This window comes from Sminthopsis crassicaudata, chromosome 4 (genome assembly GCF_048593235.1).
Source record: "Sminthopsis crassicaudata isolate SCR6 chromosome 4, ASM4859323v1, whole genome shotgun sequence".
NCBI lineage: Eukaryota > Metazoa > Chordata > Mammalia > Dasyuromorphia > Dasyuridae > Sminthopsis > Sminthopsis crassicaudata.
In genome coordinates this window covers 288,647,411-288,779,459 of record NC_133620.1, presented here as the reverse complement: position 1 = coordinate 288,779,459, position 132,049 = coordinate 288,647,411, and the positions used below count along the sequence as shown (strand labels likewise).

General features: G+C 36.5%; 2 protein-coding genes across 3 annotated transcripts; both read right to left on the bottom strand.

Annotated features, from left to right (window-relative positions):
* Positions 1-33,862: 33,862 nt before the first annotated feature.
* NUDT3 (nudix hydrolase 3) lies at positions 33,863-97,459 on the bottom strand. Of its 2 annotated transcripts, none has more exons than XM_074311236.1 (5): positions 96,958-97,382; positions 74,937-75,047; positions 46,793-46,837; positions 44,195-44,279; positions 33,863-37,291 (listed from the first exon to the last, which is right to left on the bottom strand). In XM_074311236.1, the coding sequence occupies exons 1-5, from the start codon at positions 97,054-97,056 to the stop codon at positions 37,182-37,184; spliced, it is 450 nt and encodes a 149-aa protein (XP_074167337.1). In that variant the 5' UTR covers positions 97,057-97,382; the 3' UTR covers positions 33,863-37,181. The 2 variants fall into 2 exon arrangements, with proteins under 2 accessions (XP_074167337.1, XP_074167336.1); XM_074311235.1 differs by lacking the exon at positions 33,863-37,291 and adding an exon at positions 40,517-42,096 and having other exon boundaries at positions 96,958-97,459.
* A 13,586-nt stretch (positions 97,460-111,045) lies between these two features.
* Positions 111,046-119,188, bottom strand: RPS10 (ribosomal protein S10). Its single transcript, XM_074311238.1, has 6 exons — positions 119,034-119,188; positions 117,664-117,813; positions 115,586-115,757; positions 114,284-114,361; positions 111,521-111,576; positions 111,046-111,131 (listed from the first exon to the last, which is right to left on the bottom strand). The coding sequence occupies exons 2-6, from the start codon at positions 117,811-117,813 to the stop codon at positions 111,090-111,092; spliced, it is 498 nt and encodes a 165-aa protein (XP_074167339.1). The 5' UTR covers positions 119,034-119,188; the 3' UTR covers positions 111,046-111,089.
* Between the last annotated feature and the right edge of the window lie 12,861 nt (positions 119,189-132,049).

Below are 132,049 nucleotides of genomic sequence, written 5' to 3'. Positions count from 1 at the left end.
AATAACATTCTGTTGCTATTTTGTTTGTAATTCTCTTGGTTCTGCACCTCTGAATTATTTATATTCACAATTTCTTAGAGAATAATAATATTCCATGCCATTCACATGAACAATCTGTTTAGCCATTCCCCAGTAGATTGATATCTACTTTATATGCAAGTTTTCTTTGCCACAAACATTGCTGTTTTATATATATATGTGTGGTTATATTTCCAAATATTTATTCTCTCTTCAGCCTAGAGTATTTAGCCTGTGAGAGCTCTTGGGATAAACAGTATGAACAGCTTAGTGACTTTCCTTATTGTTTTTCATTTTTTCCATTCCAAAACAAAACCATGTTTTCCACAATGGTTGGACCAGCTGATAGCATTCTTATCACTGGTTTTCAGAGTATAAAGGGATGCCTCAGAATTGTTTTAATGTTATTTCTCTTAGTGATTTGACACAATTTTTCCTATAGTTACTAATCATTTATCTTTTAAGAACTCTTCACTTATATCCTTAGTAGGGAATGATCTCTTAATCTTTTAGATTTGTGTCAAATCTCTTTAGAATTTAGATGCAGATCAATTTTGCACAAAGATATTTCCCCACAATTATATCTTTTTTTTCTCATTTAGTCTACATTCATATAGCACTTAACTCCTAGGATTGTTAAGAAGAACTAATGAGATAGTATTTGTAAAATGTTTTGTAAATCTTAAAATATTATTTAAGTGTTAACCACTACTACTATTGTTGTTAGTATTAAAGGTTTGTTTGTTTGTTTTTTTAGTTTCACATGGTTATAAAGTATGATTATATACTTAGTATTTTATAATTATTTCTATCCCATGCCTGGTTGTAAATTCTTCTGTTATCTACACTTATGTATTTGAGAAAGGATTTTTGGAGTCAATACTTTAAACTGAAGTCTTGAAGCAACAGCTCTGAACCAACCAGATCTCATATACATAAGTATATATGTTAATTCATAGACATCCCCCGCCTGCCCCCCCCCACCCTTCTTCTCAGTCCCATCTTTTCCAAAGTTTTCCAGATTTCTCTAAGGAGCTGGGCCAACATTATGCTATATGCACAAATACACTGATATTAAGATTTCTAGGAAATGTAATCATCCTTCATTTTAAGAAGATCTGAAGATCTGCTCCATTAGCTTTTTAAAAGACTTAAAATGACCCTGTGGGGCAGACTGAGCAGAGATTATTATTCTCATTTTGTAGTTGAGAAAACTGAAACCCAGAGAGTGGAAAAGATTTGACCATGATCACAAAACTATTCAGTGACTAAGACCCTACTTTTAGAAACCAAGATTTGACTTCCAGACTAGTGTTCTTTTTAACTAGAAGTCTGACCTGAAATATATTAATCAATCAGTAACTATTTATGAAGTACTTAAGTGCAGTTAGTTGGCACCAGACCTAGCATCAGGAAAATCTGAGTTCAAATCTAATTTCAAACACGGAACTATGTGACCCTAGACAAGTCATTTAACCGTTTGCTCGTTTCCTCATTTGTCAAATAAGCTGGAAAAGGAAATGGCAAACCACTCCAGGATGTTTGTCAAGAAAATCCCAAATGTGGTCCCAGAGTTCAACATGACTGAAACAACAATAACATAATTTTAAATGCATTTCAGGAACAATTATTTTAGATTTTGAAAAAAATAGATTAACTCCCAAAGGGACAAGGTTACAAGTGCATAATGTTACTGATGTAGTTAGTGGCAGTAACGAGAGTTTGAGGTGTGAGAATCCCCTTCTGGTCGGTGCGGGTTCAATGTGAAAGAATTCATGAACCCAAAAAGTTTGACTGGTGTAATGCCAGAGAAAACTGAGCAAGATAGAGATTAGAGAATATTCAATACAGAATTTATTAAATGGAGACATTTATTGGGACCAAATGCATCCATGGTTTGGTCCCAGGGCTGAATGAAACTACCATCTCAAAGAATTCATCACTGAATGTCTGATAACAAAATTATTTTATAGGGTTACAAGACCCATGACATAATGGGGAAAGATACCCAGATGGGGATGACCTAATGGGGGGAGAACCTAGAATAAGGATTACATAATAGAGGCAGGCACCTAGGATGACATAATGGAAGGAGGTACTGGAGAGGCTCCTAATATTCTAATGATGTCTGAAATGGATAAAGATCTGGATCCCAGCAAACATTAAGAGGAAGTGAATATAGCCTGAGGTCTAAGATATAAGACCTTTATCCTGACATTAAGAGGGAATGGTTATAAACTGAGGCAGAGTAACTGAATAGGACAATTGGGGAAACTGGGTCAGGACATTAAAAGAGAACTGTGGCACAACACTGGTAAAAGAGAATTTATTGTTGGGACTGCAGAAATCAACTTTTGCTAGGAGATTGACTTCCTCAGTGGCAAGGTTTTGGTACAGAAATAAAGATCCTAGCAGAGAAATCCTGGCAGAGAAATGGAGGCTGTCTTCACAGCGGGCAGAGGTCCTGGTAGGCAGCTGTGCTAAGAAAGAGGACCCCTTAAATTATGGTATATGAAGGTTATGGAATATTATTGCTCTGTAAGAAATGACCAGCAGGAGGAATACAGAGAGGCTTGGAGAGACTTACATGAACTGATGCTGAGTGAAATGAATAGAATCAGAAGATCGCTGTACACTTCAATGTTGTATGAAGATGTATTCTGATGGAAGTGGATATCTTCAACATAAAGAAGATCCAACTCACTTCCAGTTGATCAATGATGGACAGAAATAACTACACCCAGAGAAGGAACACTGGGAAGTGAATGTAAATTGTTAGCACTACTGTCTATCTACCCAGGTTACTTATACCTTCGGAATCCAATACTTAATGTGCAACAGGAAAATGGTATTTACACACATATATTGTATCTGGGTTATATTGTAACACATGTAAAATATATGGGATTGCCTGTCATCAAGGGGAGGGAGTAGAGGGAGGGGGGGATAATTTGGAAAAATGAATACAAGGGATAATATTATAAAAAAAAATTACTCATGCATATATACTGTGGGAAAAAAAATTCTAAATAAAATTAAAAAAAAAAAAAAAAGAAAGAAAGAAAGAAAAAGGACCCTTGTAAACATAATCCTACTTTGGGCTCCTGCAAGTTAAGAGTTTAAAATTACCTTTTTAATAAGAAATCAATTGAATGAAATTCCTTCAATGTTGTCACTGTCCCCAGGCCTAGATTTCCAATAGAATGAGACCACTTAAGTTTAAGCCTAAATAGGAATGATCCTGGACTAATTTCAGCTCAATAGAGGGTGCAGCCCTCAGACGGGATTCAGGTACAGATCTTGAGCCAAATGAGACCACTTAAGTTCCAGCTAAGTAGGGAGTGGTCCTGGGCCAATCTTAATGAAACCACTAAACTGCCCCAAGGGTGAGTTCCTATCAGGAGAGTTTCAGGGAATCACCCCAAAAGTCAAAGACAGTTTCAGGTTTCACCCCATCATTACCAAAGCAGCAGAGAAGAAATCAACTATTGACTAGTATGTCTATTTTCCCATCTCTATAAAGTTGTTAGGAGGATGGTCTTTGTATTTATGGAGGATATCCTTGATGAAAGTGGGAATTCAATTTAATTTAGTAAACATTATCTATTATATGCAATATATATTATATTATGTCCAAGTCCTGGATTTTTGTTTGTTTTTCTAAGTCTGCACCAGTGATTTCATTGGTATGGAAACTCCCAATGTAGAATTTCTTACACTCTTCCTGTTCTATACATCTCTTCTAATTCACAGAATAAGAGAGTTGGCTGACATAGCTGAGAAGTAAAATTACTTGGTCAGTGTCATGCCTTGAAACCTCCCACCTCCCCCACTCCCTCCCACTCCCAGCTTCCTAATTCCAAGATCATCTCCCTAAACTTCCTTACTTCTCAGGTACTGGAGATAAAACTACAAGAACAAAAATAACTCCTCCCTTTTCTGTCGGGGAAACATCAAGTAAAACTTTAAATACAAGAGAATTTAAGGGGAAAGATAGAGAACTCTAGCAACTGTGTTTGGATGGAAGCTAAAGATGCCTGGGGGCAGAGGTAAAGCAGAATGTGTTCAGAGCATGTGGGAAGGCCTGTGGGAGATAAAATGTAGGGCTGAGACTATGGCTACTACAGCCCAGTGGGTCTGGAATGTAAAGAATGTGAAGGGGAAATCATGTGACAGGCCTGAGGAGATAGGTTAAAGCTAAAATGTGAGGCTTAAGAGTTGTTTATAAAAACAGTTAACAAGCAAGCACTTGTGAGCAGGGAAATTAAATTGTCAGACTTGTCTGCATCTTAAGAAGCTTATTTGTTGTCTGCTGATAGAATGGAGAAGAGGAAAACTAGAATCTGGGAGAACTACTAAGTGGTCTCCAACTAGGTGGAGGAGTTAAAAGGAAGAGCATAACTTTGTAAGTGTAGAAAAAGTAGACTCAATAAGACTTGGAAACTGATTGGATATGCAAGGTGATGGAGGGAGAAGAGTTAAGGATGACTTCAAGGTTCTAAACCTAGAAGGAAGGTGGTCCTCTGTCCTCAACAAAAATAGGAAAATTTGTAAGAGGGGCTGGTTTTGGAGAAAACTTGAGTTCTATTTTTGGACATGTTGAGTTTAATGTGCCAGTGGAACACCCAGCAGGAGGAGTTCAGAAGACAGAATAGGGCTGGATTTTTCTAGATTTGGGAATCATTTTTTTAAATTTTTTTGAGTTTTTTAAAAATTAATTTTATAATTATAACTTTTTTTTTTTTTACATTACATATGCATAGGTAATTTTTTTTTTTTTTAACAACATTATCCCTTATATTCCCTTCTGTTCTGAGTTTTTCCCCTCCTTCCCTCCACTCCCTCCCCTAGATGGCAGGCATTCCCATATATATTAATATCTTATAGTATATCCTAGGTACAATATATGTGTGCAGAACCGAATTTTGTGGTTGTTATTGTTGCAAAGGAAGAATTGTATTCGGAAGGTAAAACTAATCTGGGAAGAAAAACAAAGAAACAAACAAACAAAAAAATGCTCACAGTTTACACTCATTTCCCAATGTTCCTTTTCTGGGTGTAGCTGATTCTGTTCATCATTGATCATTTGGAATTGGATTAGCTCTTCTCTATGTTGAAGATATCCACTTCCATCAGAATACATCCTCATAGAGTATTGTTGTTGGAGTGCATAATAATCTCCTAGTTCTGCTCATTTCACTCAGCATCAGTTCATGTAAGTCTCTCCAAGCCTCTCTGTATTCCTCCTATTGGTCATTTCTTACAGAACAATAATATTCCATAACATTCATATACCATAATTTATCCAACCATTCTCCAATTGATGGGCATCCATTCATTTTCTTTTTTTTTTAACATTTTTTTATTAATTTTTATAATTATAACTTTTTTTTTTGACATTACATATGCATAGGTAATTTTTTTTTTTTTACATTATCCCTTGTACTCCCTTCTGTTCCGAGTTTTTCCCCTCCTTCCCTCCACCCCCTCCCCTAGATGGCAGGCATTCCCATACATATTAAATAACTTATAGTATATCTTAGGTACAATATATATGTGCAGAACCGAATTTTGTTGTTGTTATTGCAAAGGAAAGATTGTATTCGCAAGGTAAAAATAATCTGGGAAGAGAAACAAAACAAAACAAACAAACAAAAAAAAAAACAATGCTCTCAGTTTACACTCATTTCCCAGTGTCCCTTTTCTGGGTGTAGCTGATTCTGTCCATCATTGGTCAATTGGAATTGGATTAGCTCTTCTCTATGTTGAAGATATTCACTTCCATCAGAATACATCCTCATACAGTATCATTGTTGAAGTGTATAATGATCCCCTAGTTCTGCTTGTTTCACTCAGCATCAGTTGATATAAGTCTCTCCAAGCCTCTCTGTATTCCTCCTGTTGGTCATTTCTTACTGAACAATAATATTCCATAACATTCATATACCATAATTTACCCAACCATTTTCCAATTGATGGGCATCCATTAATTTTCCAGTTTCTAGCCACTACAAAAAGGGCTGCCACAAACATTTTGGCACATACAGGTCCCTTTCCTTTCTTTAGTATTTCCTTGGGATATAAGCCCAGTAGTAGCACTGCTGGATCAAAGGGTATGTACATTTTGATAACTTTTTGGGCATAATTCCAGATTGCTCTCCAGAATGGCTGGATTCTTTCACAACTCCACCAACAATGCGTCAGTGTCCCAGTTTTCCCACATCCCCTCCAACATTCATCATTATTAGTTCCTATCATCTTAGCCAATCTGACAGGTGTGTAATGATATCTCAAAGTTGTCTTAATTTGCATTTCTCTGATCAATAGTGATTTGGAACACTTTCATATGAGTGGAAATAGTTTTAATTTCATCATCTGAAAATTGTCTGTTCATATCCTTTGACCATTTATCAATTGGAGAATGGCTTGATTTCTTATAAATTAAAGTCAATTCTCTGTATATTTTGGAGATGAGGCCTTTATCAGAACCTTTAACTGTAAAAATGTTTTCCCAATTTGTTACTTCCCTTCTAATCTTGTTTGCATTAGTTTTGTTTGTGCAAAAACTTTTTATTTGATGTAATCAAAATTTTCTACTTTGTGATCAATAATGATCTCTAGTTCTCCTTTGGACACAAATTCCTTCCTCCTCCACAAGTCTGAGAGGTAAACTATCCTATGTTCTTCTAATTTATTTATGATTTCGTTCTTTATGCCTCTTGGACCCATTTTGATCTTATCTTAGTATGTGGTGTTAAATGTGGGTCCATTAGATTTGGGAATCATTAAGAAAGAGAAGGCTATTCATAGGGACAGATGAGATTATGTAAGGAAAGAAAAGAAATAAGGGAGGGAGCCCATGCTGGAACCTTGAGAGACACCTGCACTGAAGGGGTGAGGTGTGGATGGTGATACACCCACAGGAGAACCAGGGGAGAACAAGACTGTCACAAAAACCTGAGGCAAGGGATTGTCTAGGAAGAGGTTTTGGTCCATGGTGATGAAAAAGTGCAGTGGAGTCCTTAGATTTAGCTGCTAAGAGTAGTTTCTAGATTGATGAGGTCATTCCTGGTCAGGGAACCAAATAATGAGATTAGTGGCAATGCAGAGAGTTGTGGGAACCCCTCTCTGGTCGGCATAGGTACAATGTGAAAGAATTCACAAACCAAAAATATTAAACTGGCAAAAGGAAGTTTATTGTTGGCACTGCAGAAGTCAACTTTTGCTAGGACACTGATTTCTTCATTGGCAAGGTAAAGAGAGATAAAGGTCCTCACAGAGAAATCCTGGCAGACAGTTAGAGAGGGGTTAAGGCTAAGAAGAAAATGTCTTCATAGCGGGCAGGAGTCCTGGCAGGCAGCTATGCCAAAGAGAGGTCCCTTGGTATGGCATGATTCCTGCATTAAGGTCTCTGCAAAGAAATGAGTCCCCAAATTGCCCATTAAATAGGAAATCTGAGACTGAAGTTTCAATTGAATGAAATTATTTCAATGTTGTCACTGCCCCCAGGCCTTGATTTCCAGTAGAATACCACTTAAGTTTGAGCTAAGTAGTAGTCCTGGACTAATTTTCAGCTCAATAGAGGGTGCAGCTAGTTATCAATAGAGATATATGGTCCAGATCTCCAGCCAAATGAGACCACTTAAGTTCCAGCTAAGTTTAGAGTGGTCCTGGGCCAATCTTAATGAAACCACTTAACTGCCCCAAGAGTGGGTCCCTGTCAGGAGAGTTTCAGGGCTCACCCCAAAAGTCAAGGACAGTTTCAGGATTCCCCCATCAAGATAACTTTTGAGACAATCTGGAATTATGCCCAAAAAGTTATCAAAATGTGCATACCCTTTGATCCAGCAGTGCTACTACTGGGCTTATATCCCAAGGAAATACTAAAGAGAAAGGGACCTGTATGTGCCAAAATGTTTGTGGCAGTTCTTTTCATAGTGGCTAAAAACTGGAAAATGAATGGATGTCCATAATTGGAGAATGGTTGGGTAAATTATGGTATATGAATGTTATGGAATATTATTGCTCTGTAAGAAATGACCAGCAGGATGAATACAGAGAAGCTTGGAGAGACTTACATGAACTGATGCTGAGTGAAACGAGCAGAACTAGGGAATCATTATACACTTCAACAATGATACTGTATGAGGATGTATTCTGATGGAAGTGGATATCTTCAACATAGAGAAGAGCTAATCCAATTCCAATTGATCAATGATGGACAGAATCAGCTACACCCAGAGAAGGAACACTGGGAAATGAGTGTAAACTGTGAGCATTGTTTTTTTTGTTTTGTTTTGTTTTGTTTCTCTTCCCACATTATTTTTACCTTGTGAATACAATCCTTCCTTTGCAACAACAACAACAAAATTCGGTTCTGCACATATATATTGTACTTAAGATATACTACAAGATATTTAATATGTATGGGAATGCCCGCCATCCAGGGAAAGGGGTGGAAGGAAAGAGGGGAAAAACTCGGAACAGAAGGGAGTACAAGGGATAATGTTGTAAAAAAAAAAAAAAAAAAAAAAATTACCTAAGAATATGTACTGCCAAAGAAAATGTTATAATTATAAAAATTAATAAAAAAAAATTCAAAAAAAAAAAAAAAGAGTGGGAAATAGAAAAGAAAAAAAAAAAAAAAAAGAAACTCCATAGTCCAGTATGATGTCATGAACATAGCAGATTTTTAATAAACATTTTTGAATTAAAAAAAATAATAACCTTTGAGAGCAGTTTCAGACAAATAGTGAAGTCAGAGATCAGGCTGCAAGGAGTTAAGTGGATGAAAAGAGAGGAAATGGAGACAAAGAATGAAGTTTTTTTTCTTGGGAGCTTGGTGGGGGAAAAGTGTAGTCTCTATAGCTTAGGGAGGGAGTGTAGGTCTAAAATGAGTATTATTTAAGGAGGAGGGGTTTACTTGGTCATGTTTGTTGGCAACAGAGATGAAGCAAGTAGGTAGGGAAATATTAGAGAAAAGAAGAAATGTTTGAAGAGAAAGAGCCTGAAAAAGAGAGGGAAAAGGAGATCAAGGATACAAGAAAAGAAATTGAGTATGGCAAGGAAAAAAAAAAAAAACTACCTCTTTCTCAGAGCCTTGGATCTAACAAAGGAAAGAATGAAGAACAGAGGGAATTTATGGTGTGGAGTAAAGAAGACAGAGTTCACAATGGATGAACTTGATTTTGTCAGTAAAAGAAGAGGCAAATGTTCCCTGCTAAGATTGAGGGGAGGGCACTGGGGGCTTGAAAGAAAAGAAGGTTTAGAATAGTTGCTATAGGGAGCAGGGAAGAAAGAAAAGAATGCTATGTCTTAGGGACCAGTTAAGAGAAAATAATATACATTTTACTAGATCCATGCCAATTGTTTGACTTCTAAAATGTTAATTTTTAAATCATGATGAATATGAAAAATAGCAACAAGCACATTTCTGTTTTCTAAAAAATCAATTTATTTTTAAAAATCTTGAGTTCCAACTCCTCTCCTCTCTCACTCCTCCCCCATCACAGAGAAGGCAAGCAATATGATATCAATTATACATGTCATGCAAAACATTTATATTTTAAATATGTTGCAAAAAATAAGCAAACAAAAAAGCAAGAAAAATAAAGTGAAAAAAGTAAAGTATGAACATTTCAATATACAAAGAACAGAAAAAGAATTTAATAAAAAGTTATTAACTTTTATTGCATGGTTTGTTTTTTATGTGTATGTGACAAAGTTTAATGACAGTTACAAAACTGCTCTGCTTTTCTGCGTTCTTCCTTGAATATCCTTCTGCTTTCTTCTGCGTAGTTTTTAAATGACTCATAAATGTTCCCTTTTTTGCATCACTTTCCCTCCTCATCCTTTGTATAGAAGCATTTAGTAGTTATTGAAAGAAGATAGAAATTGGGGCAGAATATATATTGGATTTAGAGAAGTCAGATTCAAAGTAAGTTTGGATCCCCATTTGGCTGCCTCTGGATGATCTTGGGAAAAATCACTTAATTTTTCTGCAAATAATTTCCTTTCTGTAGAATAAAGAATCTGACCAAGATGACCCCTAAAGGTCTTTTCCAATTCAATTATTCTAGCAAAAATGGGAACAAAGAAGGTAATTGGTTAGGGTAACCCAGGCAGGTTTGTTTGTTTGGTTGACTTTTATTTATTTTGAATTTAAATACAAAAAGACAAAATACAAACAAACAAGCAATAACAACAAAAATCCAAACCAAAGCCAGTGCATAGTACAACGTAAGAAGAGGATTCAATATATAACCATAAATTTCCATTCCACACTGCTTACTTTTTTGAAAACCTATGTAATAAATATTATACATCCTTATTAAAGCTACCCTCCTTTTCTGGAGTTCCCTTTAATTTTTCTTTTCTTTTTTGCTGTGCACTTTTTTTTTTCTCCCTTTCTCCACACCTCTGAGAAGTTTGTCATTAGGTATATATAGATACAGACAAATGTAAAAAATATTATACATAGTTATTTCTTTGGATATGATAGTATCTTCCTTCATAGATCCTTTTTGAAAATTTTTCTTCTTAGGCTGTGAATTTCTTTCTTTTTAAAAATTTATTTCAAAATAGAAAAAGAAAAAAATTGCCATGTGTATGGCAAAACATAAGAGAGAATTCAAAATGTGGCAATAAATTTCCATTTTTAAGAAAATCTATATAATACACAGTGCTGAGTTGTTGATCTTTTCTTTGTAAGTTTTCTTTTGTTCTCTGCTGTATACTTTACTTTATTCTTTTTTTCCCTTTCTTACTCTCTCCCCACCCCCAAGGCTATATAATTAAGTTCAGATTTCATAGATCCTTTACTCTTGATTTGAAATTAGTTTAAAATATGATAGAATGCACTTGTAAATCCATCTGATCCTGATACTTTTTTCTTAGGAAGCTTATTTATGGTCTTTTCAATCCTTTTTTCTAATATTGATTTATTTAGATTTTCTGTTTCCTCTACTGTTATTTTAGAGTTTATATTTTTGTAAATATTCTTCCATTTCACTTAAATTGTTAACTTTATTAGCAAATAATTGGACAAAATAACTTCTAATAATTACTTTGATTTAATCTTCATTATTGCAGTAATTTCTATTTCATTGTTGTTGTTTTTTTCATAAAACCAAATCCTAGTTTCATTTATTAATTTAATGTTCTAATTTTTAAGATATTTGACTGGGGATTTTAAATTTGTTTATTCTCCAGTTTTAAAAAATTCATACTAGTTGTTAGCTTGTTTAGTCTCCAATTTTTTAATCTGTGTTTCATACAGGGTTATTTTTAGACAATTTTGTAACCAGACCTTATTTTTACAGTTTAGAAAGAGGCATACAGAAAACAATACCCCACTATGTTTATATTTGTTGATTTTAAAAGTATTTTATTTGATAGAGCAAAATTCAGTTTTAAGATCTCTCTCCGAACAAATGTCTCCTTTTGCCATGTAGTTGGGGGAGAGAATTGTTTTCTGTCAGGATGTTATTATAAGATAAACTTAATCCTTAATGTATGAAAAAAACTCCTTAATTATGAAATAAAAAGGAAAATGGCCATTGATTGGTTGAAGATGGGTCATGCTTCTGGTGTCACTTTTAAGGAGTCTGGGAAACAATTTTTACAGCAAGCATTTCTGATAATGGACTCGTTTCTCAACTAAATAGAGAATTTAATGAAATTTGTAAAAATACAAGTTATTCCTCAATTGATAAATAGTCAAAGGGAGTTTTCAGATGAAGAAATTAAAGATATTGATAATCATATGAAAAAAATGTTCTACATCACTATTGATAAGAGAAATTAAATTAAGACATATTTGGAGTACCATCTCACACCTTTCAAATTGACAGGAAAAGATAATGATAAATGTTGGAGAGGATGGGGGAAAATTGAGACATTAAAGCATTATTGAGAACAATTTAGAACTATGTCTAAAGGATTGTAAAACAGTGAATACTTATTGATCCCGCAGCATCACTACTGGGTATATATATTCCAAAGAAATCTTTGAGGGAAAAAACGTTGTACATAGTAACAGCAATATTGTGTGATGATCATCTATGCTATCATAGTTTAGCTCTTCCCTTCTACACAATGATCCAAGATAATTCCAAAATACTCATAATGGAAAATGCTATCCATTTCCATGGAGTCTGAATGCAGATTGAATACACTTTTTTTTGGTTTTCATTTATTTCTCCCCCTCCCCCACCATGGTTTTCCCCTTTTGTTCTATATCTTCTTTCAAAATCTAATGTGAAAATATGTTTAACATTATTGTACAAGACCATTTCCAAGTCAAGAGGCAAAGATTTTATTATGCTGTTGACAGTGGATTATTTTCTATATGGGATTTAAATTCCCTGGCAGAATTTACAGTTAACCAGGGAGAAGATATCATAAAGCAGGCAAAGTTAAATTGCTGCTTTAGGGCAGGTGGCTCCTAATGAATGTGCAAAGAATAGATGGGATAATCCTAAAAGGATTTAGGGTCCTAATTGGAGTTAGGAGAGATTGGGACATAGATAGGTTCTTTTATAGGAGAGAAATAACCTTAGGGTTGACATCATAACTTGGCCTTCTGCTTGGATATAGTAATCTGTGGGATCTTGATGAATTTGTCAACAAGGAATTCAACAAAGAAAGAAAGGCTTACTTAAAAAAAAAAAAATCTCCTTAAAGAGGTAATTGTATCAGTACTTGCCCTAGGAGTAGCTTGGATAATAATTCAGGTTTTCTCCTGTGAAGCCCCACATAAATACTACCAAGGACCAAGAATTTCATCAACTGCATCAATTCATTGATCCTATGTTAAATGTTTGTCTTCTAACTTCAACATTTGTCAGTTTTGCCATTCTGATGAGTATGAGCGACTTGAATTTTCATTTCTGTGATTATTAATTGATTTAGGACATTTTTTCAAATGGCTGTAGCTAAGTTGAATTTCTTCCCCTAAAAACTTTTTTGACTCCTTATCAACTCTCATTCTTATAAATTTGAAAATATTCCTTATAGACCATTGAAATGAAACTATCAGAGAGAAGTGCCAGCAGACATCTTCAGAGTCATGTGATTCATTTAAAAGTATACAGAATACAAAATCCTGCTTTCTTATTGCTTGAATTGTAGGAGATTAGACAATGAGGGCCCAGTCCTGGAACTATGTGTAAGGGACTCTTGCGGATGCCTGATTTTACTTTTAAAGGAGTGAATAATGATCCAAAATGGAAGAGTCCATTTCAGAATTCAGTAATTATTTCTTATTTTCATATTACATGGTAGCAGAAACTGGGCACCAAATATACTGACAAACCATCTCTCTTTTTATCTTATGGTAATCAAGAGAAAAACTGCTATAAGCCTCTAAGAGAGAGAGGTAGTGTTGTGGGTTGTGTTCCCTTTAAGAAACTAATCCTTTCAAGGGAATGATGTGGATTGTGCTCCCCTTGGAAAACTAATCCTTTCAGACTGATTTATTCCTTTCTAATTCCCAGCCCCTCCTAACTGATGAATTATCAATTCAAGAAGCTAGGACACAAATCCTGTCAAAAGCACCCCTTTAAATTCCAATAGGAGATCTGGGCTCCCACAACATCCATCCAGATCTGAGCCAATTTGGGATACTACCCATACGCCCCTTTAGCTAAATCTCTTATTATAAAAGAACCAAACTGGAGTTCTCTCTTTGCAGAGGTTCCTAACATGACAGCCTTACCCCTGGCATGCCAAGGATTTCTGCCCACTGGAATCTTATTCTGGTGCCCTTTTATCTCTACCTTTGCCTTTTACTAACTAGGCTTTAACTTTACTTCCAAACCCCATGTGTGGGAACAGGGTGAATAACTTACAGCACATATTGATCAGAGACTGTTTACTAAAGTAGACCAAGCCTATTAGGCCTCAGTTTGGGTTTCCCCAGAATCATGTGATTTTAGATAAGGTCTAAATAACATTCCATTGTCCAACATGGCCAGAGAATTTGTATATCACTTTGTCTACTACCAACTAGGGGTACAGTAGACTGATGTGACCAATCACAACATATAGAGGGCGGGATTTTGAAGGTTCTTTGTCTGAAATGTATAAAAGCTGTAAGCATTTTCAAGGCTCTGGCCTATCCTGCTGTGAAATTTGGCTCAAAGATCAGAATGGGGTCTGATTCTCGAGATTCTAATAAATAATTCTGCTTTCTATGAGTGATCTCTGAGTAGTCAATTTGGGTAGGTCTTCTTGTCCCAAACACCTTTTTATCAATTTAGGTTTTTGGGCCTGTAAATTTCTTTACAGGGGACTCTGTGCCATGGACCCTCCATTGTCTATCCAACAATCTCTGAATTTTTTTTTTTTTTTTTTTTTTTAATATTCTTTCTGATGCAACTCAATCTCATCTTTTTATTTTTTTTTTATTTTTTTTTTTAAAATTTTTTTATTATATATATATATATATATATATATATTATAATATTATCCCTTGTATTCATTTTTCCAAATTACCCCCCCTCCCTTATTCCCTCCCCCCGACGACAGGCAATACCATACATTTTACATGTGTTACAATATAGTCTAAGTACAATACATGTGTGTGAATATCATTTTCTTGTTGCACAATAAACATTAGAATCCGAAGGTACTGCAACCTGGGCAGACAGATATTATGCTAACAATTTACATTCCCCTCCCAGTGTTTCTTCTCTGGGTGTATCTACCTCTGTCCATCATTGATCAACTGGAAGTGAGTTGGATCTTCTTTATGTTGAAGATTTCCACTTCCATCAGAATACATCCTCATACAGTATCGTTGTTGAAGTATACAGTGATCTTCTGGTTCTGCTCATTTCACTCAGCATCAGTTGATTTAAGTCTCTCCAACCCTCTCTGTATTCCTCCTGCTGGTCATTTCTTACTGAGCAATAATATTCCATAACTTTCATATACCACAATTTACCCAACCATTCTCCAACTGATGGACATCCATTCATCTTCCAGTTTCTAGCTACAACAAAAAGAGCTGCCACAAACATTTTGGCACATATATGTCTCTTTCCGTTCTTTAGTATTTCTTTGGGATATAATCCCAGTAGTAGCGCTGCTGGGTCAAAGGAATCTCTGAATTTTTAAACAATCTTTGGGACATTGATTAGCATATTTTTAGATAGGTCTGGGACCTGATCTGCCAGGAAAATCATCTGGCTTCTCTTCCATCCCTTGCTCTGAGTTCCCTGACACTTCCCCTCCTCCTCTGAAAAACCCCCAAGGCATTTTCTCTATAAAAAATCTGCTCATGATGAATATCTTTGCTAAGTCCGTTTAGGAATGAAGCCCACTATGGGCTACTCTAGCCCTCCCTCCTCATAGTGCTTTCCATTTAATGGCATCTTTCTCCTTACTCTGGCTAATTCTGGCTCGTCTGCTAAACTCTATGGATTTAGTCTACCAGTCAATGGCATATACAGGGCTCATGACATATTCCTTTAATGGAGTCTTCCAAATTCCTTTCCTTGGTAAACCCTATTTCCACCCAACTTTATTTTATATTTGTCACCCCTGGTGCCTATTTTACATCTTATTTGCTCTGTAACCTCTTCTAAATAAACCTACCTTTTGAAAAGAGAATGGTTATTGTCATATGTTCATTTCAAACTAGCAAAAGCTATCCTGACCTCATCAGTTGGTATTGAAAACCAGGATTGAACCAGGAACAGGATGGACCTTGAGTTTCAGAGTGAGAAGAGCAAGATGAGCAGCCTGTTCCCTTTTAATAGCTTGACCCAGTTTCCCTAATTGTCCTATTCAGTTACTCTGCCTCAGGTTATAACCATTCCCTCTTAATGTTTGATGGGATAAAGGTCTTTATTCATTTTAGACATCTTTAGAATATCTGGAGCCTCTCATATCAGCCTCATCCTAAATTCTTCCCCTCCATAAGATCATCCCCATCCAGGTACCTCCCCCATTGTGTCATCCTTCTTTGTAACCCTATAAAAGAATCTTGTATTTGACATTCCCTGCTGGATTCTTTGAGACTATAGTCTCATTCAGCCCTGGGACCAAACCATGGATCCATTTGGTCCTAGTAATTCTCTCCCATTTAATAAACTATTAAATACGCTCTAATCTCTAGCTTGCTCCTGTTTCTCTGGCATTACTCAGCCCTATTTACCCAAGTGATAAATGGTCTGATTGACCTAGTACTGAGACACTATCATACTGCAAATAAGGGTACAATGTGTCCATTAGCCCCTATTATACTGAGAAGTTTTCTGACTGGGGAAGACTGTTTGTAGCGATCACCTTAAGTCTAAGTCTAGTCTTCCTCTTAGACCAAGAGGTAGAAAAGAGTGAAATCTGAGATTTTGCCTTATCTTTTCAGTAAATATCCTTGTATTTGTATATTGTATAATGTAGATAACTTTGCAGTTATCTTTTATCTACATTAATCACTAATATAGATGACATTGAGTTTAACTTGTATTGGGTATTTAAAATTGAAGGATAGGGAGGTGCATAGGAATTGGAACTTGAGCTCTAATTCTTGAGAATTAGAAAGGCATCCCCCAAATCCCTTAGTGGCTAACCTACACTTAACAAAAAAGTAAAAGCTCTTTGAACCAAGATCTCCTATGTATATGGAAAGAGATGAGAAATTTTGTGACTGGCAGGAGTACATAACAAAGAACAGGAATGGATGGGTTTGGGGAAATGAGATGTTGATTGGATTGGGGGAAACTTAAAGTGAGGTACTCAGCTCCATCTGGCCTTGTTGTCCTGGATGGGCATAACAAGGAGTATTGGAGTCCAGCTCCTGTAGTGATGAAGGATGTGACATACTGGGGCCAGGCGGAGAAGTCCTGGTTATGGACTCTTCAAAGTTTATTGATCAGAGACACAAATATATATACTTCAAATGCTCATAGGTTTGATATAAAGTACACTTTTAAAATTTCTATAGCCTAACAAAATTCTACTATGATGTAAATGATTAAACCCCATAAGCCCCAGATCTTGTTTACTTAGAAAGAGATGTAAATAGTTGAGATACACATCAGAGTAAAACCATTATCTCAGGTATCTCTCTCCCAAATACCTTTAGTCTCCTTGTGGACATTCTTTCCCGTCCTAAATCCAAAGGTTTAATTTTTTTTAATCCAAAGAGTAGTGTTTGCATTTTGCTTCAGACACTAGATTATTAATTTATTATCTTGACAAGCAGTCTCTGCTATTTCAATAAGGGAGTTTTGGTGAGCCAAGTTACTGTAAGACTCAAAACCTGGTATGCATTCTTACCTCCTGGTCCTCTACAATTCTTCCCTTTTAAAATTAAAAACGAAGACTATGGACTTAGGTTCTCAGAGTTGAGAATGATTGTAGAGCATACTTGACAGCCCAGGGGGTTAAGTCAATCAGTAACAAAATGCAAAAGCATAGAGGTCAGATTATTAACAGGATTTATCTTTTTTAACCACTCAAATATTTGGTTAGCTACACTAATCAGGATCAATTCCATGGACATTGCTTCTTGTCATGTTTTTGCTAAAAAGCTAGTTGTAATCAAGATTCCAAATTATTCACATGATTCCTTAACTATATTAATGATTGTTCCGCTAAGTTTAATCTTGTTTTAACTCATAATTTATATTAATTTGTTCTAAAAAGTTTATGATATACTTTTCACTGACTTATCTGTGAATTGAACAGTCTGAACAGTTTTTGTAAGTGCTGTAGCTGAAACAGCAAATGTTGTAATAGTTGATAGATCTGTTAGAATTCCATCAGTGAGTAACCCCACAAATCTCTTCCACTACTACTATTTTCTAATTTTCTTTAAATTTCTGTTTACTTGCTGACTTATACCAATTGTGATTGATCATATTAGACATTATCACATAGGATGGATGTTTCATAATAACAACCATAGGTATGGAATATGACAAACTATTTGAATAGAAGCCATTGGAATGAAATACAATTGTAACATTTTACAATGTATCCTTCTAACATATTCATGATTTGGATTCTAGTGCCATTCCTTAAAACAGTATCAACAGTTAGGAATATCTGTGGTTATTTTAAAATATATACTGTATAGTATATCTCTGAGGGGTTTGAAAAACATCATGGAATCCCATATCTGAAATGTGAAAATTTGTGCCATTCTAAGTCCCAAATACATTGTAACAAGATACCCATCCAGAGACTGGATAATTTGGGGTCCATTCACCAATGTTCCAATTCCCCCCTTTAAAAAAATGGGGTGCAAAGTCCTCTGGGTGCCAGGGGGATGATCTCATCTTTTGAAACTGCTTTCTGCTGAGAATGGGTATAGCTTTGAGTCACTTGCAGGAGCCCTTTTTTTTTATGGAGAGGGTGGCAAGTTGGAGTTGACTGAAGTGTACAAAGGTTGATTTAATTCCTTGAAGCTGGCCAATGCAGCTGTAACTGACCAAAATCTGGAATACAAAACAATTCTAACAAATACAGGTTAGGATGATCTGAGATAAAAAGACAAGTCCACAAGGACTTCTATAAGATGTACAAAGACCAATGTATATTGAGCAGCAATGTTCAGGTAATGAAATATTTGTATCACAGGATATACAGTATATATCAATCTTAAAAGATGTTTTAGTTTTAGTTTCAAATGAACAGTAAAATAATAGTTCATTCTTATAGACAATCATGTTAATTGTTCTTACATTATTTTGGAAACCTACAAAGAATTTATTTCACTAAACATTTATATGTATCTATAACAAATAAATGACTAGGCCAAATATTCATTCATCAAATTATTTAGGATATATTGACTAAATATTTTCATCTCAAAAACAACAAGATATTATATACTTGAATTTGTGTTAACCATTTGCTCTTATCATAGGAATTTGTCATAAAAGGAAAATATGAAGGTATGATAATACCATCAAAACTGATTCTTCAGGCCTCAGTCTGACAGCACACACATGACAAAATAAAACTTCCTTAGTTTATTTAGATTGATATACAATTCTAATAGTTTTACTTTATCAGACTCAGGAATGATCAAGTTTGAAACAAAGAAACAGAATTGGGAAACTGAGTCAGAAAGATCTCACTTTGAGCAAAAGCTCCAAAGAACTTAGTTAACAAAATTTGTTTTTAATTTTTTCCCTGAGAATAACCAAATAGTTTTTGTTGTAATTTTTCTATTAATTTTCTAGCAGCTGTGAGACATACCAAATTGCTTAATTTACATTTACAAAATAATTTGAGATAGGATGAACAAGGTTAAATAGAGTTTACACCTTCTTAATAGTTGCCATATCTATTCTGTCTCCAAACTGTTGAGCTGAGAAGTTCTCAGAGATAATTTTCATTGCTTACATAATTTTACTTTTTTGTTTAGAGAGAAGGCAAGGTAATGTATGTATATATGTGTAGATACATACCTATACACACAGACACACAGACACACACACACACATATATATGCATACATATATTTTTGTTGAGCTAAAAGATTTTTTGAAATTCATATGACTTTAATTCATGAAATTTCCTAAATATTAATCAAATGTTCTGGACAAACTAAATATCCATTTTGAATATGTTCCAATTTTACATAAATCATTTTTACTGGGTGAGCCAGGAAAGTTAAGATGTAATTTTTTTGTGGCTGGACCCTGTGAAGTCTGATTTTAGATAACTCAAAAGCAGGCTGATTTTTTTTTTTTTGTGACAGTTTTTAAGTTAGCTGTGAACTGCTTTTCTGTTTTCCTAAATTCAATGAAAATAGATTACAATGTATATATTCTTATAATGGGCTTTGATTAAAGTTCCTTTAAACCACTTTTATCATATCTCAAATAACATTATAGTTTCTTTCTCTCCCTCTTATCCCTGCTTCAGGTCAGGGAAGAAAGAAGAAAAGAGAAAGATTCTATACACTATCTTCCTAGGTCTAAGTGAGGCCTAGTTGAATGTGCTTAATGTAATTTATATCTCTCAACATTAGCATTGCATATTGGTCACATCTAAAAATCCAGAGTTATCAAAATATGAAGAAATTTAACATTCGTATATCATTTGTTTTTTGTTAAGTAACAATCAACATTAGTTGTCTTTACAAATCAGAAAATTGATCAGATATAAATTAATTTGCCATAGATTACATAGCTAGACCATTTCTGTAATTGAAATAAAGAATGGTGAATTTACCAAAAAACAAAAGATGTTGAGTGTCTTACACACTCCATGTTGCAATGCTGAGTGCTGCCAGGGACATCCAGATTCTTCTCAAACAATTGCTGGACAGAAGCTGATGACACTGGGGTGGCTGGAGACAAGATTTTGAGAAAGGTGGAGTTTGGCCCCCACTCCATATGCATTCTTCCAAGCTTGCTTGGGCAGGAATTTTTTCCAAGGTTTTTGAATCTACAGCTATTAAGGCTTTTTCTACAATACTTTAAAATATGAGAGAAGTTAGGAAATAGGAAATAATGATAAGGATGACAACAATCCCATCAGCAATCCCTCTGAAACTCACTCCCCTCTGAGGTGGGAGATTACTCCAGACAAGATAAGATTCAAAGAAAAGTTAGTAAAAACTGCTATTTTCTTTCCTTTTTTTTTTTTAAATTTCTTTTTATTTTATTTATAAATATTTTGACATTATATATGCATGAGTAATTTTTTTTAATAACATTATCCCTTGTATTCATTTTTCCTAATTATCCCCTCCCTCACTCTACTCTCTCCCCTTGATAACAGGCAATCCCATATATTTTACATGTGTTAGAATATAACCCAGATACAATATATGTGTGTAAATCCAAGTTTTTTGTTGCACGTTAAGCATTAGATTCCGAAGGTATAAGTAACCTGGGTAGATAGACAGCAGTGCTAATATTTTACATTCACTTCCCAGTGTTCCTTCTCTGGGTGTAGTTGTTTCTGTTCATCATTGATCAACTGGAAGTGAGTTGGATCTTCTTTATGTTGAAGATTTCTACTTCCATCAGAATACATCTTCATACAACATTGAAGTGTACAGTGATCTTCTGGTTCTGTTCATTTCACTCAGCATCAGTTCATGTAAGTCTCTCCAAGCCTCTCTGTATTCCTCCTGCTGGTCATTTCTTACAGAGCAATAATATTCCATAACCTTCATAATTTACCCAACCATTCTCCAATTGATGGACATCCATTCATCTTCCAGTTTCTAGCCACTACAAAAAGAGCTGCCACAAACAGTATTTCTTTGGGATATAAGCCCAATAGCAGCAATGCTGGATCAAAGGGTATGCACAGTTTGATAACTTTTTGGGCATAGTTCCAAATTGCTCTCCAGAATGGCTGGATTCTTTCACAACTCCACCAACAATGCATCAGTGTCCCAGTTTTCCCACAGCCCCTCCAACATTCATCATTATTTGTTCCTGTCATCTTAGCCAGTCTGACAGGTGTGTAGTGGTATCTCAGAGTTGTCTTAATTTGCATTTCTCTGATCAATAGTGATTTGGAACACTCTTTCATATGAGTGGATATAATTTCAATATCATCATCTGAGAATTGTCTGTTCATATCCTTTGACCATTTATCAATTGGAGAATGGTTTGATTTCTTATAAATTAGGGTCAGTTCTCTGTATATTTTGGAAATGAGATCTTTATCGGAACCTTTAACTGTAAAAATATTTTCCCAATTTGTTACTTCCCTTCTAATCTTGTTTGCATTAGTATTGTTTGTACAGAAACTTTTTAATTTGATGTAATCAAAATCTTCTATTTTGTGATCAATAATGATCTCTAGTTCTCCTCTGGTCATAAATTCCTTCCTCCTCCACAGGTCTGAGAGGTAGACTATTCTCTGTTCCTCTAATCTATTTATGATTTCATTCTTTATACCTAAATCATGGACCCATTTTGATCGTATCTTGGTATATGGTGTTAAGTGTGGATCCATATCTAATTTCTGCCATACTAATTTCCAGTTTTCCCAATAGTTTTTTCCAAATAATTAATTTTTATCCCTAATGTTGGTATCTTTGGGTTTGTCAAACACTAGATTGCTATAGATGTACCCTTTTTTGTCCTTTGTATCTAATCTGTTCCACTGATTGACAGGGTCTATTTCTTAGCCAATACCCAATGGTTTTGGTGATTGCTGCTATATAATATAGTTTTAGATCAGGTACACCTAGACCACCTTCATCTGACTTTTTTTTCATTAGTTCCCTTGCAATTCTTGACCTTTTATTCTTCCATATGAATTTTGTTGTTATTTTTTCTAGGTCATTAAAATAGTTTCTTGGGAATCTGATTGGTAGAGCACTAAATAAATAGATTAGTTTGGGGAGTATTGTCATCTTGATTATATTCACTCAGCCTATCCAAGAGCACTGAATGTCTTTCCAATTATTTAAATCTGACTTTATTTTTGTGGCAAGTGTTTCATAATTTTTCTCATATAATTCCTGACTATTCTTTGGTAGATGGATTCCCAAATATTTTATGCTCTCAACATTTGTTTGAAATGGAATTTCTCTTTGTATTTTTTGCTATTGCATTTTGTTGGTGGTATATAAAAATGATGAGGATTTATGTGGATTTATTTTGTATCCTGCAACTTTGCTAAAATTCGGAATTATTTCTGATAGCTTTTTAGCAGAGTCTTTAGGGTTCTCTAAGTATACCATCATGTCATCTGCAAAGAGTGATAGTTTGATTTCCTCATTTCCTACTCTAATTCCTTGAATCTCTTTCTCAGCTCTTATTGCCTAGGCTAGCGTTTCTAGTACTATATTGAATAGTAATGGTGATAGTGGGCAACCTTGTTTCACTCCTGATCTTACTGGGAAAGGTTCCAGTTTATTTCTATTGCATATTATGCTTATTGACGGTCGTAAATATATGCTCCTGATTATTCTAAGGAATAGTTCATTTATTCCTATACTCTCAAGCGTTTTTAGTAGGAATGGATGTTGGATTTTATCAAATGCTTTTTCTGCATCTATTGAGATGATCATATGGTTTTTATTACTTTGATTATTAATGTGGTCAGAAAACTGCTATTTTCCTAATTGTTGTTTTTGACTAATTTCCAAATTCCATAATCAATTTTCTCAGAATTTTGAAACTTTTACTAAGGCATTTTGCTCATGAAACTGAGAATCTATAAGATATTATTTTAACTTTATTTTCTAATCACTTTTTCTGTGCATTTTTTTCAACCTTTGGCCAGAGGTTTTAAATTCATGGAAAAAATATTAGACCCTTTTCCAGGAAAATTTTCAGCATATAAACTAAAGCACAGAGGATTTTTCTGGCTAGTTAGTTGCCTATGACTCTTTCCAAAATCAAGCTTACATACACAGATGACAAGGACATTCTGAGCAGAAACAAACATAGACACAAACAAAAATGACATGGAAGAGAATTGCCCCAACTTTGAAAAACTTGAAAAATAAAAAAAACATCATTATTATCTCTTGGGCAAACATGAACCATTCTTTTACACTCACATACAAAAAAATTACTGTTAATAATCTTCCTTTAACCAGTAGAATATTCAGGACTTCGGCTGTTTCAAAAAACAAAATTTGCCTTTTGTTTGGTGTCCCGTGCATGAAATGCTAATATTTGATAAAGGTCAGCTGATTGATCCTTTATTTTTTTAGTTTCACAAATTACTAGAAAAATAGTTGACAATTGCTGTCTCTATTTCCTTTCAATTGCTCTTCTGAACCAACTCTGCTCAACTGAAATGGCTTCTTTTAGTTACCATTTATTGCCACATTTAATGGCTTTTTCTTAATCCCCATTCTTCTAGATCTTTCTGCAACATTTTAAACTGTTAACTGCACTATACTGTATCTCTGGGATTTTGTGACATTAATCTGTCTTGGTTCACCTCCTACCTGCTTGACCATCCTGTTATCATGGGTAAATTATACCAGTTAACTGAAGTATCTTTCCTGAGTGATACATCTTCAACTGCATATTCAATATATATATCATCTAACAAATCTTGTTTTTTCTATCTTGATACCTCTTGGATCTATCTTCTCTACATTTATAGAAATATTTTTCCCAAACGTTTGCAACAGCAGTAAAAAAAAGTTTTTAGTTGAGATTTCCTGTTTCTTATATCATAAAAAGTATGTTTCTCCATTCTTTACCCTTCCAGGCAAGTTTTACTTTATTTATTTTCTTAATAAAGCTTTTTACTTTTCAAAACAGGCATGGACAATTCTTCAACATTAACCCTTGCAAAACCGTGTTCCAATTTCCCCTTTCCCCCACTAGATAGCAAGTAGTCCAATATATGTTAAACATGGTAGAAATACAGTTATCTTGCTGCACAAGAAAAATTAAATCAAACCAGAAAAAAGAAAAAGAAAATAAAATGAAAGCAAACAGCAACAAAAGGAGGGAAAATGCTATGTTGTGTTTTTTTTTAATTTTATTTAGAATTTTTTTTCCCACAGTATATATGCATGAGTAATTTTTTTTTATAATATTATCCCTTGTATTCATTTTTCCTAATTATCCCCTCCCTCCCTCTACTCCCTCCCCCCGATGGCAGGCAATCCCATATATTTTACATGTGTTACAATATATGTGTGTAAATCCCATTTTCTTGTTGCACATTAAGTATTAGATTCTGAAGGTATAAGTAACTTGGGTAGATAGACAGTAGTGCTAACAATTTACATTCACTTCCCAGTGTTCCTTCTCTGGGTGTAGTTGTTTCTGTCCATCATTGATCAACTGGAAGTGAGTTGGATCTTCTTTATGTTGAAGATATCTACTTCCATCAGAATACATATTTATACAGTATCATTGTTGAAGTGTACAGCGATCTTCTGGTTCTGTTCATTTCACTCAGCATCAGTTCATGTAAGTCTCTCCAAGCCTCTCTGTATTCCTCCTGCTGGTCATTTCTTACAGAGCAATAATATTCCATAACCTTCATATACCATAATTTACCCAACCATTCTCCAATTGATGGACATCCATTCATCTTCCAGTTTCTAGCCACTACAAAAAGAGCTGCCACAAACATTTTGTCACATACAGGTCCCTTTCCCCTCCTCAGTATTTCTTTGGGATATAAGCCCAATAGCAGCAATGCTGGATCAAAGGGTATGCACAGTTTGATAACTTTTTGGGTATAGTTCCAGATTGCTCTCCAGAATGGCTGGATTCTTTCACAGCTCCACCAACAATGTATTAGTGTCCCAGTTTTCCCACAGCCCCTCCAACATTCATCATTATTTGTTCCTGTCATCTTAGCCAATCTGACAGGTGTGTAGTGGTATCTCAGAGTTGTCTTAATTTGCAAAATGCTATGTTGTGAACCACACTCAGTTCCCACAGCCCTGTCTCTAAGTTAAATGGCTTTCTCCATCACAAGACCATAGGAAGTGGCCTGAATCATCTCATTGTTGAAGAGAGCCACATCCACCAGAATTTATCATTGTATAATCTTGTTGCAGGGTACAATGATCTCCTGGTTTTGCTCATTTTACTCAGCATCAGTTCATGTAAGTCTCTCCAGGCCTCTCTGAAATTATTCAGGTACTTTTTAGAAGAAAAAAATAAATTATACATTGAAAAAGTTAGAAAACAGAGTAACACTATACTCATCAACCTATCTCCACAAGGGGATACATTGGTATCTTCCCATAACTTCATTTAAATATTGTATAATTTAAAAAATTTTGTTATATTCACTTTTGATTTTTTGACATGTAATTTTTTCCTTGTCACTATAAACACTGTTTTCTTGGCTAATTTTCATTCTGTTGAGGGATGAGAGATACCCTAACAGCGATGGAGTTCCCAGCCAGTGTCGCAAGTTTTTGCAAAAGATTTCACAGTCCCAATCTACAAACAAGATTTTTGTTTTTGTTTGTTTTTGTTTTTAGCAAAAAATGGGTTTATTCACTGAGAAACTATTTCCTTAGCAGTCTGCTTCCTGATTAAGAATTAGCAAAGGTTTGGGTACAGAATCTTGTTTTTTATTAGCCTTCTATGATTTGGGGCTAGGGAGTGATTAGGGGCTAATTTTCAAATCAATAAAGGATGGTAATTGTTTCCCAGAACAAAGTGATTCCCATATCAATTGGGAAGTGGGAGATTCCCATGGGAACCAGGTAGAAGAGTGGGGATCATTTTTAGGAATTTCCCCAGGCCAGGTGGCCCACTCTCCAAAGATCAGGGGACACAATCACCCCAAATTCATTTGGAACAAAGGGACAGAGGTCTCATCTTCTGGAGCTGCTTCAAACTGACAAGGGCCATACAGTTGTCCCTATGTTCAATGGGGTTTTAAGGCCAAGAGGGGAAGTGTGAGATCTGAAGATGGCAGCAGCGCCATCTGGGGATGTTGAGTGTCCGAGTCAGTTGTCCCATGTTGTCCCCTGATCTTCAGACTGAATGAGTGGTTGGAAGTTCGTAGCTTGGAGCCTGGAGGAAACAAATCTCACAAGCACGTTAAAAGTGGGGTGGCAATCAGGGTGGAAATGGTGACATTTGGGAATGGGGCCTTTGCAAATAATGCATCAGGTCCCATCTGTGGGCTACCCTGAGGATGCTGATGGCCCACCCAACAATCCTGAATGCCCCCACTGCCCCCTAGCTGAAAGGCTAAGAAGGAGTTAACTACTGGCAGGGGCCATAGAAGGACATCAAGAAAAGCTGGAGAGAAAATGCTAGGAGCAAAGATCTCATCCTTGAAGTGGAAAAAGTAAGGAAGAAGAATAAGAGTGAGAGAACAAGACATAGACAATTTCACCATTCTTTCTCCAGAGTGTTTTCAGGGGTTCTATGGAAGAGAAGCTTCAGGTCCTCTATGGGTTCACAGGAATATTCTTTTTTTTTTTTTTTTAAATTTTTTATTTTATTTTATAATTATAACATTTTTTGACAGTACATATGCATGGGTAATTTTTTACATTATCCCTTGCACTTACTTCTATTCAGATTTTTTCCCTTCTTCCCCCAACCCCGTCCCCCAGATGGCAAGCAGTCTTATATATGTTAAATATATTACAGTATAATTTAGATACAATATATGTGTGTAGAACCGAATTTTTTGTTGCACAGGAAGAATTGGATTCAGAAGGTAAAAATAACAGTTTACATTCATTTCCCAGTGTTCCTTTTCTGGATGTAGCTGGTTCTGTCCATCATTAATCAATTGGAATTGGATTAGTTCTTCTCTATGTTGAAGAAATCCACTTCCATCAGCATACATCCTCGTACAGTATCATTGTTGAAGTGTATAATGATCTTCTGGTTCTGCTTGTTTCACTCAGCATCAGTTGATGTAAGTCTCTCCAAGCCTCTCTGTATTTCTCCTGTTGGTCATTTCTTATAGAACAATAATATTCCATAACATTCATATACCATAGTTTACCCAACCATTCTCCAATTGATGGACATTCATTCATCTTCCAGGGGAATATTCTGAAATATCTGAAGGAGAGGTAACAGAAGCAGCATTTTCAATCCTAGAAATATGAGTCTAGTTTGACTGATGCTGGAGTGGTCAGAATGACCTTGTATGGTCCTTTCCATTTTATACCTAGAGGCTCAGCACCTTGAGGTTTCCAAGATTTCAAATATACCATGTCCCCTGGATTTACAGTGGAGGCAATCTGAGTATGAGCATCTGTAAGTTTAGGGAGATGCTCGTTTGTGTATTCAGAAAAAGCCTTCTGGACTGCACCAAGCTGTGTGGCAAACTGGGTGACCAGATGCTGTTCTAGTTCTATAAGAATGTCAGTGGTTGAGAAGAGCCTCCCATACAGAAGTTCAAAGGGACTCATCCTAAAGGCATCAACAAAGACCAAAAGCAACTTGAAACATCTACATATGTGTAAAGTCTTTTTGCCAATCTTCCCCTGGGTATGTGGCCCTTCGCTGAACAGGCTTCAGGAGAAGGGGAGGTTTAACAGCTCCTTCAGGATTTACTTGGGCACAAACTGGGCAGGGCTGGCAGACCTGTCTAATTGTTTTTCCCAGCTTATGGCTAGTAAAAATGCATTTCACAAGGGATTGAAGAGCATTTCTTCCCAAGTGGGTAGTTTGGTGAAGACCAAAAATAAGTTTCCACTGACTTGCCACTGGGATTAAAAGTTAGCTTGAGGGTGTTTGAAACCAACCAGAAGGAGAAGGGTGTATCCCTTTAACCAAGGGCTTGTTCCTGTGAGCTATATGAAGGGATATAAGAATCAGGGAGCTGATTAAAAGTGCCATAGTGGGGGGATGAATGGGAAGTGGTTAGAGCAGCTGAATTTGCAAACCTATTCCCCTTGGCCTGAAGTGAATCTCTCTTCTGTGTTCTTTACAAAATAACTGAAGCCTCTCTGGGTTCGTGGACAGTTTGTAGCAGCTGTAGAATTTCTCCTGCATATTTAATAGGAGAATACTGTCAAAAGTTCACTTTATTTCCATATAGCCCTGTGAGCATGCAAAATGTGACAAGCATATTTGGAGTCGATAAAATATTCACTCTCATTCCCTTCCCTAGTTCCAAAGCTCTGGTTAGGGCAATGAGTTCAGCTTTCTGAAAAGAAGTCCCAGGGGACAGTGGCTCAGCCTTCAGGGTGCCATTGAGGATCACCACAGAATAACTCGCCTTTCTTTCTCCATTTTCAAAAAAACTGGATCCATCTGTAAACCATTTGCCATTCAGGTTGTCAAGAGGAAAGTCCCTCAAGTCAGATCGCCTGGAGTAGACAGACTCTAAAGCTTCCTTGCATGATGTCACCTGACTGAGGGTTGTCAGGAAGCAGAGTGACAGGTTAAGGGTGTGACACACCAGAGAGTCAGGTCAGGGGTGTCCAGCAAGAGAGCCTGATATCTAGTAAGCTGCCCACCATGCTGGTGGTGCCCTTTGCCACTGATGCCCTTTGTCTTCTAAAATGCTCTGACCCGAAGCAGTGTAAAACCTCCAGTGGCTGCCCTAGGGTGGCTTTTGAGGCTTCTTCAATTAGAAGGGCCATAGCAGCCCACTGCTCTAAGGCACAAGGGCCAGCCTAGGGTAACTAAGTCAAATTCCTTTGAGAAGTAGGCCACCAGACTGGGGTCCAATCCAAGGGCTTGGTCCTGCCTTTCATCTACATAAAGAGTGAAAGGCTTTTCTAATTTAGGTAGAGCCAGGGCAGGGGCAGAAACCAGTTTGGCTCTCAGGGTCTTAAAAGCCTTGACCTGATCGGGGCCCCAGTCAAGGGGAAGGCTGTCAGGCCTTGGATGGAGCTTAGATTATGGCCCAAATATTTGGACAGATTGACAGGCAATGTGGATTATGGATAAGCAGACCCTGAGCTCCTAGAGGCCAGAAAATTAAGAGTTTTTATGGCTGTGTCTAGGGAACCCTCTCCTGGAGCTGCAGATCAAAATATCATCCACATACGGGATGGGACTGCTGTTAGCAGCTCCAAATCCCTTAAATCTTTAGTCAGTGCCTGTCCAAATATGTATGGGCTGTCTCGGAAGCCCTGGGGTAAGACTGTCCATGTTAGTTGATGGGTATGTTTCCCTGGCTTCGCCCATTCAAAAGCAAAAAGAAATTGTGAGTCTTCATGCAAAGGTATACAAAAGAAGACATCTTTAAGATCTAGAGCGGAGAACCACTTTGTGTTCCCTGGGAAATGAGTAAGAATAAAGATTAAGCACAATTGAGTGAATCAGAATAATGGCCTCATTAATTGCTCTGAAGTCCTGCACCATACAAAACTCCTATTCAGTTTTCTAACAGGGAAAATTGTAGTGTTACAGGGAGATTTACAGGGAACTAAAAGCTTGTGCTTAAGAAATTTCTCAGTCAGGGATTGCCATCCCTCCCTAGCCTCTGGCTTTCTTGGGTATTGGTGTTTATGGGGCAATACAAAGGGGTCCCACAGCCTAAGGTTGGAGTGGAGTGAGTGGCTTGCCCAGGGATTCCTTGGTCCCAGACAGAAGAATCTATTTTCTCCCAAATTTTAGAAGGAATCTGGGAGAGCTTAGAGAGAAGCACAAAGAGACCTGGAGTTTGAGAAGAGAAAATTGAGTTCCCAATTTCACCATTAAAGCGCTCCCCAATAAGGGAGCAGGACAGGAGGGAATAATAAGAAAGCAATTTTTAAATAACAGGCAAGGCAGAGGGAAAGTCTCAAAACAATTCTTAAATTTCCCTTCTAATCCCATTATTCTGTGGGGGGAAGGGTGGCTGAGACCAGTGTTGAAGCAAGACAGAAAGAGGCCCTTGTAGCAAAAAGAAATTCAGTGGTCTTAGCCAACACCGAGGATACTCTGGTATCGGCTGTCAAGGTGAAGCAAGAGGGAGCTTGATCAAGCCACAAACTGCACTCCAACAGGACATTGAGGGGGCAGCTTGTCCCCTGTGGGCAGTCTATCCTTCTGTGACCCTCTGGTTGCACTTGGGACAAAGACCAGGAGTTTCCTCCGAGGACAGCTCCAAGCCTGAAAGCCCAGTCCAATACACCTGAAGAACAAACTCCTATAGTTCCTGGATATGGCAGCAGCTAAAATTTTAGACTATTCTCCATTTCTCTCTTTAACTCTGCTGTCTTTCTCCCCTGCTGCAGTTCAGTCCCTATTATTAAAGACTTCAACAGTTTTTCTAACAGCTGAGTTGAATAAGTTTGAGGGCCTAAAGCTGGCTTCTGCAGTTTCATCCGTATATCTGAGACAGATTGTTTAATCTCCCCAGCAGAGATCAAATTGGAGGGAAATGGCCTTAAACCCTCAATGTATTGATGGGGTCCTCAGAGTAATGGCCAGATTTTTCCTTAACTTGGGGGAGATCTGACATTGAAAAGGGGACCTATACCCTGAGTTTCCCTCCCTGAGAGTAAGCTGCTTCTCTCAGTGGGCAGAAGTTAGAAGAGGTGGTTGGATCAGGATCCTGAGGAGAAAAAGGGGATTGAGAAGTAGGGATAGGGAGCTCTCAGGATCTGGTTCAGATGAGGGAAATAGAGTTGAGGAAATATTGTGGACATAAGGTCCTGTCTTTGATAAAGAGGTGGTTCTGAAAGGGATCCACAGGCCTCCTGTTAGGACTGCAGGGGGTGCAGAGGAAGGATCCTGTGGCCCTACAGGAATGGAAAGGCTATTTAAAAGGTTAGCATCTAATTTTGATTCCCCTCCAGTAAATTTTAACAGCATCCTGAAATGCTGTTTTAAATTTTTTTTAGTTTTGAGATCTTTTAGGCCAAATTTGTCTGTTTTTTAAGAATAGAAACAGAGGTGGATTGTCCCAAATTTTTTTGCCACAAATCTTAAGATTTTCCAGATTCCATAGCACCCCATTCTCTCAGGCGTCCCTAACAGGGAGAGAGGTGACAGAAGGCCCCTGGTTAAGGGTACTTCTGGTAAAAGGTGCAGGAATTTTTGAGTCCAAGGAAATTTGCCGAGTGTAGAACTCCCAACAATCCAAATCTTCTCTGGTATCCTTTGTTATATAACGGAGACAACAGAGGCAAGAGGAGGCTTACCTTGGCCAGAAGGATGTTAAATTTCAGGGATTCCCTGAGTGGGCTACCCAATTTTAAGAGAGTGAGAAATAGGGTTTCCAGGCCAGTGTTGCAGGTTTTTGTAAAAGAATTTGCAGTCCTGATCTACAAGCAAGGCTTTTTTTTGTTTTTAGCAAAAAAAAAAAAAAAAAAAAAAAATTGGGTTTATTGAGAAACTATTTCATCAGCAGCTGGTTCCTGATTAGGAATTAGCAAAGATTTGGGTACACTCTTGTTTTTTTATTAGCCTTCTATGATTTGGGGCTAATTTTCAAATCAATAAAGAGTAATGATTGTGTCCCAGACCAAAGTGATTCCCAGATCAATTGAGAAGTGGGAGATTCCCATGGGAACCAGGTAGAAGAGTGAGAATCATTTTTAGGAATTTTCCCAGGCCAAGTGGCCCACCCTCCACAAATCAGGGGACACAATTCTATTTCACACATCATTTCTATTAAAATTAGATTATTTCTATTCTATTACACTTATACTTTTTTACTGTTTTTTTCCCTCCTCACATATCTTCTCTCCATTGCTTTTGTGCAGGATATTCCCTATGTTTAAGAATGTCCTTTCTCTATACTAACTATTGGAATTCCCCATATTATTCAAAGCATAGTTCAAAAAAATGTTTTGGTTTCTGTAGCTCTCTAGTGCCTTTCCCTAAAAATGACCTTGCATTTACTTCGCACCTGTTTGTATGTGCATGGTTTTTCTAAAAGAAGGAAAGCTTCCAAAGCTCCAGAGCCTAACATAATACCTGGTTAAAGCAGGCTTGCTGAGTGATCAATGGGACATTATATCAGTTACTGCTACAGGAGGAAAGATGAAATATCAATTCAAATGCAAATTCCACTGCTCAGATTTCAGTTTCATGCTGCACTTGGAATGGTTTTCTCTGCCAATTACATCATTATTTTCCCATTTACTGACTCAAAATTTTTACATTATCCTTTTCCTTCATTCTAATACAAGACTTTAGCACTGTGCTGAATCTTCCTTCAATTTGTTTTGCACCTGACACTTCTCCATTTCTACTGCTAACTCACTACATTTCTTTACGTTACATTTCCTCTACATCTGAAAACACAGGATTTCAAAGTTAAAGGATACTCAATGGATATTTAGTCCAACTCATTACCCCTCCCAAAAGAACACCCACCTCAATCCCAACAAATGACCAGCTAGCCCCCACTTGAAAAGCCCTCTATGAGAAGAAACCCATTATTAAAAAAAAAAAAAAAAAATCCATTCTTTTTGTTGAAAATTCTCACCCATCCCCAGTGCCCAAACTGACATCAAGCCCATATCTGCCTCTCAGCAGCTTCTATCCCTTGCTATGGGGCCAAAATGAACTAGTCTAACTCTTAATGTAACTGTCTTTTAGCTACTAGTAACATATATTCCCAGGCTAGATCATTCCTCCCCCCAGTTTTCATATAAATTTTTTTCTTTCCTCTGAAGTTTATCAATGTCTTTTGGTGGATTATGGCGCCCAGAAACTCCATGAAGATGTCACTAAACAGTAAGTATGCAATGCCAGTTCCCTGAGTGACAAGAATATAGCACAGAAAGGGAAGGAGTTCTGAATAGCCAAGATAATGAAAATACTAGAAACTGAGGATGAGCAGAGAATTCAAAGTATCAAACCCAACTTCTACAAACTTGACTTCTCTGCCCAAGATCAGCCCATTCATTGGTTAGAGTTCTGGGAAGGCCAGAATGACAGGATTTAATAAAATTTAAGTTTAGGTTCCACAACCACGACTTAGGCAAGTCAATTTTCCTGAGAAAGGGCCAATAATCTTCCAGCTGTGCTTCTTTCCATGAAGGTCATCTTGCTCAGTCAGTTAGATAAAATCATCTTAAAGAACAATTCAACACAGCCAAGTCTCATTCAAAAAACTTCATTTCTTAGCACAGTCTAAATGCCTCTTCTTGATTTTTAAGATCCAACTTTATCTTCCACATCTTCAAATGCTTTGCTCTTCCTACTCTCATAAATATCCATATTCAACTCCCCTGGGTTTTTGTTCATTTCCATTAGACAATTTGCTTTGCACCTCTTCAGACCAGTCTTCTTCATGACACCATTTTCAGATACCCTGGACCTCATGCTCAAACCTGTTTTTGGACTCTGGACTTTGGTGTTTGTGGGTCTCTCTGTGTGGCAGACCACCTATCCTGACCAAACTAGCTGTCCCATCAGCAACAAAGACTTTTCTTGGTTTGAGTTACTGAAAAGCAGAGTTTGCTTTTTTTTGCTGGTTCAACAAAGACAATAACAGGGATAACTGAGGAACTGGAAAAGTGCTGGTAAGAAAGGAGAACAGACATCAGTGAATGTGAAATACCAGTGTTTATTTGTTGGCACGAGATTACAACCTATAATTCCATTGCTTTTCCCTCACACAAAACTTTAGTTGAAGGAAACTAACATATAAAGGAACTGCACACTCAGACATATTAATATCAGGATTCAAAAAACAGGTGGAGATTTTAAGTGATGGCAGCAAAGCTTTATCTAGACTATAGATGGGAAAGATGGCATTACTGATTGCTAAAGATTGCTGAGACAATTATTAAACATGTCCACTTCATCATCTTAGGCAGAAAAGGGATATGTGTACAAGTGCACTATTCACAGCTTGAAAATGACCATCATCTTTCTTATTCAGCTCCATTTCTCTATATCTTGAACTGAACCCAAACGTTGCCAGCAAAGGACAAGGCCAAGACAAGAGGGAAAGAAGGGGTGAAGAGGAATGAAGTCTGGAAAAACTTAAAAAAAAAAAACAAAACAAAAAAAACAATTCCTTCCATTTCTGTATTATAAGCATCAGAATTGTTCCCATTGGAAGAGAAATTAAACCATCCTTCTTAGAAATTCTGTTAACATGCCCGAATGGAAGCCATGAGAAATGGATCCTCAGAAAGCTAATTTTTGTGTTATGAAAAGTTATTTTGGGAAGTATGAATGAGGACAGACAAGAGGAAAGAAGAGTTTAAATCAAAACATCCCAATAATCAGATTCAGTAATAGAGTATGATGTATATAGTCCTTTGGCTTCTGAAAAGCACTGTAGTTGTTCCTTTGCTTGCACAATCCAATGAGCTCTCCCTTAAGACCACGTTTGATGTTCCTCTTTTAAGAGGTAATTGAGATTAAATTTTAAGCGGTTTTTTTCACCAAATACAAAACATGCAACCTTAGTTAAGAGATGTATGAATTCTCTGGCCCTGAGGATGGTTGGAATTGTCCCAAAACTACAAGTGGGATGTCCCCTTCCCCAAAAATGTGTTGTGGGAAAAGCATAATATTAATAATGAAAAAAGAGAGATTCAATGTTTTGCTTCTTTGCCTCAACCAGAGATCTCCTGGAAACATTTGAACCTGTCTGGAGACACTACCCATTACTGGTAAAACAAATGCAGCTTGACTTTTGGCTTCATGTTTATCCTTTACAAAAGGGCATCAATGGTGACAGAAGACAGCATACCTGAAATAAAGGACTGATTGGTAATATAAGACATGAAGATATTTAAAGCCATTTTTACAGCTCTGATACATCTGATATACTACAGGTTTTTTCTTTAAAGTAATATGTGAGATATTCTTGCTTAACACACAATTCACTTTTTATATATTTAAAGTTTCCAACATCCTTAAATACTTTCAGTCACTTCCTCAAACAAAAAGCGATCTGATCCACACAGTTAGGTCATCTTTTTCTAAAGACAAGCTAATTAATAATCTTAGGAAATCAATACACCAAGAGCTTACAAATACCCCCAAGTATGGAAAGCCTTAAGAAGCAAATCTCCCACCAAATACACATTTGAGGGTCCAGACCTTTTTTGACTACAAACCAGCTATGAAATTTTTACATCATATCAAATGGATCCTATGGCTTTATAAAACTTCAAATCCTTTCCATTTCAAACATTTAAAGCCCTGTCTCCACTAATAAATGATACAATCCCATGCAATTACTACACTGTGGGAGCGGAAATTAATCATCTACATAGTGTGTTATGCTACATAGTGTAGCATGATACATTTATATAAATTTTGAAGATTTAGAATTCCATAGATTAAGACAATAGAGCCTTTTCTCCGAGTGGAGAAGAAAGCTTTCATGTTAAATAAAAACCGAATACTTTAGTTTTGAGTGGATTAGTCATTTTTTAAAACCTTTGTATAAAAAGGGCTCCAACTCAATATGTGGAGCAAGGCAAAAAAAGTTGGATTCTTTCACCCGATTAACAACTGCTCATCCCTTCTTTGGCCTTGTTATATATATACCAGCTCAAGAAGAACACTGGTTTCTTGCCCACTGATAAGATAACCTGCTCTCAATTTTCATTTTCCTCAGGGAAATCTGAACTAATTTTTGCTTCTAAGTCTTTGCTCTTTGCTAAGGATCTTCTAAGAATGATTCAATGTTACTTCAGATGTTAACATATATAGATTTTCTAGTTCTTAAAGACATAAATTGCTTAAACCATCTCTTAAGTGCTTGGTGTCCTTACCCACCCCCAACTCAAATTAGCAAATGTTTCCATAAAATGTAATATGCTTAACACTACATATTCCTCAGCTACCCAGGATACTTTTGAACCCAAAGTACACAATTTAGCAATGAGAATACAGTTGTATGTATGAGAATACAGAGTTGTGCTGTAGGACACTGAGTTGGACAGAACTACATGACTTCCAGTAACTATCTTCTGCAAAAGAAAAACTTCAGTACTCCACATTTTAGGCAAAGTGGCTCCAAGCACAATCTTATTTTGCTTAGGGAGATTCCCACTGGGATTATTTCCAGTGTAAATTTATGGGCAATGTCATTGGATAAATTGTTAGCACATGCTGAGCCCTGGGAGAAAGACTTTAGAAAATAGTGTGGTTTGAGGTCTTAGTACTGTCTTAGTACTTGTTTTCTTTAAAGAAATTACAGAAGCTTTCAGAGAGACTCAAGTATCTTAGCTTCCTGGCCCGATTCTTAATTCTGCTTAACTTGTTGTCAGAAACACACCTGGCAAATAAATGATCCTTTGAGTACATGTTAAACTATTAAGCTGTGATAAGCATTCTTGGCTTTGGGTACATATACAGATTATGATCAGATCAACAAGTCTGGAATTCAAAACCTAGATAAATGCTTAGCTGTACTCAAGAATTGTTCTTAACAGAATAAATGTCATGGCTAACTAATATCTATTAACCTTAAGCAAAAAATTGTAAGGTTTAAAATTTTGGATTAAGGATTAAATTAAGAATTTTAAAATCCTTTAAGGTTTTGTTGTTTTAATTGACTTAATCTCTGCATTTGATATGGTTAGCATATTAAAAGGGTATTTGAAAAGTTTTGCAAAATGAAATTACATCTACCTTATTCTAATGTATTTAAAGCTGATTAAACATACATTACATTGAAAACAAATCAGAAAAAAAAATAAAGATCTGATTACTGATAGCCTAGGTATTCCATCATAAAAAAAATCTTTTTAGCAGAATTGTCTCCAGTATTAAATAGAATAATTGATTTACCTTCCCAGTCTGCCCCATAAAAATCATTCCATGTTTTTAGAAATTCAAAGCAAATCAATTAAATGGCCCCAAAGTTACTACAGGTTTTTTCTTTAAAGTAGAATGCTAGGGTGAATCAATGTTTTGCATTTGGTCCTTCTCAAAGAGAAAAAAGCATGATTTTTTTGCCAAATGTGAAAAGTCCAAGTTCTGTGTATCTCCAGGGAAGTTCTGGGCTAAAAAAAAAAAAAAAAAAAAAAAAAAAAAAAAAAGATGATTAATCTGTGGGGGTGAGGAGGGGAAGGAACTGAACACATTTGGCCAAAAATTAAGCACCATTGAAAAGCTGTTTGGATAGAATTAAAGGCCTTCAGCCTGGAGACTAAAATGAGATTTTTGATTCCATCAACCAGACCTTGATAGAAACAACCTAGCAAGTTTTTTCTCTCATTTAAATATAGTATACATATGCACAGTTGGCATTCTCTTTCCCCCAATCCCAGAGTATGCTACCATTTCTGGTGTCAGACATCTAAGAAAAGGCACCCAGAAAAGGGAAGACTTTTAGAGGCCTTTTCTGAATTCCAAGAGCTTCTAATTTTAATATCAGAACAGTAACTGACAAACAAGACTCTTATTTTCCCTTAGATTTTTCCATTACCACACAATGAAATAAACTGGTCATGCACATATTTATTATGAGGCTTAGTCCATATGCTTGCTGCTCGTCTGAGAGCATTAGAACCCAACTTTGGAATATTTTCCCTTCCACAATTTCCAAGTCTCACATACTTCTGTGGGACAAGTCTTATCTCATGTGGTTTACATTAGCAGAATGGTAATGTGGTTAGGAAGCAACAAAACTATGTGAGCTGCTTGCTTTTTTAAAAATTAAAAAAAGGAGGAAAGATACAAAACACTTGATTTCTCTATCTTTAAAAAATTCCCTCTACAGCTAGATTCTCCAAATACAGCTGTTTCAGTTAACTATTCTGAACACCAACTTATTTTCTTGATGCACGTTACTTTCTGAAATGCAAATGGGATTAAAACCAAAGAACTTTATTGATTATATCACATTTCTATGTCTTCAGCCCTCTCCCCCCAAACACACACATGTACACATACTGAAAAATTGTGACACTTCATATTCTATTGCACATACTAATACACTCTCAGCTTAGGCTTCAAGAACACTAGAGAAGTACTGGAACACCATAGTGCTAGGTAAGGAGCACATTATGGTAGTGAAATCTTTATTAATTGATAAAGTAAATATGGCTCAGCATAAATTGATTTAAAGGAAAAGGAAGTGGGGAAATTGTTAAGAAGATATTTATAGGGACATCAATGCATTAAATGGAAGTTGTTGGGGTTTTTGTAAAATAAAAAAGACTACGTACTAGGGTCTAAAAGATGCCTATTAATGGCCTCATTTAAAAAGATAAAAAGAAGCCTTGAACTTCTACCTCAACTCTACTAGAGGATGAAAAACAGAGGAAGAAAATATCTATTACATAACTTCCCCATATTATTTTCTTCTGAGTAAGAAATTTTAGCATGGGGTATTAATCAACTTCTAACATCAAAAGAAAAAAAGCTTCTTATAGAGGAACTTGATTGTGTAGAAAACAGGATTGCAAAGCTCCTGCAACATACTGAAGTACTTTATATTCATGCTATTTCCATCAAGATGTTTCCTAGGTGGGCCAATTATTGGGCTGTGCAGCACACATGAGATGATCTCTAATGTGAAATCTTGGAAAACCTGGCATGTGGAGTTTATGCTGTTTCCCCATTTGATCCAATTTAATAAGCCTGATCTCACAGGATCACAGTGAGTGAACTTCCTGTACAACAAGATATGGGCATCTGACTTCAGAAAAGTAAACTCAATCACTGAACTTTCATGTTAGGTACATCAAATACACCAACATATACATTCCCTCTCTTCTTTCTCTCCAAGAAAGGTGCGATAGTTCTACTAGAACTCTATGAATGAAACTTCAAACCCAATAAGAAGCTTTACCAAATGGCTGCAGTCTTTACAAACTTTTAAGGAGAAAAAAGGACCATAAATTTAAAAAAAAATTTTTTTGAAGGGGGAAAGAGACAACCAATTTTTATTCTTTTCTAGAGGGTATTGGTATTCACTTATGGACACAATGTACATGGCTCTAAAATAAGAGCAAAATCAAGAGGGTGTGTTCTTAAATATTATGTGGGATGCTTTGTGTTTTGTTTCTTTGCTTTGGAGAAATGGAGCTAGGAGGTTATGTGTTAAAAGCATATATCTATCAAATCAATAAATACACTTATACTATCACAAGAGATCTCTAAATACATACTTTAAAAGACAGGAATAGAATTTGTGATACAGAAAAACAAAACCTTCATTCAATGCAAGCATGGCACAACAATACACTAATTTTAATTATGGATACTGGACAAAGCTTCCAATTTTTAGTTAAGAATCTATCAATCAATAAGTCCCTCCTGCTAAGAGCATTAATAGTACTGATTCATGCCATATAAAGATACTTCCTTGGCACAATTGATTTTCCTGATCCAAACAAAAGAAAAGCCACCAGTAGTCATTAACAATATTCTACTCATACATTTTGAATTTAACAGACCAGCACAACATTTTCAAAATGCTGTGAAATTTTTTTTTTTTTAAACCCATGCTTAAAAAAAGGACTGAATGCTATTGATATCAAAACTTCAGTTCTTCTTTCAGGAATCCCAAGTGTTTTCCTGCACTTTTCAAAAACATTTTCAAAACAGCAAATCTATAGAGCAAAGAGAGAATTGATCTAAAAGGCAGCAGTAGATAGCTGTCTTCTTGGGATGTCATTTAGGTCTTGACTCAATTTGACTTTTTTCTTGGCGTTTCTGGGCAGGACCTTGGTGTATTGAGTCTCTTAAAAAGAGATGGAAACTTCATTTTTAAATGGTCACATGGAGAATTGAGTTCAACATTTAGAATCAAAGCATCATGCTCTACTTCAAACCATTGATATAAAACTACTTTATTAGTATGGGCTTATTGTCTTTTGACAAAATGCTAGTAACTGCTTTTTGGCCCTGTAGTTCAAAGTATAACTTTGCTGTGATTCTTCTGTCTACAAGCTTTTAAAACTGGCTTTCTATTCCAGAGTCAACACTAAACTGATAGTTTATCCAACTTATTTGTTCCCCATTTAGTGGGAGGGAAGAAAAAAATCTTTTGAAAGTCTAAGTATTTATTAGAATTATTAAATAAAAGTACTGCAGATTTCATTTCACATCTTGGCTATATTTTGACAAAGGAGATGCTACTAAGAACCTAGCAACAACTTCTTGTCCCAAGCCAGGGATTAACTAATGCCCTGCCTTTGCCCATCCCCCAAACCCACAACCATTTCCTTTTTATTTCCCAACTAAACAACACAGTTGGCAAATAAAGACAGTACGAAATATCAGTAAAACAAAAGTGTTTAAAGTGTGCCAATACATTATGTAGCTATTCTAATAAATGATTAAGAGTCCTCTACACTTGTACTTCTGGGCAGAAGTTGTACCTTTCATTTCCACACAGCAGGAGACAATATTTTGAACATGCTTCATGCTAAAATTCTAAGTGCTGCTATGCCACAAACACAATAGTGAGTCCATAGATTTTCCCCTTATATGCTTCTTTTTTGGGACATAGTAACACAGAAGAGGAGGAACATGTGTGGCTACAAGGGGAAATACAGGCAGATGCTTTAATACGATATCCAGTTGAGCACGATAAGGCATATGGACAAAAATAAAGACCATCAACTACAAGTAGGGCTATGGAAAGAACTTCAAACTGGCAGAATAGAACTGGCATTGGCCAATCCAGTTCTTTGTAGATTTTTAATCCCACAAACTCCAGTTCAAATCCCCACTGTCACCACAGCAGATTGAGATTCAATTTTATCACTCTTTTTATTGAATCTAGACTGGGGCTAGTTGCTCCTCCTGTCTGGGCAATAAAAAGAAGTAAAATTGTCTTCATGTTTTCTTCTGACAGAGTAGCAACTTCAATTGAGACAAGAGAAGGTTGTGAGCACCAGCAATCAGAAGGTCATCCAACTCCTTCCTTATCAGGTTGCCATAGCAAACAATCAAAGGTGGAAAAGTAGAAGAATGAACAAGGAAACTGGTCTAGGATTATTAAAAAAAAAAAAAAAAAACCTAAACTAAAATTAACCCTACTAGGCAGATTACCTAAGAAACTCTTCTCCTCTTTTAGAGCACTCCCAAAACAAACTCTGCAAAATTAGACTCTTTAGCATGTCTTCCTACATTCATTTATTTACATATTATATATCAATATATAATGTGTATATAAATGCATTGTGCACTGAACATGATCAATATGAAGGTATAAACAGCACAGACTCCTGGAAAAGATGGTCTTGTATTAGTATCTTTTGTTTTAAAAAAAAAGAGGAAAATGTCTGGCCAGGATGGGAATAGGAACACTTCAGAGTGCAAAACAGAGGAGAAGCTGTCTGTCTCTCTTCAGAGGGTAGAGGTGGTGCTAAGGGAAAGGACACATCATGCACAAAATATACTTTATAAAATACATACCCCATCCCACCCTTAGCTCCCAAAAGAGGATTTTTTTTTTAGAAAAAGAAAAAAGGAAAAAAAGCTCCACTTAATATCAAACAGCAACATTATCAAAGAATACTTCCTCTGTTTTAGGCTGCTGCCCATGCCTTGTTTAAAAGAGGAGGCATGTGAAGAGGGGTAGGGGGTGGGAGGAAGAGAATCAGGGAGAAGGAAGGAGATCCAGATTTCAGTCTATTTTCCAATTTCTGTTTTTCTTGGGAAGACGTCTTCAGTCATCTGATATCTGGCACTGAGCTCTGACTGGTGACCGAGTATGTCGTACCCATAACTAGGGTGCCATTGTTTGCCAGGCAGCCTTGCCTCAAGGTTTCAAAATATGAGGCCTGCACGGGTTTGTGATTCTGCAGCACTTTTATGGCATCTTCTATTTTAAACCAATCCCTTTTCCTTCCTGTTGGAGGATAGAAAGAGTCACAAGAGTGAAGCAAGGAAAAGCTCCTTATCCTTTAGCTAGTCTATAGAGGAAGAGTTTAGCATTAAAATATTTTGGCAGGATAACAGATCCCATAGATAATCTACCTTGACTTCCTCCCTTTTATATTTACCAGTATAAAACAAAATATAAAAAGAACACTTCCACCAAATTTCTTTTAATTTAATTTGAATAAAGATATGCCTGTTCTCTTTAAGACATAATCATTATTTATACTTTAACATATTTAACATGCATTGGTCAACCTGCCATCTTGGGGGGGGGGGCGCGGAAGGAAGGAGGGGAAAAATTGGAACAAAAGGTTTGGTAATTGTCAATGCTGTAAAATTACCTATGCATATATCTGGTAAATAAAAACTATATATAAATATAAATATAAATATAAAAATAAATAAATAAATAACACTAGAGGGAAAAAAAAGACATAATAATTATAACAAAGGAAAAAACAAAAGGACACAAAAATCTAATTTCATATACTGAAAAAGTGACAAAAGAAAATGATAGCAAAAATATTATTAAATACCCAATTATTTAAATATATAGCAATATTATTATTAATTACATGTAATTAACAATAATATTATGTTAATATTATTAATTCAAGTCAGAAGTAAAACTGTTTTTTATGACTCATGAATAGTACCCACATTACTTTTTGAGACTCCACATATCCTCATGCCATACAAGGCAATATAAAGACTTGTATGATCTGACTCAGAGAAAAAGAAATAAAACTAAGAGAACAACTGCTCCAACAACGCTGACAAGTCAAAACATGATTCCAAGATACTGATGATGTAGCATGCATCCTGAGAGATGAAGGACTCAGGGACAGATGGAGACATGTATTTTTTTTTGGTCATACTACTTATATGCATAGATAGAGAATGGGCCCCAACACAGAAAATCCTGGGCTCAAATCCTACTTCTGTAAGAGAATGACTACATGACAATAGGCAATTAATTGCTCAAGTGCTCTCCTAGACCTCAGGTGGAAAAAGCGGTTTCCTCATCCAATAATTCCCTCTATCAATGAAATACAAGTCCACTTCTATCTCTATTCTACTGGCAATTCTAGCTCATTATTTGGCCATCTTTGGGGTATAACAAATACTTTGGCAGTGTTTTGGGGAAGTGTATCACTTATTGTGAAATTATAAAAATATAACTACAGAAAAGTTGGCTATGATTTTCTGATGCCATTTTCATTTAAAAATATGTGTGTCCCCTAAAATGAGTCAATAAATCTTCCTGACTCCAGGCTTGGCACTGTATACACTAAACTACCTATCTTCCATGTCCAAATTTAACTCAGGACAGGGGAGGGGAGAGGGATACATTTGAACTTGAAGCTAACATAAAAACTAGATTTGTAAAAGAAGGTGGTACTCTTAGATAATGATTCCCACACTGAACATGTTGAATGTGTGTGAGCCAAGGTTGAAGCCTGGAGAAAAAAAAACAAACAGGATGGAAGTCTAGTTAAGGATAGGGGGGAGGGAAGGAAGAAGTGTCATTCTGCATAGAGATGACAGGTGAATCCAAGGAGCTGATAGGATTAGCAGGAAAAGGGTGTGGAGATTAAAAAGCAGAGGCCCTAGGAATGAATCTTGGGAACATACCTAGTTAAAATGTAAGTTCTTATGCTAACGAATTGCTTATTTCATTTCTTACACTTTAAATAAAATAACATTTAAAAAAATAAAATAAAAGGTAGTTTTATGGTTTAAAAAAAAAAAAAAAACCAAGAAGTTTTGGCACAAGTTGAACAATATAAAGTGTGGTGTTTTTTTTTTTTTTCCCCTCTGACAGCTCTGAGAATATAGGAGGGAATTTTAATTTATTTAAAATAAATTCTAAAATTCTTACTCTCAAGTTCAGAGGTTTATTATGTTTTCCTCTTCCCATCCTTTTTTTTTTTTTTAAAACAACTTTCCTATTATTTTCTAAAAATAATTCATGAAACTTCTGAGATGAGATAAAAATACAAGGGAACCTTGGTGCCATTTCTTAGAGAATCCTCCCTTACCATCCAAAAGTATGAATAGCTTACCAATATTAACTGAGTCCTCCCAGTCTTCCAACACTTCTGTGACAATAAGCACGTAGACATATGTTCTATGCTTCCTTTCCTGATTCTGAAGAGGAAAGGGGAAATGAACAGAGAAACATCTTATGTCAGACAGCTGATAATAAATAATAAATAATAAAGAAAACTCATGTACCTCTGTTTAATGCACTTTAACAGAAGGATTCTTCTTTTACTTTCTTAAAAATCACAGAGTCTATTTAAAATAGGTTTCCCGGGGCAGCTAGGTGGCGCAGTGGATAGAGCACCAGCCCTGAATTCAGGAGGACCCAAGTTCAAATCTGGTCTCAGACACTTAACACTTCCTAGCTGTGTGACCCTGGGCAAGTCACTTAACCCCAGTCTCAGGGAAAAAAAAAAAAAAAAAAAAAAAAAACTTCCCTAAAATAGGTTTCACATATTCACTTATATTCTAAGGTAAGCCATTTAGCTACTAAGCTACCTTGGATCACATTTCCCCCACTTTGATGGACTGCCACCTGAAAAACTCAGATGAAAGAAACACTAGGCTAAGAAAATGAAGTTAATGCCAAAATGATCAGAGATAATGGACTTAGAGGGTACATTAAAGATTATTTTTCTTATTGATTTTATCATTCAGATGTTTTCTTACTCCTTTATTCTTTCTGGGCCAGTTTCATCTCAATATTCTGCTTCCTCTTTGTCATTAAGGAAAGGTAGGTTATGCTTAAGATGATAAGTGGGACATTGTGCAGATCTCCAAAAGCATGTGGAATAGACTATACCTTAGAAAGTAGAGGGATGCATGGATCATTAGAGATCTTCAAGCAAAGAATAGAAAAATACTTGTTGATTATTGTCCAGGTATGGTCCTGAGTCTCTTGAACTACAAGACTATTGTGTCTTCATTAGCTCTGAGATACTCTGTCTCACAAATTGGCCTACCTGCTATTTTATTCCCCAAATTAGAACCTTATTTTCCCATTTTGTGCCTATGCACAAGCTTGTTTCTTGTATCTTCAACAAACCCCTTACTCAATTCTACTTCTTGGAATTCTGAGCTTTCTTCAAGGCTTAGCTCAGAGACCATCTGCTATTAAAACCTTAGCTGATATCTTTAATCACTGATGGTCTCTCTTCTCAAACTATTAAGTATTAATATTTACCTGTATAGTGAATGATTCCTATTGTTTCCCCACTCATGCCCCACCTACCCAATAAATTTATACTCCTTGATGACAGAGACCATTACCTTCTTATATTTCCAGGGTCTAGCATGATGTTTTGCAAACAGAAGAAAAGCTTGCTAATTGAAATTAACTATTTCCTCTATTTTTCCACTGCTCTTACTTTACTTACTTTAGGGTTTAATTCCACTAGACATCAAATATTTCAAAAGAGATGATATCTGAATGGGGATAACAATCCTACTTAAAAATAACTCATTCAGAAGAAAATGAATATCAGAGCACAGTATTTAATAAACCCAACAACCCTAAACAATGAGTAATGAAATATCAAAAAACACTGCATTGTGGCAGAAACTAGGGTTAGGTGAAAATTTCACTTCACAAACCAAGATAAATTCCAAATGATATATTTGAAAAACATTTCTCTAATTAAAGTCTAATATTCAAGATTTATACAAACAGCTTTTAAAGGAAGCAATGCAATAAAGGAATGTGCACTTATTTATGTTTTAAAAGGGATGCCACTGTATCCTCTGCATGTCACACTACAGGTGTTGCCTATCCCTTGTCTTGGCTTTAAATAAAAGTATATGTGAATAAATATAAAAAATAAAGGAACCAATGCAAGTTATCAACAGCCTAAAAACATGTTTCAAAAACCACTTATTAGATACTCACATAGGAATGACATCTCTGGGGAACAGAGGTTAGTGAATGAGACTTTATGCAAATTGCTTTCAAGAATGGATGGACCAGTTCACAGATCTTCCAACAATGCCTGTTTTAATACAACTAATCCAACCATTAAGTTTCCCCTTTTTGGTCAATTTTGATGAGTTTATAATAAAACCTCAGGGTGTTTTTAAATTGCTTTTCTCTCTTAGCAGCATCTGGGGCATTTCTTTCCCCATGTAGCTATTAATAGTTTAAATTTGATTCTCTTTTGAAAATTGTCTCTTTATATTCTTTGATCATTCATCTAGTGGGGATGGGTCTATCTTATAAATTAAAATCAGTTTCTTACCCTTTATAAAAGAAACATTCTACAAAGATTCCCATCCCCTAAACTATCTACTTTTTTTCCTCCTAATGTTACTTGTTAAATGTTTATCTATAACCAAAATTGTCCATTTTACCTTTTGTGATGCTCTCTCTATCCTGTGTTTGGTCATTAACAAGAATTTTCAATCTACAGATCCAAAAACTGCATTCTTTGTTGTCTTTCTAATTTGGTTATAATGTAACCTTTTATGTTTATATTTAAAGCACATTTTGATACAGGATATGAAGTTGTGATCTAACTTTAATTTCTACCAAACTTTTTTCCAGTCTTCCTAGTTTTTGTCACACTACATTTTTTCAAATGTATATATAAATTTCCCAACAATTTGGAAGAAGTTAAAAGATTTACCTCAAAAATGCCTACCAATCTTCCCAAAGTCCCTTTTACTCCAGCCTGAATAAGAGAAAAGAAAATAAGGTGTTAATACTTTGGTGCTCAATCAGGCTTTCTTCACGTTAAATTACATGAAAAGAGAAGAGTTAAGTTCAGATAGCTTCCTTGTCTACAGAACTGTAGCAGGTCTCAGTGTCTGTCATGAATGGACCAAGGTTGGGATCATGCTGGACAAAGGTACTACCAGTTCCTCTCCCATAAAGAAACATCAGACCAACTAAATCCTATATATATAGATATACTCTAGCCCTTTCCTTGCCCCTGCCAAAAGCCAACAATGTAATCTAAGAGTTCGAGATAAAACCATTGGCTTTTTGGATTATTTCCACAGTACTGCAAATTTATATGGTAGGCCAGGATATAGCAGTACACATTTGAATTGCCAGGTTCCTAACCTGCAGTAAAACTAAAGCTGATAGGAGAACGGGAGACAGAGAAAGAGAAAGGCACATGGAGGGGAGAGAGAGTGGGAAAGGGAAGAAGGGGCACAGACAAAAAAATAAAGACTGGTAGACATCAGGCTGTCTAAGGATGGGCTATTTATTTATTTATTCATTCATTCATTTAGTGGAGAAAGAGAATGGAAGATATTATTAATAAAAAAAGAGCCCAGAATCCAAAAAGTCTACAAGATATAAACAGGATAAATAGGAAAGCCTCAGAGGCAACAAAAAAATTTTTCCCATACCCCCAAATTATTTTTATCATTCATATTTGAAAAATTAACTTCCAAATTCTCTCTCGCTCCTGCCCTCATTCCTCCCCAACTCATTGAGAAGACAATCATTATAATGATGATGCCATTTTCACATTAACCATTTTGAAAAAGAAAAGCAAGAAAAATAAAGTTAAAAAAAATATATGGTTCAATTTGCAGCCATACTACATCAGTTCTCTCTCTGAAGGTGGATAGTATTTTTCAGAAGTCTCTAGATTATCTCAGATCATTCACAGTTGATTATCACATAATTTGCTGTTAATTTGTATAATGTTCTTCTAGTTCTGCTCACTTTACCTTATATCAGTTCACATAAGTTTTTCTGAAAGGATATTGTTCATTCTTTCTTATACCATAACAGTGTTCCATCATGATCATACAGCACATCTTGGTCAGCCATTCCCCAATTGATGAGCATCCCCTCAATTTCCAATTCTTTGCCACTACAAAAATGCATTATAAATATTTTTGCACATATAGATACTTTTCCTTTTTCAAAAAGTATTATGATTAAGGAAGACTGGAAAGGTCTCCTGCGGAGGGCAAGACTTTAATTGACTTGAAGGTGGGAAGATAAGATGAGAAAGGTTTGGGGCATGGTCAGTAAAAATACTCTGTGTGAATTTCAGGGAAGACTGGAGTATTTTATTCAAGGAATAAATAACAAGGAAACTGATGTCACTGGATTGTAGGATATTTAGTGCGAAATATGGCATTATAAGATTAAGACTAGAAAGATCTGAGAGGGCCAGCTTATGAGGGATTTTAAAGCCTAATAAATTACTTAATATACTTCCAAGTGCTAAGTAAATATATGTGATGATATTGTAATCAGCATCTGTTACCTTCCCTTAGCCAATCAATATTTCACATAAAAATTGATACCAATAGGATATAACACTTCAGATATGGCCTAAACAGGATAAATATAGTACATGGACCTATTTCACTTATTCTGGCCATCAAACTCTTAATAATGCATTCTTAGTAGCTCCTACCCCAAAGGTCCCTCCTTTCCCTTGATTAGCGAGGTGAAGGGTGGTTATTGGAAAGCTTCTCCCACTAAGATCCATCATTTAAGGATAATGTCCAGAGCAGTCACCACTAGGTTTTCATCATGTTCTCCCTTTACAGCTTCTTTTTAGGTGTCATCTCCCTTTTTAGACTGAGTAAGCATTTCAGGGCCCCAATTTATCTTATCAAAGTCCTTGGACTTTAGGGGGAGAAGTGAAGGAGGTAGGCAAGTTGCCACTAGGCTTGCCAAATTCTGGAGTCCTGAGTCTCCAGCCTCTCTCCTTCTCATCCCCTTCCAAGTGTCTCTCACTTCTCTCCCTACACCCTCCAATCTTTGCCTACAAATTATCTTATTACCAAACATTCAGTAAGCACCAATGAGGAGGAGTGCTATTGTCCAAATGTATGGTAATAGAGCCATTGTCTCACATAGACTAAGTAGTCTTAAGTGCTCTCTTGTCTGATTCAAAGTTCAGCCCTCTATAATATATAGTTAAGAAGAAATAGCTTGGTATGACAGAAAAGAGCACTGGATACCAATCTGATATATTAGTTATGTGACCATGGGCAAGTCTTTTAAGTCTCTCATCCTCAGTTTTCTGTAAAACACAGGCACTAACACTAACATTACTTAACTCTAAGGATTGTGAAAGACTTGACCATAAAAGCTTTAAAATGCTAAATATATCTGATTTTTTTTTAAAACAACAAATATATACCCCATTTATATTAAATTTAAAAGATTTCGTACATTAAGTTTAGAAGGGAAGCAGAAAATAGGGAGACTTTTTTGACAGTTTTAAGATAAAGGTCTCATATCTAAAATATATAAAGATCTTTGTGAAATCTATAATGATACAAGTCATTCCCCAAACAATAAACGGCCAAAGGGTAAGAACAGGAAATTTTTCAATTAGAGAAATTAAAAATAATTTAGTCATATAAAATGCTCTAAATCATTACTGGTTAGAAAATGTAGATTAAAACAATCTTGAGATATCACTTTACACCTACCAGATTGGCTAAAATAATAAAAGGGGAAAAATGAGAGGATGTGGAAAAATTGAGACGCTAATTTATTATTGTTAGAATTGGGTTCTGCTCATTTCACTCAGCATCAGTTCATGTAAGTCTCTCCAAGCCTCTCTGTATTCCTCCTGCTTGATCCAACCATTTTGGAGAAGAATCCAGAATTATTGCCCAAAGAGTTATGAAAATTCTCATACCTGTGATTCAGCAATACCACTATTTGGTCTATTTCTAAAAATGATTAGGGAAAAAGGAAAAGAACCTATAAGACATATCGAAACTCTCTTGTGGTAGCAAAAGAACTAGAAATTGCAAAGATGCTCATCATTGGGGAAAGGCTAAATAAGCTGTCGCATATATTTGTGATGAAATACAAGTGTGCTATAAATAAAACAAATACTTAAGTATTAGTCACTGTGCTACATGGTTGGAATACAAGAAGATAATGAAATACAACTTCTGGTGGAGACAAAATAGGTGCTCACATATTTTAGCTTGAAGTGAATACATTAGAATTAGAAAAGAGAATGTCAAATGACTCCAGTATCTTGGCCAAAAAAAAAATCACAAATGGATTTTGAAGAGTCACATGTGACACAAGCAGCAGAAGAGCAGCACAACTATAATAAGATATGTGGAGAAAGGAACATTAAGAAGCTGAGGACAGATCGGAGGAAAAAGGAGATATTATAATAGGGCAGGTGAGAAGAGATGGGGTTCTGAAGTAGATTGCAATATTACTGGGGGAAAAAAAAGGATGGAAATGAGATGTGGAAATAGAATTGACAGGACTTGGCAACTGGCCAGATGTGAGAGGCCAGGTCAAATTCTTGTTCTTTCAACCGGTATATATCAGCACACTGATTATTTTAACTGGCATTCTCCAACTACCTGTCTTATTTAAGATGTACATTTAGACTTGTGCCCAACATTCAAGTATGACCAAACTAAAGCTGTATGTGACATGTTTCTTGTCAGATTTTCATTGGTATTCCTTTTTAAAAAATTACTATTAAAGTTTTTTATTTTCAAAACATATGCATAATTTTAATCATTCACCCCTGAAAAACTTTGTGTTCCAAATTCTCCCTTTTCCCCTGCCCCCTTCCCTAGACAGCAAGTAACCCAAACATGTGCAATTCTTATATACATATTTCCACAATTATCATATTGCACAAGAAAAATCAGATCGAAAAGGAAAAAAATGAGAAAACAAAATAAAAGCAAACAACAGAAAGTAAAAATGCTTATGTTGTGATCCACATTCAGTTCCCACAGTCCTCTCTCTCTGGGTATAGATGACTCTCTGCATCACAAGACCATTGGAACTGGCTTGACTCATTGCATTGTTGAAAAGAGCCATGTCTATCAGAATTTATTATCGTATAATCTTGCTGTTGTCATACACAGTGGTTCCACTCACTTCACTTAGCATCAATTCATATAAGAATCTAGAGGGCTCTCTGGAATCATTTTGCTGATTGTTTCTTATAGAACAATACTATTCCAAAACATTTATATATCATAACTTATTCAGCCATTCTCCAAGTTATGGGCATCCATCATTGGTATTCTTGATTATCTTATCAGTCCAAAAACAAAATTAAGCATTATCAGGTAGCAGACTGAGATGACTGTCAGATATACCTCTTAGTTTTAAAGCAATAATCATCTCAAAAATATAGTTTTACCCTGAAATATTTTGTCCTACTTCTAAAGTTTTTTAATCTATTCATACAGAAATAATCCTGTCCTTATGATTTTCTATCCCCAAAACATCAAAATCCTCCCAATGAAGAACCTCATCAAAAGTTAAAATAGATTATGTCTCCTGTTTCAACTTCATCTTTTATCTTCTCAAAGAACTATAATAGCCCCCTAGAGAAATCATATTATCCTCGCGCAATAGGTTATTTTTGCTTAAGTGTTTAGGGATTCTATCTTTTAACTTTTCTCTTCCAGAATTTTTTGTAGACATCAGTCAGAGCAGTTATTTATAGCAGAAATAAGCAAAGATATCAAAACAAGTGGGCAAATGCACACATACCCTTTCTCTTTCTGAGTAGTTTCAAACATCCTCTGATCAATTTCTAATCCCAGAGGTCAGCCAGTGGAAATTTCTTTTTGATTGACACCACTACCTGGGAAAGAATGCCCTCCAATCCCTTGGGAAACCTATTTTCACTGGTGAAAATGATGTAAATTGTGTCCCCTTTTACTTTTGGGGGGCCCCTGATACAAATTCTGTCCCTCTTGGGGGGGGGAATTCCTGAGTTTCAAACACCTTTCCCAGATAACTCCTATTCAATTGCTGTCACCATCAAGTCCTCCCTCCTCAATCAGGATTGGCCAGCTCTGCACCCCTTGTCATTCTGAAGCAGCTCCAGAAGGGGCTCTGTCTCTTTACCCCAAAAGAATCTGGGTTTGGAGTGCTTGAGAGTAGAATGAAGAGGTATGAGAAAGTGGCAAGGCCCAAGAAACTCCAAGGCTATTACTGAGACCGGCCTAGGGAGTGCCACAAATAACGCTGGCCAAGAGCAGTAATTCAAAACTGATTCTGCTGGTCAGCAAACTAGAACTCAGTGATGGGAACTACCCCACTTATACCACTCCTCAATTATATCTCTAAACCATGATATTATTCTATCAACCTAATCTTTGTTTCTCTTTTCCATAAAGTTATTTCCCTGATTCAGACTTTTTGTTAGCTTCCCCTGGAATTAGTCCTCTGTCAAGCACTGTAATTTCTTTCTGCAAAACTCTGGAACTTTGGCTTACTGTTCAAGAAGTATAATAAATCTTTGCCCTTTAACTTGGAAACAAACCATATGTGAATTTTTTCACCAAACCCAGGGAACCCCTAATTTTGTTGGGTGTCTTTCTCAGCATTTTAATGCAGTGGATAGGGGCCAACGAGGAAGACCCAAGCTCAGATCTCATTTCAGACACTTTTACCAAGTGAATTCAGGCAAATCACTTAACTGCTTGCTAGAGTTTCCACATCTATGTAATAAGCTGGAGGAGGAATGACAAACTACTCCATTATCTTTGCAAGAAAATCCTGTGGAGTCAGAAAGAGTGACTGAAGAACAAATATATGTCTTGTTTTGTTGTTGTTTAAACTTCAATAGTATCTTATCTTTTCCAAATACATGTTAAAATATTTTATTTTATCCTGCAAAGCTTCAACCTAAGATTGATTAGTCTCATCAATATCTCTCCTTTGCACCTATTCACATACTGCTGAATGGAGCTGGTGGAGGAAATAAAAAAATGTTTTGACTGGGCCACTACAAATATAAATAATCTATGTTAAGGAAACCAGCAAGCATCCTACAGATTCGATATCTCACAGCAGGTGTCCCATTCTTTTCTCAAGCTTCTCATAAAATCTTCATTAGCGGTTGACTGAAGATTTTTCCTCATACTTCATGGAAGAAATTGAGACCATTCAGGAGACAACATTGTTCTCCCTCCTATTCACTTGATGTCATTCTTTCTCCACTACTTCCTTCATTCTATTTTCAGCTAGCTAGCTCTTACTTCATTATACTCTCATAAAGAGGTGGCCTTTTTCCTACTTAAGGCAGACTCCTCTTTCCACATACATCCTTGATCCTATCTTCTACCAAATTTTCCAGCAATTGTTCATTTTATCATCCTACTTCTTATCTGCACTCTCCTCTTATATACTACCAATATGTCCAAGTCTTCCCTATTCTTTAAAAATTCTTATTTGACCCAACTATTTCTGCTATTGCCCTAAATATCCTCCTTCCTTTTTTTTTTTTGCTGAGGCAATTGGGATTAAATGATTTACCCAGGGTCACACAGCCAGAAATACCTGAGGCCAGATTTGAATTTAGTTTCACCTGACTTTAGGGCTGGTGAATCTCTCCACTTCTTAAGAGTATAACTCCATGAAAAAGCCATTTACAATTATTGTTTCCATTACTTTTCATCTCACTAATGTTCAACCTTCCCACTTTCTACTTCAATTGAAGATGCCTTTCCAAAGTTATAAGTGCCTTCCAATTCACCAAACCTAGAGTCCTTTTCTCAATAGTGATTCTCCTGGCAAGATTTGTGATTTATGATATTCATCTAGCTGGGCCCAAAATAAATAGTGTAAAGAAGCATATAACAGGTCATGTAATGGACCATATAACAAGTCAGGTGAGAAGGGTATGGAAATAAGATGTTGTGGAACTTGGCAACTGGCGATGACTTCATATAGAAAGTCTTCTAGGTTTACATTACACTGCTCTCCTCTGATGGTCCTCCTATTTGTTCCACAGTGCCTGCTTAATTTCCTTCGCTCTTGTCCTCAGAATTTTCCAAGGCTATGTCTGTTTTGGATTCCTTCTCTTTTCCTACTGTATTTACCTTTTGAAACCTATTAAAACTTTTTTCTATTCAAATAAAAATATGAAGAACTATTTCTCTAGTCTGAAATCCTTTCCAGATTACTCTTTGGGAAAGTATATTTAGGACAAGAACAAAATTTAAAGCCCTAGAAAATGGATTAAAGGTGTTAACCAAATTTAGAAAAAGAAAAGTCTCTGGGGTCCAGTTAAAATCATAGTTTCCTCCAACCCCTGTCCATTCACCAATTCCTGGAACTCTCTACATTACCTGGAGATTATATTGGAGCTGAATTATATTAGTTGCTCCCACTGGACACTGCCCTTCTGTCGGGTTAAAAAGCCTATTTTCTCCCCAGTTGTAATCCCTTTCTCCCATCTGATTGCTTCTCTGCTGATTGATCATATCAAAGTCTTCAACTTCTAAAGACTCTCTGGGTGTAATCTTGGCTGCTATCATGCCCAACCTCTCGTTTCCTGGGTTTCCTCGTTTCTGAGGCCCAATGGAAGCCTCTGTTATATTTTAGACGTGGGGTTATATGTATAGACCCTGTCCTCTCACTCTATCTCTATGCCAACATTGAGCTTTCAGATGCTCTACTTTACCACAGAGTCTCTCTGGAAGTCCCATATCAAGAGGGACCCTGTCTTCCCATGTTCATCATAGCCTAGGCATAAAAGGTATTTGTGCCCACTGTGGCACAACATCCTTTAAAGGAGCATCTTTGTGTAGTCCCAGAATAATTCTTCTACAAACCTCATTAGCATTTTCCTTAGCCAGTTATCATGCTTCCTGTAGCTGCATTTTCTCCAATGGTTGTTTGCAAATGTCCCACAAAATCAGCAAAAGGTTCATTTGGACCTTGCTCTAGTTTCATGAAAGCTTACCCTTTCTTGTTTTCCTGGGAGGAAGCCCCATGCTTTGATAGCAGCAGCAGCAATTTGCTCATATGCTATCAAAGGATAATTTGTACTTAAGTGTCTGCATACTGCATAGTTGGTCAAAGGTGATTTGCATATTAACTCATTTGCCTATTTCATTGGGCTTGAATTTTACATAGTTCACCATACTCTGAAAGCCACAAGTTTTGTCCAGGTTCTAAACATGTCCTTGCTGTAGATTTCTAATCACTAGGGGTTAAAATTTCATAAGTCAAATTCTCTAATATCATCTTAACATTAAGACAATGTAGCCCTATAAAGAGTGCAAGCCTTTTTCAAATCTTTGATTTTTTTCCATATCAAAAGTAGTGTATCTTCTCCTTTGTTGAGCTGAAGAGTCAAGCTCTTCAATTACAGAGTATCCATTTATTTTTAAATCAGATACGTCCTGTCCTTTTTTTTTGCTGTAACTAATGACTTTTGTAATCTTGTCATAAGCTGCTTCATAGGTAGTGCTGATTGTGTCCCTGCCCCCCTCCCTCCTCCTGCCACCTAGAAGGGTTAATTGAGGGGGGAAGGTCAAGAGATGGGGAATGCTCTAATGGCTCTTGCTGTGAAGCACCGTATTCCTTAATTTCATTAGAATTGTACTTAACTCCATTCTTGTCCAATTCTTCATCCTTTTCACCTAGTTTGTCACTATCCTCCACCTCCTGTTTTTTCTTCTTTTTCCTTATTCTAACACTTATATAATTCCTTAAACAAATTGTGTTGTTATATGTATAGAGTGTTTCTTTAGGAATTGAGTTGGGGCCATTATCATTGTAATATTCACATAGTTGCTCTCGTACTAATTTCCACTCCTCTGGATCTAATTCTTTTTCCTTAGAGAACCAAGGAGATATGTATTTTAATATTTCGAAGAGTTCAATGATCTGCATCCAAGTTACAATCAAACCTTTATTTTTTTATTAGTTTAACTAAGCTTTCAACACATTTTCCTTTTGGTGAAGGCTCCTTTCTAAACATCAGTCCCATTTTAGTTTAGCCCTTAACAAAGTTTCCTTCTTATCTATTTTTGTACTCAACCTAATTTCTGGGTCACAGAGACTTTTCCACTGAACTCAGAGATCAAAGCCCTTTGGGCACAGTTCTTAACCAACCTGAGAGGTATGTAGTTGTACCTCAGAGTTGTCTTAATTTGCATTTCTCTAATTTAGAGCATTTTAAAAAATATGACTAGAAATGGCTTTAATTTTTTCTTCTGAAAACTATGTGTTCATATACTTTGACCATGTATCAGCTGAAGAGTGGCTTGTATTCTTATAAATTTCTAAACTCAAAATCTTACAAAAAATGAATGTTGACAACTATCTTTACATGTAAATAGTGTAAAACACGATTTACCAAAGGAATTAAACAGTTTTAAATCATGTCAAGGGGCATTTTTCTCAAGCAGATCAATACTTAAACTCACTTGAATATTTAATGAATCAAGACTGTTTTGGGCAGACTTGTAGCTAAAATGCAAAGTTTTAATATTTTTGACATAATTCACTTTCATCAGCTCCTCATGTAGCTGACTGGCTGCTAGATTTCCAAATTATTCTCACTTATCTCAAAAATTACCTTCCTCCTCTAAGACTCTTATTTCCAAATTTCCTTGTTGTTGAGGAAAATACCACCTTCCCAGTTAACTAGGCTCAAAAACCTCAATGTTATCCTTGACTCCTCACTTTCAAATTCAATTGCTGGATTTTGTCATTTTTATCTTCACAACACCTCTTACAAATTAGTCCACTTCCCTTCATTCATTCTCACCACCCTACTTCAGACTCTGTTTCTGTTTAATGCAACAGATATCTCTGCCTAGGTCTCTTCCCATAACAATCCATTCTTCACTCAGCTGCCAAAGTGACCTAAACATCAGATCTGACCAAGTCAACCCACTACTAAATTATACAGTGGCGTTTTCATATTTGTACATAGCTTTAAAAAAGATTCACAAAGAGATCTGACAAAAAATATTTTAGAATTAGGTGGAATATATACTTAAGAGCTATAATTACAGAAAAAAAAAAACTTTTAAAATGTATGGCTAACTTTTTGTAGTTGTAAGAAACTAGAAACTGGATGTCCATCAATTGGACAATGACTAAATAAATTATGGTATATGAATGTTATTGTTTTGTAAAAAACAATCAACAGGAGATTTCAGGGAGACCTAGAGAGACTTACATGAACATTAGTTCATACTGAAATAAGTAGAAACAGGAGATCATTGTACATGGCACAGCAAGATTATATGACGATCAATTCTGATGGACATAGCTCTCTTCAAAAATGAGATGATTAGAGCCATCTACACCCAGAGAGAGAACTGTGGGACCTAAGTGTGGTTACCAGCATAGCATTTCCACTCTTTTTGTCGTTGTATACTTGCATTTGATTTTGCTTCATTTTTTCTCCATGATAATTGCATAAATATGTATGCTTATGTTGGATTTAATATATATTTCTACCATGTTTAACATATATTGGACTACTTGCCATCTAGAGAAGAAAGGGTGTGAGGGAAGAGGGGGAAATTGGAATGAAGGATTTTGCAAGGGCTAATAATGAAGAATTGTCCATGAATGTGTTTTGAAAAATAAAAAGCTTTAAATAAAAATGTATGGCTAAGGAAAGTCAAAATAAAGTTTAAAGTTAAATGGAACTAACCTCTAACATCACACAAGACAGTAATCTAACATTTTAATTGTTTATTCAAATATCAACCAAAAAGATGCAATGGTTTAAGTCCTACCATTATTTGTATGTGTAATATATGTGAAATAATCAGTTTAAAAACACATCTTTGGGATTATGCAAATAGTAGCCACTTGAATATCATTTAATAGTACAAGAGATTTAAAACGACAAACTTTAAATAGAAGATACTTAACTGAAAGAGGATGCCTCACAGAACTGTAGTTTTATTTCATTGCTTGTTAATTATCATACACCATTTCCCCTTACATTCAATACATATCTCCATACAATATGCCTTTTGCCATTATTTCTCATAATTACACAATTACATTCCTTGTCTCCAGTCCTGCTCCAAAGAGACTAAGTCACATAAATTATTTACATTGCTTTCCCCCCTACTACTAGAAATAGTTGCTTGTCCAGAGCCAAGTAACAACTAGGCTATACTTCATGAATATCCATGAATTAACCAGTGATGTTTATTATTGCGAAAGAGAAATAAACTGGCAGGCAAAACCAATTTGGAAAGCCAATTCTTCACTTCCAAGTCAAGTGGCCAGAACATGCTCAAATTATCTCCAGACACAATTAAATACTTTTCCACAACTGCATCTCCACACTTACACTGCTTAGGAACAAAAGCCAGTAGTATACATTATGGGGAAAGAGAGGAAGAAGTGTGGAAAGAGATTTATAGGAAATAAGTTATCTTTTCTTGGAGAAGTAAAGAAACAATATTAAAAAAAAATTCAGTATTTCAAGTAGGTTAAAGCCATTAAAAAGGGACCTAAAATTAAAAACACACAATGGCAACAAATCCTAAAACTAAAGGGTATAATAATTACTTATGAAGCACTGATACAGAATTTTTGTGTCGCTTATCTCTACATTTGTTATTTCTATATTCATTATCAACATAGTACAGTCTGATATGGTGGAAAGAGTATTAGGCTTAAGTGGGAAAAGATTTAGAATTCTAACCTTGATTTTGTCAGATTTTAAGACTTAGGGAAATCACTTTCACCAATCTGTACAGCAAAGGGATTAGACTAGATATTGTGTGGGATGGATCCTAGACCCCATTCCCCAAATTAACTAATCAGAAACATCTTCAAATACAAAGAGAAAGCATTTATTTATTCCCTGAAGGGAAATTCCTAAGCACATCTGGGAAGCATCCCTGTTCCCAACATGTGCTTGTCAACCTGACAAGTCTGAAACAATAAAGCTAAATTAAATAGCAAAAGACCCAAGCCATTTCACTGGATAGACTAAAAGGAAGTAACCATCATTAACCAATGGCCAGCAATGTTGTCTGCTTCCTGTGGGTTATGTGACTTCCTGTCACTGACCTAGGGTCTTGGTCTTTAGAGACCTCTAGGCGTAGAGATCATGTGACTTCCTGCAACCTGGGTCCAAGACCTGGGATCTTCTGGCTCTGAGAATAAGGATCCAGTTGAAGAAGGGACCCTGAAACTCTCTAAAACTCCTTTAAGGACAGATTCTCCCTGAATCCTGGCTTCTGTAAAAGATCCTGAGACACAGGCACTACCCCCATTGATAACACTCACTACTGATTAAGCTTCCTATTGAATTAAAGAGACTCATTCAATTCTATTCAATTCAACTCAAGTGGTATCCAGCCCTATCAAAAACTGCCCTCAGCTTGTAGCCAAAAGCTCCTATTATAAAAGAATTAATCTTAAACCCTCTCCTTGAAGAGGACCTAATATGCCAAGGAATCTTTTCCTGGCATAGCAAGCCTCTGCTGGCTGGGATGATATTCTTTCATAGTTAGCCTCTCTATTTATTTTTATCAGTTTAGTTTTTCAGGTTCGTAAATTCTTTTATGAAAAGGATCTCTGTGCTGCCAGAAGGGGGTTCCCACAACTCCCTACCCATGCATTGAGTCCCAAGGAGATTTAGGGGAGCCAAACCTCTTCATTTGGTTCCCTGAACTCTGCCTGCCACTAACCTCATCATTTAACTCTCTGAACAACAGGAACCCTAATCTCATTTTGGTTCCATGAATCTAATCTCATCATTTGGTTCCCTGACCAGGAATCCTGAAATCTAGACCTCATCATAGTGACTTAAGCTTCTTGAGAAAGTTTCACCTGGATATCTCAAATTTAAATTTCTGTGAGGCAATGATTAAGTCACTAGATTGTTCAATGGTTTTTTTACATATGATGGCTCAGTAACACCTGGGACAGTTATGAGTTATAACTGGAAATTGTATTTAAAAGATCCTTGTGGGTAAATCAAAGAATTACCCTCCAAAAGTATTTCCCCCCCAAGTCCAGATTTGGGGCTTTTCATAACTCAGTGCCACATACAAACCTGGAGTTATAAGTACCCAAAGGTCATCTAAGACGGGCTGTTTCTTTACAAGATAAGAAACCTGAATCGAAAAAAATTCAAAGAATTCTTTTAAGATCACAAAGACTAACCCGCAGTCTCAAGTTTAAAAATCTGCCCCCCCCCCGAAAGTACTTAAGTATTAAGTTATGGTTTTCAGTTTGCTAATCTGCAAATAGAAGAAATATTAATCTATATTACCTAACTAAAATGATTGTTATGAATTAAGTATTTTGTAAAATTTAAATCTCTACATAAATGTGAATTGTTATTATGTCTTCATTAGCTTTCATTTCTGAAAGAACCTAGACAAAGGGGACCTTTAGGGATCTAACCCCCTTAAGATGAACAAAGACAGGGAGGAAAAGAATAGAGTAACTGCTTAAAGAGTGCAAATTCAATCAATTATGGAAGCACTACTTCCTCAGTGCCTCCTCTATATAAGAACATTCATTAGAAAAAAAATAGGCATTTTGTCTTGATTCTTCAAAAAATGTATATCTAAAATATGGTTCAAGTATTTACAATAAATAAAAAGTAATTATTTTTAAGTAAAAGCATTAAGATTATAGCTTGCTTCAATAATCTTTGCAGTCTACTTCCACACAGAAGTATACCATGTACATTTATTACACAACTTCCATTTATCCTAAGTCCAACCTTCAAACCCTCTTTTTAGAATACTAATACAGACAACAACCCTTGACAAGGCTATTTTTACATATCACATGATTGCTGCATGCAGGTCAATGTAGGTATCACTATTACAACTGACAGATATCTGGCTTTGATATTGGGGAATGATGGATTTTTTTTAATTCCACAAGACTCTCTTTAGTCCAGGCAGGTCACTCCTCTGGCCAGATTTCTCTTGAAATCAAATAAATTATAAGTTTCATAAGGTGAGTCAAGATGGGGAGAACAGGGAGAAAATGTAACTCAAATCCTATCAGTTATAAAACTTCCAGCTAAATTTTGTAGTTTAGTGTCTAGCTAAGATTGTTTATTTTACTGCCTGAAAAATAAAAGTTAAAGTTTTTCTTTTTAAATTACCTTAGATGAATACAAATTAACATTTTAGGTCCAATAGAAAATATTCCTCTGTATTCACTTTATGTGGCAGAAGATTGGTTAACTACCATCCCAGTAATGTTAGTTCTTAATAGTGAGTTGTAATATGTAATTAGTACTCAATTCTCCAAGACTGTAGATTCTAATTTCTAAGTAAGCCACTATCAATTAGGTGAAAAGTTATTGGATAAAAACCAGGCCCAGGGGAAAGAAGAGGTGTACAGGAGGGAAGACAAAACCAAGATTATGGACTGAACTCAGAGATTTGCTTGGGTCTCTCCTATGTTGTGCCACAGTTCCCTTTTATTGTCCTGCCTAAGCTTCCCTGAATTGTTCTGCCTCAATCCCTCTGGTTCCCACCCTGCCCCTCCTGATCATTAGGACAGATATAACTTAGGGCTGGTTACACTAAGGATGTATAAACTCAAGATAAGGGGGAGTTCAGACATCCTGGCTCCTAACACCTCCTAAGTTATCAAGAATTTATGGTCTCACCCCCAACCTGTCAGAACCGGATTGATGGTCCATTCTGACTCTGCCCCTGCCTTGGCCTACTCTGGTTGCTCAGAGCCACTCACATATATTTCACGGGAAACTCAGATTCACTGCTAGATGTTTTGAGACATCAGCTCTGGGGGCAATTTGCCCCCAAGCACAATCTCTCCCTCTCAAAATATTAAAAACTCTCTATCTCTATATTGCCTCAGTTTCTCCAGCATTACACCTAAGCTCCTCCAAATACCTTTAAATATCAACTCTAAACAAATTCTGTAGAAGCAGGACCTACATAGACAGTGAATGAAAGTTGGCAGGGGAAAAAAAAGTCTGTTGCACAAGGATGAGAGGAATGCAATCCAACACAGGCTGTGCCAGCACAGACCAGGCAAGCCCCAGCAAAACAGGAGCAAGCTTCAGAGCAACTCAATCAGTGGCAGCAGTGGCAGTTTCCAGACCTCTCAGCCCACAGATGGTAAGGCTGTCAGACAATGTATCAGAAGATTTACAATGGGTCTCCCTTTATTGGCACCAAAGCAGGACTCTTTTCTGTAACAGGACGGAACTTTGAAACAAGGATTCTCACAAGGTGTTAAAGTCAGTAGAATTAGTTATCTAGACAATGGTTATCTAGGTTAGCATAGTGATTAATAGTTCTCTAGTTCAGTATGATTGAATTAATCTTACAACAAATAATGGTTCCTTAGTGATATAATGATTGGCTTATTCTCAATATGACTAATGGATTTAATTGTAATAGAGTATTTAAGAGGCCAAAGTCAGACCTAGAGGGGGACAGACTTGGAGAAGACAGAGAACTGGAGGCTGGAGTACAAGCTCTCGGAATGAAACAGACTTCAAGACAGAGACCTCTGTGGTGGCCCTTCTGCTTTCCCCACAGAAACCAAGACACATTCAGAGGACCTCCAGAAAACTAGCCCGGGCTCCCAGCAAGGAGACAATAAAGATTTTTGGACTTGATTTCTAGCTATTTTCGTGGTGATTACTCAGCTGAAAAGAAGGTTGGTCCAGTGAGATATTCCTTGCCAGCATATACTTAGCAAAATCTAGTAAAGCTGTCTAACTAGATATTACATGGAATAGCCACAAATAATAAGGAATACCAGCTAGAATACTCAGATATTCATAGGAGACAAAACCAACAGAGAAGTCAGAAGGAAATGAAAAAAGGCCATTTGACTTGGCAATTAAGAGATTATGGAAGCAGTAGCTTTACTTTAGCCAGACTGCAAAGGTTAAATCAGAGAAGAGGAAATGAAGATGAATGAGTACAAAGGTTTTTTCCAATAGATTTGTGATGGAGACAGCCATCTGCATTCAGAGAGAGGACTGTGGGAACTGAATGTGGATCACAATATAGAATTTTTTCTTTTCAACTTCATTTTTCAAGTATTTTTTTAAGGAGTTCGGCTAAGAAAGGGTAAAGATACAGAAGATGATAACTTGAGGGGATAAGTGTTTTTTGCTGATGATGTTTTAAGAATGGGATAGTAGGAAAGAAATCAGTAGCTAAGGAAGAGAATGTGTGTGTGTTAAAACATGTAGAAAGGTTGGTCTTACCAAGGAAAAGGGCCAACTTTTTGTCAGACTAGGGAAAAGGATGAAAGGAGCTAGGAATAATGTCCAAGTGATTTGAGATGAAGAGAAAAAGAGAAGAAAAAAATTCATGCTTAATAGCCTAAATTTTCTTAGGAAATAAGTGATCCTTGACTAAGAAATAACGGTAGCAAGAGGAAGGGAAGATATGGAATAACTTCTTTCAGACATTGAATGAGATGACATGGAATCAGATACAAAAGAAAAGATTGAACCGCAACAACTCAGTTCTAAATCCTCATCCTACTTTATCTCTCCTAATATACTTTTTTATTTAAGTTTACATGACATTGCTTTCTCTTGATTTTCTATCTAACTGCTGCTTCTCAGGATGCTTTATTGGATTATCGATGGTGCTTCCAAGACTTTGTCCAGGTCCTTCTCCAAGTTACATATCAGTTCTCTTCAACTTAATTATTAGTTTTATGTAAATGACTTCCAAATATATCCAGCCCCATTTTTTTCTCCTTGGCTCTTTTCACACATCATCAACTTTACAGGACAATTCTGACTAGATATCACATAAGCAGCTCAAATTCAACCAGTCCAAAACTCATTCCCAAATCAAAATATTTTGGAGATACCTTGTTTCCCATAACTAAGGCCCCGCTAGCAGGCTGTGCCCTGAGCTTGGCATAATCTTTTGCATCTTGAATACAGCACCCTCTAACAAAGGGTATTACATGGACCAGCACCATGTTCAACTGAGGAATTTATATACTTCTGCTTGTATCCCGACTCTCCTTGTCTTTAATCTGTTTTGTAAGGCTCTGGCCACCTACAGTTTAGACATTCTCTTCCTCTCCACTTTCCCCATTTTAAAATTTCTGTTTCTTTCTAGGACAGTCACAACCTTAGAAGTTATTTTTGGTTATGTAGTATGAAGAGTGATCAATTGCTGCTTCTATCTCCCATGATACCTCTTTTATCTGTCCTTTTCTCTCTACTTACATGTCTCATTATTTCTTGCCTTGGATTTAATGCAAGAATCTCTAAACTGTCTGTCCCACCTCAAGTTTCTTCCTCCCCAAACAAGATACCAAATTGATTTTCCTGAACCACAGATCTCCTTACCATACCACCCTTCTACTCAATAAACTCCAATAGCTCGTTATTCCCTGGGAAAACCCAATATAGACACTCCTCTGTAGAAGAGCTTCACAACTCTTTACAACTGAGCCGATCCTACCTTACAATCATATCATACATTATTCCCCCCAAAGACCCTATAGTTGTCTCAATCTGTTCTTGCTCTTCCTTCATGACACCAGTTCCTATCTCCGGGCTTTTGCACAGGCTGCCCCTCATGTTTGAGAAGCACTTCTTCACAACTGTCTCTGAGGACCCCTAGTTCCCTTCAAATCTCAGCTTAAAAATGACTTTCTACATGATATTCTGATGCGCGCACACACACACAAATACCCCTCTGTGTACATACTTATATGTATATATGCTGTCTCCCCAAATAGAAAGTGTCCTCATAGAAAAAACACTTTCAATTCTTTCTCTCCTCACTAAACACTTAATAAGGGCTCATTAATATTTCTCCCCCATATATATATAAAACCACCTATATGCCAATACCTACCTACCTCAAGATTAATTTCCTCCACACACAACAAATGAAATTTTCTATCACCAAATTTTACCTGTGACTCAAGAGAAACTGGCAAGAGTTTATAATCCTTTAAGAAAAATTTGATAATCAAAAATTCTAGTTTTCTAGGGTCTAAATGTGCTTAATATGTCCTTGTATAATGACACATAATTATGGATTTAATTATCATTTTAAAGAGTCACAGAAATGCAAGAAACCTTAAAAATCATCATTGAGTACAACCCTCTCATTTTACTGATGAGGAAACTCAAGTTCAGAGAAGTTGAGGTACCCAAGGCATTGAGCAGCAAAGTCAAAATTATAACCCCCATTTCTGCTAGGGACTTAAGTTACTTTTCAACTTCTCTGTATGGTGTCTTGTTGGTACCTATTTATTGTTATCTCCCCTACATATATCTCATTTCACTGCACTTCCATTTTGATTCACAGATATTTTTTATAATATAAAGAATTATGGTAATCTTGAATGGAGCAAATCAACTGCCCCCCCCCCCTTTTTAGCAGCTTGAGCTCACATTGTATCTCTGTGTCATACTTTAGTAATTCTTACAATATTTCAAATCTTTTCATTCTTGTTATGGTGATCTGTGATCTTTGATGTTACTCTTTGGGGGTGCCACAAACTGCACCCACATAAGACAATGAATTTGACTGATAAATGTCTGCTATGTTCGGATTGCTCCACCTACCTGTTCTGCCTCCCTCTCCTTGGACCTGAGACAAAAAAAAAATTGAAATTAGCCTAATTAATGGAATATTATTGTTCTGTAAGAAATGACCAGCAGGATGATTTTAGAAAGGCCTTAAGAGATTTACATGAACTGATGTTGAGTGAAATGAGCAAGACTAGGAGATCATTATATACTTCAACAATACTGTATGAGGATCAATTCTGATGGATGTGGCCCTCTTCAACAATGAGATGAACCATATCAATTCCAATAGAGCAGTAATGCACGAAACCAGTTACACCCAGCAAAAGAACTCTGGGAGATGACTATGAACCACTATATAGAATTCCCAATCCCTCTATTTTTGTCCTACATTTTTGATTTCCTTCACAGGCTAATTTTACAAAGTCTGATTCTTTTGTACAGCAAAATAACTGTATGGACATATACATATATTATATTTAACTTATACTTTAAGATATTTAACATGTATTGGTCAACCTGCCATCTGGGGGAAAGGGTTGGGGGAAGGAGGGGAAAAATTGGGACAAAAGCTTTTGCAATTGTCAATGCTGAAAAATTACCCATGCATATATCTTGTAAATAAAAAGCTATAATTTAAAATAAAAAAGAAAGAAGGCTAATTAATAACCCTGGAAAAAATCTTCAAGTGTTCAAATGAAAGGACAAGTCAACAAATGTGGTAAATTTCTTTGTCTTAGAAGAAATTGTCCCAGCCATCTTTATCTTTATCAACCACCACCTTGACCAATCAGCATCCTCCACCAGCAAAGAAATTATGACTCATTGAAGGCAAAGATAATGTTTAGCATTTTTAGCAATAAAGTATTTTAAACTAAAGTATGTGTGTGTGTATATACATGTTTCTTTTTTAGAAATTATATTATTGCACATTTAATAGAGTATAACAAAAAGAACTTCTGCATGCATTCAGAAACAAAGTTCATGTGACTCATTTTATTTCAAAATTAACTTTACTTCAGAACTAAACTTGCAAAATCTTGTATTACCTGTATTTTTAGCATAGAGCATAAACATAGAAAGTTTAGTAAATAGTTGAATATAGTGCTGTGGCCACTATAGCATGCTGCTCAATTGTTGCAGGTAAAGTAAAAGTTTAACATATCTGATTATTTTTCTTTTCAAAATTCCTTTTATGTTTAAATCATTCTAATGAATCAAGAATCTATATAATCTGAAAGAGTAGTAGGCTATGGTATTGTCAGAAGGGTACCCTGAAGATAGTACAGAGATTTCAAAGTTGTACTGATGAATATTAGGGATGTTTAAAGTAGAAATAGATAAAAGGAGCTGAACTGTAATTGCTGAACAAAAGAATTCGGATATAGCTTCTCTTCAGCTCTGCCAGCAAAGTTTTTAACTTTCATGATGAATCAGTAAGGGAAAATTGCTTTGTAAGCACAAAGGAGTAAGTTTTTATTATACAGAGAAAACTCACAGGCATAGCTGGAGAAAGCATTCTTTGCACTGTTATGGGTTATCTGTAAGAGAAGCAAATAACAGTTATAAGACATGTCCCTTTGGTGTTTATAATAATGGGATTCTCTCCTACTGAATTAAAAAGTAGAGGCTTACCTAAAAAGGATAGTTCAACATGTTGTTAAAAAGTAATCTACTTTATAAAACTGGGGGCTTTATTCAGTTCAGCTTAATGTTTCTACTGCAGCAAATTCACCAGTTTCAAAAATTTAGCAAACATCCTGTAAAGTTCTTTGGTAAATAAACGGATTAGAAGTAAGTTGAACTTAATCATACCTACATCTGATAACACTATACTACCCAACAGTCTTGCTTCATTTAAAACAATACTAAATTGTGACAGGTTTTCCAACACTCACTGTGTGTGTGTTTGTGGGATGTGTGTGAATACTTCATGGCTGACCAAATTTTTTTAAAGCAACAAATAACATTATCAATGAGAAAGATGATTGAACTGTGATTTTTTAAACTGGCACCAATATGCCACTGAGTCTAATAGCATTTACCATTGCTTCTTATTTTTGCCCATGTCACCTGCTTTTCATTTAAAAATTTTTTATATGTATTCATTTTTAGCATTGTTTTAAAAAAATTTTTGAATTCCAAATTCTCTTCATCTCTCCCTCACCCACTGAAAAGGCAAACAATATGATATCAATTATACATATGAAATCCTGCAAAACATATTTCTCTATTAAATAGCTGTATTGCAAAAAAGAAAAAAATATATACTTCAATTTGCACTTAGAGTTCATCAGTTCTCTCTTGGGAGATTTATAGTATTTTTCATCATGAGTCCTTTGAAATTGAACAGATTATAACCCAAAAAAGCAATTGTTTTTGTTGAACCTTTTGCCCATGTGGCTTAATGACCAGCTCTATTCTCTATCCCTAAATTAAGTACCTTCACAACTACCAAGCAGGGGAAGACTTACTTCCCTATTACTCTCCTGTTATATAAATTTTACTTAAAATACCTCACTGTGATTAAAGAGGAAAATGGCCTAAGTAAAAAAAAAAAAAAAAAAAAAACAGGAAAAAGGAAAAAGTATAATAGCACCTCTTTTTATGGTAGTAAAGAACTGAAAATTGAGGTGATGTTCATCAATTGGAAAATGGCTGAACAAGTTATGGCATATAAAATGTTAATATGCTTTGAGAAATGACAAGGTTAAAACACCTGGCAAGACTTGTATGGATTGAAGTGAGGAGAATAATATTTACAGTAATAATACTCCCAGAAAGCCAAACAACTATGAAATACTGAGAGACTCTTGAACTGACATCATGGAAACAACAGTTCCAGAGGACTTGATAAAATACTATCCATCTTCATCTAGGGAGCTAATAGACAACTTTTTTTTTTGAATGTAACTAATTCTGAGAATTTGTTTTGCTTTACACTACATATATGTTTGCAACAGGCTTTGTTTTTCTTGCTTTCTTCGTGCATGGGGGAGGGAAAGAGTTTAGAATTAAAAATAAAACCGATTAAAAAACAATCTTGGGGTCAGCTAGTGGTGCAGTGGATAGAGCACCAGCCCGGAATTCAGGAGGACCTGAGTTCAAATCTAGTCTCAGACACTTAACACTTCCTAGCTGTGTGACCCTGGGCAAGTCACTTAAACCCAGCCTCAAAGGGGAAATCTTAAAGTTACTATGGCAGAAAAATGGATTTTATCATCTTCCCTTGAGATAGATACCTTTTAAGTTTCCCTATCACTATCACTGTCAATACTATCCACCTTATCCCAAGTTTGGAATTGAGCTTATTTAAAACTTCTAGTTTCTTTAACTTCCAATCTAATCAATAAGGCAAATTTTGTAACTTCTTCCACAATACCTCTTGGACTTTTCACTCCATTTCTAAAACTTTTTATTTTAGATCTTTACCATCTCATACCTTGATTTTTGCAACAACTCTGGCTAGTCTTTTTATATTCAATTTCTCCTTGAAAACAACTCATTAAGATAATCTCTTTTTAAAAAACAATTCATACTGCCCACTCCTCCAATAAACAACATAGAACTGCATTTTATATCTATTAGAGTAAACCTAAATTAAACAAAGTTTTTTATGTTTCCCGTAAGTTGCTTCTTCTATACCCATTAGGTTTCCTCAGACTAGTCACTTCACTTCTCTGTTTCAAACCACAGATCTGTTAAGACGAAGGGTCTAAAACAGCTCTGTTTCTAGGAGATTCCTGGATCTTAGGATGAATTATTTTTACCCTGAGGACAGCTGGAAAAATGGGGATGGTTAATGGAAAAGGGAGAAAAAGACTAGGTACAGTTACTCAAACCACTTTATTACTGGCCTTGCATCTGCACTTTCCCCAGGATTCTGGGAAAATATGAAACCTTAACAATGCCAACTACAATATAGTTGTTTCCAGAAGAGCTGAAGTATTGACAATGTTGTCCTTTGATAGTAATACTGAATGATAACATCAATTGGAGAATGGTTGAATAAATTATGGTATATGAATGTTATGGAATACTATTATTCTAAGAACCAACAAGCAGGATGAATACAAAGAGGTTTGTAGAGATCTACATGAACTGATGCTGAATGAAATGAGCAGAACCAGGAAATCATTATACAGGGCAACAACAAGACTATACAACAATCAATTCTAATGGTCGTGGCTCTCTTCAAAAATGACAGGATTTAAGCCAGTGCCACTTGTTCAATGATGAAGATAGCCATCTACACCCAGAGAGGACTATGGGAACTGTGTGGAACACAACACAGCATTCTCACTCTTTCTGTTATTTGTTTGCATTTTGTTTTCTTTCTCAGTTTCTTCCTTCTTAACCTGATTTTTCTTGTGCAACAAGATAACTGTATAAATTTTTATACATATATTGCATCTAACATGTATTTCAACATATTTAACATGTACTGGACTACCTGCTAGTTAGAGGAAGGAATAGGGGGGAAGGAGCGGAAATTGGAACAAAAGGTTTTGCTAGGGTCAATATTGGAAAAATTATCCATGCATATGCTTTGTAAATAAAAAGCTTTAATTAAAAATATATATTTAGGTCCACAGTATTACAAATAAAATCTTTAAACAAAAAACCAAAACAAAACAAAAAAATACTGGATGGTAATAATAGAATAAGTTGGTTACCCTAATTGAATTGGGCTGCTCTTAACATATAAGGGCACCTATATGTTAATTGTACTTTCAAGTCTTTATCTAGCCAAGACAGTTATAAAAAGGGCAGCCACTGCACTGAGTTTAACCTGGACATTTACATAGCTACAGACTCCCAAGATCTCAAAATCTAACAATAACAAAAAAGCACAAATGATATAGATCAGACTATTCTCATCTACTTTATTGAATGAACTACAAAGAAGGAGAAAGTCTATTAGTCTCATTAAAAATATCTCCTGCTTTACTTCGAAGTGAGTCTGGCTGATTAGACTGCTAAAGACTTACCTACTAGGAGTGAGAAGTGAGAATTTTTGGGTCCAACCCGAAAATTATATTTCTTTTAATTTTCAATATAAAAAAGCAATTTAAAACACCAAAGAAAAAGTAATGCTCCTAAAAAATTCAAATTTGGTATTCTGCAACAGTTATTCACAGCAAGAAATGTTAAGCCCTAGAAAAAATATCTTTTTAGTATTTAAAAATATTATATTATGGGGCAGCTATTTGGTGCAGTAGATAGAGCACCAGCACTGAAGGCAGGAAGATCTGAGTTCAAATTTGGCCTCAGATTTGAATTAACAATTCTCAGATGATGAAATTAAAACTATTTCCACTCATATGAAAGTGTTCCAAATCACTATTGATCAGAGAAATGCAAATTAAGACAACTCTGAGATATCACTACACACCTGTCAGATTGGCTAAGATGACAGGAACAAATAATGATGAATGTTGGAGGGGATGTGGGAAAACTAGGACACTAATACATTGTTGGTGGAGTTGTGAAAGAATCCGGCCATTCTGGAGAGCAATCTGGAACTATGCCCAAAAAGTTATCAAACTGTGCATACCCTTTGATCCAGCATTGCTGCTATTGGGCTTATATTCCAAAGAAATATTGAGGAGGGGAAAGGGACCTGTATGTGCCAAAATGTTTGTGGCAGCTCTTTTTGTAGTGGCTAGAAACTGGAAGATGAATGGATGTCCATCAATTGGAGAATGGTTGGGTAAATTATGAAGGTTATGGAATATTATTGCTCTGTAAGAAATGACCAGCAGGAGGAATACAGAAAGGCTTGGAGAGACTTACATGAACTGATGCTGAGTGAAATGAACAGAACCAGAAGATCGCTGTACACTTCAACAACAATGCTGTATGAAGATGTATTCTGATGGAAGTGGATATCTTCAACATAAAGAAGATCCAACTCACTTCCAGTTGGTCAATGATGGACAGAAACAACTACACCCAGAGAAGGAACACTGGGAAGTGAATGTAAATTGTTAGCACTACTGTCTATCTACCCAGGTTACTTATACCTTCGGAATCTAAGACTTAACGTGCAACAAGAAAATTGGATTTACACACATATATTGTATCTAGGGTTATACTGTAACACATGTAAAATGTATGGGATTGCCTGTCATCTAGGGGAGGGCGTAGAGGGAGGAAGGGGAAAATTTGGAAAAATAAATACAAGGGATAATGTTATAAAAAAAATTACTCATGCATATATACTGTCAAAAAAAATTTATAATTATAAAATTAAAAAATTTTTAAAAATACATGTAATATACACTTAAAAAGAAATAAGTTTCATATACAATTCTCTTTTCTTTGTATTTTGTGCTTGCTGTTTGTCATATAAAAAGAATATAAACTAAGATTTGATTCAAGTTTCATTTTCACTAACACATTCCATGTTTTGTATTTTCCTAGAACTTATATTTATTAATAAAGTATTTATCCATCAATTACTTATATTCGTATTGTACCCAATTACTGTAAGAGATTGAAAAAAGTCAGTTTCCAATCCACAAAGCATTATAATTTAAAATACTGCAGAAGCTGTTCAGGAAAGAAGAAGAAAAAAAAACAAAACAAAACAAAAAAAAAAACCACCCGTGGAACAAGATTAGTTTAAGACAAAAGTAAGCATAGAGAGAAATAAGGGATTTGGACTAACAAAGTAGGCAGAAGGGAAGAAGTCTATTAGTCTATTTAGAGCAAATTACAAGTAAGGATGGGTCATGATTTGTGAAGTACAGTATTAATATACTTAAAGGAAGAGTTAGAGAGTAAATAGAGAACTGAAGCACTGACCAAATGAAAGTGGTCTCTCAGCTCTGAATCTTTAACACATTTAGACTGAAGCATACTATTTTTCACATTCTTAATTTTTTTTTTCCATGATGATTTGGGGGGGAGGGGAAGAAGTGTCTGTTTCCCTCCCCCAACATGACTAATATGTCAAAATATTTTGTATAATTGCATATGTATAACCTATAATTGCAAAAACTGTCTCAGGGAGGAGAGAGGGAAAGAGAGAATTTGAAATTAAAAAAAAATTTAAATAAATGTTAAAAGTTGATTTTCCAAGTAATTGAGGAAAAAATAAATTTTATTAAAATAAAATCTTCAACTTACTACCTATGTGAGCTGGGGCCAATCACTTAATCTTTCTAGAACTAAGAGATCTTTATCTGTAAAACCAAAGGCTAAAGTCCCATTTAGAAATACCCACTCTAGGAAAAAATGCCTAGTATATAAATAATGGAATATGGTGTAAAAAGAAATTACAATCTTGGGAAATTCAGAGAAACATGGGAAAATGTTGAAAAACTAATGCAGAGGGAAATATACAAACTAAAAGATATATTTGTAGAAATAACTAATAAAAAAAAAAAGGCATCAACACACTATTTTTTAAATGATAGCTTTGGACTAGAAACTTTCTAAAAAACTTTACTTGGCAGTGATATATAGGATAGAGTGGAAGAGAAAAAGCAGAAGCTGAGTTATTTTCATACAGTATGGAGGCTGTAGCTAGGACTGTGGCACTACAAATAAAGAACAAGACAATTTGAAATACATTATAAAGAATTAATGGGATTATAACATTAACGTTAAAGAATAGAATGAATGACTGCTAGATTTCTAGCCTATAAGACTTGGAAAATGGTGTCTATTTTGGAATTATGAGGTATATTCTCCCCAATCAAACATATATTCACAATTCAATCTTTATGGGATAGATAAGAATCATATCTCTAGGGAAATAATGGAAACTGACTTGTATGAAGGGCCAGATTAGAATGAGGTCAATAATAGATGGAAAAATGAACTGGCACTAGAAGATCAGAATGGAAATGAGATAGAAAACAAGATGCATTTTGTGGGGACAGATGCTAAGAATAAGCTTGCAATAGAAAATACAGGGTTAAAATGATTCAATCTTTTAGATATAGAATCTATAAAATAGCTTCAAGGAGTTCAAAAGGCAAAATTATGGTGTATCAAGAACCAGAAAAGGGAATTAAGGAGCAGCTGAGAAATAAAAATGTTAGTATTAATACTTGCAAAATTTCCTAACATGGTAGATATTGGCTCTAAGTGACTAATAGTATCAAAACATTAAAAGTTTACTACAAATGAGAAATGGTATTGTACAAGGGTGTGGAGCTTAGTGTAAACAAGAAGGGTTTTCAATGGTGGCAATAGAATTGAACACATCTACTAGAAAGTGCTCCTACGTTTGCTGTTCAATTCTAGTAAAAACAATTCTGTCATACAGTCAGAAAAACATATCAGCTAGGGGAGTCAGAGGCAGGGATATTAGAGAGAAAAAATGAAAAATGTGGGTTAGGATACATTGAGCATTAGGATACATTGAACTTAAGCAGAAATACACTATGAATTGTGGAACTTATGAGATTAGTGCTCATCAAGGATTAAATATGTAATTTGTGGAGTTGTAGGTTCACAAACTTGCAATTGGAATTTCCCATATGCACTGTATCTCCAATTATAAGGAGTCTCAAAAACTATTAATCTGTTGGTGTTGTTCTGAATATTCTGATAACTACTTCAAATCAATTGGATTACTTTGTAATCCTTTTTTATTTATGTATTTAAAAATACCATTCTGGAAGTGAACTGTTGGCTGTTCACTATGCCAAAGGGCTCTATGATACCAAAAAAAAGTTAAGAACCTCTGCTCTATCTTATTTTTCTATCAGAATCCTGAGCATTTATTTAGTATAGTTCTGTATACCTAGTAAATACTTTTTCATTTATTCAGTCATTCACTTTCCTCTCAAATAACTGGAAAGCTCAAAGTCTAAATATTGTTCACCTTTTCTAGATTCCTGGAGAGACCATTGTTTTTCTCATCATTGTAAAAGTTAGTAGCAGATCTAGAAATGTTAGAGGTAAGTAATACTAACAGGCATTTATATATCATTTTAAGGTTTATAACCTGTCTTTTGAGATAGTTTGCTGAGAAGTAACAAGATTACAGAAAAGATACAAAAGCAGAATGACTGATTTCCCCCAAGGCTCACATTTTGAGGAAGTAGTACAAGACCTAACCATGACTTATTTGAACCATATGAGAAGCTGATGCTAAGTTATGGCTATGCTCAAAGCCCTTTAAGACACAAGGGAAGGGGCAGCTAGGTGGCGAAGTGAATGGAGCACAAGCCCTGAATTCAGGAGTTCAAATCTGCTCTCAGACACTTAACACTTCCTAGCTGTGTGACCCTGGGCAAGTCACTTAACCCCAGCCTCAGGGGGGAGGGGGGGAAAGAGACAAGAGAAGCACATTTTATAATGATCAAAAGCTAATTTTCTAATATATCAAAAGCATTGCATACATGGAAATATTTTAAAAGCCTATACATACAGAACATAGTGGGAGGGCATTTATTCAGATTGCTATGAGAAATTAGAAGGAAAGGAAGTAACAACCTACTTTAAAAACATTAGCTATTGACAAATGTAAATGTTTCAACTGAACACTTTTTTCTTTTATATATACCTCTTCACACACTTCCCGAACAGCAGCCACGCCCGGCTCCTCTTCAGGCTCCATACCTCCTCCAGGAACAATCCATTTATCTGGATGACGACTACTGCTCACCAGCAGCACCTAATATTAAAAAATATATACGTGTATATATATATATCTATATATCATATAATAAAGTGTTTATTTGGAAAATTTCAAATTTAAAGAAATAAAAACAACCCCAAAAATGATCATACACTAAGCATTTTTGTGATGGTGTTTTATCCCTAATTAAATAAATTATATCCTTACCTTATTATACCCTATTCAATCTATCCTTCATTCATGCAGCTACCAAAGTAATATTTCTAAGGCAAAGAAAACCACTCACATGCAGAGACAGCTACAAAATAATGAAATATTACTACTTAAAGTAGCAAGTGGCTTTTAGAAGAAACTGTACTACTTTATGGTGGTTTTTACAGCTATTTCACAGTTAAAGGTAAATAGTTTTCCTTTTCAATTGTCCTTGAAAATCCAGCTAAAAAATCATCTTTATAGCTAGAAGCTTCAATGACATATTTCAAAGTTATAAATGGAATGGGAAACAATGTAAATCAACCCAAGCTATGTTTTACTTTTTTAAAAAATCTCTCCCATGGTTTTCCCCTTTTGCTCTGATTTTTCTCTCCCAATGATTAAGTGTGTGTGTGTGTGTGTATATATATATATATATATATACTGTAACATATGTAAAATGTATGGGATTGCCTGTCATCTAGGGGAGGGACTAGAAAGAGGGAGGGGAAAATCTGGAAAAATGAATACAAGGGATAATGTTATTAAAAAAATTACTCATGCATATATACTGTCAAAAAATTTACAATTATAAAATTAATTTTAAAAAAATATAGGTAACAGTTAAGTATTCATAGGAAAAATAAAATAGAAATCTGATTACTTTTTTAAAGCAAAAAAAAAAAAAAAAAAAAAAAAAAAAAAGAAACTCCAAGTATCTAGGCCTGGGGCAGTGACAACATTGAAGGAATTTCATTCAATTGAAACTTCAGTCTAAGATTTCCTATTAAAGGGCAATTTTAAACTCATTTCTTTGCAGAGGCCCAAAACAGTACTATGCCTTGTCAAGGAACCTCTCTCCTTAGCACAGTTGCCTGCCAGGACCCCTACCTGCTGTGAAGAGACTTTCTCTTCTCAGTGATAAACCTTTTATTTCTCTTCCAGGACTTTGTCACTCGGAAGTCAGTCTTCCTAGCAAAAGCTGACTTCTACAGTACCAACAATAAACTTTACCAGTCAAACTTTAAAAAAAAAAAAAAAAAAAATATATATATATATATATATATATATATATATATATGTATAAATATATACATGCATTAAAAAGAAATAAACTTACTGGGAAAAATAATAAATGGCATGTAAACTATGCTTTGTTTATCTTGTATTCCCCTCAAGGAGAATGTAACCTTCATGAGAGCAAGAATGGTTTTTATTTTGTCTGTTACCCATTGACTAGCACAGTACTGAGTTCATAGTAGATAATAAATGAATTGGATTAGAGAACTCAAAATCAAGACAAAAATATTTTAAGTTGAAAGTGAAATTCTACTCATATTAACTAGTAAACATCTATACATATAGTTCATATAGTAGTTTCTTCGAGCTAAGAAAGCTCAATGTATTGCCTTTTTAACACTACACAAATATAAAATCCTTATAGACTTAAGTTTTTACAAACATCCACTTTAAAATATTTATAACACAAATTAGTCATTTTTATTCCTTAAGAGTCCTAAGTAAATGAGCTTACATTGAAAATAATCCAATGTAAACTGAGTGGATGCCCATCACTTGGAGAATGGCTGAATAAATTGTGGTATATAAATGCTATAGAATACTATTGTTCTGTGACAAATGACCAGCAGGATGATTTCAGAGAGGTTTGGAGAGACTTACTAGAACTGATGCTAAGTGAAATAAGCAGAATCAGGAGCTCATACAAGGTAACAAGAAGATTATACAATGATCAACTCTGATGGATGTGGCTCTCTTCAACAATGAGATAATTCAAACCAGTTCCACTTGCTTAGTAATGAAGAGAATCAGCTACATCCAGAGAGAAAACTATGAGAAATGAGTATGGACCACAACAGAGCATTTCCACTTTCTGTTATTGTGTGCTTGCATTTTTGTTTTCCTTCTCAAGTTTCTTTCTTTCTTTCTTTCTAGATCCGACTTTTCTTGTGTAGCAAGATAACAATATAAATATGTATATATATTGGATTTAACATATATGTTAACATATTTAACATGTATTGGACTACCTGCCATCTAGGGGAGGGGATGGGGAGAAAGAGAGGAAAAGTTGGAATAGAAAATTTTGCAAAGGTCAATGTTGAAAAATTACCCATGCATATATTTTGTAAATAAAAAGCTATAATAATAATTTTTTAAAAGAATCCAATGTTACATAAAAACAGAAGATCAGTTTTAAGTTTTACTGGGCTGCAACCTGTAACTAAGGAAAATAATCTAATAGTAAGGTGCTCTCCTCCCTGATAAGAGTTGGGAGCCATACAGTTTAGCCAGATGCCAGAAGAAAAGTACCTTATCAAGTAAGATAATTCTGAGTATTTTTTTCTACAAAGGCAAATAATTAATGTACCATAACAGGAGCATAATTGCAGCCAGTGTTTTAAAGGTTTGATCAGAATTTCAAATGGCACCTGCTAAAAAACTGAATAAAAAACTCAGTATTCACTCTCATCTTGTAAACAGAAGCCTGAAATGGAATAGAAGAGGCAGAGTGGCTTAGTAATTTTGGGGGGGGAATCAGAAAGCCTAAGGACAAATTCCACCTCTAATACTTAATAAATGTGTGATTGTGAACAAGTCACTTACCACTCCATGAGTCTCAGTTTCTTCCCCATAGAAAAATTAGTGTTCCTTCTGAAAGCTTCAAGTCTATGGTTCTAAAACTATTTTGCTGGAATGCCCAAATAATGCCTATAATCATGACTTCAGTAGAACTAGGAAATTGACAAATAAAAGATAAGACAGATCAACTGGATAAAAGATCTCCTATAATACAGATAGCTTCAAGATTTATTACAAGTATGTCTATTATCTGCTAAGGGCATGAAAAAATGAAGCCATTTAAGACTTTCTGAAATCTGCATGAAATAATGGGAAAACAAGCTATTTTGCAAAGATGTTCATGTCATGGGTTCCATTTTTATGGAATATTACTGTGCTGTAAAAAATGATGAATACTTTCACAAAATGGTTGAAAATAAACTGAACCAAGAAAATGATGTATAAGGATTTAAATAATGTAAATGGAAAGAACCATCACCATAAAATAAGTGAAAGCAAACACTGATGAAGATAAAGAATAAGCATGGCTCCAAAAAGGAGATGAAAAGATACCTCCCCCATTCTCTAGCAAGTAAGTGAAAGCTTCTTAAGTGTAGAACAATCCATGTATTTTTACACTTTAGGTGTACTGATTTTTCTTTCCTTTTCCTCTTTAAAAAAAATATTCTGTTACCTAAGATGACTCTCTGGAAGAGAAGGGGAAGGAAAGAATAAGTGGGAGAAATTCAGGTAATACAACTATAAAAGATGTCCATAAAATGTTATTTAGATTTTTTTAAAGCCTTGAAAGAGTAGCCTTTTCAACTCAATCCTTAATTCAAGTTCTTATGTTGTAACTGTACTAGTATTATTAATATCCTTATCTTTGAGACTTGTTAAAGAAATGAAAAAATGGAGGCAACAATGATCTCCTCTAAACTGGTTAAAAGATTTAAAAACTAAAAAAGTGGGTTTTCCAACACAATTGTTCACTCAAACTTGTAATGGTATTTATACTATTAATTTTTTCATCCCTGAAGTCATAAAGTATAGGCAGAGGCATCCTCTTCTTGTAGTTAGTTCAGAACATACTTTAGCAGAAGAAAGGAGAGAGACTTAGATCTTAATCATATCAAGTAGATATTATTTTACATTTTCTCTCTGGCATTTCTGACCTTCAAAATCTTTATTATAGTATAAGATTCTAACTCTTCAATTTTGATAAGCAGTTACTGATCCAATACCCATTACTAATTATTAATCATGCAAAATTCCTTATGTAATCATACTTTATTTAAGGAATTACATAAGCAACACTTCACAATGTTCTCCCCGCCTCCCCCTGCTGGGGGTTAAGTGACTTGCCCAGGGCCACACAGCTAGGAAGTGTTAAGTGTCTGAAACCAGATTTGAACTCAGGTCCCCCTGAATTCAAGGCTGGTGCTCTATCCATTGTGCAACCTAGCTGCCCCCATAATGCTCTAAATAATGAATTTAAACTTCTTTTTGAAATATGTCCTTTGATGGTTTTAGAGAGGCCTGGAGAGACTTATATGAGCTGACACTAAGTGAAATGAGCAGAACCAGAAGATCATTTGTACACAGCAACAGCAAAATTATATGATGATCAATTCGGATGGACGTGACTCTTTCCAACAATGAGATGACTGAGGCCAGTTACAATGATTTTGTGATAAAGAAAGCAATCTATACCTAGAGAGGTAGTGGGAACTGAGTATGGATCATATAACATAGAATTTTAACTCTTTTGTTGTTGCTTGTTTGCATTTTGCTTTCTTAGTCATTTTATTTCCTTTTTGATCTGATGATTCTTGTGCATCAGAATAATTATATAAATATTTTTACATGTATTGGATTTGACATATATTTTAACATGTAAAACATATATTGAATTGCTTGCCATATAGGGGAAGAGGTAAGGAGCAGGATGGGAGATTTTGGAACACAAGGCTATGCAAAGATCAATGTTGAGAAATTATCCACGCATGTTTTAAAAAAGCTTTAAAAAAAGCACTCTTGCTTAACAACAGTGACAAGGTTAACTAAAAACCACCAGTTCATTTGAAAGATAATTATCTTCATACATAAGAAGATACTAAGGAGACACCCAAAGCAGTATTCTTTTTATATATATATATATATATATATATATATGAAAGAGTCGCTCAAAAAAGACTACGTTAGCAACTCATAAAAGAAAAATAATGGATTAAGAATGCAAAAATATGATATGCAATTCAATTGGGTTATCTGATACATGTACCATACCTTGTTTCTGAACTCCAGGTGGACAATGATCTGGTCCCATAAATAAAATGAGTTGAAAGAACTGTGTTCCACTTGGAAAACTGATATACATTCAATGATCTCAACTTGTTGCTTGATACAAAAGTCCACTTTTTCAAAATTAATACTCTTTTAATGATATTATGTAGTAATGAACCATGGACCATCACTATCGCAAGAGAATCAAAACTGAAGGTGACCCAAAATGTGAATGGACAAACTCATGCTGGTATTAAGTAAACTGTATAATATTAACAATGATAACCTGTGGACAGGACATAGTATAAAATATAAGAATAACAGCAAAAGGGCAAGGGGAGGGAGAGAGGGAAGGAATGAGCTAGAGATGGGAAGAAATATCACAAAGTAAATTAGCCTAAGTAGACAACATATAATAAAGCAATAACAGCTTAAAAAATAGCATTGGTACTCACTAGACATCAACTTCAAAAAGACTGGAATTTTAAAATACCTTAAAGGACCAATTTGTATCAATGTATTTTTAAAAATTCATAAGAAAATATAAGAAAAATTATTTCAAAATATAGTTATAACTTATAAAAATGTTTTACATTTCTTGATACTTGTCTTTCAAATGTTACATACTACCACACTAGATATTATATGAAAGATTTGTAGATTGGCAAAAATAAGAATGAAAAATGGATGGACTGTATGCTGAACTGGTAATAAAATACATCAATTGCATATTCTATCCAAATATAAAGGAAATTTTGTACAGAATGACATTTTAAAAACTATTTAAATGTGATCAAATTCCATACCAAAATTTTGTAAAATTTTAAATATAAAAATTATATGAATGTGTGGTATATTGCATGGGATTTAGTGTTAAGAAAAACTTGGGTTCAAATTTTGTCTCAGGGTCTTCATGAACAAATCACCTAATCTCTTTGAACCTCAATTTCCTCATTTGTAATGAGGGCTGTTAACTTTCAAAGGTCTCTAAGTTTTCTTCTAATTCTAAATGTGAGATTGAATGAAACACAAGTAGCTTTTTAAAAATGTTTCACAGTTAAAATGTGTTTCTTTTATTCAGAAGAAAAAACGGGAGAGGGAAGGACAGCAGCAAGCCAAGAAGATGATCGCTAAAATAAAAGTCAATGATGGTAACTCCAACTCCATAAATGAAATTTTGACTTATGGTTTTTTTGTATTAAAAAATAACCTATGTCTCTAAAACTTGAAAATTTATAAATCTATGTATTTTCTTACTGGAAACTTACATTCACCCTGTGAAATAAGTACCACAGTCACTTTTATCTACATTTCACAAATAGGGAAATTGAAGGTACTTAGCTAAATGATCACACAGCTAGTGTCTGGAGGAGAATTTGAACTAAGATCTTCGGATTCCAAATGTAGCACTCTATGCTACACCATGCTGCCTTTTTCTTTTCAAAAAGTTGTTGGATTTTTGTGTAAAGTTGTTGACAGAAGGCTGTTTTGTATAGCCCCAGCATTAAATGAATGGAAGGGGGAGGAGGGGGCAAGAGGATTAAATGTCCCAGCATCTTTTGAACTAAAAATTGCCAAGTAATTATCTATCTACATTGATTCAATGGAGCTCCCTATGCTGAAGTCAGAGTAGAGAGAAGAGATGAGAGAGGAAAAATACCTGCAAAAATTCAAGTGTTCAAAGAAAGGTAAAATGGTGTTAAGTATAGGATTAGTTTATAGTATATAATATATATTTTATATAGTAAAAAGACTTCATTATAATTATTTGGAAATCAATAATGTATATGGTACCAGGATATCCCAGTTCCCAATATATTCTGAAAGATGAGCCCTGACCACAGAGTACTTTATTCTTGTCTTGAGGTTGCCACCAATCACATTAATAATCCAACATATGAGCCAAAAAAGGCAGAGATATGCAAATGAAGAGTGTCACAGTCCAAGTGAGTCAAAGGATATTTGGTCAATCCAGTCAGAATAACAGTTATGTGAATGAGGTGGTCTAAAAGAACTTGTAACAAAGAGATAATGACCTATATATAAATATATATAAACTTCACCTCCTCCAGCTTCCTATAGCTTTTATAAACAGCTGGTGTTAAAACTGTTTTATCAAAAACACATTAAGGGAAAAAGGTAAAGAAAACAAGCTTGTATTTAGAATGGAGCAGTCAGCAGTTATATGAGATTTAGAAAGTCTTGGCACTGGAAAAAGAGACCAAAATAGAAGTATTAAGCATAAGTAGATGAGAATCTGGTGAACAACATATTTTTAGTAACTGTACATTTATATCTTCCACATATTTAAAAAATTAAATACTATTTAACTTTACAATCCTGATAAGAACAGGATATTGAGGAAATTATGCACACTATTATAAATTACTAGGAAGGTTTTTATCACTATAGTCATAAATCAAAACATTTACTGACAATCTATCACAGTACATGACACTGTATTAGACTTTGTAATCTTTAATATACAGGTAAATGCCAGATTTATGAAAAGTAGTTTATGTAATTCTAGTGACAATAAAAAAAAAATCAAATATAAAATATCTTAATAAAGTTCTCAAACAGTATCATTAGAGAAGGTAGAAAACATCCTGGCTGATTTTAGAAGACAATGACTTGATAGAGGGTATAAGACATTATAAATCATCTTCCAATTAAAGAAAATTTTACTTTCCAATTTGACAATATTATCTTCCACTGATTAATAATTTTGCTGACATGCTAACATCACTCTATTTTATTTTATTATTTATTTATTATTATAAGCATTTTCCAAAAAGCTATTTGTATCCCTAACACTTGACCACCACCTCCTTTAGATAATGTTTAAGGGACAGAAAAATTCATCTTCCTGAAATGCTTTAACCTAGCCTATAATTGTCTATATCAATTCACTACATGATGTTAGTTACAGGGAGGGGCTCAGAAAGGGCTCACAGAATGGAAAGCCTGGCCAAATGCCTATTATTTTCTTTTTCATGTATTCAGTATGGCTCTATCCCACCAAATGGAGTATACTCTTTATTCAAATGTCAATGCTCAAGATATTCTAACTCCAAATAAAAATGAGTCTTCAATTATCTTTCATCTTGGTCTCTTTATCTTAATAGAGATGATCAAGAAACAATGATATCTTCAATTTTAAGAAAATTTCTTCCCCAAAACTAAGGGCTCAACATTACAAAGGTGGTACACAAGGTTTAGAATAACAAAGATCCTATTCATCAGTTTTTTCTCATTGTTTTTTCAATTATTTTCCTTCTTCCTCCCTAAAACTAACATCATGAAAAAGGACATCAATGATAAGATAGTGGAAATTTCCCTTCCCTTCCTGCTACAGATGGTAAAACAAGTAGTTTTTCATTAGGGATGCTTCAAGAGACTCACCCTAAGGCACCAACCTGTTCTGTTTCCTACTCTTACTGAAACCAGTAGAAATACTCCACCAACAATATATACCCAGTATTATAATAATATATTTTATTATTCCATTTTCTGTTGCATTTTTCTTTTCTGAGAAATAATAGGTTTTAGAAACCCATTATTTCTCAGAAAAGAAAAATGAACAGGCTAGAAATTAAATGATCGATTAATTATTGGTTATTCAAATATATTAATTCTCAAATTATAATTTCATATTTAAATAGTGAGATTTTGAACACAAATTTCAATATAACTAAAATAATATAAAGCCCTAACAATAAGCAAATAAGGATGTTTTTTCCTTTCATCAAAACTAGCTCCATTTAAACAAAGAGATATATTATGTCACCTCATTTACACTTGATTAATTTAAAATTCATAAGGCAGACAAGGGTTGGGCAAAGATTTACATTTTTGAGGAGAAAGGATATGCTAAGTATAAAAAAGGATTATAGGGAAATATTTAAATAATCTGAAAAGCTTTAAAAATTTGTCTAAAGAATCTGTTCATATGGAAACTAACTATGCAAATAATCTGTCTACTTATGACTTCTATCCAATTTAGTCTGAATCACTTAAATTTTAATGTACTTAATATTTATAATATTTATAAGTGTTCTCAGAACCAGCTTTTCAACATTACAGTGTAACTATTGGGCAAGGTTAGCTTAAAATGCCTATAAATAGGCATTTAAAATATCATGGTTTTGGTACAATTAGTCTATTTACTTTGTAACCACACACACATTCAATACAAAAGGTTAACTATATTATGTTTTTAGAAACATTTTATCTAGATGACAGTTTGAACAGGTAGATTCAGAAGTGGTTAAAAGGAAAAGACAAAAAAAAAAAAAAAAAAAAAAGCATGGATTGATATCAACCATGGATGTTTCTAGTGGGTATGTCCCAGAATGCCGTGATTGGGCTAATCCTGTTTAACATTTCTCAAAGACACAAAGACATGTATGGTATTCCTATCAAAATTTACAGAGGATACAAATCTGGAAGAGATAGCTAACAGAGTCAGGATCCAAAAGGAATAAGACAGGTTAAAACACTGTGCTAAAACTAGAAAAAAGAAACTTAATTAAAAAAAAAAAAAAAAAAGCACTCAACATTTCTGTTAAAAACAAAAAACCCCAATTTTACAAGTACAATAGAGGAGAGAGAGACAGCTATTTAATAGTTTATCAGTAAAATCAAAATGAGTTGGACTACAAGCTAAAAATGTATCAACAATGTGACAAGGCAGCCTTTGGGTCTTTGGACTCCAGGGGTGGGGAGGTGATAACACTGATTCTCTGCCCTGATTAGATCACATTTAGAATACCATTTTAAATGACACATTTTAGTTAGCATCTTGATAAACTGTAGAATATGGAGAGGTTATTATGATCATGAAGGACCTGGCAGCCATACCATATGTGGATCATTCAGATCCTGAAGAGATATTAATGGGTTCAGAAACTTGGAAATCTGGAGCTAGAAAAGACAGTTGTCACATGGAAGAAGCAAAACACTTGTTCTGTTGGCCTTGAATGACAGAAGGAAAACCAACAGATGGAAGTTACTAAGAGGCAAATTTAGGTCTAATATAAGGAATATCTTCTTATAATTAAAATTATCCAAAAGCATATTCTGCCCTAGGATACAGTCTTTTAACAAAGACTGAATGACCACTTAAAATTTATTGATTTTGCAGGTAAGTATTGAGGCATGAGTTGGACTAGATGGTCTCTGAAGTTCCATAGTTTATAGAAAATAACTTGGATTTTTCCCCCCAGACAAGAATATTTTAGCATCTGATAAAAATTACAGGCTATCTTTCTCACTGTCTCAAAGTGGGCCTAAATTTAAATGCACGTTGCCTGTTTTCAAAGATTCAACAAGTTATTTATGTTTCAGTATTTACAGTTTTTCCTTATTTTTCACTGAAATCCTATTTTGTTCTAATTATTCCTCTTATTTTTACCTGCATAACCCATTACATTACCTCAACACTTAAATGATCTTCAGCTTGTTATTCTTTTGTGAAATCTGGTTTTTTTGTAAATAATAACTGTTTTTGGAACTTATATGTTATGTGTTAAAATGGCTTATCTAATACTGACAATGTCTGTTACTAGGCCACAGTTAGCAGATATTATTATCATTCCACAGAATTTTCAATCTCTATGTAGCTTTGTGTGATGTTCATTTCATACTCTACCCACCAATTTCATGAAAAGTATTTTTAGAAGTCTTAATACATGTTTTTTACTTCCTTAGTGTAATAGCACACAGTTGTTTGACTGTTTTTTGAGGCAACTGGGTTATGATAAGAACTGCTAAAAAATATATCTTTGAATGTTGGAGGATATGTGGGAAAACTGGGACACTGATACATTGTTGGTAGAATTATGAACACATCCAGCCATTCTGGAGAGCGATTTGGAACTATGCTCAAAAAGTTATCAAACTGTGCATACCCTTTGATCCAGCAGTGTTACTACTGGGTTTATATCCCAAAGAGATCTTAATGAAGGGAAAGGGACTTGGACGTGCAAGAATGTTTGTGGCAGCTCTCTTTGTAATGGCCAGAAACTAGAAACTGAATGGATACCCCTCAATTGGAGAATGGCTGAATAAATTGTGGGATATGAATGTTATGGAATATTATTGTTCTGTAAGAAATGACCAGCAGAATGATTTCAGAAAGGCCTGGAGAGACTTGCATAAACTGATGTTGAGTGAAATGAGCAGGACTAGGAGATCATTATATACTTCAACAACAATACTATATGATGATTAATTCTGATGGATGTGGCCCTCTTCAACAATGAGATGAACCAAGTCAGTTCCAATAGAACAATAATGAATTGAACCAGCTACACCCAGTGAAAGTACTCTGGAAGATGACTATGAAGCACTACATAAAATTCCCAATCACTCTTATTTTTGTCAGCCTGCATTTTTAATTTCCTTCACCAGTTAATTGTACACTATTTCAAAGTCCAATCCTTCTTGTGCAGCAAAATGTATGGACATGTATACATATATTGTATTTAACATATACTTTAACATATTTAATATGTATTGGTCTACCTGCCATCTGGGGGAGGGGGTGGGGAGAAGGGGAAAAATTGGAACAAAAGGTTTTGCAACTGTTGATGTTGAAAAATCACCCATGCATATATCCTGTAAATAAAAAGCTATAATAAAAAAAAAAGATTGCTAAAAGACTATATATATCTATATCTATATATATCCTTGAGTAGTAGAATTAAATGGCTTTTACAATGAAAATCCTCAATTGTACAAAATATTTCTGTACTAAATATAATAATCAACTGTGAATGTAATGTCTTAGCCTTCTCAGCAATTCATTGATCCAGGACTATTCCAAAGGACTCATGATGGAAAAGAAACAAACAAAAAACAAACAAAAAAAAAAAAAAAAAAAAAAAAAGAAAAGAAAAAAGAAAAAGAAATAAAAGAAAACTGATGGAATCTTAGTGCAGATCATACTATTTTTCAGTTTATTTTGATCTGTTTCTTCCTTCACCACATGATTAAAATGGAAATACATTTTCTGTGATTGCCCATATATAACCTATACCAGATTGTTTACTGTCTCAGGGAGGAGGGAGATGAGACAGAGGGAGAAAATTTGAACTCAAAAATGTTTTTAAAAGAATTCTGATAGCAGGATGATTTCAGAGGCCTGGAGAGATTTACATGAACTAATGGTAAATGAAATGAGCAGAACCAGATCATTTTACACGGCAACAAGAAGATTATGTTATGATTAATTCTGAGGGATATGGCTCTCTTCAAAAATGAGATGATTCAAAACAGTTCCAATTGTTCAGTCATTAAGAGTGCCATCTACACCCAGAGAGAAGACTGTGGGAACTGAGTGTTGTTCACAACACAGTATCTTCACTCTTTTTGTTGCTTGCACTTTATTTTGCTTCTCCTTTAAAAAAAAAAAAAAAAAAAAAAAATTGGTTTGATTGGATTTTTCTCATGCAGCACAATAATTGTATAAATATGTATGCATGTATTGGACTTAACATATATTTCTACCATGTTTAACATGTACTGGACTACTTGCCATCTAAGGGAAGGCATGGGAGAAGTGGAGGGGAAATTGGAACACATTTGCAAGGGCTAATGTGGAAGAGTTGTCCGAATATGTTTTGAAAAATAAAAACCTTTAATAAAAAATAAAAAAATAAAAAAAAGAATGCTGATAGAGCACCAACCCCAGTCAGGAGGACCCGAGTTCAAATATGTCCTTAAACACTTAACATTTACTAGCTGTGTGATCCTGAGCAAATCACTTTATCCCAACTGTATCAAAAACCCTAAAACCAAAACAACAAAAACAATAAAAAGAATGTTAAAAATTGTTGTTACATGTAATTGGGTGGGAAACATTTCAAATAAATGATGGTCTCTCCATTGCAGGCTGTCATACCAGTCTTTTCTAAACTTATTATCAGTTGGTAGCACCTAGCTACATACAAGATCACCATGATCATCTTTTGTATATTCAAGTCGAAAAGATTAGTAATCAATCAGTTAACAAGAACTTATTAAGCATCTACTGTGTGCCCTGTTAGGAAACAGAAATACACTATCCCTGAAGTCAGGGAGAATGCATTCTGTAGATTATTTTCTAATACATGTTCTTGTACACATGCAGAAATAGTGTTCAAAAAAAATTCTGGATAATTTAAAGATTTCATGATGTTCTTAAGTGTCAATCTGAAGGGGCAGCCTTGAATTCAGGAGGACCCGAGTTCAAATTTGGTCTCAAACACTTAACACTTCCTAGCTGTGTGACCCTGGGCAAGTGACTTAACCCCAGCAAGGTGAGGTGGGGGGGAGGGGAGGGAGAGGAGAAGAAGTGTCAATCTGAACTTCCTAGAGGGCTAGAAATATTCTAGAACTCAGCTTCTTAAACCCCATATGGGTTTCATAACTGAATGTAGATGGCTATAATACAGTAGAAATGGCCAATGCCATATCTGATTTTTCAACAATAACCATACATAGAATAAATGCCAGAATTAGCACCATTAATCATTTTCAAATAATAATAATGTTGTCAGTAGCAGAATATGGATAAGTATCTTCTAAATTCTGATGCGCTGGCCATAATAGAAAGATGATAATCTAATTATTACTAATACTATGGGGTCTGAGATTGAATACAATGTTTGGACTTCAAGATGCTTTTGTTGGGATATTCAGGAAAATTCAAATAAAATTTGAATAACAAAAATAAGATTGGCAAAAACCCATACTAGCATTAGAATGCATCACCTTTCTGACTGAGGCAAAAGTACCAGCCTTGGATAGGAGAAAGTGATTGTGTTAAGACTTTAAAAGTCAAAAAAAAAAAAAAAAGACTTTAAAAGTCTTTCTTGTACCAGTCTTGTTTCTGCAATCAAATTTTCACTGTTCATATTCTATGCCCCCCCCAATTATCTTTTCGTTGACATTGACCTTTGTATCACTAATTCTATAGCGCTGAATGCTTCTCCAGTTAGAACCTAAGAAAATAATTTAGAGCAATAATAATAATAATAATAATAATAATAATAGCACCTAGCATTTATATAGCACTTTAAATTTTGCAAAGCACTTTATCACAACATCCCTGGGAGATAGGTATTATTCCCACTGTAAAGATGAATGAATTGAGAGGCTAAATAACTTGCTAGTGTTAATAAACTGGCCAAAGAGCTCATCAAAAGTAGGATTTAGCCTATTTCAACACATACATACAAAAAATGTTTACAGCTTATGTTCTATGTAGCAAACGAAAAATATTACTTACAAACCAAAACCTATCAGGTGCCGAAATGCAAGTCATGAATTTAGAACTGGAAGGGAAATCAAGTCCAACCCTTTTATTTTATTGGAAAAAGAAGTTGAGGCAGACAGATTTACCCAGAATCACAAAGTGGGTGAGCAAGAATCAGATACTGACAACAAGACTTATCTGCTACACCATAAATTAAGATCAGACACTTTATTCAGTATTTCAAGGATCCATGTTTCATTGGTGTAGATAACTTTCCCATTGACAAAAATTGCACCTCCCCCCAATACTTTTATAGGAAATAAATTTTAATTATGTCTATTTTGTTTCAGGCACTATGCTAGGAGCATACTCAAAATGACTAACAACTCTAGGAGGCAGGTGCTATTATTCCCATTTTACAGTGCAGGAAACTGAAGCACATAGATTTAAATGATTTCGCCTGGGTTACACAGCTAAGTGTCTGAAACCACATTTTAACTTAGACCTTCTTGATTCCAAGTCCAACATTCACTGTACTTCCTTACTACCTAATAGATTGTCTTTGTGTATTGCTTTGGTCAAAAAGATTAACTATCTGGTAGCCAAATAACCAGCATCAAAGAGCCTCTCTGAAAATTTGGCTACACTGGTTCTCAGTCCACAAACATAGGCCATCACTGGGCTGAGATCTTTTTAATATGATAAAATTTGGCCAAGCTTGTGTATGGTCATGTCCACACCGTAAGGAGGCATCAGAAGAGGACTTTAGTGGAAGTATATTGTCCAAGTGTTTAAGTGTAAATATATGTTATGCTTGTAAGTAAAAGTGTGAAATTGGTGGGGGGGGGAGGGGAATACAGTTAGCTATATAGGAAATGATGGAGAAATGAAAACGTTTGATTCCTGAAGAATGTTCCGGGTCACCATAATAAACACTTAGTAATTGTTTATTAGTAAATGTTTGTCAAATGATTTTAAGGAAATGAGTTGGAAGGGACCATTAAAAATCATCCAGTCCCATACCTTCATTTTAAAGATGAAGAAACTGAGGTCCAGAAAAAGGCTGTGATTTTTCCCCAAGGTCACAAATTGTAGCAAATAGCTGAATCAAGTTTCAAACTCTCAAATATGCTATTATAACAATGTTTTTAAAAATGCATTTTATGGTGAATAGAATGTTGGTTGTGAGGCTACGAAGCATAAAGAATGAGTTTATCATCACATTTCTGACAGGAGCTATATTGACTATGGGTAAGACACAAATTCTGAATCTCAGTTTCTTCACCTATAAAATAGAGATAAAAATGTCTGTACAATTTACCTAATTGGGTTGCTATGATGCTCCAATTAAATAATGTATGTAAAGTGCTATGTAGAGAGATTTAAATCATATGCATAAAGATAATAATTAAACCCATGGGAGATTATGAGCTCAACGATAGAATATAATAAGAGAACTTGAACAATGCTCTGAGGTACATTCACAAGACAAAGAATATGAAAACCAGACCAAAGAAAACTTTCCAAGAAAAATGAAGAGTATGAAAGGACTAAATTGTAGCAATTCAGAGAACAAGCAATAAATTTTAATATATTCCACAATAAATTCATAATGAATAAGTGACCTTAATATTAAAGATGTTTTTGTTTTATCTTCCCATCTATCTAAGAGATTGGATGGCTCCATCTCGATCAGGCTAGATATTCAGTAGCTATTCATAGGCCAAATTTAATTCCTGATCAACACAGAAGCTTTGACTTGTTCTATTTCTAACCTTGGCTGATACATTCCTCTTCAGGGGTCAACTTGGTAGCACTTTGCTTTCAGGCACTTAACATATTCATGATGGATTTAGCGTGGATACCTGGTTAGCTTTAGACTTATTAAGATTTGAATTCAGGTGCTTCTGACTTCAGGCCAGTTGCTCTATCCACTACACCAATTAGCTGCTCCTATTCTTTTCATTCTTATAGTATGCAATTCTTTTGTTCATGTCCTTTGATCTATTAGAAAATGGCTTTTAAAATCATACTTTTTAGTGGTCTGTATGTTTTGGACATCAAACTCTTAGTTTGAGAAATTTAGTAGATTTTTCTTTTTATCCCCATTAACCTCTTCCTTTCATAGCCATATCATTTTTGTTTGGATAAGAGCTTTTCAAAGTTATTCTCTTTTGTAATTGTTTCTATGGTTAACCCTAAGCACGCAATTCTTCAATCTATCCATTTCTCATGACTCCTCCAATCTATCATAGGCACATACAAAGATGGTCATACCCTTGATTTTGCCATCACCCATAAATGCACCCCCTCTATGTTCAAAATTTCCAAAATTTAAAAAGAGAGAAAATTAAAGGAGGTTGGTGGTGAGAGGGGGCAGAAGCTAGATGGTACCTTGAATTGAATATTGGCCCTGTAAGTCAGGAGGACTTGGCCTTAGGCACTTAGCACTTGCTAGCTGAGACTCTGGGAAAGTCACTAGACCCCAAATTGCCTTACCCTCCCCCAACAAGATTTCCAAAATATTCTTACCTGATCATCTATTGGCTATCTACCATTCCTTACCAAACCCTAATCTTTTTTTTTTTTTTTTTTGACAAGTGGCCTTCAATCTTTCAGCCCTTCAATTCGTTCCTAAATTTCTCATCAGCACTTGTCATTCTTCTCTTCCTTCCCCCCATTCAGCTCCCTAGGTGAACTGGTCCAACTGTATACTATACTCTTCTCTTTCAGTCCCTAGCCCCTTACTATAGTGCCAACTGCACACTGACTTGGATCATTCCAACAATCCAGCCACCTTTTCTCCTAAGTACTGAACAAAGATGGGGAGGGAGGGGAATCACAAAACCATTTTGACTTGATTATATAACAAAATTATGTGACAATTTCATCTGGGCTCTCACTACTACTAGGCAAACTATACCTCCTCCCTTATCAATTCATTACCCTACTCTCCATGGCTGCTCTACTCAATCTTTTTAATTCTCCTTAGACGTCCAATAGCTTCTTTGTCCAAGCCATATTTTACAGAAATAATCGAGATCACTCCTTCTTCCCTCCTCCTTATCTTCCATCACTCAAAATGGCCTTCTACCATTTTATTCCCCTTCATCCCTCTCTTATATTGATGCTGTTTGAGTAGTCTAGCTTCCTGGTAGTGTAGAAATTAGTGCCTATAAGAGAGTTATTAAGAATCCCCTTTAAATCGGCTGCAGATTTTAGGAGTGAAAGAATTCACTCATTCCCAAATATTAGTTGCAAAATGAAAGTTTATTGTTAGATAGAAATCAGTTTAGCCAGATACTGACTTCTATAGTGGCAGATCTATGGAAAATGGAGTTTTGCACTGAGAATGCAGTTCTCAGTGGACAGAAGGGCCTGATAGTAAAGGGAGCTTCCAAAGTCCATCTGCAAAGACTTTAGTTGATAGAAGCTTATTATATTGAGTGTCTTGGTGGGGGCTGGGAGAGCCCAAGTTGGCTCAGATCCAGTAGGGGGCTGGGACAATCCCGGATCTCCTATTGCAATTCAAAGGGATGCTTTTTGATCAGGATTTGTAATTGAATCAAAGGTTCTGGGATCCTGAAAAGACAACTAGTCTGGGGATGATATGTCTCAGCCAGGAGGGACTGGGAATCTGAAAGGAATCACAGATCAATAGGAAATACAGTTTCTTAAAGGGACCACAATCCACTTCAATATGAGGGAGTGGCCTTACTTCTTATCAAGGCTAATCCTTCTTCCTGCACACCCCCAATATATCCAGAGACTGGACCCTCTATCATTACCATCCTATCATTTATCTTCAGTTTCTCTCTGTTTACTGGCTTCTACAATCTTCAAATATGAAAATATTTTTTCACCTTTAAAAAACCCTCACCTTATCACTAACATTCTGTATCTTTTCTGCCCTTGATGACCTAAGTAAAGGTCACCATACCTCCATATTCTCTCCTCTTACCTTCTTCTTAACCCTGGTTTTGGACCTTATCATTCCATCAAAAGGGCTTCCTCCAAAATGATCTCTTAGTTGCCAAATCCAAAGGCCTTTTCTCAATCCTAATTCTCCTGACCTCTCTGCTTTTCACATTGTTGATTACCCTCCTCTCTTTTAATCTCTTCTCTCTAGGTTTTCAGAAAACTACTCTCTTCTGGTTTTCCCCTATCAGATGTTCCTTCTTATTCTTTTTTTTTTTAGATCCTCATCCAGGAAACACCCTCTTAACTGTAAATGTCCCAGAAGGTTCTGTATCAAGCTCTGTTTTCTTCTTTGTCTAAACTACTTCACTGAGCCATTTCCCTTTCCCTGCTGATTATTCTAAAATTCTATTCTGCCTCAATTTCCCTGATGACTTCCAGTTTCAAATCTCCAGTTGGGGCAGCTAGGTGGTGTAGTGGATAGAGCACCAGCCTTGAATTCAGGAGGACCCAAGTTCAAGTCTGGTCTCAGACACTTAACACTTCCTAGCTGTGTGACCCTGGGCAAGTCACTTAACCCCAGCCTCAGGGGGGAAAAAAAATTCTCCAGCTGCCTTTCAGACATCTCAAACTGGATGATGAGTAGACATTTTAAACCTAACATATCTAAAATTGGTCTCATTATCTTTTCCCCTTTCCCCTGTAAGTCCTAACGTCACTACTACTTTTAAGGGCAACAATCTTCTCCAAGTCTCTTAGGTTTCTAACCTACGGGTCATTTTCCCTTCCTCTTCCACACTCATGTCCAGCTGTTGTAGGCCTGTTGATTTCAACTTTTATAGCATCTCTCCAAAACATCCCCTTCTCTCCTCTGAAATTGCCACCATTCTGGTGCAAGCCTTCAATACCTCACGCCTAAGTCACTGCTGCTGGGCATCTTCCCACTCTAATCCACCCTCCAATCAGTCACCAAAATGATTTTCCTAAATCATTTTTATTTAGGTCTACCCACATCATAATCTCCTGCTCAATAAACTCCAGTAGCTCCCACCTTCTCCAGGATCAAATACAAAATCCTCTGGCAATCAATATCCTTCATAATCTAGCCCCTCCTATCTTTTTAATCTTCTGATATCTTATTCCCTGGCACTTGATAGAGTAACAGTCCCTTCCTGGCTGTTTCAAGAACAAATAGTCATCTCTCATCTCTGGGCATTTTCTCTGACTCCCCATACCTGGAATCCTTTCCTTCCTGTCTACTGCTTTCCTTGGTTCCCTTAAGTGTCAACTAAACTCCCATTTTCTAAAGTAAACTCTGCTGTCCCTCTTTTAATTATTTCTTACTGTATATAGCATGTATATAGCTTGTCTGTACATTTGTTATCACCCTCTTTAGAATGTGAGCTCCTTGAGAGCTCTTTCTGAATCCACTAGTTTGGCACACTGCTTGGTTTCATAAAGCAAATGCTTAATAAATGCTTACTGACTACCAACTTTTCTCAGAAAAAGATTGGGTATCTCATTGACATAATGCAGTATACATTAATAATAATAATTCCCTGGACACATTGTAGCATCAATGGACCTAAGATTCCTCTTACATAAAATTACGAAATTAATCAAGTTGGTAAAGCTAATTAATTAGATCACTTAGTTTTATTCTATAACCACGATTCACAAATAGCTTCATTACCCAATTCTCAAATTAGTTTAGTAAAAATAATGCAATATTTTTTTATTTTTTAATACATTTATCAGCAAACCTTTTAACAATTTTAGACTAAAATTCTAAAGTGACAAAGCCAGTTCTTGAAGATGTTATTTAACATTTAACAATTATTGTTCTACTGAAAAGACCTCAATCTCCTATCTCAGATTTAAATATTGCTATTAATGATGTTGGTACTAAGTAGCATAATTTTTAAGCAAAAAAGATTTTAAAAGGAATCTTAATTAATATATCCACAATAGATTTCCATTTTAACAACAAAAAAATCAGTTTACATAAACACATAAAATGCATACATTTATAGGTTCCATAGCTGGAAAGATCACAGCAAAATTACTTATCATTTCAGTAATATTTTCCTTGATCCCATCTGATATCCAAAAGCAACAAATGTGAGTTTTATATAAGGTTTGTTCTGTTTGCTATAAGCCAGTCACTTTACATCCTAAAAAGTACATAATTTACAAGAAGGCATTGTTTAGAAACTCTTACAATGCATCTGCTTTGGAAATCTTTAAAACAAAGCACCTGTGTACAAAATTTATAGTATTTTGGATTTTATTCTCAGAAAACAATACCTCAACAATACCTGTATTGTCACAGGAATTCACTTTTTAGACAATTTTAATTCCCACTTCCTCTAAAATCTCTCTGAAAAACCTCTACAATCCATTTCATACTGCTTTTCTTCATAAGTATTGGCTCAGATTTCTTTCCCATTTCAATATGTGCCGTAGGTCTGCCACCATTAATATACTGCTGAATACCTTTGCACAATATATTGAATTTTAATAGTTTCTGCTTTTAATTTACCATTCTATTATTTCACAAAAGCACCATTTTAAATATCTAAAATCTGTTTATTTCAGAAACACTGCATTCAATCAGTCACTACAGAAACTTCTTTAGAAGCAGATTTTTCTATAACTACCAGAAATATCAACAATTCAAAGCATTGAGGTCCTTTTCACATCCACCAGCCAAACAATTCTTGCCTTACTTTTTAGGCAGTGGAAGGAATTAGTCCAAGGACCTAATATTTTAATTATAACGCTCACAAAGATTTTTCACCAACTTTTCTTTTTCTGGAATTGCACTTAGTATACACCCCTTACAGTAAGACAAGCTGCTGCTACTGGGCATCTAAACCCTCGGCTACTTCAATGTCTTTCCCTGCCCAGGAAGTAGGACCAAACTGGGAGTAAAGCAGTAATTGTGAGGCAAAGTGCACAAATGTTCAACGCCGGGAATTACTAGCCTCGCCTTGTTCGGCGGCAGTGGTCACTCAACGAATGGATCTGACAAATTTAGTTGTGTCCGATGAGTCACAACCTCGGGCTGTGGGAAGAGACTGGAACTACAGACCATTCATAGAGCACCGACATTTGACCTATCATTCATATCGAAATAGAATTAGAGCTTCCACCCCAGCTCCCCAATTTCACACATCCTTTCCTTCTCCTTTCCCCTCCTAAGGGGCTCCATAATTTCTGCAAACAGCTTCTGGCTCGCTTCCTCTCCATAATCTTTTCCTTATTCATCACCTCAGGGAATTGCAGACTAGACTCCTTCCACCCACAGAAAATCCCAGTCCTTTAAAAGAAAAGACAAGCAGATCAGGGGCAAGTCTGCCGAGCCAGAGCCCCCAGCAGCCTCCAGCTCCTCCTCCTCCTCCTCCACCGATTCTCCCCCACACAGACCCTCTTCTCCATCCCCCACGTTTAGCCCAGCCCCACCCGGTCTCTTTCAGAATGACAGCCTCCCTCCCTCCTAGTTTATTTGATGGGGAGAGGAAAAACACAAATTGCCCCTTGGCTTCAAGAGTTGTTGGGGGTGGGGCGGAGAAGGGGGGGAGGGTGTTGACATTTCCTTTTCCCTCTATTTCCGTCTCCCCATAAAAGTCTGGGGCGCCCCTATTGTCCCGCACGTAGCCCCCGTTTGGTCCGTCCCCACACGCGCCCTGCGGCCCCTCGCCCCCCAAAGCCCGGCTCCCCCTTTACCTCCTCCTCTCTCTCGTTGCGGAAGCACAAACACGCGGCCCGCTTCTTGTAGCCATCGCCGTCGTAGGTCCGCGTCTGGTTCGACTTGAGCTTCATCATCGTCCGGGCCCAGGGTCGAGGGGTCAGAGCAGAGGAGGGGTGGGGCGCCGAAGGAGAAGGATAACCAGCCGCCGCCGGAGTAAGGGTCCGGATAAGGTCCCGGTCCGGGTCTGGAGGCCGCTCCGGGGCCGGTTCCAGGCGCGCGCCCGTCCCGGGAGGGAGGAGGGGAAAGAGCGGCTTCTCCGCTACACGGCTCTGCCGCTGTCCTGCCTCGGCCGCCTCATTCCTCCCGCTCTAGTCCCGTCGTCGTCTTCGTCGTCGTCGCCGCCACCGCTGCTGCCGCTGTCACGGCCGCCGCCGCCTCCGCCGCCGCTCGCTTCACGGCCGCCGCTGCCGCCGCCCCCTCCACCAGCGCCGCCGCCACCGACGACGACCGGGCCGCCATCTTGGGGCGCGCTGCGTCAGCGGCGTAAACCCGCGCGGAGTGACGAGGTCCCTTCCGCGCTCTCAGCGCATGTGGCTTTTGGGAATTGCACCCTCCCCAGCGAGTGCGGCTCGAGCCCTTGCGCCAACCGCGCGGGCGTAAACGGGCGTCTGGGATGGGGCCAGCTCCCAACCGAGGAGCTGGGGGCAGGGAGTCTGGCAGACGCCACTACGCTAGTAGCGTAGCTGGGCCGCGGGTAAGCGGCGGGTGTGGCTGTGCTGAGGCGCGCTAGAATAAAGGAAGCCTGGGCAAAGCGCCGGGGTTCGGGTTCAGCGCTACGTCATCGGCGGAAGCAAGAAGTCGAGCTGTTCATCCCAGGGCATTGGGGCCGCCCACTCTTGGGGGATCCCTGCTTGGGATTTCGGGAATTAGATGAATCAGTAAGTTTCCTTCCATTCAAAAGAAAATGTGTATTTCTCCAGTCTTGTAAATTTTTTTCCATCACATAAATGGAGGAGAGAGGAAAGGGGAAGGAGTGTACAGAACAGGGTACTTGCTATTAAAAAGTCCAAACTAGCAAAACTGCTGGCAGCAAGGAAGAACTTTAACATTCCATACTCTCAATATGATCCCCATCCCCCAAACATCCTTCTTCAGTCATTAAAAAAATGTGCAAAATACTCCCAAGAAACGTAAGAGAGCATCACTTCCTTCCGTGACTTTTGAGCCATCTGCTGCATTTTGTGTATTTAGGCATCAGTGGCTTTTAGCAAATTGTCATCCTGACGAGGGGAGCCCCAAAACTCTCACTGGGACTTTGGGGGGAACGTTTGAGAAATTCCCTCAGAGAAGTTGTCCCCTGAGAGACCAGCCCCAGGGAATCAAGATCAAATTCTGAGATTTCATCTGGTGGGACTAGTTGAGTCCAGGACCACTCCTACTTAGCCCAATCTGGAGATCACAGGTCAAATGCTGGTAAGCATTTCTTGGTATAAATAAATCCCTTTTTGCCACACAGACTGTGTTTTCGAATTCTGTCGAAAAGGATCTGCGACATTGACCAGAGGGATTTCTTACTCTCAATTCTCATACCTCATCAGAAAGAATACAAGATTTGGAGCTAGGCATGGTGGCATATAACTGTAATCTCTGCAATTGGAGGGATTTAGGCTAATGTATTGCTTGAGTTTAGGAATTCTAAGTTAAATTAGGGCAAAAGCTGATTTATGATTACCTATCCACAATGAGTCTGCCACCAATATGGTCAAACTCTAGAAGCTGGGATCAGAGTTGCCTAAACTAAACTGACCCAGCTCAGAAAGGGTGCAGCAGGTCAAAGCAAGCCTGTGCTTACCAGCATTTGACCTGTCAGTGACCAATTCTTTATTTCCAGATGCTTATTACCTTTGTGACTTTGAACAATTTAGTTTACTTCTGTATGACTCAGCTCACCTGTAAAGTGGGTATTTCTATAGTCCCCTTCTATTCTAAATGCATTAGTTTCCTATATTGCCCAGAATTTTTAGTTTCAAACACCACACTAGACCCATGTTTTCAAGGAACAATCTATAACTCCTAGACATCTTGAGTAATAACAATTCTAAATTATTTAATAATTGCCTGTGCTCTGCATATATTAAGAATATGTATCAGGAAACACTTGTTGAATAAATTGTTTGACAACTTAATTGTCTCATGATTCAAGAACTTTTCCTGAAACATTCCTTTTAATTTAGCATTTCACTACTAGGAGAAAACCTGTTGCCAATTTGTACATTGTCTAATTTTTTAAAAGTTACTCATAAGGACTTTAAAACTATGCCTCGTACCAATGGGTACTTTCTGTTTATACTATTTTATACAAATGTCACAGGTACCTTAGCAAAAACAAACAAAACAACTAGAAAGTAGGGAAATTCTTTAAGTCATGAAAAGGACTGCAGATTTCTAGTCTGCTTTTCTTTTTCTCTCTGAACTCAGCTCATTGTCTTGCCTCAATATTTGTCCAAGGTAGAAATATAATTAAACTACTTTTAGGAGATTGATCCCCTCACAAGACCCATGAGAGTAAGAGCTTTCTTGGTCCCCCTAATTGTTGGTACTCTTCCCCCAACCCCTTATGATGTTTATAAAGTTCCTATTAATAATTTTATTGAATATTATTTAATGTTATTTATTAATATTATTAATAATTTAATAATATTATTAATAAAATGGGTCAGTGACACTCTTTAATGCCAAAGATGAATAATGTCATAGGCATACTGTTTATATGTCATTGGTTAACAATTAAAGACACAGAATGAATATTATAATGAAAGGTGGATTTATTCCAGTCAGTAGATGGGGAATGTCACTTTGATTACATCATTTGCTTCTAAATTGCTCAACCTTGGAAGGGTCATTTCCAGTCATCCTGAACTATCTATCTTGCCACTGAACCCAGATGAGAAAATAAGGCACTGGTGACTCTGATGAGGTTTGGTGCAAGAGAGAGTTGTGAGAACCCCTTCTGGTCAGCGCAGAGGTTCTTTGTGAAAGAACTGACAAACCTGAAAACTTAAGACTGGCAAAAAGAAGTTTATTGTTGTAATTGAGAAGTCAACCTTTGCTAGGAAGACTGACTTCCTTAATGGCAAGGTAAAGTTCCTAGCAGAGAAATCCCAATAGAGAGGTAAAAAGGGGTGTGGTCCCGTGAGGGAAATAGGTGAGATAAAGAGGGGTTAACGGTGAAAAAAGCGGCAGAACGTCCTAGCAGGCAGCTATGCCAAGGAGAGGTTCCTTGGCATGGCATGCTCCTGCTTTGAGCCTCTGCAAGGAAATAAACCCCCAAAGCTGCTCTTTTAAAATAGATTTGAGATTGAAATTTCAATTGAATGAAGTTACCTGCCCCCAGGCCTAGATTTCCAGTACAAGGGGACCATTTATTAGGAGTGGTCCTGAGCCAATCTTCAACTCAGTTGAGGTTGATAGAAATCTAGCTCTCCAGCTAAATGAGATTACTTACATTTGAGCTAAGTAGGGATTGGTACTGGACTCAAATAGTCCCACCAAGATAACAAAAGGAAATTACTTTATCTTGTTTCCCTGAGGCAGGCCTCTCCCAGTTGAGTTCAAGGAATTTCTCCCTTCAAGGGATGCTCAAGTGTTTTACCTTAGCTCACCCCCAAAGTAGAGACAGTTTTAGGGTCCCCCCATCAATTTTACTTCCATTCCTCCCTCTCCCTCCCCTTCACTCCCTTTCCCTTTCTTCTGTCCACATAGGGTATCATATCCTTATCTTACAGTGTTCTGCCTAAAGGAATGTAATTTTTTTTCATCACTGAAATCTCCCAAAATATTTTGGAGTCTACCAGCTCTATTTCTCAAGAAAATCCAAATCTTTCAGCTTTCCTTAATTGGCCAACAGTAGGTTCCAGTCGGTCATGGTTTGGGCTCAGATTGACTTAGAGGGAATGTAAATAGCAATTGTTTCCTCTAAAAGAGGCCATTCTTTGATTTGATTCTTTATTCATTGAATAGGCATTGCCTCAGTCAAACTGAGACCTGTTAAAATTTTAAGCTTAAAAAGACCAAGGTCTTCCACTGCATCAGGGCCCTCTCCTGATCCCTATCTTACCACTAAACCCAGATGGTATTGGAGGAGAAAGTGATGCTGCTGACTTTGTACAGTCCATCTTCACTTAAATACAATTCACCTTCCTGATGCCATGGGTCCTTTTCCAGAAAGATAACAACAAAAGCCCAACTTCAAGCAATATGAGAATTTATTCCCACCCAAACTGGAGTTGAGTATGATGGGCTTCTCCACTTGGCTGATGAAGCCAATAAGACTGAGGAGAAAGTTAATTCAATCTCATCATTAACATCCTTTAAAGATTGAACCTATGGGTTTCTGAAAATATTCTGGTGCTAATTGAACAGTTGATCATTAATATGACAAAATAAATTATTTTTCTCACCCTAGAATTATATTGTATTTAGTTTGTGTTTACTTTGTAATTAACACCTGGGTATGTGTTGTTTCTCCCTGGTAGAAGTTGAGTTCCTTGAAGGCTGGTATTGTTGTTTGCCTCTACATCCCATTATATGCCTTCTCTGTGCCAGGTGGGAGAATAGAAAGCAAAGAATGAGACAAACTCTGTTCTCAAAGAGTTTGTTCTATTGAGTATAAGGAAGTGCTCAATAAATCCTTATCATTGCTTATTGAGCTAAATAATAATTGCTAAATGGACTACATATTGTTATTGAAGTATATAATTTAGAAAATAAGCTTCCTCTACCTTTGCAATATAGGTAGTCTGAGTCATTTTGAATAATTCTGGATCTTACTTTGGTTCCGGGAATATTTCTGGGCTTAAGACAATCCATATTAGTATCAAGATCTCAACATCTACAAGTTCTTTCTTTGGTCCATTCTATTTTCCCAACATCCCTATATGAGTTCTGTTTCCTTCTCTGTATACTGCAACCATCTTAGCACAGGTGCTCATCATCACATGCTTGAACAATTACAATAGTGTGCTTGGGAGACTGCTTCCCTCAAGAGGTTTCCCCACCTTCATCTATTCCTCTACTTAGCTGTCAATGATCTTTTTAAAAGGTACATTTGACCTTGACTCTCACATTATCTGTCTTTTCATGCAATTAACTACAGCTCCTGATTATTATCCATAACAAAATATCTAGAATAATAATAGCTGAAATGTACATAACAAACACTTTAAGGCTTGCAAAGAATTTCACAAATATCTCACTTTATAATCATAACAATACAAGAGTTAAATGCTATTATTAACCCCAATTTATTGGGGGAGGGAGGAAGGAAATAGAATCAGGAATTACTTTTAATTAAGTTGTACAGGGACACATAGCTCATAAATGTCTCAGGCTAGATTTGAATTCAGATATTTCTGATTCCAGGTCCAGTATAACCTAGTGGCCTACCAGCATGTCAGCTGTACCACTTGTCAAGAATAGATGAGAATAGCAGAGGATGAGAAGGTGTGAATGGGTTGTGATTTTCATTGTTGGAAGGAACTGATAAAATCTGAAATTCATTAATGTATTCATCAAAGTAAGTCCAATGAATGGAAATTATCTAAATTATGATGTATCTGAATATTACAAAGTATTATAATAAAATTAATTATAAATAACAGAAAAATCTGAAGGCATCAGATAATGTAAATAATAATGTAATAATTTTTTACATCAGAGAAACCTCACAAATAATGGATATTCTCCCTCCAGTAATGTATCCTGCTCAAGCCTGCCCCCTATTATTACTGAGTACCGTTATTCTTCCTGTCACAGCCTATGTGTAATTTTTGATTATTCAAATGCATTCACCCTACAATCTGTTGCTAAATTTTTACCACCTTTGCTACAGATCTTGTCAATATCTAATTCTTACAGCTTACCACCCTGATGCCAACTTTCATCACCTCATGCCTAGTTTATTGCAATAGCCATTGGTTGGTTTCCCTGCCTTATCTTGTCTTGTTATAGTCAGTACATCATCCATTCATCCATCAAAGTAATCTTCTCAAAACACAGAACAGACTATATCACTCCTCTATTTAATAAATTTCAGCGGCTTCCTTCCTCCTATATCAAATATTTATGTTTTACAACCTGGGCCTTTCCTACCTTTCCATTCTTCTTATATTTTACTCTCTTCAAAGTCTTCTTAACTTAAGGAAGAGCCAGGGTGGTGATACTAAAAGAAAAAGAAAAAAAAAAATTTAATTCATTAACAGACCTTGCTGTTCTGCACACACAACAATCTCTTAGCTATGCATTTCCTTGTTCTAACTAAAATCTGACTAACTGAAATCACCTGGCTTTGTTTGAAGCTTAGCTCATATCCAACCTTCAGCAAAAGACCTTTTTTCCCCAGGGTTTTCCCAACAAATGTGCTTGTGCTTCTACCACCTATTTAGATTGTAAACATTGGTACATACATTGTACATAGTTGTTTGCATATTATTTCCTTTACTAAAATATGAGCTACTTGAGGGTGGAGATCACTTTTTCTTCTTTATTTTTATCACCCAAATTTATCAGTACTAGGCATATAGCAAACACAAATAAATGCTTGCTGACTAACTGACCAATATATTTCACCTTTTCCATCTTCTGGATACCCATCACTTATGACAAAAAAATAAACAGATAAATAAAGGAAAAAAAGTTCAGCAATAAAAAACTAACAGAAATTTTGATGGTGTTCAATACCCATAGTCCTATTCCTCTCACTCAAAAACTCCCCAATCTCTCTGTGAGTTGGGGAATTGGAGGCTTGTAAGAGTGCTTGCTATACAGTCAATTTACCTTTACTACTATCAGAGTTATATAATATAATATTACTACTCACCTTTTATAGATGAGACCAAAGCTCATGGAGGTAAGATGACTTGCTCAACACCAAACCCAAATCTGAAGACTCCAATTCAGTGTTTTCCAATAAACTGTGTTGTCAGTTAAAAAAACAAAAAATTCTTTGGGGAACAATACATAAGTCGTGGTGTGTAGAATCCTACAGAGGGTATATAGTCCATCTGCAAATAGACTCACTGTTGAAGAATCTATACTAAAAGAATGTACCAGGATATTAAAACCTGGGTCCCATTATTTCCTAGCTTTGAGACACAGATATTTGTACCAGCAGGCTATTAGAATAATCCAAAACAGTAGCAATGTCAGAGAGAGGAGAGAAGAGAAATATTACAGAGGAGAAATCGACAGGTCTTGGCAATAGGTTGAATATGGAGGGTGGGAGACAACCAGGAATCTAGGATGACTTCAAGGTTGTGAGTTGGGGGAATTGGGAGGATGACTGCTACAGTAATTGGGAAGGTAGAATGAGGGGAGGGATTAGGGGAAATATGATTTTTAGACATCTACTGGACATCTGATTTGAAAAATAAAAGGCAGTTAACAATGTCAGGGGCCGCTAAGTGGCATAGTGGATAGAGCACCAGCCTTGAATTGAGGAGGACCTGAGTTTAAATTTGGTCTCAGACACTTAACACTTCCTAGCTGTGTGACCCTGGGCAAGTCACTTAACCCCAGCCTCAGGGAAAAAAAAAAAAAAAGAAAGAAACAATGTCATAATTTCATCTCTGAGTGTCTTTAAAACTCTTGGATGGTGCAAGGATCAGCTTTAATTTACTTAAATCTAATATCTCACCTGGACCTAAAATAGTTTTATCTAGCCCCTCTGACAGTTCTGCTTCAAAAACAAAAAAATAATGAATTGATGGTTCTTTCTTAGACTCAGCAAAGAAGTCCCTCTATCTCCATAGCTTCTTTCTTATCCCTCCACACACCTTTTTTACTAGGTTGAAAGGCCTCTAATTCTAAACTTCTAGATTTTGACATAACCTAGTGAGGTACTCTAAATTCCAGCTTGCATTCACCCTGCCCCACTTTGTCCCTCTTCTCTTAGCGTGAATAATGTAGCCTTATTAAAAAGATGCCCTTTTCTCTACAATGGTTTCTTTGTCTATTGACTAACTATATAGCAATTATTTTTCAAGTTGTTTCTTCTTTTGGGTCTGCACCATACATTTGCTCTAGGCTTCCAATAAAGTGCTTTAAAATAGAAATCCCAGGGTTTCCTTGTAGATTATAGCATTTTAAACACTTTTCTCCTCAGCTGCCTTCATTGTGTCCCAGTTTTCTTTTCTAAAAATTAGTAACCAACTGACAGGTTTATTTTGGTTTCTCTTTTCCCAGTAGAACATTGAATTCAATGATAACACTGTCACTATTCCAATTGCTTCCTGCACCAGTTCCTTACTATTCAGAAGCAATTCCAGTAACAAACACAGCACCTCCCCCACACATTAACCGAAACAGTGTTTTCTTTAAGCAAATTTCTTCTTCTCAAAAACCTCAGGTACATACTTTTGAGATAATTTGCTACTGCCTATCTAGCCTAATCCTGCAATTGCCTCAACTGTCATTTAACATTTCTAGTTGTTTTTTTATCACCCTAAGTCAAGTCTTTTTTTCAGAGTATGGAATTAACAAAAGAAATGCTACACTCTTATTACTATCCCTTATTAGTGTTGCTTATCTGCTCCTCTTCTAGATAAAAAAACCAAAAAACATAGCCTATGAGTGACCCACCATATCAGCAATATACCATATGCATCAAAGCACAATCCTAATATTTACCTACATTTGTACAAAATCATCCAAATATTCTAATTTGACTTTCCCCATCATATTGCAAACCTACTTTTTAACCTAGGTTAGCAGGAGAATTAGTGATATAATGGGAGAGAAACAGCTAGAATTTGTAAATTAGGGAGATCTAGATTTGAATCCCAATTCCTGTTTTCTAGGCTTGTGACCCTAGGGAAACAGAAACCTGGAGGAAAAAAAGACAAGTCATTTGTAAACCTTTTTTCTCACCTGTAAAACAGGGAGAAAATAAATACCATGTTATTAATAACCTCATTCCTATAAGGGTCAAATGAGATTTTTCTCAAACATGTTTTTAAAATTCTGTGTTCCAAATTTTCTCCCTACTTCCCTCATCTCTCTGGGATGGTTTACAATTTGGTATAGGTTATACATATGCAATCAAGCAAAATATATTACTATATTAATCATATTGTAAAAGAACCCAGACCAAAAGGAAAAAAATATATAAACAGTGAAAAATAGTATGTTTCAATATGGATTCAAATTCCACCAATCCTTTCTTTGTAGGTACATAGCATTTTTCACCACTGAATCCTTTGGAACACTCTTACTAAGAATAGCTAAATCATTACTAGTTGATCATTTTACACTAATCCTGTTATTGTATACAATGTTCTCCTGATTCAGCTCACTTTACTTTGTATTTCATGCAAGTCTTTCCATTTTTTTCTGTAATCTATCAGCTCATTTCTTACAGCATAATATTCCATTACTATAATATGCCACAACTCATTCAGCCATCCCTCATGATAGGCATGCCTTCAATTTCCAATTAGCCACCACAGAAAGCTACTATAAATATTTTTGTACAAATAGGTCCTTCCTCTCTCTCCTTCATTTATTGGTCTATAGTTTTCTTTCTCCATTTTCAACCTACCTGGTTTGGGTATCAGTACCATGTCTGTGTCATAAAAGGAATTTGGTAGGACTCCTTCATTCCCTAATTTTTCAAATAGTTTGGGACTAATTATTCATTGAATGTTTGGTAGAATTAGCATGTAAATCCATCTGGTCCTGTAGATTTTTTTCTTAGGGAATTGATTAATAGCTTGTTCTAGTTCTTTTTCTGAAATGGGACTATTTATCTCTCCTTCATTAAAAAAAAAAAAAAAAATCTCTATAGAATACAGATCCAGTAGTAGTACTAGAAAAGCCAATTATCATTCCCGGCAAATTGTGTTATTGAGGTCCCCCTCCCACCCCTGACCAATTAAGTTTGTAAACTGTGTGAAGCATATACTAAAAGGAGCTCTGGACTGGGAGTCAGGAGTTCCAAGTTTGGAAATCTTATTACCTACTTTGGGCCAATTGTAAAATAAGGGGTTTGGATTAGATAGGTCCTAACTTTTTTTTTTCTTGTAAATCCTTTCCCTTCTCAGAATGTTTTGAAATGCATTAATTAAAATATATAGATTGACAAAGGAGAACAATTATATTGAAAAAAAAAAAAAAAAAAAAAAAAAAAAAAAAAAAAAAAAAAAAAAAAAAAAAGGTCCAGGAACCCCAAGTCCCCTTGTTTGGATTCTGCTCTAAGCTCTTTTCTACTACTAAGTCTTAATGACCTTGATGAAGGTCTAGTGGTAAAGAATTGAGGTGTGAGAATCCCTTCTGTTGCGAGTAGGTCCAACATGAAAGAATTCACAAACCCAAAAAGTCTGAAAGGCAAAAGGGTAAATTTTTATTGGCACTGAGAAGACAACTTTGCTAAGAAGACAGACTCCTCAATGGCAAAAGGTCTTGTCGAAGAAATAACAAAGGTTATCACTGAGAAAAGAACATCTTCATAGTGGGCAGGAATCCTGATAAGCAGCTGTGCAAAGAGGTCCCTTGACAATGCATAATCCTACTTTGAATTTCTGCAAAGATTTGGGGTTCAAAATTATCTTTATTGGCAGGCAGTCTGGAGTTTCCAGCCACTCAACAAGCCCAGATCTCCAACTGAATAAAATGATTTTAAAGGCCTGTTTCCAGAAGCTAGAATTTCCTAAGAGGACTGGGCTACCCTTAAAAGATCAATGGAGGGTGACTTGACCAAGATCTTCAATTGAATGAAGCCACATAAGCTTTCCCAGACTTTTTCCGTCTGAATCTCCCTTTTACAGATCAAAGGAGAGACAGTTTCAGAGTTCACCCCCCCCCCAGAAGTCAAAGGGGACAGTTTCAGGGTTCACTCCTGTCAATCTGACAGCTTATTAACAGAAATGTTATAATATTCAATTTGTTACTCCTTTTTTTGCTTGGCTTTAAAATAATTTAAATACAATAGAATATCCAATATCATTTCTTACACCTCAATATTCCAATGTTATACTAGTCTAAAATAATATGGCTAACATTTGGTTAATTTTTACTTTTCTCTTTTGATTAAATCTTAGTTTTAACTTTTGTCTGAAATTACTACCTCTGCTTTTTTCCCCTAATTCTACTCCTGATCATGTGTATGCCGCACAAGGACATTTGATTGTTATTGTTTGAGGAATTTAGGAGTGAAGGGATTTCCATAATCACTTGACTAAAGTTAGTCACAACTTGAGAATTTGTTTTCCAAACTGTGTCAACTCACTTCACTTATCAATACTTACTCATTTAAATTCTCACAACTACAAAAAATGTACAAGTACTAGTATCTGAACTTTTGCATATAATGTAGGATTAAATTTTACAACCTTCACATGCTTAGCAGTATTTAAGATCAGGAATATGGAAAGGCTTCTTATTAAGGGCCTAGGCTAATTCATCACTGAAAGACAGAGCTCCAGCTTAAAAACTGGATTTAGGGCGATAGGCTATTTGGTGAGAAAAGTACAAATTCATTCATTGTTTTGGTGAGAAGGCAAAGGAAAGACAGGGAGCTGCAACATCTCAGTCTAATCCAGGTTAAACAATCACCTCACTGTGTGAACACCAGCAAACCACTTGACATCATTCAAGCCAGCTGGAAAATTGGATAAAAAGCCAGGCCAAGCAAAGGCAGCCAATGAGCACTGAAAGTTTCCCCAAACACTAGCCCTTTCTGCCAAAGAAAGCTTCCTACTGGCAGTGAAGGTTTCAAATTAGTTGTTGATAAATGCAAACAAGTGACATTTTTGCCTTACAGTAGCCTGACACCTACTGGTATCTACTCAGAGTGCAAGCGCATGATAGAAACACCAGTTTCTCAATTCTTGAAAATGTACTATACTAAAAGCTACCGTCCTCTGGCTATTTTTCTAAAAAAAAAAAAATCCTCATTTACTGAGGATTTTGCAAACCTTTATAAATTCATTAAACATTAATTTAGTCACTTGGGAGCTACCCTTTCTGACAGTTAACAATTTCTGATTTAGCTCCTGAATGCCTTCAAGCAAATTTTTTAGAACCTTCCGGGGAAAAAAAGATTACTTAAGACAATGAAGCTGCCCCACCTATTCAGAAATATTCATCAAACATGTCCATGGCACATTGGAATTCACAACGTAAGTTTAGGGGAAAAGCAATTCCCAGATAGTTCAAACTACTACTGAATCTCGATTTCATTTAAAATTTTACAATAACTCAAAAAGTTCTTGTGGCTGTTGAGAGAAATACCTGAGATTGTAACAGCTTATATCAAGAAAAACAAGTTACTGAAAAGGAAAATAAGGTAGCTTTCAGCTCCTTGATTTTTAGATTACATACCAAATATTTGAATTCAACTTGTGAAACAAAATAACATTTCAATATCCATTTTAATCATGAAACTCAATTTACAGGGAAACCAAAATGAAGGGATGTAATTTACAACCTCTTAAATTTCATACTTCATATGCCCTCCCAAAATTTTTGGTAGGTTTATCTTCTATCCTGGACCCCTCCTAGCCACATGGTAAACCTCATTTCTCAGGATATTTTTAGGTGCATAAAATATACAGGATTACAAAGGATGCCACTTATTTTTAGCTTTTTTATTTTCAAAATATATGCTTATTTTTAGCATTCAACATCATAAAACCTTGTGTTCTAATTTTTGTTTTCCTCCCTCCCCTTCCTTAGAGGGCAACTAATGTTTAAACATGTGGAATCCTTATATACATATTTCCACAATTATCATGCTGCATGAGAAAAATCAGATCAAACAGGGACATACAACAACAACCAAAAAGTGTAAATACTATGTTGTGATCCATGGTGTCCAGTCCTCTGCATGTACATGGCTCTCCACAAGACCACTGGACCTGGCCTGAAAACAGACCCCAGATAAAGAACCTTAGCTCTATAGAACTTTGATGAGATTTTTTACGAAGAGCAAAGCATCCGTAGAAAACATGTGGAAGAAAAAAATGTTTGCTAAGGTTGGTTGTGCTTAACATTAAAAACTTTTCCAAATACTCCTGGAACCGTTCCAGTGAGTTACTCTAATTCTTTCCATTTAGGCACAAACTAATCAGTATCCAGTGACTCAGAGACCTATTAAATAATTGACTTAGGTTAGATTATAAATAGCTTATTAGACCTCAAAAGCTTTGGTTATTTCTTCAGCTTCTTACGGTTTTCATCCCAAGGTCAGTTAAATTCCTATCATCACAACATCCCTTGCTTTGGAATTTAAGCTTTCCATTGGTTAAAATATTCTCGTTCATTATATATTTCAACAATACTATATGATTAATTCTGATGGACGTGGCCCTCTTCAACAATGAGATGAACCATATCAATTCCAATACAACAGTAATGAATTGAACCAGCTACACCCAGCTAAAGAATTCTGGGAGATGACTGAAGGACTACATAGAATTCCCAATCCCTCTATTTTTGTCCGTCTGCATTTTTTATTTCCTTCACAGGCTAGTTGTACACTATTTCAAAGTCTGATTCTTTTTGTACAGCAAATTACATAGACATGTATACATATATTGTATTTAACGTATACTTTAACATGCTTAACATGTTAACATGCCATTGGGGGAAGGGGTGGAGGGAAAGAGGGGAGAAGTTGGAACAAAAGGTTTTGCAATTGTCAATGCTGAAAAATTACCTATGCATATATCTTGTAAATAAAAGCTGTAAAATAAATAAAATACTTTCTTCACCAAGGACCTATATTTGTTTTTGCCAGAGATCAACAGACTTAATAGAAGGAAAATTCAGACCCAAGAAGCATTTTTGGCCAAGCAGAATAGCCACCTCCCATTTTAAGCAGCCAGCACAGAAGCAATGCTAGATAAAGGTGCTATTTCACAGCAGCTCACAACTTTTGTCATCTTGAAAGAGAGGGCAAGTTAGACTTTCTACCTTTTTCTCTAACTCTTTTCTGCCAAGTCAAGCTTAGATATTACAGATGTAAAGATTCATGCCCTTTTGGTTTAAATACTGATATACAAACAAGTCTCTTTCCTAAGAACTGAAAGCTCAGAGGCACTACAAATGTCAATGAGCAGACACAAATCCAATTTTTTCCCCCAAATTTTATTCAAGAAACATTATTTAGTTTTTATTGAGGAGGCTGACCACGTCCACGACCAAATCCACCTCTCTACAAGAGAAAAGAAAAAAAAAATTACGTTCATATCATGTAATTTTACTTTTCCTTATTCTTCCAAAAATACTTGTGTGCCTTGCTAAAACTCAACATTATCATTTAAATTATTTTCCCTCAAGAATTTTCAAAGAACTTCTCTTAGAAGGTCTCTAGTGGGTCTGTGTTGAAGTATTTCCAACCAACTCTTGCTGCCTTAGACAATGAGCATGGATGGCACCCCCCACAAGTCCCATCAGTTGTGTACCTATGTAAATTATCCACTCTCCTTACAGGAGAGTGCATCATACAGATGATGCAAACTCACAGTACAGTTTCTAAAATCTTCCCATGCTCAGGAGAAAGGTGATCCCTATGCATCAAAGTCCAAAAATAAAATTACTTACAAATTGGAACTCTGTTGCTGACCCAGCCCCAGCTTCAGCCTTCTTGTCAGCACCAGCTAAGAAAAAAAAACATTAAGTTAGAATGATGATCTGGTCTAAATTTCAGGTGAAGACCACAGACCCCAAAAAGAAAATAGAAGCAATATTTCAATATTTCAATTTAGTCTCTGTCACACACACACACACACACAATTTATTAAGCATTTTCTATGCACCAGGTACTGTGCACTTTGTGCTGGCTATAAGCGAAGATGAGACAGACACACACAATTAGGTAAATGCAAAACCTATACAGAGCAGAAGGAAGTAGAGCTAAAATACAGGGAAAAGATCTCACGCTGAAGTGGGATCTGAGCTAAGCTTTGGAAGAAGTTAGGTAATAAGGAAGGACATTCCAAGCATAGGAACAACTGGTGCAAATTTGAGAGATAGAAGAGGTCATTAAGGAGGAGACCAAGATGGCTAGATCATATAGTGTTAACAGAAATAAAGTGTATAAAGCCTAGGAAGATTCAAAGGGCCCAATTGTGGAGAGATTGGCTGACAAACAAGTTACTAGAAAGCTATTGGAGTTTAACTGAGGGTGTATGTATGTGGGTGATGATCACCTGTAGAAACTACAAAATTTAGCAACAAATTTCACGGGCAAGAAAAAAAAAAAAGATCAAATAAGAGAATAAAAGAGAAAAGGACAGAAAAGATACACAACAAAGGCTAACAGGTATGATTTGAATAATCTAGCAAAGAGCCTATCAAACACATAGAAAAGAAAGACAAATTTAAAAGGTCAAAAATATTCAGAAACATCGAGAATGAGGAATATGAAAACACTATTAGGAGATAGCTAGTGGGGATGGTGAGAACAAGTGAATTTTTTAAGGATGGAGAAACATGGATATGTATAGATAGTAAAAAAGGAACCAGTTAAATAGGGGGGAAAAGAGAAGATAAAAAACATGAGGATAACAGTAAGGACAATTTGCTAGAGAAGTTGACAAAAGGTGCACTTTAAAGACAAGGAAAGCGCCAAATCTTTAGAGAAGATAGTGGAAGCTCAAGGAAGACAAAAGGAGTTCTGCCTCAATGAGTAACCTCCTCAAAAAGGGTACAGAATGGGGGGGGGGGAAAGGAGGCTTGAGGAGGGGAGAAGTTTGAATTAGCTGTTGTGGTGAGGACAAAGCAGTAGGAAGTGAAATAATGACAGGAATGCTCTGAGGGTCCAGCTGAGATTAGATAATATTTGTAAGGGACCCAAACAGCACAATTCTACTTTTTCTTCAACATCATAACATAGGAACAAAAGAGGTCTATGGTTTATGTAATCCAGAGTAGGTATTTTACAGGATGATAGGCAACAGGACAAGAGAGCAGGAATTTTAAGTAGAGAATAGTAGAGTTGTTTGTGGCTTTTTTTTTTTTTTTAAAGAATAAGGATGTGTAAAACAATATTTGCCAAGCCTGGTCTTGTAGCACAGCTCTTGCTATGATTTAATGCAGTTGGCAAAAGGTCAAATTCAGTCCACTGCCTGTTTTGTACTGTTGCAATCAGTACGATTTTAAAAATGTAAAAATGAAACCAACTTGGGCCATATAAATCATCATTTCTGTGTGTATGTGTACTTTCTATTAGATTTGGTTGCTTAAAAATTGTTTTTCATCTTTTATTTTTAAAATTCCAGGGATATTAATAGCCACTTAATATTAAAAATGAATCTGGCCCTTAAAAGCTCAATGTAGCACTGGTGGCTAAGAAGTTGCTGAAAATCCTAAATCCCAGCTTGGGGAGGGGTCAGAAGGTAAGTTTTTATATAAGCTCAAGTAGATGGGTTGTGAAAGTCTAGAGTGCTGTCCTACATAAAATCTAAAGACATGCCTAACACTCATCTTGCAAACCTTCAACCCAGTATTACTTATATGGTCCCTCGGTATTCATAAAGTACCAAGACATTCACTCTTGGAGCAGCCCACTAGCTGCTCAGGATAGGCCACCTGAACTCAATATTAATCTTAATACTTCAACTGGCCCTCCCATTGCTTGAAGCAATTCTCTTATGCTTCCCTGTTTATTAAGATCTCTACAACCTCCTAAACTGGGAAGTTTGGGATTAGGGATGGTAAGACTAGATCTGGGAAACACGTACATAGACACCAGTGACAAATTCAACGCTCAGTCCTTGTTCTCGTGGCCCTCTGTACAGCTGATTCTTCCTTGGTTCCCCTATTTGACTGTACATACTCTCCTTTATATTCATATCCAATCTTTACTTCTTTCTTAAGCTGCATCTCCTACCCTCTTTCATCATCAAAGAAACCCCGAACTCAAGAATGCCTTTCCCCTAAATCCACCCTCTTTTTTTCTACTACCCAGGCTCACAAACCAGATCTGACTCCATTCCCCATATTCAAACAAATGATATACCATATTCTAGTTATGGGAATCTGCTTACTGTTTCCCATGCTTTCAATACGCTCTCCCTTTCTGCTGGTTGAAAAATCCCCATCTCTCTTCAAGGCTCAGTTCAGAGAAATCCTATCTGAGGGGTCCTAATCCTTAGTTGTTGATGCTTCTTATTCCTGTCTCCCCCACCCAATATTTTGCATGTTCTTACTGGAAGACATAGCATGTATCACCTCCAATCCTAAACAGCATAAGCTTCTCAATGGAAAGATTCTTTTTCATTTATATGCCCAATGCCAAACAGGTGCTTAATAAACATTTGCTCAATTAAACCAACAAAGTTCTGGAATATCAAAATAACTTACGGGGAGCAGCACTCCGTCTGTATGTGTCTCTGTCAGCTTCACCGCGAGTAAGTCGGGCAGGTCGCTCACCCTCCAGACCTATACAAATAAAGAACACTATTAAAACCTGGAAACCCCCTTAACTGGAATTTTGAATGTGGGTATTTCCGACTTTGGAGTGACTGCAGAAGGGGAATGTGTGGTCCCAGAACCCTAAACTCTTACATGGAACATATAGGTATATTGATACCAATATTCCATCTATTATCTGTATCCTGAAAAATTACTTTTGAAAGGCTATTTTAATCCTTAATGTAGCTGGATCATTGTATGTTGTATGTACGTTAGCAGAAACAGTATTCCAAGTAACTTGAATCTTTAGATAGTAATTTCTAAAATTGAAAACTTTCTCTCAAATTATTCCATCCATATTTCAAAAATGACATTTCAGAAAACCTAGGAAGCTTCTACAACTCTCAGGCGGATTTCCCTTATATTTATTCATGAAGGTCAAAAAAAAAAAAAAGGTGAAGTGTACAGATACAGATTCATAATACTAGAAGCTAAGAGATTACATGAAAAAATACTAGAATCCCTAGAAAGTGATGAGTTCATTCAAAACTTGGAAAGACTCAGCAATTTGGGGAGAACTCATCGGAAATTTCTTTATTCAGATCTTACTGTTCCCACCATCTCAAATCTTGAAAGTTACATGGGAATTATTAGTTCAAAATGAAGTTTTATTGGTGTCAGTTGGATTGTTTTTTTTTTTAAAGGCCAACGCATTACAAATGGAATTCTGAATAGACAATCTTTTTAGGAGACAAAACAAAAACCAAAAACATAACTAAGGAACAAACAAGTTTACAGGGGCTTTACAAACTAGAAGGTAAAGGACCCAGCTATTTGGCTTGATATACAATGCAATATTTGATGGAGATTGTTAAAAAGTACAAGAAATATCGTGTTAAATAACCCCATGAATGTGAAGAAATTTTGGAGCAAAAAAAGTTCAAAAATTCAAGTATATATCTTCTAAAGTCCCATAAGACAGTGGGGTTCCCTCAAAAAAAAAAAAAATTAGAGCAGAAAAACTAAAGGTTGAAAGGACTTGATCAAGATTAATATCATGAGTCAGTTTTTAAAAATAGATTCTAAAAGCTTGTTATAACATTTCCATTCTGTGCACTTCATTGTTTCTCCTCAAGAATAAAATATACTTTTACTCCCACAGCAAACAGCATTCCACTATATTAACAAATTTTCTGCCTTGGTATGTACTAGTTAGGAAGATGATGGCATAACCTTATTTAAGCACAATACCTTTAGGCCTTGGTCTTCCTGTTTCAGGACGACTTCTTCGAAGTGTGGCAGGCACAATTTCAGGGGGCAGATGAAGGTAATCCCGAAGGTACTGAATGCCCTCATTGGTGAGGTACCAATAGAAATGCCTCCAGGCAAATTGCTCCTTAACATAGCCACGAGACTTAAGAGACTAAAAGGTAAAAAAAACCATCCAGTATATCACTTGGATTCATATAACCAAATGGTCTGAGAAAGTAATTGTAAAACTATTTTAGGGGAGAATAACAAGATTCCCTTAAAGCAATCCCAAATTTTGCATCTTACAAAGGAGACTCAAAAGGTTGTGTTTGCTACACACCTCTCAGATTGTTCTGTAAGAAATGACCCACAGGATGATTTCAGAGGCTTAAAGAGGCCTATGAAGTGATGCTAAGTGAAATGAACAGAACCAAGAGATTATCATACACGGCAACAAGACTATACACTGATCAACTCTGATGGACATGGCTCTCTTCAACAATGAATTGCTTCAAAACCAGTTCCAACTGTCCAGTAATGAAGAGGGCCATCTACATCCAGAGAGAGGAGTATGGGAACTGAGTGTAATCCACAACATAGCATTTTCACTTTCAAGTTTGCTTGCATTTTTGTTTTCCTTCTCAGGTTTTTTTTCTTGATTCAATTTTTCTTGTGCAGCAAGATGACTGTATAAATATGTATACATAAATCAGATTTAACATATAATCTAACATATATTGGACTATCTGCCATCTAGGTGAGGAGGTGGGGGGGAAGGAAGGAAAAATTTGGTACAGAAGGTTGTGCAAGGATCAAGTGTTTAAAAAAAATTACCCATGCATGTTTTATAAAGATATAAGAAAAAAAAGTTTTTAGTACAGTGTTTGCCCAGGACTGCAAAACCAGGCAAAGCTTAAACCACCATATACCAAGACTGGCAAGTCAATGATAATGGTTTTCAGTTAAAGACTGAATCTGCGGCCTCTAAAAACTCAACTTCTTTCTAATTAAAAAAAAAAATAGAAAAAAAGATAATGTAAAAGTATAAAGCAGCACCAGCTATAAACATAATAGTTTAAACTTTACAATTTTAAAACTTCATTCAAATCGGTCTCATTTGATGGTTAATGCTATAAAGCCTACTTAATTAGCTTCATTTTATAAAGGAGAAAACTGAAGCAACTTAAATTAGCAGAACTAGTTAGTGATTAAGCAGGAATTAAAAGATATATTTTGAGCCAGCACAAGTATTTTCTAAGAACCAGGCACTATGGTAAAATAGAAACCAAGAAAACACTTGATCCCTGCCCTGGAAGAACTCAGCTGACTAGGGGGTAGAGACAGAAGCAAGCAATGTCAAAGTAAAAAGGTACACGGAAGGGGCAGGAAAGGCTAACATAAGGTGTTAACTGAGGAACTGGGAAGGCAGAGAAGAAGAGTCATTCCAAAAAGGACAGTCATGGAAAAGGCGTGGTGTTGGGAGGTGCGGCGTCACTAGGTCACTAGATGTCATTCGTAAATGGGCCAGTGCAGTTGGATCATTAAGAATATGTGAGGGAAAATGGCAAGGTAGTGAAGGGTCAGATTAAGAGCTTAAAATGCCAAACGGGAAGTCTATGGAGTTCAGTTCATAGAGGAAAATAACAAGATCAGACCTATGCTTTAGGAAAATGAGGATACTTTGGTTCCAGTAACCTTTAATACTGGGTAGCTAGATGGTGCAGTGGAAGCACCAGCCCTCCAATGAGAAAGGAACTCAGGAAGGAGTTCAATTGGAGCACTAGCTGTGTCACCAGGGCAATTCACTTGATCCTTTTTCTTAAGTTTGCTCATTTGTAAAATGAGGATAAAAATAGCCTCTAACTTCCAAAGTTGTTGTGAAAAGCAAATGAGACAGTAGATATTAAGCATTTAACACAATGCCCTTTACATAGTAAGCACCAAATAAATGTTAGCTATAACTTTTTACCCCTCAATGAGGTTTCTGGAATTATTTCAAACCATCCCAACCCCCCCCAAGGCTATTTTCTGGACAAATTTTTGAAACGGAGTCACTGCCTCCCCTTCTCCCACAGTACCTGCATGGCCTTCATAACATGGAGATTGGGCACATTCTTGTCTGCCAGCTCAGGATGCTTGGGCATGTGGACATCCTTCTTGGCTACCATTACACCCTCCTTAAAAAGGAGTTCATAGATGGCAATTCGGTTCTTCTTGGGCATCAACATCTGAAGAACAAATAATAAAAAGCCTGAGGAATGTAGTCAATTACTGCAGACACCTCTAGACAATAGTCACCTGGGAAGCCCAAGACTGCCTCCAAATCAAGTTCATCTGCGGAGTAGCTAGTCTTCACCCTCCGTGCAGCTTAACCTTTATCCTAAACCTTAGAAATAAAAAAATTATTCCATGCAATTCGTGTATTTATTGAACCGAGTGCTTGGAAGCAGCCCATTTACACCAGGTAAAAGCAGTGACTAAAAATGATAAAAAGAAAAACCTAAGATAGACGTGCTATTTTAGAGAACTCACAAGTGTATTTCCACTTCCCCACACCTGTCCAATTTCATATAGAAAAACCCAGAGTAAGACAGCCAAGTCAACACAGGAATAAATACATTATCCCTGGATATGGTGTCAGAGTATTTGGAGGCAAATTCTGCCGGTGAGTTTAAGAATCTGCCCTTCCTAATGTGCAAAGTGAAGGCATTGGAGCGGAGAAGTCTAAGTTCCTCTAGTTCCAAAGCCCACAATTAAGGAAATAAGGGATCCCCCAAGAAACAGTCTGAGCGTAACCACGACTGCGGGGAACACGGAACTCCTGATACTCAGAGACCGTCCCGAATGCTAAAGTGGAGAGTACCGATCTCTGCCGCGCACGGGGACAGGTCTGAGTACAGCTGTAAGTGAGGAGTTCGGGTTCAAAACCCCCTCTCCTACTCGGGTGACTTTAGACATGCTTTAACTTCCTTACACTTGTTTCTTTATGCAAAACAGGGGCGACAGAGCAGACTTTTGCGTGCTTCCTAGTCTCCACTTAGGTTCTTGTGAGTGCTCCTTGAAGCTAACCCCGGAGCCCGCCAAGCCCAAACGGAAGACTAGCTTCTCCAGCCTCCTGCCCCCTGCCCCGTGTCGGGCGGGAAAGGAAGGCTCCGGGGCCGATAAGAGGCCAGCCTCTCCCCAGAGAAGAGACGGCTGAGCGTGCCTCCCATCCCCCGAAGGGCCTTGGGGTCCCAAACACGGCCGCAGGCGGGCCCGTTCTCCCCCTCTCTCCGGGCTGGCTTCCACCCCAAGGCCATGAAAGCTTCCTTCCTTGCGTCCTAAAAATAAAGGCACTCTGGAGCGTAGGAAAGTTCGCTGACCCAAGGCCATGTGCGGCCGGGGGTGTCGGCGCCGGGATGGGCCCGATGCGGGGCGGATTAAAAAAAGGGCCCCAACTTTGGCTTACCTCGGCGGAGGCGACGGGTGCTGCTCTGCACGGAGCCCAGGATAGAAAGGAAAGAGCATGCGCAGCGCGGCTTCTCTTCCGGGCTTCGCTAAGGGCCCTGTCAATGACGTCAGGAGCAGGAACGCCTTGGTTGTCTTCGTCAATGCCTGATCGAAAGCTTCCAGGGAATCTTAAGGGCACCTTTTGATGACCTTCCGCTGTTAGTTCCCTTTAAATGATATATGCAAGCATGCGCTTTCTAAGGAAAAGTAAACGAATCACCAATCCTCTCTTCCAGAAAAAAATCCAATTGGAAGCTCCAATGGGAGAGAATGGGTGGTTCGTGCATATTATTGTGCCCTTTTTAAAAATTGTATACCTACACACATTTACCTTAGGCAGTATAGCATGCACACCCACGTGTGTCACGTACATATAGACTAACGTGTGTGTATACAGGTATATATTTGAAAGAGCAAACGCTTATTTCTCGTTCATTGGTGTCTCTGTGCTTCTCTTTGGAGCTGCCTTTTGGGGGGACAAAGATACACTGAGGTGGGCTGCCGGCTCCTCCAGCTATTTTACAGAGGAGGAACTGAGGCAAAAGGAGGAAATGACTTACCCGCGCCCATAGCGAATGTGTGGGGCCGCGTTTGGAGTTTCCAAGCACCGGCCTCAGCACTGCCCACTATACCGGGGTTCGTTTTTTGTGGTTTCTTTTTTTTTTTTTTTTTTTTTTTTTTGAGGCTGGGGTTAAGCCCAGGGTCACACAGGTAGGAAGCGTTAAGTGTCTGAGACCAAATTTGCCCCTGTGCCCCGTTTTTTTTTTTTTTTTTTTTTTTTTAAATTTTTTATTTTATTTTTATAATTATAACATTTTTTGACAGTACATATGCATGGGTAATTTTTTACAACATTATCCTTTGCACTTACTTCTATTCAGATTTTTTCCCTTCCTCCCCCAACCCCCTCCCCCAGATGGCAAGCAGTCTTATATATGTTAAATATATTACAGTATAATTTAGATACAATATATATGTGTAGAACCGAATTTTTTTTTTTTTGTTGCACAGGAAGAATTGGATTCAGAAGGTAAAAATAACAGTTTACATTCATTTCCCAGTGTTCCTTTTCTGGATGTAGCTGGTTCTGTCCATCATTAATCAATTGGAATTGGATTAGTTCTTCTCTATGTTGAAGAAATCCACTTCCATCAGCATACATCCTCGTACAGTATCATTGTTGAAGTGTATAATGATCTTCTGGTTCTGCTCGTTTCACTCAGCATCAGTTGATGTAAGTCTCTCCAAGCCTCTCTGTATTTCTCCTGTTGGTCATTTCTTATAGAACAATAATATTCCATAACATTCATATACCATAGTTTACCCAACCATTCTCCAATTGATGGACATCCATTCATCTTCCAGCTTCTAGCCACTATGAAAAGGGCTGCCACAAACATTTTGGCACATACAGGACCCTTTCCCTTCTCTAGTAGTTCCTTGGGGTATAAGCCCAGTAGTAGTATGGCTGGGTCAAAGGGTATGCTCATTTTGATAACTTTTTGCTGTGCCCCGTTTTTAATCGAGTGTGTACCATATGAGATGGAAATAATAAAAAGGAGAGACTTCCGATGAGAGATTCCAGTTTTAGTTGGGCCATAAAGGAAGCTAGAGGAGTCAGCAGGTTGAGTCAGGAGGGAGAGCCTGGGGGACCGCGAGAGAAGGGGTGGGTGTGACCTGCAACACCCAGGAGGTCTGGGCCCGGGGCACGGAGGGCTGGGCAAGAAAGAAATGTCGGAGGACCGGAACGTAGGGAGGAACAGGTAGGAAGGCCTGACCACCAACAAGAGCACTCTATTTTATCTGGCGGTCATGGGCAGTCACTAGAATATTCATCAGAAGACTAAAGAACGGTCGCCCTTTTCCTTCACCTGCACTTAATGGGTCTCTTCCGCACAGTTTGTGGGTGCGCTAGGATACCAGCCCCTGGTGGGCACCGTATCTGCTGCCTGGCCCGTCACACACAGCAGTGCGCGGAGCACCGCGGGAGGTGGAGGGAGATTTGTGCGCGCGCTGAATACTGGGGGCTGAAACGGAGACTGCGGCTTACCGGGACTTTTTTGTAGACTCCCTGCTGAGCCTTTTTTGACGGAGTGCTTTAAGGATGGCAGAGTAAGAGAACTCTGAAGGTCACTTATGGCACCATGGAGCGATTGAGAATCTCTCGAGTTACCCTCGAATTTTACCCAGTTTTCTTTCTGTGCCGTATAGGGTATTGTTTTTTCTACCTACTCGTCTTATTTTTTCAGACTAATTTAATAACCAAAAGATCAGTGAATTCTTGTGATTTGGGCATGAGTTTTCCTTCTTTCTAAATGAAGACATTACGGAGATGTTGAGAAAGACACGTTTTACGTGAATGAGCATTGTGCTTTTGGTCACCACTTGCTAAAAGGACTTCATTTCATTGCCCGCACTGATTCCTTTCTGGTAATGTGGTAGGCTAGCATATTTTTGCTTAAAATCATGTTTATGACTGCAACCATTTGTATGAATTATTTTAGAAAAATAAAAATTCCATACAATTTTTAAAAAAAGTTATCCTCCAAGGCACAGAGAAAGGAAAAAAAATAGGATAAAGCCCCTCTTTTCAAATAAAGGGAAAGGGGAAAAAAAAAAACTGCTAATCATATAACATCAACAAGAACCCTCAACAAAGAAGTTAGAGATCCCTCAGTATAAATTTATTTTTTGTTTTTTTTTCCCCCACATGCAAAATATAAAAATAATATTATCACCCCTTACTTACCCACAGCAAGAATGTATATAGAATGGTTCTTTGTCCTAGCTCCAGGTCAGTTTGCCTAGATTCAAAAACATGTGACTTTTCACTCATGTTAGATAATTGCACAAAAGAGTGTTCAGGAACACATTAGGTATCTGAATGGGAAGGGACCATTCCCAGAGAATGTGCCCTGCCAAGTTTGGATTTGGAATAGTCTTCCCCTTTCCACCTCCAACCAAATGCCTTTCTCCTTTCCGTGTGTGTGTGTGTGTGTGTGTGTGTTCATTTTTATTTGAAAATAAAACTAGAACTTTTCACTTCGAATACAAATGCCAAGATTTTTTTTATTACTTTTTGAATTGTTCACAAACATGTCCTCCATAATTCAGCATTTAAAAGATACATCTTTCTTCTTAATGTCTTTTAATACAGATTTAATTCTGGATACAATTTCCTTACAGTTGTTAATTCATGCAATATGTCCTTATGATACGGTTTGAATGCTCTCAATTCCTGGTGGTCATGGCGTCAGTGGCAATAAGAGATCTGTTAAATATCCCCTTTAGATCGGAGGTTTAGCAGGTTTAGGAGTGAAAGAATTCACTCATTCCCAAATTATTAGTTGCAAAATGAAAGTTTATTGTTGCATAGAAACCGGTTTGCTAAGGGACTGACTTCTATAGTGGTAAAGATCTATTGGGAAATGGAGTTTTGGCACAGAGAATGCTTTCTCAGTGGGCAAAAGGGTGCCGGCAGCTGAGTGAGCTACCTTGGGCCATCTGCAAAACCGCTTAGCTCCAGGAAGCAGTTATATGGGCATCTTGGTGGGGGTTGGGACTTCCCAAGCTAATCAGACCTGGATTCCTCAATTGAATGAGAATTTGGAATTTCTATGGAAGTTGATTAGCCCCTGAATAGTGTTGTTTCTCTTATCCTGGGAGGATGGGACTCTGTCTCTAGACTCTTTGGAGCCTGGGAGATCCTGATCTCTGAGATCAGAAAAGGGGACACAATCTCTAAGAGAGATAATCTTAAAGGGAACAGTTTCCCTCCCTCTTCACTTATACTAACCTAGAAGTGTAATAGGCTTTTGGTCAATTTGTTTGAAGAAGAAAGTGTAGACAGAGTATCTCCTTTCATGAAGAGAAGTGGAGTTTTCAGAAAACTTCATCCAACACCTTTGGGAACCTGCTTCCCTAATCTTTCTCCTGGGTACCATGCATATCTATTTGGGGCACATTCAGTATTCTTATATGGCATTCAGAGCCATTGCCAGAGCTTCAGCAAGTCTTTTCTGAGCTGCTCCAGTAAAGCAGTCTGCCAACAGTGCAGCAGGTAGATGTTAGTTCTCACTCTTGATATGTGATACCTCTTGTTCTGATCATTTTCTAAATGATCCTTCTTATACCACTGTTACCCTCTACTCTCTTCTTGCACTCGAGTATTTTACTGTTCATATTCTGCACTCCATTTACATCCTCCAAATACCTTTCCATTGCCCTTTTGGTCACCAACATTCTTGATTCTTTAGAAATTGTGGCACTGAGTGTTTCCTAGGGGCTATATTAACCCAGTACTTCAAATTACTACTACTACCACCACCACCACCACCACCACCTAGAAGTTATATGGCCCATTAAGGCTTGCAAAGTATTTTACATATATTATTTAATACTTACAACTCTGGGAAATAGGTGTTTTGCAAATAGGGAGACTGAGGGAGATAGAGGTTAAGTGTTTTGTTCAGTATCACATAAGAATTAAGTTCCTGAGTCTGGCTTTGAACTCAAGGGGGGGTGGTGAGGAGAGGGAGGAAGAAGCGTATTTATTTGAAAAAGACAAAACAAAACATAATTTATGCTTTGTATTGATGTGGGTTGTGCTCCCTTTAAAAAACTTTCAGACTGATTTATTCCTTTCTGATTCCCAACCTATCCTAACAGATGCATTATCAATTCAGGATATTTGATTCACATATCGTGGTCAAAAGCACTCTTTTAAATTCCAATAGGAGATCAAGGCTTTCACAACCCCCACCCAGACCTGAGCCAACTTTGGACACCACCCATGGGCCCCTTTAGCTAAATGTCTCATTATAGAAGAGCCAAGCTGGAGTCCTCTCTTTGCAGAGGTTCCAAACATGGCAGCCTTACACCAGGCATGCCAAGGATCTCTGCCCACAGGAACACTGTTTCTGGTGCCTTCTTATCTCTACCTTCATCTTTACTAACTAGATTTTAACTTTACTTCCGAACCCCATAATAAACCTCTTTTTATTAATCTAGGTTTTTGGGTCTGTAAATTCTTTTACAGGGGACTCTGTGCCACCACTAGACCTTATTTAGATCCTTATCCTTGGGCCGAATTCAAGGGGGTTGCAGGGGAGCTCTATTTGACTCCCTATACCCCAAACCTGCCACTAGACCTCAATTAAACCTAATTTTATTTAGGTACCCCAATTCTAGACCTCATCAGTATTCAGAGATGTTAAACATATGAGTCCTGGGTGTGGCCTGAACCAGAATAAAATATAATTAGGAAATATTTAAGAAAATAAAATGCAATAAAGCATTAATGTGGTTTTCTAAATCAATATGTGACCTGCTGGTATCCTTATGTCTGGTTTGGTGATCCTGTTTCTATCTGAATTTGTCATTACCAGCCAAAACAACAATATGAACTTCAAATCAAACCAAGAAGCTGTCCTGTAACTTGGTCTTGTAAGATCATGAATTTAGAGCTGGAAGGAATCTTAGAGGCCATCAAGTCCAACCTTTCATTATACAGATGAGGCACAGTAATACTGATGCTCTTCTAGTTAGTATGTAGCAGGATTGGAATATGGACTCCAGGTTCAAAGCTCTATTCACTGTAGCAATAGTCAAGGCAAGACAAATATATCCTTTATTTCTTTTTTTTTTTTAAACTATTTAATTTCATTATTTATTTATTTATTTGTTTGTTTGTTCATTTGTTTTTCCTGAGGCTGGGGTTAAGTGGCTTGCCCAGGGTCACACAGCTAGAAGTGTTAAGTGTCTGAGACCAGATTTGAACTCTGGTCCTCCTGAATTCAAGGCTGGTGCTCTATCCACTGAGCCACCTAGCTGCCCCTCCTTTATTTCAATATTTCAAAATTCCATAACTTCATTGGTAGAGATACTCTTTCACCGAAATAAATTGTAACTCCTTCACTCCTTAAAAGGAAGGAAACTATTATGTGTTATGGGCCAGGACTCTGAACTTGAAACAAAAGATTCTTACAAGGTACTAAGTCAGTGGAATTGATAGAGACAATAATTATCTAATTTAGCATAGTTCAGTATGATTGATTTAATCCTACAAGGAGATGTTATCACCAGAATTTGAAACAAGGTACTCAGTGGAATTGAGGAGATGATGGTTAAATCTAGTTTAGCATTGATTTAATCCTACATTGTGTGCTAGGCTCTGGACTAGGAATTTTATATGTATTATTTTGTTTGATCCTCACAATAATCTTAGGATCTCTTGTGGTTTTTGTCATCCCTATTTTAAAGATGAGGACATTGAACCAAAAGGTTTATATAACTTATGCTGGTCACAGAATTAAATAAGTGTCTGAAGCTAGATCTGAACTAAAATCTTCCTGATCACAGGCCCAGCTCTCTACCCACCGCACCACCTAGGTGCTTAATAAATTAAGTGACTAAATTAAGTGACTTCTTACATATAGCTAGTCATATATGTAAGAAGTCACTTAAATTCTCTGTGTCTCAGTTTATTCACCCATGAAACAGGAATAGTAATACCTGCACAATTTATCTAACAGTTGTTGTAATGTTCCAATGAAATAATGTATATAAAGTGGAAAGATTTTAGTGGAAAGACTAGCGTTGTTTAAATCACTAAAATGTGCTAAGCACTAGAATTACAAATAGAAGCAAGCAGTATAGTTTCCTACCCTCATGGAGCTTACATGCCAGTGGGAGGTGACAGAACATAAAAACTAGCTGGACAGGGTGAGAGGTGGTAGTGATATACTTGATGTTCAGGAAGTTCCAGTGGAAACCTCAAACCTAGCAAGATATAGCCAGAGATGGCCCGTCAAAAAGTCCAGAATAGTTCTAAACTTAGATAGTATCCTATTACCTTATGTGGATAGAGTGTGGACAGAGTAGAGATTAGTCCATTTATAAAATGCTTTAAAGTATCATATTCTCTATATCTGTATATAATGTACATGGCACATTATTAATGAATATTATCTAATCTATTTTGTATATGTGTTGTTGTAATTCAACTGTTTCAGAGTCTTTGTAATCCTATTTGAGATTTTCATGGCAGAGATACTGCAGTGGTTTGCTGTTTCCTTCTCCAGTTCATTTTACAGATGAGAAAACTGCCAAACAGGGTGAAATGACTTGTCCAAGGTAACAGAGCTAGTAAATGTCTGAGACTGGATTTGAACTCAGGTGTTTTTGACTCTAGGCCCAGATAGGTAGTTACCCAGTATACACACACACACACACACACACATAATGCAAAGCATTAAATAAATATTATACATTATTATTTGGGGCAGTTAGGTGGCAAAGTAGATAGAATATGAGACTTGGAATCAGAAAGACTTATCTCCCTGAGTTCAAATCTCAGATGCTTACTGGTTGTGTAACTCTGAGCAAGTCACTTAACCGCATTTGCCTCAGTTTCCTCATCTGTAAAATGAGTCAGAAAAGGAAATGACAAACCACTCCAGTATTTTTGCCAAGAAAACACCAAATGGGGTCACAAGGAGTCAGACAGAACTGATTAGCACCATTATTATTACAGGGTAGTTTTGTTGTTATTTTTATTTTTGTATATGTACTTATTTTTCATTGTAAAGCAAATTAAATAAATACAAAATTTTAAGGAAAAAATTATGAGCTGCTCTGGTGTCACCCTAAATGAAGTTTTAGAAAATTAATCTTACTTTCAGCTTTGGACTTCTTCCATTCTCCCTTCTGGAAATATATTGATGAGGGAGTGCAGCTAGGAGGGGCTAGGTGGTGCAGTGGATGAGCACCAGCCTTGAAGTCTGGAAGACCTGTTTAAAGCACTAATTGATTCTATGATCCAAATAATGAGCTTTTAATGGGATGGCAGCTGGCTACAATGAAAAATGTTGCATTTGAAGTCAGAACCAGAGTTACAATGCTCTTTCTGTCACATAGTTCTGTCAGAGGCCAATAGGCAGAGCAATGAATAACTTCATTGGGCCGGAAGTCTGATCTGAGTTAAAATGCAATCTCACTTAACAATTGTGTGACCTTAGGAAAGTAACTTAAATTATGTTTCTCAGTTTCTTCATTTATAAAATGGAGATAATAATATAGAACCTACTTTTCAGAGTTGTTGTGAGGCTCAAATGAGATATTTGTAAAGTGCTTAGAATTGGGGCTGGCACGTAGTAAGTCCTATATAAATGTTGTTATTAATTACATAGTTTCAGGCATATAGTAGTGATGAGGTTTGGATTTTAGGAACCAAAATGAAATTAGGGTTTCTGGTGGTTAGGGAGTTAAATGAAGTCTAGTTCAGGGTTCAGGGAATCAAATGGAGCTCCCCTGCAACCCTTTTGGGATTTGGAGCAAGGGAGGGAGTTTTGGGGACTCCTTTCTGGCGGCGCAGAGATCCTTTGTAAAAGAATTTACAGACCCAAAAACCTAGATTGATAAAAGAGGTTTATTATGGGGATTGGATGTAAGGTTAAAGTCTGGTTAGGGAACTAGGTAAGGGCAAAGAGAGGATGGCACTGGAAAGAGTATTCCAGTGGACATGATGGGGGTTGAAGTCCCTTTAAGATTCCTTTCTAATTGCCCAACCCATGGATGGAATATCCGGGCCCAGCCTCCACCATCATCTTAGTTTCCCCCAGCCCTCACCTGATCTGACTAACTGAAAATCCCGCCAAGAACTTAGGGGTACCGCCCATCATCTTTTGGGTATAAAAGACATGAGCCGGAACGTCCTCATTTCAGGAGCCCTCCTGCCAACACATGGTATCCTTCCAGCCATGTAGGGGTTCCTGCCCGCCTAGAGGCCACCTTCAGCCCTGGCATCTTTCTAACTGACCTTTACTTCCAAATTTCTACAATAAACCTTTTATTTATCAATCTAGGTTTTTGGGCCTGTAAATTCATTTTATAGGGGACACTGTGCCTCATGGGATTATCTGTGTGCCGAGAAATGGGGTTCCCCCTTTCCTTTCCCTCATTAGGCAGATCTGTGGAAAATGGAGTTTTGCCCTGAGAATGCAGTTCTCAGTAGGCAGAAGGTCCTGGTGGCTTAGTAAGGCACTGAGGTCCATCTGCAAAAACCTTAGTTGATGGAAGCCCATTATATTGCTTGTCTTGGTGGGGATTGGGAAGCCAAGGAGATCATCAGAGAGATGATGGAAGAGCCCAAGTTGGCTTAGATCTGATGAGAGCTGGAACAAGCCCAGATCTATTAGAATCCAAAGGGATGCTTTTGACCAGGATTTGTGAATCAAAGGTCCTAGCTTCCTGAATTGAAATGCCTCAGCCAGGAGGGGCTGGGAATCTGAAAGGAATCACAGATCAATCTGAAAGGAATCACAAAACAATAGGAAAGACAGTTTCTCAAAGGGACCATAACCTACTTTAGTAGATGCTATGTAAATGCTTGCTTATTTCCTGAAAGATACTGAAGTACTCAAACTCTGGGCCTCAATTTACTTTATATGTAAAACAGAAACAACTAGTAAACTTCCAAGTAGGGAAGGGCACTGATGGGATCATTGTAATCTGAAGTGTGCCTTTTGTTCTTAAGTAGGCCTTTTGTTCAAGTGGACTATCATTACAATCTCATGGCATCTGGAAACTTCACCTTTACTTATCTAAGCAGAAGGCCATATTATAATGTTAAACCCCTAGGTTATAATTCCCCTATAAAAGATCTGCCTGTGATGATTTTTGCTAAATTATTTTCAGAATTAAGCCTTTTATGAGATAATCTGTCACTTCACAATGTTTTACCTTTAATGGCTTCTTCCTCCTGGTTAATTGTGAACTAACTCAGGTACTCCCATTTCCTGGTGTCTTTCTCCTTGTTATAGCTAACTATTTTGGGGTGTTAATTCCCTATTCGGGGTAGCCACCACTCAATGGTGTAATCCTCATCCCTGCTAACCTCCTTCTGGTGTTAGTCTCCTAAACTTCTCTATGGATTTAGCCTATCAGTAAATGATTTATTCCTACTTCTTGATGTCTTCCCTTGTATGGCTTTTTCCTCTTGACTAATTGTGAGTTCCACTAGGGAACTTGTATTTCCCCTTGTTAATTGTTAAAACCTCTTTCCTTGCTAACTTCTATGTGTTATTCACATAATAAAATAACAAAACCTTAGTAACCTGTGACAGATGCATTGTCATGATTGCTCCATGTCATGAACTTTTATATAATATTCTTTTATAATTATGCATTCCCATAAAAGGTACTGGGCCAAAACTGATTCATCTTTGTTTTAGCCCGGATTGCCTCCTTCAACTCTGCCTCAGTGAGGGACCCTGCCCAAGGGAAATCAGACAGCTTCATCCTGTTATCTAGGTGGGGTTGTTCAGTCCTGAAAAGAATTCCAACCCAATTGAATTAAAGAAACTCATTCAATTCTATTCAAATTGCAGCTCAAGCTGAAAGCCAGTTTGTAGATGAGCCAACTTGGAACTCCACCCACTGAGCCCCCTTCAGTTTGTAGCCAAAGCTCTCATAAAAGAAGCAATCTAAAATACTCTCTTTGCAGAGGTTCTAAACATGCCAAGCTATGCCAAGGAGGCCTCTGCCCACTGGAATAATATTCTTTTCTGGTGCCACTCTCTCTTTACCTTCACCTATTTCCCTAACCAGATTTTATGCTTCTCTGTCAGGATTTCTAACCTAACTTCCCAATCCCTTATAATAAACCTTTTATCAATCTAGGTTTTCAGGTCTGTAAATTCTTTTACAGAGAACCTCTGTGCCACCAGAAGGGGGTTCCCAAAAACTCCCTACCCTTGTGCCAAATCCCAAGGGGTTTCTGGGGACCTCTCCATTTGGTTCCCTAAACCGGGAACCTGCCATTAGACCTTACCATTTAACTCCCTGACCACCAGAAACCCTAATCTCATTTTGGTTCCCTAAATCTAGACCTTTTATTTTTGGGTCCCTGAAAAAATTATACTTCACCTCATCACTAGTATTCAATGTTAGTGATTGCTTTGATAAATTAATTTCAAGAATAAAACTGAAGAGTTTTGAAGTTTAATTGAGCAGTAAATAATAAATAAGGAGAACCTTTGTCAAATTGCCCTCCTCCTCGAGTCCCAGCCTTTACCTTTTACTTCCTCACTGAAAATAGGGAATTTTAAAAGAAGATAAGAAAGCTTGAATTAGGAGGCGAATTCTGCATTGGAGACCAAGTTAGAAATATCTGAAGTCTTAAGGATGCAGGATCAAAGATCTAGATAATCCATATTTTCTAAATCTCCCTGCTCCCCCTCCCATAAATATGGCTGTTTAAAGGTATTTTTTCTGACTTGTGAATTATTTCATATTTATTTATTCACTTATTGCTTATTTGTTTACCACTTATTTAGTTATTTATAATTATTTTATGGATGGTTTTTGTTACATCACATTCTTTACAAAACACATTCCCACTTCCCCAGTCAGGAAGCCATCACCTGTAATAATGATGTGTGACTCAGAATGGTGAGGGTTCACCATTTTTAAAAAAAGGCTGGAGAGATCTCTAAGAGCAAAGCAAAAATTTATTGTATGTTCTCCCAAGAATTGGGCATCTCATTCGTAGAGCAGGCAATCAAAGGGAAGAGGCACCGTTCAGGACAGGTTTCACACTTAAATAGTCCCTAAAGCAATTATTTCTCCCACTGATGACCATCATCCTCATTGCCTGAGAGTCTTACATTCTAATGGGGGAAACTACCCAAGAAATTGAACTTGGCCAATAAGTACATAGTTGCCCATATTTGATTGAGGTAGGGAGAAAATGAGGTCATGGGAGGATAGCAGGAAGGGGACTTAGGTATGTCCTTGAGTCAATGCTCAAGGACCTTCAGGCCTACTCCAACTCTGAAGTAGATGAAGCCTTACTCGATTTTCACAACTGTCCTGAGAGATCTCACCTCATCTCGTTCAGTACACCCTCTTATTTATACATTGAGATCTCTTCAGATTTTTATAACATAATTTCACATTCCTTATCTTATCTTGTTCCTTATCACATTCCTCATCCCCCTACTGGCTCCCACCCTTTTAGCACCATCAATCTAACAGATCCTTCAGCTTTCCCTTCCAACCTAATCATTCTGGATAATGAGTTTTGGACTATTCTAAGTTATCAATCAGATCTAGTGCCTTAGCTGTCTGATTGGTGATTATCTCTACAATTGCTTGAAGTCTAATTATCCTATATTGGGATTCTAGATTCTTTATCTCTAACTTCCATCTTGAGCCCAGATGGCTGGCTCATACACTAAGTATTCTTTCTGGGGGCCAGGTGTCACCCTGTGGGGGGCGGTAGCCTCTTGATATTCCTTGTTTGATCTACAACTTCCTTTGGGACTTGGACCTTTGATACAAGATCTGTTCAAACTAGTTTGGGCTATCTGAGCTGGCCAGGGTTTTACAGCCCCCATTCTAATCTGCTCAAACAGACCAAATGCCATCAGGAAATTCCTTTTTGGGAAGAGACTTCTGTCTGTCCCCAAAAGATAACAAGAGAATCCTTATCTTATCTACATCACTCTCCTGAACCTCCTTACATCACTGCATCTGAATGATTGTGCTCTTGTATAAAACAGAGTCCTCAAAAATCTATTCTTTGAAAAATTGGCCTTGTACCTTGCAGCCATTTTGCCCACCGGCTCTCTGATGTTTCCATTCTAATCAATAAAGACTGTGTTTCCATACAGCATTAAGTAGCAAATTCATTTGCTGCAGACCCTGCCTTTGGTTACTTTGGGGAAGGAAGGAGAGAGAGAAAAGGAACTGACCCATCTGGGTTTAGACCCTCAGTTTACTCCTCATTAACCCCAACCATTTGCATCTCTAGTCTGGGTAATGGAGGTATCCAAATCTGTATCTCTTTTTCCAAATCATCATACAACTGAATCCCTAAATATTTGTCTGCCTGCTCAGGAAGAAAGAAAAAAAAAATTGGCCTTATTCATCCAATATAACAGATCCCTGCCCAATTAAGAGGTAGGTGAGTAC

Bases quoted from the DNA above. Each gene is read 5' to 3' on its own strand.
- NUDT3 (XM_074311235.1), bottom strand. From the start codon at position 97,056: ATGATGAAGCTCAAGTCGAACCAGACGCGGACCTACGACGGCGATGGC. The intron at 75,048-96,957 runs GTAAAGGGGGAG...TTTTAATATTAG, and splicing joins GCAACGAGAGAGAGGAGGAG to GTGCTGCTGGTGAGCAGTAG. The intron at 46,838-74,936 runs GTATATATAAAA...TCTCTTATTCAG, and splicing joins TTCGGGAAGTGTGTGAAGAG to GCTGGAGTAAAAGGGACTTT.
- RPS10 (XM_074311238.1), bottom strand. From the start codon at position 117,813: ATGTTGATGCCCAAGAAGAACCGAATTGCCATCTATGAACTCCTTTTT. The intron at 111,577-114,283 runs GTAAGTTATTTT...TTTTTTTCTTAG, and splicing joins CAGACGGAGTGCTGCTCCCC to CTGGTGCTGACAAGAAGGCT. The intron at 111,132-111,520 runs GTAAGTAATTTT...TTTCTCTTGTAG, and splicing joins CAGCAACAGAGTTCCAATTT to AGAGGTGGATTTGGTCGTGG.